General features: G+C 45.4%; 2 protein-coding genes across 2 annotated transcripts; both read right to left on the bottom strand.

The window, feature by feature from the left end:
- Nucleotides 1–8820: 8820 nt before the first annotated feature.
- On the bottom strand, nucleotides 8821–24554 carry GCSH (glycine cleavage system protein H). The gene is made up of 5 exons (XM_036275425.1): nucleotides 24407–24554; nucleotides 20761–20840; nucleotides 20203–20266; nucleotides 11376–11507; nucleotides 8821–9489 (listed from the first exon to the last, which is right to left on the bottom strand). Exons 1-5 carry the CDS (start codon nucleotides 24552–24554, stop codon nucleotides 9392–9394), a joined length of 522 nt encoding a protein of 173 aa, XP_036131318.1. The 3' UTR covers nucleotides 8821–9391.
- A 15406-nt stretch (nucleotides 24555–39960) lies between these two features.
- Nucleotides 39961–133946, bottom strand: PKD1L2 (polycystin 1 like 2). Its single transcript, XM_036276055.1, is given in 60 exon segments — nucleotides 39961–40218; nucleotides 42063–42176; nucleotides 42247–42251; nucleotides 42677–42791; nucleotides 44289–44499; nucleotides 48660–48820; nucleotides 51538–51665; nucleotides 54011–54144; nucleotides 55867–55954; nucleotides 55957–56193; nucleotides 57074–57248; nucleotides 58315–58322; nucleotides 58780–58917; nucleotides 61628–61724; nucleotides 64200–64315; nucleotides 64318–64355; nucleotides 64357–64401; nucleotides 66676–66904; nucleotides 71137–71210; nucleotides 71212–71319; nucleotides 71321–71346; nucleotides 72066–72137; nucleotides 72139–72284; nucleotides 72936–73124; nucleotides 75735–75784; nucleotides 75786–75818; nucleotides 75820–75873; nucleotides 78040–78097; nucleotides 78100–78217; nucleotides 88917–89110; nucleotides 89721–89940; nucleotides 92255–92303; nucleotides 93292–93417; nucleotides 94311–94416; nucleotides 94964–95137; nucleotides 96933–96971; nucleotides 96974–97120; nucleotides 98529–98580; nucleotides 98582–98646; nucleotides 99308–99364; nucleotides 99367–99418; nucleotides 100147–100156; nucleotides 101442–101618; nucleotides 101620–101647; nucleotides 104342–104459; nucleotides 106223–106272; nucleotides 108774–108851; nucleotides 111260–111658; nucleotides 112790–112795; nucleotides 113660–113889; nucleotides 123398–123545; nucleotides 126432–126474; nucleotides 126477–126529; nucleotides 127513–127716; nucleotides 129833–129872; nucleotides 129874–130010; nucleotides 132623–132718; nucleotides 132721–132838; nucleotides 132840–132915; nucleotides 133915–133946. Coding segments are annotated over 60 exon segments (6549 nt in total).
- Between the last annotated feature and the right edge of the window lie 10233 nt (nucleotides 133947–144179).

Raw genomic sequence — 144179 nt, 5'->3', positions numbered from 1 at the left:
TTTTAAAATTGATTTGAGAGTCAAAGGGAGGGAGGGAGGGAGAGAGAGAGATTTATTGTTCCAATTATTTATGCATGAATTGGTTGATTCTTGTATGTGCCCTGACCAAGAATGGAACCTGCAACCTTGGCGTATTGGGACAAAGCTCTAATCAACTGAGCTACCTGGCCAGGGCCTATATCTCAATCTTGAATGACAATGAGCTTAAGGTCAATTACAACTTCTACATTTTCCCACATGAATTGTTAATCCCTGTCTTCTTGACTCCATACCCATGCTGTTGATTTCCTTTTAAATGTTTTCTTTTTCTTCTTTCTAGCTAAATGTAAACAATCCAAATGTATCAGATTCTTCTAAAATTTCCCTTTCTTGGTTTTGGACTATCATCCCAGCCTGCTTAGATAATTATGAATCATTTCTTCCATTTCTACTTTAAGACTTCATTAATTCGTCCTGGCCGGTTTGACTCAGCAGTTAGAACATCGGCCTGTGGACGAAAGAGTCCTGCGTTCGATTTCAGCCAAGAGCATGTACCTCTGTCACGGTTGGTCCCTGGCCCAGGTTGGGGTCGTGCAGGAGGCAACCAATCGGTGTATTTCTCTCACATGGATGTCTCTCTCTCTCTCTCTCTCTCCCTCCCTCCCTCCCTCTCTCCCTCTCTGTCTGAAAATAAATGTAAAAAAATATATATATCCTCAGGTGACGATTAAAAAAAAAGACTTCATTAATTCAATGGACATACGTTCTATAACTTCATCCAAATCACTGATATAAATTTTGGTGAGGAGAGGATAAAGGACAATGTCCTATGGATATCCCTGGTACTTGAGCATTTACTAATTATCCAACTCCACCATACAATTATCTGGCTTACCTTTCTAAATTTCACCTATAGGATTCTGGATCCACCTATTTAGGTAATCCCACTGAAAACAAAAAGGAATCTTACCAAGAGGTAAGGAAATTTACCTTTACCGTGATGTCTATTAATTTTTTTACATTTATTAACTACATTAGGGATGAAGAATATGTTGGAAACTGTCTGTTCCAAACAAATAGTGGCTACCTAGGGTGTTGTGTTAGAAGGATCTTAAGACTTGGTCACTATAGGAAAGAGTTCTGTGATTGATTAGTGATGACTGTCAGAGAACAAATAAGGAAGCTGGTAGCACATTTGCCACATACTTGCTATTGCCTGTCTACATACTCATACTACAAATGTCCCATCCGAGATTCCTACACCTGGTTGACACGTTGCTAATCAATTAACAGTGGAGGTAATGTAGATGGGTAGGAAAGGTGAAAAGCCCATGGTGTTTAAGTCAAAACCAGGTTGTTTATGTCAAAAGTAGGCTGTAATCCCTCAAAACTCCTTGTCACTTGCCTGGCTCTACACCATGTCCCCACACCTACCACCATCTTCCTAGAAGTTTCGGGTTTAAAGGAATCTTGGTGTTATGTCAGAATTTTAGCCAGGAAAAGATGGGTTTCTAGCAGCCTCACTTGGAATTCTGAATGGATTCTCCTGTGGACCTTATCATATGTGTTGAAGAAATCAATGAATAGAAACAGCCATGGTGGAAGTTAAGTTTCATAATACAGAGCTAAGCTTCACGCATATGAACTGGTTAAATAGGTCTAGAAGATTGGCCTGGACATGCTGATCACTGGTAATATAGTTTCTAAAGGAAAATGTCATTGGGACTTAATCTAATTCACAGTTTTGAAACATAATTTGGCAAGGAGTTGAAACTTTGCCTCAAAGTTAAGCACATGCACTGCCCGATTTGAGCAAATTGTTCATTTTCAAGAGTACAAATCTTATCTCCTCATGTTACTTATCTGTGCTTTATGCTTATTATGTGCCCACAGAGCACCACAGCTTTGACTGTTCATAGAATTGTGGTTTCTACAAAGACCCCTCCTGGAATCATATCATTTGTATTCCAATCACAGTCTTCACCTCTTCTACTTTTTCCATCCACATTCATTCACTCACCCAGTGCCTATTATGCCTAGCACTGGGAATAGAATAGTAAAGCAACGCTCGTTTTCCCAGTTTACAATCTTCGTGAAAACAGAAATCACCAAACACACATAACCCAACCTGTCTGTCCTAAAGCCCCGGAACTTCATACCTGACTCTTCCCTTTCCTTTGATAGTTCCTCCCTTCCCTCGGGCTCCTCCCCTTCTTCCAAGAGCCTTCCTTCTTCGTCATCTACCTCCTCCCCTTCCTCCAGCAGTTCCTACCCAGCCACCAAAGATGCCTTCTCTTCTTTCAAGAGCTAACCCCTCCAGCAAAACATCCCCAACTTGCCTCTCCAAGCCCCACCCCTTCCTCCACTGGCTCCTCCCTCAAGGGTTCCGCCCTTTCGATGGCTCCTCCCACTGCTCCACCCACTCCGTGCCGCTTCTCCCCAGGCCCCGCCCTTAATCCAGGGCCGGTTCGCACTACCTCTCCGTCTTGCTTTCTCGCTTCAGAGGGCAGCGTCCTCTCGTACTGAGCAGGGCTGTGTTCTCTGCCGCCCGTGGAGTGGTGTGGGGCCTTGCTCCGGGGGCAGGGAAGCGGCCGCCGCCTCTCACACCCTCACCTGGGGCCCGCGGGGTGGAACGCCCACAGTAGTTTAGTCTTCGCGGGCGGCGGGATAGGGCTAGGGCGACAGTTGCCCTGAGTTACGACGCACTGGAGGCAAGGTGGTGGGCGGGCCTGTGTATGTCTACAGCGGAAGTGACGTAGGGCCCGCCGCGCGCAACAAAACTGAGCACGGGAGGCGACGCCGGCTGACCGCAGTGAGCGCGTGCTCCCAGCAGGCTCTGCGCGGCCGCACGCTTTCTGCCTCGAGCGAGGGTGTCCCGGCCGCCTGCGCGAGCCTGAGGCGGCCTTGCGAGGTCCCTGCAGCCCTAAGCGCCAGGCAGGGAAGTAACCGAGAGGGTGGACGCCCAGCGGACGCCGTGGTTAGAAAGCGAGGGCCCCTTGGACCGGCTTCCTCTCAGAGACCCAGGGCCGCTCGCCAGCCCCTGTTGCTCTGGAGCCGAATTTCCCGAGGTGGGGCCGGCGTGTCCAGTGCAGGAAGCTTAGCAGCATCCCTGGCTTCCGTCCCCGAGATACCAGTCAAAAATGCCCCGTTTGCCCGCTGACCACAGACCGTCCCTCCCTCATGAGAAAGACTGCTGGGGGGTGCAGGCCCGGCGCGTCCTGGTAGAATCCTCGGGTCTTGCCTTTCCGGCGCCAGACCGGGTGAAGGCGGCACCAGCCAGCACTTACTGAACTCGTGTAGCAGTGCTTCGCGGAGAAGTGGGCGTCGGCGGGGTTGGCTGGCTTTACAAAAATTAAGAGAAGTGGCCTCAGGTCCTCAAAGTAGCTGTGGACTCTGAAGACAGTGCAAGGCTATATCCCCCGTGTGCGCGGCCACCTTTTTGGTGCCGGTACTTTTGAGCGCGCAGAGGTGCAGCCAGGGGTGGGAACCTGTGCCCAGGCATTAGGTGGTACCGCCTCCACCCAGCTCGGCTCTGATTCCAAAGCCCGTCTGCTTTCTGGCTGTAGGCATGCGATTATTTCTGCTGTAGAAAAATGTTAGGATGGAAGTCCGTTATATCAACGATCGGAAGGCATTTGGAGCCCAGCGGCGTGGCCCAGCGGTTGAGCTTGGACCCATGCACCATGAGGTGTCCCGTTGGGTTCCCCCTGAGGGCGCGCGCCCAGGTTGTGGGCCCGATCCCCAGAGGGGGGCATGCAGGAGGCGGCCAGTATTCTCTCGTGGATGTTTCTCTCTCTCCCTTTCCCTTCCTCTCTCTCTAAATCAATAAAGAAAAAAAAAATAGATAGCTATTCCTGCTTTTTTACGGAACATAGTTAGCCTTTCAAGTCAGTGCAAAGACTATTTTATACAATGTATTAGAATATTACAGTATTCTAAGATGGTAGAACAAAGTACTTTTTAGAATAGGGTTGCTTGTTTAGGCATCATTTCTTTACCTAAAATATACATGTTTGGATCGCTGTCACAACCTGGAAGGAATGGTATGCCTAGATGCTTCTCAGAAGGACTGTACACAAAACTGCATACCCCGTTGCCTTTCTTTTTTTTTTTCCGATTAAAACATGAAATTTTAATCCTAAATTTAAATAGTAGCTAAGGATGTAAAACAGAGATTCATGAATGTTGGTATTTAAAAATATTCCAGCCCTGGCCGGTTTGGCTCAGCAGTTGGAGCACTGGCCTGCGGACCAGTGAGTCGCGGGTTCGATTCTGGACAAGGGCACATACCTCAGTTGCAGTTTGTCCCCAGCCCTGGTCTGGTCATGTGGGAGGCAACCAGTCCATGTGGCTCTATCACATCGATGTTTCTCTCTGTCTCTCTCTCTCCCTCCCTCCTACTCTAATGAAAAATAGAAAAGTATCCTTGGGTGAAGAATAAAAATGTTCCATTAGCCTTGGCCAGTTTGACTCAATGGTTAGAGGGTCCGCCTGGGGACCGAAGGGTCTCAGGTTTGATTCCAGTCAAGGGCAGTGCCTGGGTTGCAAGTTGATCCTGGTCGGGGTTGTGCTGCGGGAGGCAACCAACTGATGGTGTGTCTCTCTCTCCCTCTCTCCCTCCTTCCCTTCCACTTTCTCTAAAAACTCAATGGAAAAATATCCTCAGGAGAATTAACAACAAAAAGTTACATTACTTATTTTAAAAGACATGTATAAACTAAAAGATGGGAATTTTTCTTTTGCTTTTTCTCCTTAAATTCATAATTATATATTTATTCTGCTTCCCCCATAGAATTTTATTTTAGCATATTTATGGTCAGAGACTTTTATTAAGTACTCTATCATTTCTCGGTCCAAAAAAATATATATAACTTGAAAATGAAATCTTAAAAATTGTCTTAAAACTGTAAGGCTAAAATAGTTCAACTTCTTTCCAGATTGAGAATTCCCTTCATTTCTACTCAGTTGGGAAACAATAGGAATATGTTCCATCTATCTATGGGTAAATACTACTTATTATTATAATGAGACAGATTCAGCCCTAGTTTTATTCCAGTTCTTCCATAGATGTAAGCTGAGCTACCTGTTTCACATGAAGGTGCACATGAAAGGGGTTTTGTTATAGCAGTTTCTTAACTTTTTTAAAAACCCCTTTCCAGTCCAGAAATCATAGTGATCAACAACAAAATTAAAGATCAGCTGACAGGTCGTTTCCATCCTCCTTTAGTTCTGTTGAAAATAGAAAATTTGAAACCATCTAACTAGCAGGTTTTGTTATCCAGTCATTAAAGGTACTTTCTCAGTTTGAGAAGTATACCAATCTTAAATAAGGTTTACTAAATGACTGTTAATTAAACTTCTTAACTGAAAGTACCTTATCATAAGTACATGTGGAAGTTGGAAGATCTGGTAACTGATTACCTTCATATTAATTTCACCTGCATGTTTTTTGTTTTTTGTTTTGGTATGTGCCCCTAGCGGGAACCAAACCCGGGACTCTCTGGTCCACAGGCCAACGCTCCAACCGCTGAGCCAAATCAGCTAGGGCTCATCTTCATGTTTTAAATGTGCTAGTAATCACTAGTGAAGTCTAGCAGGTAAAAGCCCGATAGCATGATTGAGTAGAAACATTAAGGGACAAGTGTGTTTGATTAGTCATGTTTATAAAGGAGGGGAAAAGGACTGATGAGGGTAGGTGATCAGTAATCAAGCCATGTTGCAGGGAAAATATTTTAATCTTGATGTAAAGTGAGGGCCCTCCCCAAGGAAGGCAAATGGGTGATTAGGTCTGAAATAATAGATTGTAGAGCAGTAAGGAGGGCAGTTATAGTTAGCATGATTTTTTAAACTGAAGGTAGATGGTACATTTTAGCAGCCCCAGAAAAATTGGGGAAATTTAGAAAAATTCGAAAATTCTAATTTGCTGAGTTGATCCTAAATACCAGCCTCATTTTCACACTAGCATGCCTATGCAGAGCCCTCTAGTGGTTTTCATTTAAAATACTGTGAACTGTCAGCTACCTGGGAGATGATATAAAATTTTTTTGTGATATAAGAAATTCAATACTTCCAGAGTAACCTGGTCCATTTTTTGTTTTAATTATTAGAAAGCATTGTTCAAAACTTTTATTAAGCCACTGTATGAAGACCAAAACCATTCAAAAGGAATATGAGGTCTGAGAAATTGGATTGTTGATTTAGTGCCCATTCAATGCTTACTATTTTTGGCAGCACTATAACAGAAATGACAGTTGAATTGGTTATATATCCTACATAGTGAAAGAGCAGGTAGCTGTGTTTTTCTCTTTGAAAAAATTTGGAGTGGGTATAATAGACCAAGTGTGTCTGTGTCTTTGGGAAAGGATAGAATGAAAAACTGCCCATTTCTTTCAGACTACAATCACTGATGTACTTTCACTACTGAAAGGCAATTTCTGCTTCCCACCTTTAGAACATTCATCCTTTTCCCCCTCCAGTTCCCATTTAAGTATTTTTATAGTACTATTTCCTAAGAAACTAAAGAGGGGACCAGGAAATGTGAAGATCTTAACTATTACTGTCCAGATTTTTTTTTTATTCATTTTTTTTCCTTTATTGATTTTAGAGAGAGAGGAAGGGATAGGGAGAGATAGAAACATCGATGAGAACATCGATTGGCCACCTCCTGCATGCCCCCCACTGGGGACCGAGCCCACAACCTGGGCATGTGCCCTGACTGGGAATCAAACTGGCGACTTCTTGGTGCATGGGTCAACGCTCAACCACTGAGCCACACCAGCCGCTACTGTCCAGATTTTTAACAATCTCTTCTCCATCACCTTATCTGTGAAATGGTGGTCGCTAACTAGCTCTAGTTGTTGTTGTGAACAGTAAAGGTAATATGAGTAACTTCAAATAAAAAAAGTAAATAGCCCTGGCCGGTTAGGCTCAGTGGTTAGAGCGTCAGCCCATGGGTTCGATTCCAGTCAAGGGCACGGACCGCGGTTGCTGTTCATCTCCAGCCCTGTTTGGGGTCGTACAGAAGGCAGCCACTCAGTGTTTGTCTCTCTCTGTCTCTCTGTCTCTCTGTCCCCCTCCCTCCCTCCCTTCTCCCTTCCTCCCACTCTATCTGAACAAAAAATGGAAAAAAATGTCATCAGGTGAGGATAAAAAATAAATAAATATATGTAGTTATTACGCATCCCTTTTTATTTCCAAAGCAGATAGTCAAATTTGAATAATAATTACACAAACAGGGAGACAACCACCCAGGATATCTTGGATACCTTCTTGATAAGGTGCAAAGATACAGCTCAGCAGTGATATGGCCACTGGCAGTCTTGGAAGAATGGTTTCTTTCTGCTGAGCAGGAAAGATTTGCTATTTACCTACCTACTTCCTCTTGGTTCTCATATGTGCTGTTTATTCACCATCAGAAGATGGTAGTCTGAATACTTTCCTTTTCCTCTAGTAACAAGGAAAATGATGGAGGAATTTGTGTGCTCTTGCTGTCTGAGTACATATATTCATATTTAAATATGCATATATCTCCCCTCAAAATATTAGCATACCACATACAGTTGGCTGAATTAAAATACCATTGCCCTGGCCAGTTTGGCTCAGTGGTTGGAGCGTCGGCCTGTGGACCAGAGTCCCAGGTTCAGTTCCCGCTAGGGGCATGTATCAAAAAAAAAAAAATACCATTTGGCACTCTAAATATGCTTAAACTACAAAGCATATCGACTGTCTAAGTCAGTGTCCAAGCTCATCAAGTTTCACTTCTATTCCCATTAAGTGGAAATCTGAATGTGGTTGAACTTTCCTTTAAAAAAAAAATATTTTTTTTGTATTGATTTCAGAGAGGCAAGGAGAGGGAGAGATAGAAACATTTATGTAACAGTGAAACATATGATTGGCTGCCTCCTGCATGCCCCCCACTGGGGATCAAGCCCAAAACCTGGACATGTGCCCTGACCAAGAATCAAACCGGTGAGCTCTCAGTGCATGGGACAAGGCTCAACCAACTAAGCCACCCTGGCCAGGCTGGTTTAACTTTCTTAATGATGCCATACATGTGCTGTACTGATTAAACTTTCACCTTTCCTTGTTTTTCCTCTTCTCTTTTCTAACTGAGCAAGATAAAAAAAAAACGTCAGTGGTTTCTTTTTCTTTTCTTATCCTCACCAGAAGACATTTTTTCTGCTTTTGTTCAGAAAACATTCAGAAATGTTTTCCGCATTTGTTCCGCTTTTGGGAGGGAGGGAGGGAAACATTGACGTGAAAGGGACACATCGAGTGGCTGCCTCCTGCACAACCCCAACCAGGGCCAGGGATGAATCGCAACTGAGGTACGTGCCCTTGACCAGAATTGAACCACTGAGCAACCGGTCAGGGCTGTGGTTTCTTTTTCACAATATTAAAAATGACCAAAGTCCTGGCCGGTTTGGCTCAGCGGTTAGAGCATCAGCCTGTGAACCAAAGGGTCTCAGGTTCCTTTCCCCATCAAGGGCATGTACCTGGGTTACAGGTTCAATCCCTGGCCCCAGTCAGGGTCGTGCAGGAGGCAACCAATCAATGTTTCTCTCGTGGATGTTTCTTTCCCCCTCCTTCCCTCCCTCCCTTCCACTCTATCTAAAAATCAATGGAAAAATATATCCTCAGGGGAGGATTAACAAAAAACAAACAAAAAAAGATGACCAAAAAAGTACTTAATATTATTATCAAGCAATTAGACTTTTTGTTTAAGAAAAATCACATTTATGACTAAAAGGAAACATTTTCTTGGAACCTTTCATTGTATGGCTTCAACTTCCTTAAATAACCAAACAAACAAAAACTTTCCATAAGTTAAAATTAGCATCTTCACAAATAAGCAGGGTCACTAAATGAAATATTAACACCAAAAACAAAAACATGATTAATGAAGAAGTTGAATGTTTTATTATTAAACTTTCTTGTTTTCCTGCAAGGCTGCTGCTTCAGTGTATAAAAATAGCACCAGCAAACTCAGTATATTGCTCAATTAAGACAGTATTGTTCGTCATCTGACACCGTAACAACTAACAAAAACTTTTCTCTAATGCCCGTTATTTCCAATGGCAAGATCATTAAGTATTTTGACCCAAATCCAGAGACTGATGTAAGCAAGTTACAACATTATATAGGGCTTAAAATAATATTATCCTTGAAATACATAATTTTCTTAACTAGTTTCACCACAGATAATTTCAGGAATTCTGAATATTATAACTGTAGCCTAGCTTAAAAACATCATAGGGTGTTGTGAAAAAGACGCATATTGTGTTTATCTGCCATCATTAGAAAGTTAAGGGTTATTTTCATCCAATAGCATTGCTATCCACCACTAATTTAAGACAACTATGCTAGATTAAGTTGTTTCATACTACTTTATTTAGGGGGGCGGGTTCCAGTGTCACTCTTCAATAGATTTTATGTATCTCTCATATGCCTCTTCACTCATTAGTTCATCTAGTTCTGAAGGGTTACTCAATGTCATCTTGATCAGCCAACCTGCAACCAGAAAAAAGTATATTATATTCCAAATTACCTTTTGAAAGAGTAAAAGTAAAATTCATTCAAAATGTAAAATAAATACTTTTATTTTAAATGTTATTTTCAATTACAGTTTATATTCAATATTATTTTGTATGTTTCAGGTACACAGCATAATGGTTAGACAATCATATACTTTATACAGTGATTCCCTGATATTTCAAGTACCTACCTGACACCATACATTGTTATTACAATATTAATGATTATTGACTATATTCCCTATGTTGACTGTTTCGTTAACTACCAACAGTACTTATTCCCTTGACTTTCTCGCCCAGTCCCCCAAACCCTTCCCTTCTGACAACCATAAGTCTGTTCTCTGTATCTGTGAGTTGATTTGTTCTGTTTGTTCGTTTATTTTGTTTTTTAGATTCTACAAGTAAAATCATATGGTATTTGTCTTTTTTTTTTTTTTTTGATAGAGTGGGAGGGAGAGAGAGAGAGAAACATCGACGTGAAGGGACACATCGAGTGGCTGCCACCCGCACGACCAACCAGGGCCGGGGACAAACTGCAACCGAAGTACGTGCCCTTAGCGGGAACCAAACCCGGGTCTCTCCGGACCGCAGGCCGACGCTCTACCGCTGAGCCAAACTGGCCAGGGCATTGTCTTTCTCTGTCTCATTTATTTCACTTAATACATACCCTCTAGGTCTATCCATGCTGTCACAAACGATAAGATTTCATCATTCTTTTTTATGGCTGAGTAATATTCTATTGTATATGTGTACCACAGCTTTTTTTTATCCACTCAACTACTGATGGACACTTGGGTTGGAAGGGTTGCTTCCATATCTTAACTACTATAAATAATGCGAAATGAACACAGGGGTGTATATATTCTTTTGAATTAGTGTTTCGGGTTTTTTCAGATATAAACCCAGAATTGGAATTGCTGGGTCATAAGCAATTTTTTAATTTTTTGAGGCACCTCCATACTGGTTTCCATGATTGCTGCACCAATCTGCATTACCACAGTATACCAGGATTCCCTTTTCTCCACATCCTCACCAACACTTGTTCTAAAATAAATTCTTTAGTGCCTAAAAATTAGTATTCTTTACCTAAATGACTCATTATTTGTTCAAGGAGTTTTAAGTTTTAGCCTTAAGAATTACATTAATATCCTTGTATATCACAATCGAAAAGATTACAACTAGAATAGATTCCACAGTAATGGGGTAAGAACTCTTAGATTGTGATAAGCATCAACAAATGACAACGAAGACTACATAGGGATCCAAGTATACAAGAGACCAAGTATATCTTTCATTAACAAGAGGAACCCCAACACTGTTAACTACTGATATGAAGGACATTAGAAAGTAGAGAGTTAGAAGGGCTTGGTGGCAGGCAATAGAGAACTACAACCTAATCCTAATTTTGCCATTTACTCCATGTATATGTTTTCCATTGATTTTCAGAGAGTGGAAGGGAGAGGAAGAGAGAGACATCGATGTGAGGGGGTCACATCGATTGGCTGCCTCCAGCACACGCCCCAACCAGGGCTGGGGATCAAACCTGCAACCCAGGTAGTAACATGCCCTCGACCAGGAATTGAACCCACAATCCTCTGGTGTGTGGGCCAACGCCCTGACCACTGACGCACACCGGCCAGGACTAGATGCTTTATGTTTGAAGAGGTAAATACTTTGCAAGTGTTTGATACTAAGAACCCTGTAAAATAAGGCAATGCTTTTATCAACAAAGATCTTAAACATACCCTTAAATATTCAGCACCAAATGTGCAAAAAGATAAAGTGACAATCAGCTAAATCTTTAAACTCTAGATTAAATGTTACTTGCATGTATAATCCTTTAAAAATTTCTTAACAACTTACCATCTTCATAACAAGATTTGTTGACAAGTCCTGGATTTTCGGCAAGAGCTTCATTAATTTCAGTTACTTCTCCTGACAGAGGAGAATACAGTTCACTAGCAGCTTTCACACTTTCCAAAGCACCAAACTCATCTAAATTGAGAAAATAAAATGCAAAATATGGAAAAGTGGCCATCTCGAATACAATAATAATAAAATTCTAAACATCTTTAATTTAAAATAAAATCATAGGCTTTCTCATGCTTGTATCACCTATGAGAAGGGTACAAATACCCTCAATAAAGCAGACCTATCTATTCCAGACAGAGTAAACAAATGGTGATGTATCTGAACACCACATGTACTTGAGTTCAGTTGAAACTCAACCTTGTTTCAATTTACTGTGGCTCAAAAAAAATAAAAAATTTAGAAGATTCCAGTAACAGTAAAGTACCTCAGACCAGCCTTCCTACAGGTAACAATTATAACCCCCAAACAAAACACACACACACAAGCAATTATATGAAAGCTCTGTAGGATAACCAAAATGGGAGTTAATGATTGAAAAAAAGGAACCCAAACCAAACGAGATCTTCATTTATACAATGCATACCCTGATAACACCACCCAGTCCAAAGACCACAGTGTAAATAGAACACAAGTAGAAAATCAGTCTTATTTGTTTGAGGGGTCAGAGGATGGTGTATGGGGCTGCAAACATGGCTGGAAAATGAGGGTTAAAATCCTAGAAAGGAGCCATGGTGAAGAGAAAAAGTAGTCAACAGAAAGATCCCCAAATGACCCACAGATATACCTGATGGAATTACCAGAGAACCTTAAAGTAGCTATTGTAAATATATTGAAAGACCTTTTTAAAAAGATCATCATAGTAAGTGAACATATGGGAGAATACTTGCAGAGAAATAGAAATTTAAAAATGGATATCTTAGAACTGGAAAGTGAAATATCTAAAATAAAACATTTACTGAATAGCAGTAACAGCACACTGGATATAGAAGAAAGGGTCTGTGAATGTGAAGAAAGATCATCTGAAATTAACCAATCTAAAGAACAGAGTTTAAAAGAAAAAGGCTGAAAAAATTAACAGAGCCTTAGTCACCTGTAGGTCAATATCAAATGATCTGAAGTGAATGATAATGAGAATACAAAATACCAAAATATTTGGGATATAGCTAAAATAGTGCTTAGGAGATTAATATCTACCTTTTGTTTAAAAAGAACATCTTGCCCTGGCCAGTTTGGCTCAGCGGTTGAGCGTCAGTCTGCGGACCAGAGAGTCCCAGGTTCAGTTCCCACTAGGGGCACATACCACAAAAAAAAAGAACATCTTAAAATCAATGACCTGGGTCCCAAAGACACTAAAAAATGAACAAAACCGTTTATGGAGAGGAGGCAACACATGACAAAAGGAATGACAACACTACTGACTGTTTAAATGGCTTTTTGCCTGAGAAGAGGCACCAATCTCTGTTGTATGGGGCAGCCAAAATTCTGAAAGAAAATCTTCGTCTTGGTGGCTTAAAGGACCAGAAGCAAGAGTTTGGCCACTATAGCTACTTGAATGTGAAGCAGAAATCCCAACAAGGAGAGGGACTGAAAGGAAGAGCCCCAAGTTCTGTGTATAAATTCTGCCCAGGTCTCTGAATGATCCTTGAACCATGTGTGCACATGGCTGACTCCAAGTAAATGGATAAATTTAGATTTTAGATGCCACCCACCACAAGGGATCCAGTGTTTTACAGTATGAGTAAAAATGTCAAGTAAAAAAGTACTTATACCAACAAAACCTCAAGGGTCCACCTAAGATAGAGAAATAAGAGCAAATTAAACCTAAGTTAAATTGAAGAAGAAAATAAAGATATGAACAAAACTAATGAAATGGAAAACAGAAAATTAGCAGAGTAAAAATGTGGATGTTTCAAAAGATTAATGAAATCGATAAATAGCTAGCACATCTAAAAAAAAGAGAGAAAACACAAATTACCACAGATATGAAGGAATGAAAAAGGGATCCTCAGTACAAAGCCTACGGATATAAAAGGATAATAAAAATGAGGATCTTTATGCTGAATCTGACAACATGAAAAGGAAAAACTTACTCAAAAAGCAAAACTGTGCCCTGGCCAGTGTGGCTCAGTGACTGAGCATCAACCTATGCACCAAGAGGTCACTGGTATAATTCCCTGTCAGGGCACATGCCCAGGGGGGCGGTCTCGATCCCCAGGAGGGGGCATGCAGGAGGCAGCCAATTGATGTTTCTCTTTCTCTCATCAATGTTTCTCTCCCTCTCCCCCCTCTAAAAATTTCAATAAAATAAATGTACTTAAAAGAAAAGAAAAAAATTGCCCTGGCCAGTTGCTCAGTGGTTAGAGCATTGGCCCACAGACCAATGAGTCTCAGGTTCGATTCTGATCAAGGGCACATACCTCAGTTTTAGTTCATCTCCCGTCCTGGTCCGGGTCATGTGGGAGGCAACCAGTCAATGTGTCTCTCTCACATCTGTTTCTTCCTCCCTCCCTCTCCCTGGCCCACCCTCCCACTCTAGCTGAAGACAAACAGAAGAATATCCTCAGGTGAAGATTAAAAAAAACCAAAAAAACCCTTAACAAAACCAATGTAAGATAACATAGAAGATACGAATAGCCTTATCTCTATTAAAGAAATTAAATCTTTATCAAAAGTCTTCCCATAAGGAAATCTGGCTCAGCCGGTAGAGAGTTGGTCCACAGACCAGAGAGTTTCAGGTTCAATTCCAGTCAGGGGCACATGCCTCGGTTGCAGTTCCATCCCTGGGGTCCTGATTGGGGTCCTGCGGGAGGCAACCGATCGATGTGTCTCTCTCGCATCAATGTCTCTCTCTCCCCCCCCACCCTTCCCTCCCTCCCACTCTGTCTCAAAATCGATGGAAAATATCTTCGGGTGAGAATTAAAAAAGAAAAGTCTGGCTCAGATCTCACTGGTTAATTCTATCAAACACTTAATGAAGAAATAATATTAATTTTGCCATTCATTCAGAAAAAAAGAGGTAGAAACATTTCCAAATTTCTGAGGCCAACATAGCTCATTCCAAAATTCAACAAAGACATCATAAGGAAAGACCAGTATCTCTCGTGAACATAATGTGAAAATTAACTAGCAAATCAAATCCAGCAATATTTTTAAAAAGTTAATTTTTGCACCATGACTACCAGGAATGCAAAGTTGGTTAAACATTCAAAAACAAGTCAATCTTTTTCATCACATTAACAGAATAAAGAAGAAAACCCCTAAAATCATGTCAACAGATGGAGAAAATGAATGATCCTCATCTGATAATGGGTATCTGAAAAACCTCACAGCTACATATCATGCCTATGATGAATGTTATATGCTTTCTACTAAGATCAGGAACAAGGCAATGATGACTATTCTTAGCAGTTCTATTCAACATTATACTGAGGACTCTGGCCAGTGCAATAAGGCAAGGAAAAAAAATGAAATGTATGTGTAAGGTAGCCAGGCGCCGCCGGTGGGAGGTGGAAAGAAACCGAAGAGCCAAACAGCCAAATAAGCAGAAATCAGGCTTTATTGGGTACACTCCAGCCGGGTTCACAGACTCCGGGGGTCGAGTCCTAGAAGCCGCCCGGAGTGTACCCAATAAAGCCTGATTTCTGCTTATTTGGCTGTTTGGCTCTTCGGTTTCTTTCCACCTCCCACCGGCGGCGCCTGGCTACCTTACATTTGGTGCCGAAACCCGGGAGAGGGGTTTTGCGACCCGCCCTGTCCTTGCAGGCTGGGGCGAGAGTCCCCCCTCTCTCTCCCCCTGCCTCCTGCCACCCTCCACCACTTTGAATTCGGAGCTCCCTGAGGATAAGGCTTGCAACCGTAAGTAATTCGATCCCTTTCCCTTCCTGCCAGACCGTGTTCCCGCAGGGGTCTCTCATCCTGAGATGAGAGACCTCCCCTCACGACTCCTGGAGACTATATAGGGGGCCTGATTGAAAGGGACGCCTTTCACTCACCCCTCTATCACTGTCCGGAGACGGGTATCTGGAAGAAACGCCGCCCTCATACCCTTTTCTCCTCCAACATTTAGGGGTCCGGAAGGCTACTAAATTATGGGGAACTCCGAATCCAAAATAGACCCTAAAACTCCTTTGGGATGTCTTCTTATAAATTTCTCCAAATTGGGATACTCTCAGTCCCTCCACAGGAAAAAACTCATCTTCTTGTCCCAGGTCGCTTGGCTTCAATACACCCTGGACAACCGGTCTCACTGGTCGCCTACGGGTACTTTTGACTTCAACGTCCTCCAGGACCTGGACAATTTTTGCCGGCGGACCGGAAAGGACTCTGAGATCCCATACATTCAGGCTTTTTGGGACCTCCGCTCCCGCCCTGACCTTTGCTCACACTGCTCCACTCTCCAGATTCTCCTAGCCCAGACTTCCCCTCCTCCAAAGGCACCTCCTATAGACCCCCCTCCTTACTCTCCGCCCGATCTCGCACTCCCCAATCCCCGCCTCCTGTCCTGGCTACTTTACAGTATGAAAATTGAAAGGAAGAAATAAAACTCTTTATTTACAGATTGTATTATTGTTTACATATAGACAATCCAAAGGAATCTATAAAACTCTTATAATCAGTGATTTTAATAAAGCCTAAGCACAAAAGCTAAAACTATATGAAATTTCAAGAAAACAGAGAATCTCTTTACAAACTTGGTACGGGCCAGAGTTGCTCAAACTTTCTCAGTTCACAGTGCCCTTACTGTCTCAGTAACTTTATATGGTGACCCCTAGACCAAAACAAATACAAAATGCTCTATACATAAATAAAACATTAATAACTTGGACTTGTTAAAATTAAAAGCTTTTCATAAAAATAAAAATAAAAACAAAAACACTTAAGAAAATGAAAAGGCATAACCACGAGCTATGACAAAATATTTACAAAATATATATCTTATCTGGAATAGATAAAGAATGCCTAAAGGCCCTGGCCGGTTTGGCTCAGCGGTTAGAGCGTCGGCTTGCGGTACAGAGAGACCGGGGTTCGGTTCCCGCTAAGGGCATGTACCTCAGTTGCAGTTTGTCCCTGGCCCTGGTTGGTCATGCGGGTGGCAGCCACTTGATGTGTCCCTTCATATCGATGTTTCTCTCTCTCTCTCTCTTCCTCTCTCTCCCTCCTGCTCTATCTGAACAAAAAATGGAAAAATGTCCTCGGGTGAGGATAAAAAAAAAAAAGAATGCCTAAAGCCAATGGTAAAAAGACAACCCAAATAAAAAATTTGGTAAAAGGCTTGACTAGAGACTTCACAAAAACAGATATTAAATGAAAAGCACAAAAAAGGTGCTCAACAATAATGTCACTAGGGCCCTGGCCGGTTTGGCTCAGCGGTTAGAGTGTCCGCCTGCGGTCCGGAGAGACCCGGGTTCGATTCCCGCTAAGGGCATGTACCTCAGTTGCAGTATGTCCCCGGCCCTGGTTGGTCGTGCGGGTGGCAGCCACTCGATGTGTCCCTTTCACATCGATGTTTCCCTCTCTCTCTTCCTCTCTCTCCCTCCCACTCTGTCTGTACAAAAAATGGAAAAATGTCCTCAAATGAGGATAAAAAAAATAAAAAATAAAAAAATAATGTCACTAGGGAAATGCAAACTTAAACCACAGTGAGATCCACAGCATCTGGAACTCGCTCATACTATTGATGCAAATGGTAAATGGTAAATGTTACTCTTTGTTTTTGTGTTTTTAATTCCTCACCCGAGCATATTTTTCTATTTATCATCAGAGAGAGTGGGAGGAAGGGAGAGACAGAGAGAAACATCGATGTGATAGAGCCCATCAACTGGTTGCCTCCGTGTCACATGACCTAACCAGGGCCAGGGACAAACCACAACCAAGGTATGTTCCCTTGACCGGAAATGAACCCGCAACTCATTGGTCCGCGGGCCAGCCACTGAGCCAAACTGGCCAGGCTGTTAGTTGTTTTTTTTTTTAATTTTTTTTTTTAGAGAAATAGAAATATCAATGTAAGAGAGAAACACTAATCAGCTGCCTCCTGCACGCCCCCTACTGGGGATCAATCCCACAACCTGGGCATGTGCCCTGACCAGGAATTGAACCAGGACCTCTCAGTCCATGGGATGATGCTCAATCCACCAAACCACACCGGCTGGGCTTGGCAGATTCTTATTAAGTTAAACATATACCCACACTACTAACCAGAAATTCTATTCCTACATATACCTACCCAAGAGAAATGAAGACATACCTTCACAAAAAAACTTATACAAAAGAATTTATAGTTGCTTTATTCATAATAGCTCCAAACTACAAATAACACAAAAATCCATCAACAGGAGAAAGTATAAAAATGTGTATAGTCATACAGCAGGACACTATTCAGCAATTAAAATATGAACTACCAATCACTCAACATGAATCTCAAAATCATGACACTGGACAAAAGAAACCAGACATAATATACATTGTGTGATTCCTTTTAAATAAAGTTGAAGAATGGGCAAAACTAATCTATAGAAATCAGAAAAGGTTGTCTATTTAGAAGGGTTTTAGTTGGGAAGATTTACAGTTTGTCAAAACTCACTGGATTGTATACTTAAGACCTAGCATTTTCATTATATATATCAATTTAAAAACACGTTAAGCAGAAAGTTTTAAAAAGACATTTACCCAACATATTTAAATTAATAGAATTTTTTAAGCACAAAAAGGTTCATGCTGTACACTGTAAAGAGATGTTCAGAAACTTATGATCTGCTTGAGTAGCAGAGTGGCACACAGTAAATAAAAGAACATGAAAAAACAAGAGCTGTGCGTCCTGGCTGGTTTGGCTCAGCGGTTAGAGCGTCATCCTGCAGTCCAGAGACCGGGTTTGGTTCCCGCTAAGGGCATGTATCCCGGATGCAGTTTATCCCCGGCCATGGTTGGTCGTGTGGGTGGCAGCCACTCGATGTGTCCCTTTCACATCAATGTTTCTCTCTCTCTCTCCCTCCCACTCTATCTGAACAAAAAAAAAAAGGAAAAATGTCCTTGGGTGAGGATAAAAAACAAACAAACAAACAAGAACTGTGCTTTGATGTACAGAAAAAATTATGACATCATTATGATATAATAAAGATTATTATGACGTCAGAAATGGTTCATCAGAAGACCTTCAAAAAGAGGGACCAACCAGGTAATTGAGAGACAGGAAGCAGAAAAAGTTCAAACAAGATAAATGATAGGGAAAGTTTAAACAGAAAAAGACATGGCCAATACTGTCAAAGGTACTTGGAAAATAATTAAATTCTACACAGCTGTCTTCTATGTCAAGGAATCCATGAATAAATATATGTGGTACTATTGGCTAACATTTATCAAGCACTAATCTTATGCCAGACATTATGCTGAATTTCATTTAACCTTACAACTCTATGAAGTAGGTACTATTATTATTCTAACTTATAGATGAGTCCTAGATTAAGCATTTTCCCCCAAATCACACAGCTAATATGTTATGGGGCCAGGCTTGAAAACCAGGTTCTGACCCCTCTAAGCCCATATTCTTTTTTTTTTTTTTTTTTTTATCCTCACCCGAGGACATTTTTCCATTTTTTGTTCAGGTAGAGTGGGAGGGAGAGAGAGGAACAGAGAGAGAGAGAGAAACATCGATGTGAAAGGGACACATCGAGTGGCTGCCACCTGCACGACCCAACCAGGGCCGGGGACAAACTGCAACCGAGGTACGTGCCCTTAGCGGGAACCGAACCCGGGTCTCTCAGGACCGCAGGCCGACGCTCTAACCGCTGAGCCAAACCGGCCAGGGCTAAGCCCATATTCTTTACTGTCTCCAAAGAAAAGCAGATTTTACTTTTAAACGTAATAGATCTCAGCTATATTACACTGCATCAATATGAGAGTGGGGAGCAAAGGTGCTAAGAGCCATTTACCTCTACTTCTCCCTATCTTCCATTACAATGTTTAAAAATGCTCATTATTCTCTTCGCCATCCTCCCTTACAGCTAAGGGTGGCAAATATAACTCATATCTGGCTAATGAGATATAAGAGAACAAAAAAGAAAGCCTGTCCTTCTCATCCTGCTTTTGGACATTGTCATTTGAGAATGTGATGCTCTAAGATTTTGCTGCCATTTTGTGATTTGTGCCACACTGAGGCAGAAAAAGTACCCAAAGAGTCTTGTCCTTGATGACCTGCACTGAGCCACTCAGCCAATCCTCTATTCACCTACGTCCGGACTGTGTAAGATATAAATCCCTAGCCCTAGCTGGTGTGGCTCTGTTGGCTGAGCATCATCCAGTGCACCAAAGGGTCGCTAGTTTAATTCTAGTCAGGGCACATACCCAGGTTGTGGGCTCGATCCCCAACAGGGATGTGTGTGGGAGGCAACCAACTGATGTTTCTCTCCCTGTCTCCCTCTCCGTTTCTTGCTCTCTCTAAAAAAAAATCATAAAAACATATATTTTTTTAAAAGGGTGTAAATCCCTGTTGTGTAGTCTATTGTTAAGTTTTCTGTTACTTGAGTAAAAATCACTCTAATAGATCCTGGGTGCCCTTGCCAGTGTGGCTCAGTTGGTTGGAGCATTGTCCCATGCACTAAAGGGTCTCAAGTTCAATTCCTTGCCAGGGAAAATACCCAGGTTGTGGGTTCAATCCCATCAGGGTGTGTGTTTCTCTCTCTTCCCCCTCCCTTCCTCCCTCTTTGAAAGCAATGAACACATCCTCAGGTGAAGATTTTTTTAAAATGTATTCTTCAAGGTAAAAGTCAGGTAAAGAAAATTCATGGCATGAATGATGACATACCAAGATAAGAAAAATACGCACCTTGTTTGTTCAGTTTTGTCCCAATTTCAGGCAGACTACAGTAAACAACATCTCCCAAAGCTTCCTAAAAACAAAAACAAAAAATCCCTCTGAGAAATCAAATTAAACCTCCTAGTAAAAACGAAGCCAAACACTGAATCCCCTATATTTTCAAATAGCAATACTTATTTGATGGGCCATTTTTTGTTTTTTCTTCTTACAACTCTTTAAAACACAAAACTACTCTTGGCTCAGGACCTGAAAGAAAACAGGCCACTAGCTGGATTTCCCACAAGCAGTAGTGACCCATTACAAACCATATGCCCCCAAAAGATCACTATCTCCTCTGAGAACAAACACACTTTGTGCTTTTTCACCTCTGTAGTTTTGCTTAGGCCATTTCCCCATACTGCCCTAACCAGGTTATGTTTTTCACTTGTTTCACTGTGACTGATGTTTTTCTAAGGGCCTGTAAAGGGCCCAAAATACTAAGGGCAAAATAAACAAAATTTAAAAGGTAGAAACAGTCCAATTTAGGTGAGAGCACACTGTTTTAACTATTTCAAGACAATCCAATACCTGTGCAAAATTGCTGATTCCCACTGTTCCAATACCATTTTCTGTTGTTATCCATTCATGTTTTTCTGTGAATTTACGCACTAAAATAGAAGACCAATATTTCAGAAAAGCAGTAGCATCACTTCTTATAATGCACTTTTTATTATCAAGCTGTCAAAAGACAAAACTTTCCCAGTATTTGTGTTTGACTTACTGACGTTGCCTTTCAATAGTACACGCCCAGGAAAAAACAAATCATGTGAAAAGATGGCACAGCTTAACAATGGTATCTCTTAGACAAGGATGGCTTGATGTGAACACCATATGCATCTTTTGGAGATATGATTATCTGCTCTAACCTTACTTAGTCTAAATCACACACAAAAAGTTTTGGAGGACATTTTAAATGTATGCTTCTCTACCAACTGGTCTGTCTTACAGAAAAAGTCTGTCCCTCTGAAGACAGACTTGAAGTGATGAAGTTTGGGATGAGCACAGACTGTTCATAAATTATTTCACCTAAAAAATAATGTGCCTCACCCTAGCCAGTTTGGCTCAGCGGTTAGAGCGTTGGCCCGCGAACCAGAGTCCCTGGTTCGATTTCTGCTAAGGGCATGTACCTTGGTTTGCAGTTTGTCCCTGGCCCTGGTTAGGGTCTTGTGGGTGGCAACCACTCGATGTGTCTCTCTCACAATGATGTTTCTCTCTCTCTCTCCCTCCTGCTCTATCTGAAGATAAATGCAAAAATGTCCTTGGGTGAGGATAAAAAAATAAGTAATGTGCCTCTTTAGAGTTGCTTCACTGCAACTTGGAATCTTACAGGAATGAAAATGACCTGAAACAATTTAAAGAAGTTCTTAAAATTCCATTTTAATGGGATTCAGGCTACCATCATTTAAAGAAGCAAACTACAAGATCAGAACTCAACAGTCACCTCAGAGCTAAGCCATTCACTGGTGGAAAGTCAAGCTCTGCTGAACATTCATTGGACAGGTTAACCCTTGGCTTTATGAGCTTCTTCAAAGACATGGTCGAACTATTCAGGGATTCCTGGAAGAAAGACTGATCAAAGTTCAAGAGATGTGAAAATAATTATTTAGGATTTAATATTAATAGTACTTGCTTTATGGAATAAGTAATTTTTTAAAAAAAGCATATGCTGCCCAGCCAGTGTGGCTCAGTGGTTGAGCGTCGATCTATGCACCAAGAGGTTGCTGGTTCAATTTCCAGTCAAGGCACATGCCCAGGTTGTGGGCCTGATCCCCTGTAGGAGGCATGCAGGAGGCAACCAACTGATGTTTCTATCTCTCTCTCCCTCTCCCTTCCTCTCTCTCTAAAATCAGTAAAAAGAAAAAAAGAAAAGCATATCCTATCTTATATCTATTACTTTCCAAAGGGAAGTATTTTTCCAAAAATTATGCATCAGAAGTTAATTGGAAAATGGTTCATTAGCCCTGGCCGGCTTGGCTCAGTGGTTAGAGCCCACAGACCAAAGGGTCTCAGGTTCGATTCCCGATCAAGGGTATGTACCTGGGTTGGAGGTTCAATCCCCTGCCCCTATTGGGGTCATATGGGAGGCAACCAATCGATGTGGCTCTCTCACATCAATGTTTCTCTCTCTCTCCCTACCTCCCTCCTTTCACACTGTCTAAAAATCAATGGGAAAATATCCTCAGGTGAGGATTAACAAAAAAAAAGGAAAAGAAAATGGTTCATTAATTCCAATACTGTTTTATTTATTTTTTATCCTCACTCAAGGACTTTTTTGCATTTATCTTCAGATAGAGCAGGAAGGAGAGAGAGGGGGGAGAGAGAAACATCAATGTGAGAGACACACACTGAGTGGTTGCCACCCACACGACCCCAACTAGGGCCAGAGACAAACTGCAACCGAGGTACATGCCCTTAGCGGGAACTGAACCTGGGACTCTCCGGTCCACAGGCCGATGCTCTAACTGCTGAGCCAAACTGGCCAGGGCTCCAATACTATTTTAAAGTAAGCCTTGCTGGTTCACTCTTCCTCCTTACCCAAAGATAGTTGTACTTAAAACAGCATTCAACTGCTTTGATTACACAGCTCTGATTCACAACAGAATGTAAATAGACTATAGCTTATTACTTTCTTTTCCCCTTAGCATTAAAAAACTTTAATTTTATACTCTTCAGTGGAAGAAGCTGCAGAACCTGTCACAAAGAAATTTGCTTTATTTTGTTCCATTTCAAATAACACTTCAGATCAATCTGATCTTTTTTTCCTTGATTTTTTTTTTTTTTAGAGAGGAGGGGAGAGGGAGAGAAACATCAATGAGAGAGCACATCGAATAGCCGCCTCCTGCATGCCCCACACTGGGGATTTGGCCCACAACCTGGGCATGTGCCCTGACTGGGAACTGAACCGGTGACCTCTTGGTGACTAGGACAACGCTCAACCACTGAACAACACCGGCCGGGCTCAATCTGATCTTTCTACTAAAAAGTTTAAGGTTTGTACTTGGTGTTCTGAACTGCAACACTGTCCCGGCCTTTCGCCTTTTCTTGACTATTTCATAGTTCAATTTAGAAGCTCTTTCCTGCCAGAAGCCTTGTCTAGCCCTTCAAGACTGGGTTCCTAGGCCATCCAACATGCTCCCATTGCACTCAGCACCATTCTCCTTCCTCCCGGACCCCAAACACACTCAGAACTTAACGCGCTACAGGTACACCGGCCCATTTGCCAGTTTCCCCTAGGAAGCAGGCTGTAAGCACAAAGCAGGCAAGGACAGAGTTTATCTCACCCGTATTCCCAGTTCTAAGCGATGCACAGAGCTGGAGTGGAGTAACTTTTTAAAGTTGACAAGGGATTCTGAACAAAATATCTAGCATATAGTTATCTGGCTACCACCCTCAATTCTCCCTGTCGTTCTCTTACAACGCTAGGACTGGCCGTTTAGCTCTAATATGCCTCTTCGAGGGCTGGAGAGCTATACAGATGACTTCCCTAAGACCCTTGTCCTGACTCTGGCCTGGCCCTCCGACCTAACTGTGAAGATACCTGCGGAGTAAGGCTGCTCGCACACCCAATTTCACAGCGGAGTGGCCGAAAGTTCAGAGGAAGAGGCAGCTGCTGAGTGCTACTGAGCTAGACGCGCCAGGTCCGCCTGTCTCCAGGTCCGCCTGTCGTTTTCCTAGGCCACGCTCCTTGGGCTCCAGGCTTAGTAAACTCTTTAACCCTGGGCCCGACAGGAGAACAAGTGACAGAAGATCCTAGGCGCTTTGAGCCATTTCTGCAAGCTTGTCCCTTTCTTCTTCCAAAGACACTAGTCATAAGACACATGGAGATCGGTCCGTTTGTGCAGTTCGATGCTTACCGAGAAGCTTCGCGACACTCGCCCTCCCCGGGAGCGGGCGGCGGACGCCCCGGCCCGGACGCGGCCACCGCGCGTGCTCAGGCCTCCTCCCCCGGCTCCTAAGCCGCAGGACAAAGGCTGCGGGCGCCCACGCCACTTAGGGAGGGGGCAGGGCCCCACATCAGAGGTCCCGGCAATGAAAGAAGTGTGCACGGGGTCGCCGGGCGTGACCCCGGCGATCCGCAGCGGGGGCTTGAGATACGGATGAAGGCGAGGGGGGGCGTCCCAGCTCACCCCGCCCGGGGCAGCCCGGCGTGTGCCACGTGCCCACCCGCGCTTACCCGAGAGCAGACTGGAGCCGGTGCGCAGCGTCCGCACGGCGCCCGCCCTCAGGCCCCAGGGACGCGGCGAGCAGGGCGCGGGGGGCGCCGACGGGGCGCGCAGGCTGCAGGCCGCGGCCCGCACGCATCGCGCCGCTCGGAGCGCCATGTTCGCCGGAGGGGTCGCGGCACGACTCCAAGGCCACCCCGGCGGCTGAGGCGGGGCAGGGCGGCCCGGCCGGGAGCGAGCCCGAAAGCCGGGGCGGGGCCTTGTGGGAGGGGGCGGGGCTTGGATCGGGTACGCGTGGGAGGCGTGAACGTGCGGTAGGTCCTAAAGCCCGGAAGGGGCCGCAGAGGAGCGGCAAGGACTGGTGCCGCTGTCTGGGCTGCGCTGGGCTGCGCAGTGGAGGGACAGGAGGGAAGGGGAGGGACAAGAGGGGAGGGACAAGAGGGGAGGGACAGGAGGGGAGAGGCAGGAGGGGAGAGGCAGGAGGGGAGGGGCAGGAGGGGAGGGGAGGGAGGGACAGAAAGGGAGGGGAGGGAGGGAAGGGGCGGGCCTCTGAGCGGAGCTCCCAGCCCACTTGGAGTGCTGGCTCAGCGCACGTTTTGGAGTCAAATTTCTTCTCTCACCTTAACTTAGGCCCCCTTCGCCACCAACCCTCTTCCTTCCTGCTGTACCCACCGCACTGCGGTTCGTGCCCACGAGTTTCAGGTTTCTATCCCACATGTGCGTGTAATCATAGGGTTCTTAGCTTTTCTGACGACTTAATTCACTTAGCATAATGTTTTCAAGGTCCATCCAAGCTGTTGCAAATGGCACGATTTCATCTGTTCTAACGGCTGAGTAGTAGTCCATCTTGTGCATGTACCACATCTTTCTCCAGTCCTCTATCACAGGGCACTTGGGTGGTCTTCGTATGGCCACCATGCATGATGCTGCAGTGAACATGGGGGTACATGTATCTTTGGAAATACATGTATTTTAGTTTTGGGGGTATGTACCTAGGAAAGAGATTGCTGGGTAATAGGTAACTCTATTCTTTCTTTTCCTCCCGAAACTTTTGTTTTATTTTTTATTTTTTTAATCTTCACCCAAGGATATTTTTCCATGTATCTTCAGATAGAGTGGGAAGGGGGAAGAGAGAGAGGAACATCATCATGAGAGGAACACATCAATCGGTTGCCTTTTGCACAACCCCAACCAGGGCTGGGGACGAACTGCAAGTGAGGTATATGCCCTTGACCCGAATCGAACCCGCGACTCTGGTCTGCCGGCCTACGCACTAACCCCTGAGCAAAAGCAACTAGGGCTGTTTTATTTTTTATTATTATTTGATTCTGAGAATATGCTTTTCACTGATTCTGGAGAGAGAGGAAGGAGTAAGGAGGGAGAGAGAGAAATACCATCTGAGAGAGAAATATCTATTGGTTGCCTCCCATACGCTCCGTGACTGGGGGATCAAACCCACAACCTAAGTATGTACCTTTACCAGGAGTTGAACCTGACACCCTTCAGTGCACAGGACAACTCTCTAACCAACTGAACCACACTGGCCAGGGCTGGTAACGCTATTCTTAATTTCTTGAGGAATCGCCAGATTGTTTTCCACAGTGGCTGTACCAGTCTACATTCCCACCAGCAGTGAATGAGGTTTCCCTTTTCTCCACAACCTCTCCAACACTTATTACCTGTCTTGTCAATAACAGCCATTCTAACCAGTATGGGGTGGTATCTCATTGTAGTTTTTTTTGTTTGGTTTTGTTTTTTATTTTATTTTTGTTGTTTCTCCTTTTTAACCCCATTGACACACTCCTCCTCATCCCCCCCCCACCCCATCCCCGGCTTTGTTGTCCATGTCCATTGGTTATGCGTACATGCATATAAGTTCTGTGGTTTATCTCTTCCCTCCCCCCACCACCCCCTCTTCTGAGGGTTGTCAGTCTGTACCCTACTTCCACGACTCTGGGTCTACCCTATTCCTCAGAGAGTTATGTTCATTATATTCCACAAATAAGTGAGATCATGTGGTATTTGTCTTTTTCTGCTTGGCTTGTTTCACTCAGGATAATACTCTCCAGGTCCTTCCATGTCCTCTCAAAGGATAAGAGAGCTTTCTTTCTTACCGCTGCACAGTACTCCATTGTATATATGTACCACACATTTTTTATCTATTCATCTACTGATGGACATTTGGGCTATTTCCAGATCTTAGCTATTATAAATAGTGCTGCTATGAAGATAGGGGTACATATATTCTTTTTGATTGGTGTTTCAGGCTTCTTAGGGTATATTCCTAGAAGTGGGATCACTGGGTCAAATGACAATTCAATTTTTAATTTTTTGAGGTAACACCATAGTGTTTTCCATAGTGGCTGCACCAGTCTGCATTCCCACCAGCAGTGTACTAGAGTCCCCTTTTCTCCACACCCTCGCCAACACTTGTTGTTTGATGATTTGTTGATGGCAGCCATTCTGACAGGTGTGAGGTGATACCTCATTGTTGTTTTAATTTGCATCTCTCTGATGATTAGTGATGTTGAGCATTTCTTCATATATCTCTTGGCCATTTGTATGTCCTGTTTAGAGAGGTGTCTATTCAGCTCCTCTGCCCATTTTTTAATTGGGTTCTTTGTCTTCCTTTTGTTGGGTTGTATGTGTACTCTATATATTTTGGAAATTAGCCCCTTATCTGATGTATCATTGGTAATGATGCTCTCCCATACAGTGGGTTGCTTTCCATTTTGATGGTTGTTTCTTTTGCTGTGCAGAAGCTTTTAAGTTTGATGTAGTCCCATGTGTTCATTTTATCCTTTGTTTCTGTTGCCTTAGATGATGTATCAGTGAAAATTCTGCTGCATATAATGTCTGAATTTTGTTGCCTACATTTTCTTCTAGGATATTTATGGATTCACGGGTCACATTTAAGTCTTCTATTCATTTTGAGTTTATTTTTGTGTATGGTGTAAGTCGATGGTCTAGTTTCATTTTTTTGCATGTAGCTGTCCAATTTTCCCAACACCATTTATTAAAGAGGCTGTCTTTACTCCACTATATGCTCTTACCTCCTTTGTCAAATATTAATTGAGCATAATGTCTTGGGTCCATTTCTGGCTTCTCTGTTCTACTCCACTGGTCTACATGCCTGTTCTTGTGCCAGTACCAGGCTGCTTTGATTACTTTGTAATATAACCTGATATCTGGTATTGTGATCCCACCTACTTTGTCCTTCTTTTTCAAGATTTCAGGGTCTTTTTTGGTTCCATATGAACTTTTGAAGTATTTGTTCTAGTTTTGTGAAGTATGTCGTTGGTATTTTGATGGGGATTGCATTGAGTCTATAGATTGCTTTAGGTAATATGGACATTTTAATGATGTTAATTCTTCCAATCCATGAACAAGGTATGTGCTTCCACTTTTTTATATCTTCCTCTATTTCTTTTTTCAATGACCTGTAGTTTTCTGCAAATAGGTCCTTTACTTCTTTGGTTAAGTTTATTCCTAGGTATCTTAATTTTTTTCCCCACGATGGTAAATGGGATTGTTTTTTCAGTTTCTCTTTCTGTGAGTTCATCATTGGTGTATAAGAATGCCGTCGATTTCTTGATGTTAATTTTGTATCCTGCTACTTTGCCAAATTCATTTATTAAGTCTAGTAGGTTTTTGATGGAGTCTTTAGGGTTTTCTATGTATAATATCATGTCATCTGCAAATAATGACAGTTTCACTTCCTCCTTTCCAATTTGGATCCCTTTTATTTTTTCTTCATGTCTGATTGCTGTGGCTAAGACTTCCAGTACAATGTTTAAAAAGAGTGGCGAAAGTGGGCATCCCTGTCTTGTTCCTGTTTTTAAGGGAAATGCTTTTAGTTTCTGCCCATTGAGTATGATGTTGGCTGTAGGTCTTTCATATATGGCCTTTATTATGTCGAGATATGATCCCTCTATTCCCACATTGCTGAGTGTTTTTATCAGAAATGGACGCTGGATTTTGTGAAATGGTTTTTCAGCATCTATTGATATGATCATGTGGTTTTTATTCTTCATTTTATTTATGTGGTGTATCACATTTATTGATTTGCGAATATTGTATCAGCCTTGCATCCCTGGCATGAATCCCACTTGGTCATGGTGAATAATTTTTTTGATGTATTGCTGGATCTGATTTGCTAGTATTTTGTTCAGGATTTTGGCATCTATGTTCATCAGGGATATTGGCCTGTAGTTTTCTTTCTTTGTAGTGTCTTTTTCTGGTTTTGGAATTAGAATTATGCTGGCTTCATAGAACGAGTTTGGAAGTCTTCTTTCTTCTTGAATTTTTTAAAATAGTTTGAGGAGAATGGGTGTTAGTTCTTTTTTGAATGTTTGGTAAAACTCCCCCGTGAAGCCACCTGGGCCTGGGCTTTTGTTTGCCGGGAGAGTCTTGATTACCTCTTCAATGTCTTTAGTTGTTATTGGTCTGTTCAAGTTTTCTATCTCTTCCCGGTCCAGTTTTGGGAGACTATGTGTTTCTAGAAATTTGTCCATTTCGCTTAGATTGTCGATAAATTGTTCATAGCAGTTGTTAACAATCTTTTGTATTTCTGTGGTGTCGGTTGTTACTTCTCCTCTTTCATTTCTGATTTTGTGTATTTGGGTTCTCTCTCTCTGTTTCTTGGTGAGCCTATCTAAGGGTCCATAAATCTTGTTTATCTTTTCGAAAAACCAGCTCTTTGTTTCCTTGATCCTTTGAATTGTTTTTTTGGTCTCTATGTCATTTAGTTCTGCTCTGATCTTTACTATTTCCTTCCTTCTATTTCCCCTGGGGTTTTCTTTTTGTTTGCTTTCTAGTTCTTTAAGTTGTGAGGTTAGATAGTCTATTAGAAATTTTTCTTGTTTCTTGAGGTAGGCCTGTAGTGCTATGAGCTTCCCTCTCAGCATTGCTTTTGCTGCATCCCATAGATTTTGTGTTGTTGTGTGTTCATTTTCATTGGTTTCCAGGAAGTTTTTAATTTCTTCCTTGATCTCCTCAGTAACCCACTCATTGTTTAATAACATACTATTTAGCCTCCATGTATTCTAATGTCTTTGCATGTTCTTGTTGCACTTGATTTCTAGTTTCATGCCATTGTGATCTGAGAAGATGCTTGATATGATTTCAATCATCTTGAACTTGTAGAGACTTACTTTGTGCCCTGACATCTGATCTAACTTTGAGAATGTCCCATGTGCACTTGAGAAAATGTGAATTCTGTATTTTTGGGGTATAATTCTCTGTAGATATTTATTAACTCCATTTGGTCTAGTGCTTCATTTAGAGTCTCTGTTTCCTTGCTAATTTTTTGTCTAGAGGATCTATCCAGTGATGTCAGCAGAGTGTTGAAGTCCTGTGCTATGATTGTATTGTTGTCGATTTCTCCTTTGAAGTCTTTCAGAAGTTTTTAAAATATTTTGGTGCTCCTCTGTTGGGTGCATATATGTTTACCAAGGTTATATCTTCCTGTTGGATATATCCTTTCAATATTATGTAGTGGCCTTCTCTGTCTCTAGTTATGGCCTTCATTTTGAAATCTATTTGATCAGATATGAGTATTGCTACCCCAGCTTTTTTTTCCCTTTCCGTTTGCTTGGAAGGTTTTTTTTCATCCCTTCACTTTCAACCTATGTGAGTCTTTTGTTGTGAGGTGGATCTCTTGTAAACAACATATAGAGGAGTTATGCTTTTTTATCCAATCAGCTACTCTGTGTCTTTTTATTTGAGCATTCAATCCATTTACATTTAAGGTGATTATTGATAGTACTTATTTATTACCATTTTTGTTTAGTGTGGTTCTATTTTTCTTCCTATTTTTTCTACTAATTACAGCAGTCCTTTTAACATTTCTTGCAGTGCTGGTTTGGTGCTAATGTATTTCCTTAGCCTTTTTTTTGTGTCTGGAAAGTTCTTTATTTGACCTTCTATTTTGAATGATAGTCTTGCTGGGTAGAGTAGTCTTGGATTCAGATCCTTGTTTTTCATGACCTTGATTACCTCATGCCATTCCCTTCTGGCCTGTAGTGTTGCTGTTGAGAAGTCAGCTGATAGCCTTATGGGGGTTCCTTTGTAGGTAACCTGTTGCTTATCTCTTGCTGCTTTTAGGATTCTCTCTTTGTCTTTAATTTTTGGCATTTTAATTACTATGTGTCTTGGTGTGGGCCTGTTTGGCTTCTTCTTACTTGGGGCTCTCTGGGCTTCTTGAACTTGAATGCCTTCTTCCTTCACCAAATTAGGGATGTTTTCTGTCACTATTTCTTCAAATATTTTCTCTAACCCTTGCTCATTTTCTTCTTCGGGGACTCCTATGATGCCAATATTATTACATTTCCACAGTCCTCTTAAGCTGTCTTCCTATTTTTCAATTGTTTTTTCGTTTTGTTTTTCTGATTGGTTGATTTTTTCTACCCTATCTTCTAATTCACTGACCTGGTCCTCAGCTTCCTCTACTCTGCTCTTTAGACCTTCCAATGTGTTCTTTATTTCTGATATGTCATTCTTCATTTCTTCTTGGTGGTTTTTAATTTCCAATTGGTTGATTTTCATCATTTCTGTGTCTTTCCTCATGATGTTGATGTCCTTACTCATGCGGTTGAGCTTCCTAAAGATCATGGCTCTGAATTCTAGCTCTGTTAACTTGCTTAACTGCTCCTCATTTATCTCATCTTTAGTAGAGGTCTCTTGTTCTTTCATTTGGCATTTGTTTCTTTGTTTCACCATTTTGGCTATCACAGCGGGCTTTGGAGCCTGCCAAATTTGCCCTGTGGGTGTTGGTGTTCTGCTGTTTGTGCTCCCTCTCTTAGGTTTGGATGAGCGAGGGAGGACCCACGTTAAACACCACTGTCAAGTTTTACTTTCCTGGTTAGTTGCTAGCCCAGGAATGGTTCAGTTATCCTCTAGCTTTTTGCCTGGAGGCTATCAGTAGTGGTTACTTGAAGAGCCTTGGGTTGTCAGTTGAATGAAAAACTCCCTCAGGTGCTCAGTGTAAGGGGATTTCCCGAGGTTGGGGCAGATGTTGGTTGTTAAGGAGCCTCAATTTGCATTTTAGTGGCCCACTGGGTGGGGTTGAATCTCCAAGGGAGGGGCCACCGCCTCTCCCCAGGGCCGTGGGAAGGAGTGAGATGGCCACCATCCTGCGTGGCTTCAACTCAGCAAAAGCTCTGAGTGACTTTCAAATCCCGAGTGTCCCCACACAGTTCCAGTCCAGTCTGCCCTCACTCTGCTGGAGCCCAAGGTGAGTGGCTGTGGCTATTTTAGGATCTGTCTGGGCTCTGGGCTATGGAGCTGCTTGGGAGTTTAACCCTGAGGGCGCTGCTCACAGCTAAGGCCGCTGCCGAACATGGGCTCCCAGCCCCCTTCTCGTGCCTCTGCAATCCTACCAGGATTGAATCAGTGTCCCTGGTTATATGGTCCTCGCAAGCTGCTTTTCTGTTGCTTTTTCCTGACGATTTATCTTTATTTTAGTTGTAATTCCAGTTTGGTCCTGGGAGACGGTCTTTGTAGCTTCCATTCACTCATTGTAATTTTGATTTGTACTTCCCTAATTGCTAGTGAGTTGAACATCTTTTCATATATCTGTTGGCTGTTTATACATCTTCTTGGGAGAGGTGTCTGTTCAGGTCATCTGCCCATTTTTTAATTGTTTGGTATTGAGTTTTATGAGTTCTTTATAATTTGGATATTAAACCTGTGTCAGAGCTATTGTTTGCAAATATCACCTCCCAGTTGGCTGCCTCTTTGTTTTGTTGTTAGTTTCTTTTGCAGTGCAGAAGCTTTTTAGTTTTATATAGTCCCATTCATTTATTTTTGCCTTTACTTCCTTTGCCTTTGGGTTAAGTTCATAAAATGTTCTCTACAACCAAGGGCCATAAGTTTAGTACTATGTTTTCTTCTATGTGATTTATTGTTTCAAATCATATATTTAGGTCTTTGGTCCATTTTGAATTACTTTTTTTTACATAGGGACAAACTTTAATCTAGTTTCATTCTTTTGTATGTGACTTTCCAATTTTCCCAGCACCATTTATTGAAGAGGCTATCTTTTATCCACTGTATGTTTCTGGCTCCTATGTTGAAAATTATCTGTCCATATACATGTGGTTTTGTATCTGGGCTCTCAGTTCTGTTCAATTGATCTGGGCATCTGTTTTTCTGCCAATACCATGCTGTTTTGATTATTGTAGCTCTGTAGTATAATTTAAAGTCAGGTAGTATAGCCCTGACCAGTGTGGCTCGGCAGTTAGAGAGTTGGCCTCTGGACCAAAGAGTCGACGATTTGATTTAAAGGTTCGTAACTCGGTTGTGGGTTCAATCCCCGGCCCTGGTCAGAGTCATTCAGGAGGCAACCAATCGATGTGTCTCTCTCATCTATGTTCCTTTCTCTCTCTCTTCCCCTCCCTCCCACTCTATCTAGAAAAATTAATGAAAAAATATTCTTGAGTGAGGATTTTTAAAAATTTAAATTACAAATAAATAAATAAAGTCAGGTAGTGTGACTTTGTTCTTTTTCTCAGAATTGCTTTGGCTATTTGGGGTCTTTTGTGGTTCCATAAAAATCTGAAGATTTTTGCTCTATTTCCTTAAAAAAATGACATTGGGATTTTGATGAGGATTGTATTAAATCCATATATTGCTTTAGATAATATGACCATTTAAACTGTGTTGATTCTTCCAATTTATATACATGGAATCTTTTTCTATCTCTTTTAATAATGCTTTGTAGTTCTCAGTATTTAGGTCTTTCACATCCTTTGTTAAGTTTATTCTTAGGTATTTTATTCTTTTGGTTACAATTTCAAAAGCAGTTTTTTTTTCCTGAAGTTTCATTGTTAGTATACAGGAAGGCAGTGGATTTTTGTACATTGATTTTGTATCCTACAACTTTACTGTATTTGTTTATTGTTTCTAATAGTTTTTTGGTGTGGTCTTTACGGTTTCTATTACAGAATCATTTCTTCTGCAAAAAGTGACACTTTTACTTCTTCATTTCTGATTTGGATGCCTTTTATTTTTCTCTCTTGCCTTGTTGCTCTGTCTAAGACTTCCAGAACTATGCTGAATAAGAGTGATGACAGTGGGCATCCTCGTCTTGTTTCTGATTTTATTTTACTTTATTTTTTGTCCTCACCCAAGGTTGCTTTTTGTTTGTTTGTTTTTTGTTTTTTGCATTTATCTTCAGATAGAGCAGGAGGAAGAGAAGGAGGAAGGGAGAGAGAGAAATATCAACGTGAGAGAGAGACACATCAATTGGTTGCCACCCACACCCCCCCAATTGGGGCTTGGGATGAACTGCAACCGAGGTATGTGCCCTTAGTGGGAATCGAACCCAGGACTAACTGCTGAGCCAAGCTGGCCAGGGCTTGTTCCTGATTTTAGAGGAAAAGCTTTCAGTTTTTCACCATTGATTATAATATTGGCTGAGGGTTTGTCATATATGGCCTTTATTATGTTAAGGTACTTTCATTCTACTCCTATTTTGTTGAGTGTTTTAATCATAAATGGATATTGTATCTTATCAGATGCTTTTTCTGCATTGATTTTTATACTTTCTTTTGTTAATGTGGTGTATTCATTGATTGATTTGTGTATGTTGACCCATCCTTGTGCCCCTGGAATGAACCCCACTTGGTTGTAATATACATTACTTTTTTGTTGTATTGTTGTATTCAGTTTACTAGTATTTTGCTTAGGATTTTTGCATCTGTATTCAAAAGAGATATTGGTCTAGAGAGTTCTTTTTTTGTATTATCCTTGCCAGGTTTTGGTATCAGGGTTATGTTGACCTCATAAAATGTGTTAGGAATTTTTTGGAAGAGTTTGAAAAGGACAGGTTTTTAATTTTCTTTGAATGTTTGTAAGAATTCACTGATGAAACCATCTGGTCCTGCACTTTAAAAAAAAAATGTGTTTTTTTTTTTATTGATTTTTAGAGAGAGAGGAAGGGAGAGGGAGAGGGAGATAGATAGAAACATCAATGAAAGAGAACATCACTGATTGGCTGTCTCCTGCATGCCCCACACTGGGAACTGGGCCCACTACCTGGGCATGTGCCCTGACAGGGAACCAAACCAGTGACCTCTCGGTCCATCAACCACACTGGCTGGGCTGGTCCTGCACATTTTGGGGGGAGGTTTATTTTCCTTATTCTCCTTCTCTCTCTCCCTATCTCCATCTTTCTCTCCCTTTTTCCCTCTAACTTTGTCTTCCTTTCTCTTCCACTATCTCCCTCTCAATCTCCCTTTCCCTCTTCCTATCTCCCTGTCTCCTACTCCCCTAATTTCTCTCCCTCCCCGTCCCTCTCTCCTTCTCCCTCCTCCTCTTTTGACCCGTCCCGCAGGTCGAGCAAGGAGGACTCTAGAGGGGGAGTGAGGATGAGGAGGGACAAGAGACACGAGAAATGGAGACAAGACCGGGTTCTGATCAAGTCTCCTTTATTCAGGGGGAGTTCGCACAATATATAGGGTGAGAAAGACAGGAAATACCAAGAATTCCAATTAACAGGTTACTAGGCAACTAACCTGCAGTGAGAATTCCTCACTAGATAAGCAGTACCAGGGATTACCACAGAAGGAGCAAAGGTCAGCAAAGACTGGCTGGTTGAGTAAAATGATTGCTTAGAGAGGAGTACAGAGAAACGTATGCATAGATATCCTGCCTCGGGGCAGGAGACGGCAGAGCAGATTCTGATGAAATGGATGCCATGCAAAAAGTCTCCCACACTCCTTCCCTTTCTCAACATTTCTTTCCCTTTCTCTTTCTTCCTCTCTCTACTTGTCTTTTTCTCTTTCCCCTTCCATGTCCCTGGCTCTCTTTCTCTCCCTCTGCCCCCTCCCCTCTCTTCCTGTATCCCTCTGCCTTTCCCTGTCCCTCTCCATTGTTCTCCCTCTTTATCTCTACTAACTCTCATCATCTTTCTTCATCTTAAAAAAAAAAAAGTCACCCTGGCCCTGGTTGGTCGTGTGGGTGGCAGCCACTCGATGTGTCCCTTCACGTCGATGTTTCTCTCTCTCTCTCCCTCCCACTCTATCTGTACAAAAAATGGAAAAATATCCTCGGGTGAGGATAAAAAAAAAAAAAGAAAAAAAAAAAAAGTCAGACTTGAGCCCTAGCATTGTCTGTTTCTTGCTTAAGCAGCCAGCCCAGTAACCAAGGTCTTCCGAGAAAAGCAGAGGACATGTTCCCATCCAAGCAGACAGAAAATAATTAAGTTCTGGGAAAGACAGATTTTATGGAGTAAGCATGAATCAGCAAAGAAACACTAGGGTGAAAAATACTTAAAGAACCTTGAAGTGTATGTTTGGGAGGCCCATGTGTGGTTGCACTGAGCTTCTGCCTCTTTTATTAAACTGGGATTGTCCACACATCAATCTGTTCAGTGCCTTGCAAGGTCCGTCATGCTGCATTTTTTTTTTGGTACGTGCCCCTAGTGGGAACTGAACCCTGGACTCTCTGGTCCACAGGCCGACGCTCCAACTGCTGAGCCAAACTGGCCAGAGCGCATTTATTTTTTATTTTTTTTTCCCTTTATTGATTTTACAGAGAGAGGAAGTAAGAGGGATAGAGAGATAGAAACATCAGTGAGAGAGAACATCGATTGGCCACCTCCAGCCTGCCCCCCACCAGGGATCAGGCCCACAACCTGGGCATGTGTCCTGACCAAGAATTGAACTGGTGACCTCTTGGTGCATGGGTTGACGCTCAACCGCTGAGCCACACTGGCCAGACCATGCTGCATTTTCATCCGAGCAAATAATAGTCATTTTTTTGAGCTCTTGCTACGTGCCTGGGACTGTGCAAACATTATCTTTTTAATCCTCACCAGACCCCTTTTCTGGTAAGTATTAAATTCATTTCATAGATGAGGAGCTGGAAGCTCAGAAAGTTAACTAACTTGCCCAGGAGTGAAGTGAGGCATGGAAGGCGATAAAGCACAAGATAGAACAGAGCAGGGTATTGAGGTGTACTTGGACGTAACCTGCCCCAGATAGGGAGAAAGGCCATAAATGCTTGCCCAGGGCAGGGTGACAACCTGTTCCAGGAACCAGCAAGAGACTTGGGGCGTATGAGAGGGATGGCTCAGATAGTCTGTGAGGTTTAAGGGAAACAGTCTGGGTTGTGGCCCGGGATCTAGTTAGCTTCAGGTTGTCAGGGGTCACATCATGGAACAGTCTCTTCTCAACACATAATGTGATTGAAGGAGTTGCCAGTTTGATATTCACAGTCAATAGAGAAGTGGAGAGTAGATAAGAAAGATGAGAAAGAGAAATGAAGAATTTACAACTTCTCCAGATTTCTTTTTTTTTTTATCCTCACCTGAGGACATTTTTGCATTTTTTGTTCAGACAGAGCGGGAGGGAGAGAGAGGAAGAGAGAGAGAGAGAGAAACATCGATGTGAAGGGACACATCGAGTGGCTGCCACCCGCACAACCAACCAGGGCCGGGGACAAACCGCAACCGAGGTACGTGCCCTTAGCGGGAACAGAACCCGGGTCTCTCTGTACCGCAGGCCGACGCTCTAACCGCTGAGCCAAACCGGCCAGGGCCAGATTTCTTATTTAAAACAGACTGGCCCAGCCAGTGGCTCATGGACTGAGAGGTGCCGCCCGGTTGAATTCCCATGCCTGGGCACATGCCCGGGTTGCAGGCTCAATCCCCAGTAGGGGGCATGCAGGAGGCAGCTGATCGGTGTTTCTCTCCCTTCCTCTCTGTCTGAAAAATCAATAAAAACATATTTAAAACAAATAAAAATAAAACAAGACTGTTTTGTATGTATCTGGGAGGTTTCTGTACATTTATAAGGAAGTATGTGTATACCTTGTTATGGGTTATTTGATGAGCATCTCTGCATATATAGCTCATGTCTGTACCTGACACAATAGAGAATGGTTTTGGGCTTTGGGGTGGATAGAAGATACTGAAATCTCCAAGGTTTTACATATATTGCATGTTATGTGGCTCTCTGTTTATAAAGGATCCTGGGTTTTGATTGTCAGGGTAGCAGGATAGGATACTGACTCAGCCATCATAAAGACATTTTGTTCTCATCCAGATGAAAGTCTGGCAGTAGTTCAGCTCCAGCCTTGATTATGTCAGCTGTTTAAAGACCTCATCATGCATGCATGTTTCTCTCATCTTTCTGCTCTGTGGTCTTCAGATTGTTCCCCATGGTCTCAAGGTAGCTGCCAAAGTTTCAGGAGTCTTACTCGGACCAGACGATGACCAGCAGCATAAGAGCCCCTCTCTATGTGTCACTTTTATTAGCAAGCCGACCTTTCCTGTAAGCGTCATAGAGACCTGTCATTTTGCACTGGCCAGACTGGCCATGTGCACATTAAACCTCTCACTGTCAAGAGAAATGACCTACCATTACTGGCACAAGTAAGATTTGACCTTGAGGTGGTTACAGGGTCACCTTCCCAGGAGTCATGTGGGGGAAAGGTAGATGGCTACCTGAACAGAGTCAGGATTCTGATAGCAAGGGGGAGAGCATAACATGGATTAGGGACAGGTAATCTAGAGTATCTGCTACAATGGGTGTGTGAGGAGGGACAAGACAGGGTGAACTAGAGAGGGTGGGTGAGGGGCTTCCCCTGCATGGGGGAGGGGAAATGTGCACTTCTCCACACAGACATCTGGAAGCCTTTTATTATCTAGATCTGTGGTTCTCACAATTAGGTTCATGGTTATCAAGTCTGACTGCAAACAGGAATCACCTGGGCGGCTTAAAAAACTATTGACACCTAGGTCCCCACCAGAGCTTCTGATATATTGGGATGAAGTCTAGGTCTTCTAGTATGCAGCCAAGGTTGAGAACCAGTGGTTTAGATCAACAGTTCCCAAAGTATCATTGAAGGAAGGTGAACAAAAATGGGCCACATGTTAACCTGACAAGCTCAGGGAAGGCCTGTGTGGCAGCCTTGCACACTCAAAGACCTAACGTAACCACAAAGGATGGTCTGAAATGAAAACTTTTAAACTGAAAGCAGTTTATGGAAGGTAGTCATGTCCTAGGCTGGTATGTTCCCTGACAAAGGTCAACTTTCACCTTTAGTCTATTGTCTTTTTACATCCATAGTAACACACCTTTGGAATGTCAGGGTAAGGGCCTTTTTTCCAGACCCCTCAGGGCACAACCAATGCACCAGAGCAGAGAACACCAATCCCCTCATTGTTATTATCATGTTGATTGTTGACTGTTAACTATCCTGAAAGAAGCATGCGTCTACCCTTTTACTTTTTATACAATCTCAGAAGTTTTCCTGTTTTGCTTTCTCCTGCCTCCCTAATCTATCACCAGTGGATTTCATGTAACCCACTTATGTCTTTTCTTTTGATTGTAATGTATAAAATAAGATGCCAAATGGCCATTCTTTGGAGCATTTATCTCAATCCGTTGAGGTTTTGTTTCCAGGAAATTGTCGACAGTTTTGGCTCAAGTAAACTCACAAACCTTCCTAGGTTTTGAATGTTTCTGTGTTGACAGGAACACGAGCTCTGACTGAGGTGCTATTGTACTGGATGCCTTGGTCACAGAGGTTTGGGAATCATTACAGACTGTGTTGCTCATGCTCATCTCATCCCAAGACTCACAGTGCACATTTAACATATTAAAACTCTGACAAGTCCCATGCTAAAGAACTGGTGTAGCCTTTCAGTGTTTCCCACATTTATCTGATCCAGAAACATGTGGGGGGCCATGACACCTGTTATGGGTTTAATTGTGTCCCCTAAAAATAAACATTGAAGTCCTAATCCCCACTACCTCAGAATGTGACCAAATTTGGAAATTGGAATTGTTGCAGATGTCATTAAGACAAAGTCATAATGGAGTAGGGGGAGCTCTTACTCCAATATGACTATTGTCCTTATAAGAAGAGGAAAAGAGACACAGAGAAAGACATGCAGGGAAGAGGCCATGTGACGGCAGAGGCAGAGATTAGAGTGGTCCATCTACAAACCTAGGACGGCCAAGGATTGCTGGCAAACACCAGAAGCCAGAAGAGAACATTCCCCTGTAGAGCCTTCCGAGGGAGCGTGATCCTGTTGACCCCTTGATTTTGAGCTTCTATCCTCCAGAGACAATAAAGTTCTGTTTTTTTAGGCTACCTAGTTTGTGGTACTTTGTTCCAGCTAACCTAGCAAACTAACATGACATCCGTTAGCATCTCTCAGACACAGTTTGAGAAACCCTGACCTAGAATCATTCAAAGGCAACCCCTGACCAAGAACAAGAAATAATTAGTCCGTAGAAGAGGTCCACACTATTTGTTTTATTTCTAGAAGGAAATAACATTTGAACAGTCTATCACGGTAGTGGCAGTTGTGTGTGTATGTAGATACATATTTTTATTAGTTTTTTAAAAATGTTTTTATTGATTTTTTTAGAGAGAAATAGAAACATCAGTGTGAGAGAGAAACATCAATCGGCTACCTCCTGCACGCCCCCTTCTGGGGATCGAGCCTGCAACTGGCATGACGCTCAGTCCACTGAGCCACACAGGACGGATGAGCCTTATTAGTTTCTTTTACTTACCACGCTCGGTAATTTATCTATAGACACAGAAGTCATTGATTTGGAGGGATTATAGAATCAATGGTAAGTATAAATCTGAGGCTCTGGCCTTCTGGCAACTCTACAGATGATTGTATGTAGATGAACAGTTTAAACCTGGGGCACAGCTGGTGCAGGTTGAGGGGCTTGGCCTCTGATAGCAACTCAGGCTGCTCACTGTAGCTTCCAGGCTCCTGTCTTCTACATTTAATGCCCAGGAAACTGAGTATTTTCATCAGCAGCAAATTGACAATCTCTTTTTCCTCCAACAGCTGCAGAGGGAGAACAAATCATGCAATATATGTAGAAACATCTACTGTGGGGGCTTTTCTTTTCTTTATTTATTTTTAAATATTTTTTTTTACTGACTTTTTTTTTTTTTTTTAGAGAGGGATGGAGGGAGAGGGAGAGATAGAAACATGGATAAGAGAGAACATCGATTAGCTGCCTCCTGCATGCCCCCTACTGGGGATTTGGCCCACAACCTGGGCATGTGCCCTGACAGGAATCGAACCAATGACCTCTTGGTACATAGGTTGATGCTCAACCAGGGAGCCACACCAGCCAGGGAGGGGGCTTTTTTTTTTAAGGGGAAACCATGGTTATATTGTGTAACTTGGTCCCTGCCAAAGTCACTTGCTTTTGTGTTGGGAGTCACCTCCTTCCGGGAAGCCCACGAGTGTGGACCAGAAATGCAGTACATGCAGTCAGCCAATCCTCAAACACCAACCCAACTCTGGGCTCTATCTTTTTCCTTATTTCTCTCTCTCTCTTTTTTTTATTCCTCACCTGAGGACATTTTTCCATTTTTTGCTCAGATAGAGTGGGAGGGAGAGAGAGAGCGCGAAACATCGACGTGAAAGGTACACATCGAGTGGCTGCCACCCGCAAGACCCAACCAGGGCCAGGGACAAACTGCAACCGAGGTACGTGCCCTTAGCGGGAACCGAACCCGGGTCTCTCTGAACCGCAGGCCAACGCTCTAACCGCTGAGCAAAACTGGCCAGGGCTCCTTATTTCTTTTTCCTTCTTACCCTAAACAAGCCAATCCATTATTTTCTATTTTTCTCTTCCTTGTTTTTTTTTTTTTTTTTTTTTTTTTTATCCTCACCCGAGGACATTTTTCCACTTTTTGTTCAGATAGAGTGGGAGGGAGAAAGAGGAAGAGAGAGAGAGAGAGAAACATCGACATGAAGGGACACATCAAGTGGCTGCCACCCGCATGACCAACCAGGGCTGGGGACAAACTGCAACCGAGGTACGTGCCCTTAGCGGGAACCGAACCCGGGTCTCTCTGTACTGCAGGCCGACGCTCCAACCGCTGAGCCAAACCGGCCAGGTCTCTTCCTTGTTTTTTTGTTCTTTTTTTTTAAATCCTCACCAGAGGACATTTTTGCATTTATCCGCAGAGTGAGAAGGAGAGTGGGAGGAAGAGAGAGAGAGAGAAACATTGAGTGGCTGCCACCCACAAGACTCCAACCAGGGCCGGGGACAAACCACAACGGAGGTACGTGCCCTTAGTGGACACCGAACCCGGGACTCTTGGGTCCACCGGCCGATGCTCTAACTGCTGAGCCAAACGGGCCAGGGCTGTTTTTATTCTTTATCCTGTAAAGGCTTCCTACCTTCCACCCCATCTTGCAGTTCTCTGACTGGAGACTGATCACTTCCTGAAGTATTCAACTTTGTATCACCTAAGTTGTCTTTTTTGATTATTTTTAATGGGTTCTCAACCTTGGCTGCATATTAGAATCACACAGGGGGATTTCAGAAATACCCATGCTTGCATAATTCACCCAGGCTTCTGTTTTTATTGGTCTCAGGGGCAACAGTAGTAGTTTCAAAAAGCCCCCAGGTGATTCCAATGTACAATCAGAGCTGAGACTCACTGGTGTCACCAACAGAGTCCCACACTAGGACTCAGGAGACCCAATTCTAGTGTGCTCTTCATTTGCTTGTGATCTTGGTGAAGTAATTTTCTTCTTCTGGCCCTCAGTTTCCCCTCCTGTGAAATGAAGGCTTTAAAGCTACCTCTCAAGTTCCCCTAATGTCTAATGCTGCTCAGCCAACCTTTTCCTGTTTCAGGGTCGTTGACTATTGAAGAAGAGGGGTTCACCTAACAGTATCTTTGCTCTTCATTGAAGGCAACCAGGATGACGGAGATAAATAGATTCAGCAAAACAAATGTCAAGAAAACAATGCAGGAGCCAATTAAGGAAGGAGCCGAGACCTGTTAGGAAGAAATCCAGAGTCATCCCTGGGGGGCATGTGTCCTATTGGCACACCCTCAGAAGGAAAACTGGCCCTCAGAGTTAGGCAGAGCCTGGGCCAGAAGGGTCCTTTTCTGCCTGGGGGCTGACAGTATGGGCAGTGCTTTCAAGAGCTGCCAGGAGAGGGAGACTCCTTGCTGCTGCCGTTTCCAAACATGGGCACCATTTCTGGCTCGGATCAGGAGCATTCCCTTCTGGGGACCCCCTAGCACAGCCCTCTCCCTGAGTAGCCAACACCTGATGTTCTGTACGCGGAGGTCCTCAGGGTGAGCGGTGGGCCCTAGTGAGGGGCTATCTGCCTAGGGGAGAGGGACCCTTTTTATTTGTCCATAGTTACCCTGCACTTGCCAGGCCATGGACATGGGGTGATAGCCTCTGGGGAGGCATCGGAGGGGAATGTTTTATTCTAATTTTTATAAAGGCTTGGTTGGTGTAGGTGGCAGTGCCCATGTCCCCTTACCCTACCCCATTACCTCCTTGTAGTTGAAGATTCCTAGCTAAAGGGTGATCATTGTTTCTGCTGCATCAAAGAGGGTTTTATATGAACGGAGTTTCCAACCAAACATTAAGTTTGACTGTTATAGAACAGAGAAAGAAAACATGCAATCGCTTAAAGCCTGTTGTTTTGACAGTAGAGTCAGTGGTCTGGATCAGCCACATCCTTGGCCTGGCCTGGCCAAGCTATTGGTACCTACAGAGGCAAGTTAGTGCGAGTACATACCCAGTTTGGTGCGAGTACATACCCAGTTTTGTATGGGATGCACGTACACATCCCGGGCTTACGCACCACCCACTAGGCTCCGACTGCAATCACTCAGACGGCTGCTCGAAGAGTCAGTAATGCAACCAGGCTCTCTGAGGGCCCATTCTTTTTGCTGGGGGAGCTGGGTTGGATGGGCAACATAGGCTGCTTCTGCCTGAACAGGACCATCCCCCCACTGTGTTTTTCCCCTCACTACCGTATTCCCCACCCTAAAGATCTTCACACGGCTTCCTGTCAGAGGGAAGCCCATACTCCATTGGCTTGAGCCACTGACTTCTAGTCCGAGAGGACGCTGCAGTGTCCCTGCAGCCCATGCATTGCACACAGAGGTCTGAGTAAATAAATCCACAGGAACTATGGGGTTGGATGGGATACTTTTGATAAAAGTAAACTCCAGCTTTTCAGCATATACCCTCCATCACTCCATCAATGCACCTCACCCTACTGACGGCGAGAGAGGAAGAGGGAGAGCAGTCGGGGATGGAGTGGAGGGGTCAGAGTTGAGGTGACAGGGAAAGGATCAGGAATGCGGAGAGAGGTAGAGATGAGTGGGGATAGACTATTGGATGGTATGGAGATCGGGGGGCGATGGAAAGTGAGAGACTGAGTGTGGCCAGAGTGAGAATTCTGAAAGGGGTTGCGGTGAGGAGTGGGTCAAGATTGGGGAAGGGTGTCAGAAGAGTGGGAGCCAGGGTTATGATGAGAATCATGGGTTTGGAGAGGATGGGGGCATATTTAGATGGAGATCAGGGTGTGTCAGAGGGTCTTTGTTTTTCACATTACTTGATATTTAAAAAGTTGATCCTTTTTTTTCAGTCATAAAGGAAATGTGATTTCTTAAATGCTCTCAGTGTTAAGGGGCTGAATGAAATGGTGTAGGGCATCAAGCATTGGCATGGCCTGCAGATATGCCCATCCTTACTTCTCCGTCTCTGCCCCAGCTCAAGGACAGGGACTGCCCAGTTCATCTCTGCATGTCTGAGCAGAGCTCTGTGCATGTCTGAGCAGTTGGGAATGTCAGGAGAACTGCATATCCAGGCAGGGTCTAGATACAGAAAGGAATCCTTCGCTGGAAATAGTTGGTCCTTTCGGTCTTCAGACTATACCTCCTCACTCTTACCCAACAGAGGACTCCATTTGCAGTGATCAGTTCATGAGCTCCCAGCTTAAAAGGTCCTGGACTCAGAAGATCCATCATCTCCCTCAGGTTTCCAGGGTTTTTCTCATCCTAATCCCCAATCCCCCCACACTGAGAAACCTTTGCTTCCAAGGAAACCATCCCTGAGGTTTTCCCAATGGAGCCACTCACGGCAATGGAGTAAACCAGGAGCATAATAAGGATGATGATGTCAAAGCTCGAAATGTCCCTCCAGGCACAGCACAGGGCTGATGTGATCATGTTCATTTTGGGGTTCAGCCTGAGCAGATGCCAAAGCTTCACCGTAGACAGCAGTACCAGGAAAGCAATGATGTAGCCAAGGACAGCGTCAGCTGCTGCTGTCTCACTGAAACTGATCCCCCTTTGGGACCAAGAGGGGAGACTGGGTCTCAGAGACTGTCTTGAACTCAGCTCAGCCAGAGTTCATGTGGACTCAGTTCAGCCCAGAATGCAGGATTATATTTATTATCTCAGAGGCCATAACATCCTGCAACGTGTCTGGGAAGCAGAGCTGTCCAAATCCCCATAGGTGATGATGAGATGGTGATGATGATGATGATGATGATGATGATGATGATGATGGAGATGATAGTGTTGATGATGATGGTGGTGATGGTGATAGGATGATGGTAGTGGTGATGATGATGAAGATGATGGAGATGATAGTGTTGATGATGATGGTGGTGATGGTTATGGTGAGAATGATGGTTATGATAGGGCTGATGATGGTGACAGTGGTCATAGGGCTTCAGCAGTTAGTTCATGGGGCCATCACTAGCAGTCTTGGTTAATGGCTGCCAAGCTACTGGCAGAATGACAAAGGAGGACTTCTCCCAAGGTCAAGAGGACAAAGGTGAGGGAGTTCTATGAGCCTGCTCTTCTGGTTTGGGGTCACTAGATGTACTTCCTCCTGTCCGAGGGAATGTCCCTAATGCCCTTACATTTGAAGGAAGGATGGAAGTACCATCCAGTTGCTGTGCTGAGAGCCTAATAATTGCATTGTGTCATTTGACTGAAAACCACTGGAGGAGGAAATATGCTATCTCCATTTTACAGACAAGGACAGAGAGCTGCACAAGGTCACACAGCTAGTGACATAGTGGCTTAAATGGTGGTGGAAGAATGACAGTTGGAATCATTCAAATCCAGGTTCTTCCCCATCCCACCCGGCCCTTCATTCCCCTTTCCCGCCTTTGCATTTTAAATTCAGTCTTTTTTTTTTTTTTTAATCCTCACCTGAGGACATTTTTTCATTTTTTGTTCAGATAGAGTAGGAGGGAGAGATTGAAAGAGAGAGAGAGAGAAACATCGATATGAAAGGGACACATCGAGTGGCTGCCACTCGCACGACCCAACCAGGGCCAGGGACAAATTGCAACTGAGATATGTGCCCTTAGCGGGAACCGAACCCGGGTCTCTCTGGACCTCAGGCCGATGCTCTAACCGCTGAGCCAAACCGGCCAGGGCTAAATTCAGTCTTAAGGCCCAGCCATTGTGGCTCAGTGGTTGAGTGTCAACCCATGCACCAAGAGGTCGCTGGTTCAATTCCTGGTCAGGGCACATGCCGATGTTGTGGGCCTGATCCCCAGTGGGAGGCATGCAGGAGGCAGCCAGTCGATGTTCTCTCTCATCGATGTTTCTATCTCTCTCTCCCTCTCCCTTCCTCTCTCTCTAAAATCAATAAAGAAAAAAATTTTTTTAATAAATAAATAAATTCAGTCTTAATGTTGGTGTGTCATTAAGAATGGCATAGATCTATATCTAATGACATAAATGAGAACAAGTTATAGAACAAAATTATATGATCTCAAGTTTGTAAAAGCATTTCTTGTTTTTTGTTTTCTTATTATTGATTTTAGAAAGAGAGGAAGGGAAAAGGAGAGAGAGAGAGACAAACATCGATGAGATAGAACATCAGTTGGCCGCCTCCTATATGCCCCCCACTGGGGATTGGGCCCACAACCTGGGCATGTGCCCTGACTGGGAATCCAACTGGCGACCTCTTGGTGCATGGGTTGACACTCAACCACTGAGCTACACTGGCCAGGTTGTTAAAGCATTTCATATACATACATAATGTCCTAATGAAAGCCATCCTTCTACCTAATCTCCTGCCTTCTAGAATCTTCCTCCCTTTTTTGAACAGACTAGACTGCAGGTATAGATAGTTACTTCCTCCTTCAGCTCCTGCAGTACCTTTTCCCCACCTCTTTTTAATACCCAGCCTTCTCTCATGTCATTTAATTGTTCATATACATGGAAATAATAACCATGGAAGTCCTCCTTTATGATGGCAATTAGCTCTAACGAAACCACAGTGCTCAACCTCATCTACATTTTAGAATAAACAGAGAGACATTTAAAACATTGGGGCTAGGGCTCTGTCCCCAGACATCCTGATTTAGTAGGCCTAGACATCAGGGCTTAATCTTCCCCGAGTGATTCTGCTGAGGAGCCAAGGCTGAGAACCACTGGGCTAAAGGCAGACTATGAAGCACATCATTTGGTCTTAAAAAACACTTTTAAAATTCAGGATCTAACTATAAAATGGTTTATCTATTCCAGCCAGAAAACAAAATTTACAAGTTTCTGAAGCAGACATGGACTTTGGTTATTTGATAAATCAAATTCAACTGAGGGTTTCCTGTAACACCAAACTTCACTATACTCAGGTTCCTATCAAAAGTGGCAGATTTCTTTTGTTTTCTGACACTCAATGTTAAAAGTGTACTCTCGCTGTAAAATTGTTTTATAATTCATCCAAGCAAGAAACCTGTCAGTGTGAATGTAAAAAATAAAACATGTTTAGATCCTTGTAAGGAATCATAACGCATGGCTGGTGTGGGGACAGTGACGGTTCAATAATCACACTGGCTGTCAATGATCTCAGTCATGCATGACCTAAAACAAGCACCCCATTGTTCCTTCCTAGAGCTCTGGCTTTGTTTTCTAAGCACGAGTAGACAGAGTTTTTCTGTAAAGGGCCAGATGGCACATATTTGAGGCTCTGTGGGCCAGTTTCTGTCCCAATGACCCCACCCAGTTTTAGCAGGAAAGCAGCCATAGATAATACATAAAGGGATGAGTGAGTGTTCCAATAAAACTTTTTTGCAAAAACAGGCGATGGGCTGCATTTGGCTCCCATGTCATCCTTTGCAGACCCCTTCAAGAGCTAAATCATTGTTGTTGTTTTTTTATCCTCACCCGAGGATATTTTTCTATTTTTTGTACAGATAGAGTGGGAGGGAGAGAGAGAAAGGGAGAGAGAGAGAGAAACATTGACGTGAAGAGACACATCGAGTGGCTGCCACCCGCACGACCAACTAGGGCCGGGGACAAACTTGCAACCGAAGTACGCGCCCTTAGTGGGAACCGAACCCGGGTCTCTCCGGACCGCAGGCTGACGCTCTAACCGCTGAGCCAAACTGGCCAAGGCCTAAATCATTTTTTTAAAGAGCTAAACCATTTTTAAGTTTTGTTTTTTTTTTTTTTTCATTTTTAAGTTTTTAAAAACAGCTGTTCTGCATAAGGTTTACAATCAACTTGAAAAAAAAAGTACTTCTGATAATTTTTTTAGCTCAAAGAACTCAATTGATACTGAGACATTTTTATGGACGGGGTCTTTAGAGAGGGTGGAGTTTTTGTCATATTTGGAGTGGCAACATGGGTGTGGCACAAAGTAGAACTCAGTTAGGGTTTGTTGAATGAGTGAGACAATCTAGAATGGAGGTTAGGAGTGCAGAGTTCAAATTCTAGGCCCTGCATGTCCTTGCTGTGTGACTTTGCACAGGCAACTTAACCTCTCTGCACCTCAATGTTCTTGTCTTTAAAAAAAGGATGATGATGATGATATCTCAGAAGTTTCAGGAAAGTTAAAGCAGATGAGATAATGCTTTTAAAGTGATGCCTTTATGACTGTGTGCAGCACCCAACAATAACTCAGTACATGTTAGCTATATCTATAAAGTCAGTGAGTCAAGAAACACAATAGTTCAATGTAAAATCTGGGATCCTGGAGACACACAAGCTAGGTTAAAATTATTTCTCTGCCACTTTTTACTGTGTGGCCTTGGGGAAGTCACATTCCCTCTCTGAGCCTCAAGTTCTTTATTTGTAAAATGGAGTAATGATACTCTATACCTCCATCAGTTTTCATGAGGATCTGATTGGTCAGGGCATGCTGCCTAGCACAGAGTGGACACTGGTAGATGGTAACAGACGCAGGTTGATGACACTAATACTTGCAAAAACCCTGCTCAAAAGGCTGGGAAGGACCTTAACAGAGTGCCATTTGGTCCCATGTTTTGGTAAGATTTGCAAAGTATACTGTTTTATTTTGTCTTAGAGTCCCCTCCAATTGCCTATACTTCAGACCACAAACCTGAAGTGATAGCTGTAGTTTTCAGAGTTGGGCCTCAGAGGGTCAACACGATCTTAAAGGCCTCCTTTCACCCCTGAGCCCCACGGGGCTGGAGGAAGCAGGGCCGATGATGGGACTTGGGGCTGAGGCAGAGCCATTACTCCTCCCCGTGTTTCCGGTATTGACAGATGTCTCGCTCTGCTAGGATGACCCTCTTCACAAACACCGCCAGGGCACTCCCGCTGGCCAGGGTGGTGGCCAGCACCAGAAGGTTCCACTTGCTGTGGAAATAGCACCACTTTTGTGTCCTCATAAGCCTGCCCTGGGAAAGGAGCCAGAGGTTCTATCAAAGGCTGTGGCCAGAGCTATGCCTTTCCCCCCCTTCACCCTCAAGGTGGCTCCCTGCACCACCCACAAGGAGCCTCTGGGAGGCAGTGACTGGATCCTTGGAGGTTTCTCAAAGCCCTGGTCCCACATGCAGAGTGCTGGGGGCCTCACCTCAACTTCATGCACAGCCCCTACCTGCTCCTGCCATTCATCTGAGCTGCAGGATTTGGAGGTATGTAAGAGTAAATACAGTATCAAATAAACAAACATTGAATGCTCTGATGCAAGGAAAAGAGGGGAGAGAGGAAAAGCATGCCTCACTATAGAACAGTCACTAAAAAAAAAACTTGTAGTTGTGAATTCTGTCCCTGCCCCTCTGAGATAGAGGCAAATCTTTTTCAAAGCCAAACAAGCCCTTTCGTCAGTTTTACTACTCAGGAGTGTTTTTCTCAAGGGTCTGGAAGGCATCTCTTTGAAGTGTAATCAAGGAAGACAGCACCTCTGACTCCCGGTTTCCTTGAGAGGGTAGGAGTCTAACGGGCAGACACCTGCCTCCACGTTGCAAAACTGCCTCCTGTTGTAAACATAGGTGATGTTTATTTTTCCTTTTCATAAAACGAGTTAGCACACTCAGGTGGCCACCCTAATGACCAGGCGAATTTATGATGGACTAGTGGAATGGATGGTGATATAAGTTCTCTTAAGGATTAATTACTCTTCATTTTAAGAATGTATATGTATGTAATGGATTATATCTGCTTGGTGATATCCAAGGGTGAGGTTTCTTTCGGTCTCTTTAGCAGATTGCCTGGGCTGCATATCACAGTCTGGTTTAATGCTTTTTCTTCTTCTTTTTAAAAACTTTTTTTTCTTTATTGATTTTTAGAGAGAGAGGAAGGGAGAGGGAGCGAGAAATAGAAACATCAATGAGAGAGAACATCGATTGGCCAGCCGCCTTCTGCATGCCCCCCACAGGGGATTTGGCCCACAACCTGGGCATGTGCCCTGACCAGGAATCGAACCGGTGACCTCTTGGTGCATGGGTCGATGCTCAACCACTGAGCCACACCGGTTGGGCTAATGCTTTTTCAATATAAAAGTTGTTTTCCTAAGGGAAGGTGGGAGTTACTGTTGAATGGGTATAGTTTCAGTCTACCTGTGGATTGATTTCTAATGTTATTTCCCCAACAGGTACCACAGGTCAAAAAGAATAATTCTGTGTATATTCTCAGCTTCCCTCACCATTCATTCCTTCTCTTCCCGTCTACTCAAGAGGATGTTCTGTTGTCTGTTTTATTCTCCTCCCCTCTTACAGAAGAAGGACTGATGTTTGGCCGGTAAGAGGCTAAATCTGCCTCCACTCTAAAGGGATGGAACGAAGAGGAAATTTTAAAAACTGCTCAAACAGCATTTTCAGAAATATTTAAGGGCTTTGGAGAGAGGCTTTCTGAAATAGCCGCAGGCAGAGTGTGAGGGCCATAGAACACTGAAGCTCAGGGGCGGAGGATGGGCCTCCTTTGATGTCCTTAGAGAAAGGCTAGGATGTAAGTTGCTATTTGATAACTGTTGGTTGTTGGGCTTGATCTGGATGCTCAGAGACCATGTGGGTTGCCAGGTTATGAGGCTGCTGGTGTGGTATAGGGGTTGAGTGTTAAGATCTGGGGTCAGACTCTGAGGATTTTATTCTGAACTTGGATAAATTACTTCACATCTCTGGACTTCAGCTTCCTACTCTAAATTGGATCCAGTAGGACCTTTCTCCTGGTGCTGTTGAAGGAGAAAATCCACATAAGGCTCTTAGCACAATGTCTGTCTCATAGTAAGCACTCAAAGTATACAGTCGTCCCTCGTTGTTTGCGGTTAATCCGTCCCAGACTCTAGCGGTTGCACCTGGCGTTGAAGGACCCCTGGGGTGCTCGGATACATAGGCCTACAGTCCATACGTACAGTCATTTTAATTTTAATTGTAATACCGGGGTGTATAATTGACTCAGACAACTGAGCGCACGCTGTATCATTTTCACTGTCTCGATCAACTTTTTAATGAATATATTTGGGAAAAAACGCAATAAAGTGAAGCTGCGAAAGTTGAAGCCCAGAGTGGCGAGGGGCGCCTGTATTTCTTACTTTAAAATGGCTGCTGTGGTTTTGGGGCAAGGGATTGGGAGTCGGGGCTAAGATGCCCCTGTTAGGCATCTGGTTTTTATTTTTGGAAAGGAACCTCTAATATGCTTCGGGTGTGTTTTCAGCATCCTCAAACCATCATCATTATAACATCTGCACCTTTGTTGTGCAACTTGGTGGTTAAGGTAGCAAGGGGGGTGTTTCTTAATCCTCCGGGACCACAGTGAGAACAAAAGTGCTGAGAACCCCCATGATCTTAGTTCAGAGAAGCCTCATCTATGGAGAATCTCCACCTCCAGCATTTTTGGAAAATTCTAAGTTCAGCAGAAATAGGAGCCTTGCTCCTCTCCCCACCCCCACCCCCCAGGGAAGACTACCCTCAGAGTTCTTTGTTGTTCTGAGGTGCCAGAGTTGGGTCCCTGAACTAGGCCAGCAGAAGGGCCCCCCAAGGTTGCCGTGACAAACAGGTAAGCAGAACTTTTCCTCCCCCTCCTTCAGATACCACCCTGGGGGAGGGTGGGGACAGGAGAGGGATGCCCACACTGCCATCCCCACGTTTGCCCATGGAGCTACAAGTCCACCCCTCACCTGCACAGTCATGTCGTTGAAGAGGAACAGGAGGTAGATGACTTCTGCCACCACCACAAAGGGGTGCCAGCCATCGGTGAAGGGATACAGGCGCAGGCTCTGCAGGTCTGTGTGTGCAAAGAAGGTTCCTGGGAAGCAGAGTGCATTTCTTTCACCACCACCCCCAGTCCCCCCATTGCCCACCTTCCCCTCCCAATCAGAGCCAGCACCTCTAAGCAGAAGTCATCAGTGGGATGACTTACGCGTAAGCCCTTCTGGAGGCTATCAGGGCAAAAGAGAAGATAAAGGTCCTTCAGAAGCACAGACCCAAGAGACTGAATGGGGACAATTAATGATGTCAAAGATAATGGATAAATCAGAAGGGACCAAGGTTGCTGCAAAGGAAGACCTGCCCCCTACCAGCCAAAGCACACCCACCCACTTGACATCAGTTTACTTCATCCTGGCTCGTTTAATGCCGCAGGTTCATCTAGAGACAGTTCACCGAGGATCCCTTTATCTATTGACCAGTATTGTGCCTACACTTCCTTTAAACCATCTTTCATCTATTTGTGTGTTTTTTTTTCTTTTTCTTTGTATTGAAATTATTTTTTTTATTCATGATTTTTAAAAAAACCAACTTGACTAGGAAGGCTACTGCCTACAAAAACCAAGCCAACCCTAAGAATGGCAGATGGATGCCCTGGCTGGTTCAGCTCAGCAGTTAGAGCGTCAGCCCACAGACCAAAGAGTTGCGGGTTCAATTCCAATCAAGGGCACATACCTCGGTTGCAGTTCGGTCCCCAGCCCTGGTCGGGATCATGCAGGAGGCAACCAATCGATGTGTGTGTGTGTGTGTGATTCTCTTGCTCTCTCGCTGTCTCTCTCTCTCTCTCTCTCTCTCTCTCTCTCTCTCTCTCTCTCTCTCTCTCTCTGTCTCCCTTACTCTCTATCAGATAGAGTCTATCGGAAGGTAAATGAAAAAATATCCTCAGGTGAGGATCTAAAAAAAAAAGAATGGCAGATGAAGGGATGCAAACAGCCTGAGTCCTTACTGACATCAGTGGCCCACTACATCAATCAGACCTGGAAACTATCCCACATTTTATATTTGTAGAAATACATCATTGAATCAGCTGTGGTTGGGGACAAGTTGTTCAAGAGGTCCTTAAAAAGCCAAAGAGAGCCCTGGCTGGTATGGCTCAGTTGGTTGAGCATAGTCCCCTGCACTGAGAAAGGCTGCTAGTTCGATTCCCATCGGGACACATGCCCAGGTTATAGGTTCAGGTCCCAGTTGGGATGGGTGTGGTCAGGGTGCATGTGGGAGGCACCCAATTGATGTTTCTCTCTCACATCAATGTCTCTTTCTCTCCCTTCCTCTCTCTCTAAAAAAAGAAAAAAAATCAATAGAAAGCCAAAAGGATGACAAAAAGAAATAGGAAAGCAAAAGAGATAGAAATAGCTCCCAAAAAGGATTTGAAAAAAAATTTTTACAGTGGAGAATGATCATGGAAACTGATATAATGATAGTGGAAGGCTTTTTCAAAGTTCTGAAAATGTTTAATATCTACAAACATTGCAATCTTTATAAAGGTAATACATATTTTTTTAATGTTTCATTTTCAAAGGAGACGTACTTGAGTTTTAGGCAAATTGATTATTAGCTGAAGAGTCCTTGGGTCAGTGTTTCAATAAATTGTGATAGCATTATAAACAGGTGAAAAGTGGGGGGGTGGGGAGAAAGAACTAGAATAGAACGCAAAATATCAGTGTGTCACGTAGTTAAGGGACATATTTTTGTTATTTATTTTTATTTATTTTATCCTCACCCGAGGACATTTTTCGATATTTTGTTCAGATAGAGTGGGAGGGGGAGAGAGAGAGAGAAACATCGATATGAAAGGGACACATCGAGTGGTTGCCACCCGCACGACCAACCAGGGCCGGGGACAAACCGCAACAGAGGTACATGCCCTTAGCAGGAACCGAACCCGGGCCTCTTCGGACCGCAGGCTGATGCTCCAACCGCTGAGCCAAACCAGCCAGGGCAAGGGACATATTTTTGAAGCTTCTGTGTCAATTGTGTACATTTGTGTGTCAGATTATGATGTAAAATGTACTTCGCACTGTAGATTGAGGTACGAGTAAAATAGTGTTTTAGGTGGAGGTACCTGTTACCAGATCACCCCCCTCACCCCTTACTGCCAGCCCCACCACGAGGAGAGGGGAAGCTCAGGGCTTGAGCTGCTTCCAGACCCCCGTTGGGTTCTTTTAGGATAATGTGGGGGACAAGGCCAAGGAGAGGGTGGGAGAATAAGGCTGGAGCAACCCTGTTGCCTTGCCTTTGGGGCCCAGGGAGAACTGAGACCCACCCCTAAATTTCCCAAACTACCATTTGCCCGGAGCTCCGGCACTGGGGCAGCTGGGCCCCGAGGGACGGGCGGGGGGTTTGTCTTCTGGAACACTGCAGATGGGTTCACAGGCAAGTGCCCACCCAGGGCGCTCGTCTCCAGGGTCAGCGTGATGATGCAGGGCAGGTTGACGTTGGCGTTGTAGACAGCGAACTCCACAAACACGGCTCTGGCCACGCTGTCCAGCCAGGTGTTGTCAGAGAGATACTGGAGAATCCTGTGGGAAGAAGGGCATTCAGGAGTATTTCTGTCCTAAGCGGCTCTTTGCCCCTCCACCCTGGGGAGGTGGCCAGTTTGTTCTGCTCCCTGGGCCACAGGGCCTTGAGGCTGCTCCTGGGAGTGGTCAGTTTCCTCTATCATGGTGTAATGTGTTGGCACCAATGGTCTCCTGGCTGTTGGAGCAGAGGTTCTCGAAGTGGGGTCCCCAGACTGGCAGCATTGGCATAATTTGGAACCTTGTTAGAAATGCAGAGTCTCAGCCCCCGCACTGACCTTCGGAATCAGAAATGATAGGGATACGTCTTGAGGATCTGTGTTTTGATGAGCCCTTTAGGGGATTACGATGCTTTTGAAAGTTTGAGGACCATGGTGTTAGAGCAGCCACATAACACCTCAGGGGCTCAGGCAGGCAGCAGCTGCAGCTGCCAATGTCCCTCTTGGGCTGGCAAGTCACATGAGATCAGTTCCTAGAGATCTATCTGCTGGTGTGCTAGAAATAGCATGTGCTGGAGAGACCTGGGTTCAAATCCTAACTGCCTCGTGAGCAAGCTAATAACTTTTCCTCATCTACTCAATAACTTTTCCTCGGTTTCCTCATCTACTGTACAGTGGTGTTAACGCCAATGCCAGGATCATTGTGAAGAGAAAATGGAGTGAATGTGTGTGTGTGTGTGTGTGGTAATGATAGCTTTTATTATTTAGAGCAATAAGGATGGTACTGTTTTAAAATGTGCCATGCTCCTGTGGGTCTGCATCTTGCTTGGTACATTGGAGCAGGGAGAGAATATCAGTTATTCCAAGTGGCAGGCCTTCCTTACTCCCAGAGGACCCCTGCCAGTATTGTCTTAGGGGTTTGTTACCTGTGTTGTAGGCAGGATGGGAGCCCTGCCATCATAAACAACCCCAGTGTTGTAATAATACAACGGCAGGGACTGAGGCCACACAGCTAATGGGAGCAGTGCCAGGGTTCCAGACCTAGGGCTCTCTGACTCGAGAGTCCACCAGGAAGAGGCAGTCTGCACGGGCCCTGAGCATCCCGGTGCTGGGTGTACCAGAGACTCCACGCCCTGGCTGGGCTTCACCCAGGCCATTTCTCAGGTCTGTGTTTGCAGTAGACAACCCTGAGGGATGAGGTAGCATCTTTCTTTGGACAGACAGCAGGCTTCTGCCATTGTAAAAGCTGTGAACACTTCCAAGCTCATTGTTCCCTCTTGATCCCGCAACTCACTGCATATGCAAGCATCTATCATGGCCCTTGGCGGGGAACTGACTCAAACCACCATGAAGCTCTCTGCTGCTGCATTTACTGTAATGAAGTCCTTGGTCTCTAACCCAGGAGTCTCATGTCTTCTGCCAACATCCATGGAACAGTGACAGGCTAGTTCTTTAGCATAACCAGTAGGGTAAAGCCACAGACCCTGCATGATTCTTTGTAAAATTAAGCCTTAACCACCTCTCACTTGCCTGGGGGGCAGCTCTGTGTGAGTGAGAGCTCCCCGTCTCTGCACTGTCTCTAGCAGAGGCCGCCCCACTGAGATCACCAGGCTAAGATGGCTGAAGGGGCACTTCCCTTCCAACTTTGAGACTGAATCATTCTGAATCCCCCACGATGACATGAATGAGTTTGGCTTAGTCCTGTTTTGAAGCCTGCACAAGCCAACCAGATCTGGACTCCAGCAAATGACTTTCCTCAGCTGTACATGAATCAAGTCAGCCTTACCTTGCTGTGCTTTGGCGATCGGTCCCCAGGGGGACCACGTAACCTCCTCCCTGGTACACAGTGAGTTTGACCCAGATGGGATAACCTCGCGCTGGCTCTGGCTCTGGTACTGCCAAGCCTGGGAAAAGCCATTGCTACTATTGAGATTGGAGGCATTCCAGCCTTCCCCATCGTCTGACAGGTCTTCAACATCCAGGGTATATGGTGCATGGCACCCATCCAGAGAAGTCTGCAACCATGGCGCAAGAGGGCAGGAGTTTTCCCTGACTCTCCCTTGGCGAATCTGAGCACTGCCAACCAATTTCGAGTTCCCATCAGTGATGAAACCTGAGGATCAAAAATAGGCAGATAAATCAAGCAAGCAAAATCATCTTAACACTTTCCAAGCTCCCTGGCCTGGATGCTAACATAAATCTCAGTGTTCCCATTGTAAAGACAGCCAAGAGAAGTTCATGGCCAACCACGGGCTACATTCATCACCGTCTCATCAACCTGGAGACCATCTGTACTTTTTCCCCTCAATGCCCTCATCTGAACGGTCAACAAGGCCATCAGTTCTATCTCTTCATTGCTGTGTGCATCCATTCCTGTCTCTCCATCTCTCATGCCCCTCATCCCTGCATCAGGCCCCATTATTTCTCCCCAGCATACTAACTTACCCACCCTCTACTCCATCTTCCACATTTCCAGAATGATCCTTTAGAAGTTTGATTATACCACAAGTTTGATTATATTAGTCCTTCATATAGAAACCATCAATGGCTCCTCATTTCCTTGAGCATAAGATATGGACGTTGAGACCTTTCATGATCTGGCCCCTGTTTCTCTCTTCTGTTTTGCTTCACAGGTACTCAACTCCTACCCCACACTGTAGCCACACTCAACACATGGTAGTTCCAAGAACACGCCATGGTGTTTCAGGCTTGTCTTTTCTCACGTTGTTCTTTCTGCCTGGTACACTGCTGCCGCCTAGCCAATTCATGCCAGTTACTTCTCATTTAGGAAGTTCCCCACTCTGCATCAGTTAGGGGAGAGTTAGGGCACCTCTCTGTGTACACACAGTCTTCTGAGTATTTCTCCTTTAAAGCATATGGTTCTATGGTTATTGGTTCCGTATAAGGCCGATGTCAACAGAGACCCACACCTGTTTCTAGAAAGAAGGGTGCACCAGGTGTCTGGCACATGTCCTGGGGCAAGGGGACAGTACCTGGGTGATGACTGTATAGGTTTCTCACAAGGGTGGTGTTGGCCCATGTGAAGACCTCCTGGAAGCCCAGGATAGCTGAGAAGCCTTGGGTGAAGCTGTGCTTGAGGTGTCTGTTGAAATGGTAGGCACTGGGGTCTCTCTGCCCATAGGCCGCCAGCAACAGCCACAGGAAGCCCTGGTCCCCAACTCCTACCAAGCCCAGGGCAGGAAATAGAATGGTGCATGGGATCAGAACAATTGAGGTTTTGTAGACCAATTACTCAGCCCTCTGGTGACAGTGGAACTGATTTTTATAGAGACAGCAGAAAGAAATAGAGTTCACAGATTATGAACCTCCTGCCTACGTTCAAATCGTGGTTTCGTCACTTCCTATCTATATGCCCTTCCCAAGCGATTTAACCTCTCTGTGTGTCACTCTCCTCATCTGTGAAATGGGGATAATAGCAGGGTTGTGATGAGGGAGTCGAGAAATTAATATTTACAAAACACTTAAAACAATGCCTGCATCAGTTCAAGTTATATGTGTTTCTTTTGGTGCACAGGACAATGCTCTAACCAACTGAGCCACCCAGCCAGGCTATATGTGTTTCTTAAATAGAATTTTTTTAAAATGAGGCATCTGCCATATTGTAATGCTGAAGATAGAGTAATGAAGATGACAGATGTGTTCCCTGACATCTTGGAGCTCACCTGTCTTAAAGGAGACTGGTGAGCGGATGTAAGAGCCCAAAAAGGTACCAAGATTTAGTTTAGGAGGTCGGACATCAGACTCATGTGGGCAGTGAGGAACCTTAGTGAATCAGAATCTCTGGGCCCAAAGCCTGGGGATCTGCATTTTGGAAACCCCTCCCCGGGATGGCTCTCAGGGCTTTTGCCCACATCCCTTGGAACTCTCCATTCTGCACAGGCTCCTGCTCCTGCACAAGCCCCCGTGCTCTCTGCTTTGGCCGGGGTCGTGCTCAGCCGGTGGGAAGGCAGGCTAGGACTGCTGCAAGATCAGTGCTCCTCAGGAGCAGCCTTCACCAGTGACCTTGGGGGTGACAACTTAGAGGTGTACATTCTCCGGCAGAGGTCCCCAGCAGGACCGAGCCCTAGTTGTCCACAAGGAACTCACTCATCACCCCGCTTTCTATTGGCTTTCTTCTCTCCCCCTGTGTTTCCCCCTTTCCCTACCAATACTTCCCAGGATCACCTCCCAAACCAACCATATGTACCCAAATCTGCTTGTGGGGAACCCAGACTAAGAACACTGAGGCTTGAAATCTCTTGGCCAGAGAGCCAGGGGAAACCTATCTGAAGACATAGGCTTTGAGCTGGGAATGAATGAATAAGAGGACTTAGCCAGAAGAAGAGCTGGGGAAGAGGAGCACGCACATTCCAGCAGGCTAGATGGAACAGCCTGGGCAAAGGCCTGGGGTCAGGAGTGGGCACGATGTCCTAGGAGCTGTAGAATCTTGAATCACTGGAGTTCAGGACACAAGGGGTGGAGAAAGGAGCCACATTAGGGAGTTTGGACTGGATCCGAAGGGCCATGAAGGGCCATTGAAGGATTTTAAGTGTAAGGGGGAAGCTAAAGTGAGTTGATATCTAGGAAAAATGTCCAGGAAGCTGAGTGGGGCTTGTCAATGGTTGCACAGTGTCTTTTCAAGTCTGTGTTGAGAACCAGCAAGTGGAAAGATTGCTTGTGGGTAATCTTGGCTGCCTACACAAGATTTCTCTGATTAGGGCAAATGCTTTCTGTTCCTTGAGGTGGGTGGTGTTCATCTTCTCAGTGTAGGCAGCCAGAGGAGGCTGGTAGACATCCTTTCTGCTGTTTCTTCGTACTCAGAACAAGGCAGAGGGGTCTGTGAAAGCAAGGACACAAGGATAGTTCCCCCATGAGCAGTGGAACCAGGCTCTACACTCACAACCAGGAACAACCAGGATTCAGTTCCTCCTGCGGGAGCCATTTCGCAGTGCTGCCCTCATGCTCTGCCCATGCTCTCTCGGTGCCCAGAATTCCATCCCTCCTCCTTCATATGGAGAATTCTCCTTGCACTGAGAACAAATGCCTTCCCCTCCCTGGACAGTTACTGACTCCTGGATGTGGTCTTCCTTGTGGCCCTGGATCCCAGCACTTCCAAAACTTTGAAGGATGAAAGAATGAGAGTAACTACTATTTCAAAGTCCTGTCATGCCTAATTCCACCATCTTCTCTTTCAGACCACATTATTGAGTTGTAATTTTCATAAATTCATCCATTGGAAATCTATAACTCAATGATTTTAGTAAGTTTAAAACAACCCAATTTTAGAACATTTTCATCACCCCAAACACTTCCCTCATGTCCACTGAAGTCAGTCCCCACTTTCTCTCTTTCCCACCCTTAGCCCCATTAATTTGCTTTCTCCCTCTATAGTTTTCCCTTTTCTGGATAGTTCATATAAATGGAATCATATGTGCGAAGTTTCTTGTATGTGGCATCTTTCAATGAGCATGTTTTGGAGTTCATTCGTGTTGTTGTATATATTAGTAGTCAGTTTCTTTCTATTGTGGAGTAGTATTCCATTGTTTTTCCATTGATCTATTGATGGATATTTAGATTGTTTCTAGTTTTGACTAATATAAATAATGCTGTTATGAACATTCAAGTACAGGTGTTTGTGTGGATATATATTTTCATTTCTCTTGAGTAGATTCTTAGGAGTGGCTAAATGTCTTTTGGCTATTTCAAATGAAGTTGCTACGAACATTTGGGTACAAGTTCCTAGGTGAAAATAAATCTTCATTTCTCTGGGATAAATGCCCAAGAGTGCAGTTGCTGGGGCATATGGTAAGTCTGTTTTTAGATTTGAAAGGAACTGCTGAACTGTTTTCCAGAGTGGCTGTACCATTTTACATTACCACAAGCAATGTATGAATGTTCCAGCTTATCCGCATCCTTGTCAGCATTTGGTGTTATCACTTTTTTTCACATTAGCCATTCTGGTGGGAGTGTATTATCACAACTGTCTTTTGGATCCATTCCCTTCTGCTCACCCCCACTGCCAGCACAAGTCATCTCTTGTCTGGACCATTGTGATAGTCTTCCTACTGGCCTCCCCTCTTCCCCTTTGACCTAAAACCTCTGATATCCAAGAGCAGCCACAGTAGTCTTTCTAAAATCACTAACAGACCAGCTGCTGTCCTATTTAAAACACTTTGAAACCCTAGCATTGACCCAGATCCTACAAGATCCTTGCATGACCTATTCCCCACTCACCTCTGCCCTCACCTTGAGCCATTTCCCCCCAGCCACACTGTCAATACTTGTTATAAAATGACAAGCTATATTCCACCTCAGGGCCTTTGCACATTCCCAGTGTGCAGTCCCTCCCTGCCCCCATCCTTCAGGAGCCAGCTTAGGTACCATCTCAGTTCTCATCACAATTCACACTTATATGTCTACTTGTGCACTTAATTATTTAATTTGTCTCCCTACCTGGGCTGTTCACTTCAAGGGCAGCAACCTGCTCCATTCGGTCAGTGGTGTGTTGCCTGGGGCTCGGGTGGGAGCAGGGATTGACTTCAAATGGGCAAGAGGGAACTGTCTGAGGTGATGAAGCTTTTCCAAGTCTTAATTGTGGTGATGGTTGCACAACTCTATACATTACTAACATCAATGAATTATGCATTATGAGTAGACTTCATGTAAATTATGTCCCCAGGCCATCGCACTGCCTGGCACACAGCAAGTGCTCCCTGAATAATTGCCAAAGAATGACTTAATGAATATTTAATTAGTCCGGAGGCTGGCCTCTCCTTGGAGAAAAATTACTCTTGTCTTGGGAAGAAGATTTTAATGGACCTTTGGATGTGCAAAGTCAAAACCCTAACTTAGAGTGGAAGAAAACAGGCCCATGTGTGGGTAATAACTACACTGCATGATGATGTAGATACATGGACTTTTGTTAGTTCCTGTTTTATTTTCCCTGAGGCTCAAGATCTCTGTACAGACTATGAGAGTGTTGATTCTGATCCATTTGCTTGTTTGCTTCTGTAATTCTCTTATTGTTAGCACCCTCAGGAGAAATCAGGTTGGGGAAAGGGGTCTGGCCCAGGGGCTCCTCCAACAGGGCTCATCTTGACTATGTTCTAGTAAAACTACAAAAATAGGGTGTGGGCTAGATTTGGTCCCCGGCAATAGTTCGCAGACCCTTGTCCTAGAACTCTAACTCACAGTGACTTTGCAGCCCACCTACAAGCTTGTTCTTTTATTGGTTTTCATTCTAAAAACCAGGGACCTGAGCCTTGGAGAAGAAAGCTACTTGACTGCAATTACAGAGAATGATAGCCAACACCAGGCATGGCCCCCAAGGTACCTTTTATGGCCAAGGAGTCATGCTTAGGTGTCAGAGACAAAGGCCCAGGTACAGAAGGAATAAGATTGCTCAAGATTCAGTTAAGGAGACTCTTGTCTCTGTATGGCAGGGGTGAGGGGCTGATGGGGAGCAAAGGTCTGAGGCAAGAGCCACCCACCCCAGTGGCTGGGCTCTGAAGGGCTTTCTCAGATTCCAGGTTCCTGTGCGCCATTACCTGGGTTGGACAGATGTCCTTGGAGAGAGGCCATAGGCTTCTCTTCATCATCCATGTGCTTTAAGACCAGTGCAAAGAAGGCAGCAAACCCCAGCACCTGGAAAATACCCACTGTGAACTCCAAGCCCAAGTTGGAAACTCTCTATCAACCCCTGGTCTGGGAGGGGGCGGGATTGGGGCCACATTTGTGTACTTGGCGCAGGAGCCACACTCTGGGGAAGTCAGGTGGGAACCAGCCCATCCTCTGCAGAGAGGGGACATGTTTATGAAGGGGGAGGCCCAGAGCTGTGTGCACCTGGCTTATACCTCCAGTGTGATGAGTTACTCTTCCCTTCTCCCTCCTTTTCTTCCTATATTACGGGATTGGTGAAAGGGTTAATAATGTTTTAAAGGGTAAAGGCAAAAGCTTGCAAAAGGTGGAAACTGTGAAAAATGCGTTGCTTGCGTGACCTTTGCTCAGCCTTCTGTTGAGTACGGATTATACGGATTATCTGCAAGGCCAGGAACCACCCAGCAGATGCAGGATGAGATACCAGAGCAGTCCAACTGCAGATGGACAAGGGCCATGCAGAGTATGTCAGCAGGAACTGCCGGAAGCTAGAAGCATGGGATATAACCTACATTCCAACTGTTATTCGGGGCTGACTCCCTTTTCAGACTCAGCCCACCTGCACCCAGGTGTTTGCAATAAAGCTACTCCTCTACAACGGCCTTGTATTGTAGATGTGATCTCCGCCAATCAGAACTTTTAATTGGCTCCCTTATATTATCTCTGCTGTAAGGGTTCAGAACAGGCCTCTCCAATAAGTTCTCTTTGGCACGTGAATTATTTGGGGCTGAAGGAATCAAGACCCTGCAAGCTCATGAGAAATTTTTACCTCCCTCTTAAATAATTTATATTAGAGGCCTTGCCCATAGAAGGAGTTATTACGAAAATAACTTTTTATGACCTATTTGTAGGGCAGGGTAAACTTCTAATTGCTGAACTCCTGCTCTTGTCGGTCTGCAATGACCTTCCTCTTCTCTGAAGCCCCAAGGTGATCCTTGGCTCAGAATGTCACACATACTTCATCTTCCCTTTCTGTCTTTGCACCTCATGTATGTGCGTTCTCTGACTCCTTCATGTATATCGGGTTCCCATGCATATGTATGTATTGAATTTGGTTATTTTCTCTTAATCTGTGTCAAGTAGATTTAACTACTAGACCAGCGGAAAGAACCCACCGGGTAGAGGAAAGTTTTTTTCTGCCCCACAATACCTACAGTACCTAAGCATCATAGGGTTCTTTGGTTTGGTTGGAAACAGAATGGCCTAGGGCTCTGTTCTTAAAAATTCTCAGACTGCGTTGGGGGAGGTGTCAGGAATTGTTGGAGTCTTCTGATAAAGGCTGTTCAGCCCTGGCTGGTTTGGCTCAGCGGTTAGAGCGTCGGCCTGCGGTCTGGAGAGACCCGGGTTCGGTTCCCACTAAGGGCGTGTACCTCGGTTGCAGTTTGTCCCCGACCCTGGTTGGGGTTGTGCGGGTGGCAGCCACTCGATGTGTTCCTTTCACATCGATGTTTCTCTCTCTCTCTCTCTCTTCCTCTCTCTCCCTCCCACTCTACCTGAACAAAAAATGGAAAAATGTCCTCGGGTGAGGATAAAAAAAAAAAAAAAGGCTGTTCAGGATGGACCAAAGGGTAGAATGCAGTCAGAGGATTTGTTGAGTCTCACAGGTGTAAAGATTCGCTGAAATGTCCTCTCCCTTCTGCAACTTCCCCCAACCCACACACACAGTGTTCCTATCATCTGAATTTTTTTCTAGGGGAAACTGTGACCCCGAACTCCAGGCCAGGACTCAGTATTCTTCCACTCTGACAGTAACTTCACATTTCAGAAAATAGGAGTATATCTTCCAATTGTTGTACACATTTAATGACTTGGGGTTTTTATCTGAAGGTCAAGTTCCTGTAAATTGCTGGCCTGTCTTACAATTAAAAACATCTTAGAGCCCTGGCCGGTTTTCTCAGTGGTTAGAGCATTGGCCTGCAGTCTGGAGAGACCTGGGTTTGTTTCTCGCTAAAGGCATGTACCTCGGTTGCAGTTTGTCCCCGGCCCTGGTTGAGTCGTGTGGGTGGTGACTACTCGATGTGTCCCTTTCACGTCGATGTTTCTCTTTCTCTCTCTCCCTCCCACTTTATCTGAACAAAATATCGAAAAATGTCCTTGGATAAAAAAAAAAAATCTTAGAATTGAGGAAATTTGGTATTATCTCTATTTACATATGTAGTTTAGGGCCAGATGTTCATGACCTTAACTTCTTAACTTCAGGTTTTCTCATCTATAAAATTGGAGGCAAGGTCCTTCCCGAGGGTGATCATGATAATGAAATGCCAGCATCTCAGAAAACCACTAAGCCTGGTCCAGAGGAAGTGTCCAGGGGCTTGTGTCATCATGGTGATTATCTGCATTATTGTTCCTGTCCCGAGACCTGCACAGAGGTGGTGCTCCGTGTAGGTTCGCTGAATGAATAGATGAAGGAACAGCTGACGAAGGACAAGGCAGCTGGTAGGAGAGAAAGTAAGGGGTCCTGACCTTCCGAGGCTGGGTGACAAGCACACTCTCCACAAAGGAGACAGCCATGGAGATGAGCCACTTGAGGGAGCTGTTCCGCCCCTAGTGCAGGCCATATAGCGTGGTGAAGAAGGCGCCACACCGCTGGTGGCTGCCACCAGGAGCCAGCCCCCCAGGACACCACCAGGGCAGGCATCGAGGCAGCTTGCTTGTTCTCAGGGAGCTATACTGGAAAGTGGATATAGTCAGAGTGACACCACCCACCCCATCAGCTGAGTGACCTTGGCCAAGCTTGTTGACATTGGCCAAGCTCCTTGACCTCTCGGACTCTCAATTTTCTCCTCTGTATCTTGTACCCACTTCAAAGGGCCATTCCATGTTCTATCCAATATACATATTGTAAAAATAATATACATGGAGCCACTTCAAGATTGAGTCAGAGTTGCCATCCCAGAGGAACTGCCTGGCAGTTCCTACTCCTCAACTCGTTGGAATGTTAAAAACAGCAAAATAACCTTTGGACTGGGCCTAAAGCAAACTGCATTGCAAACAAGTGTTTGCAAAGCCAATAGGAAAGCAGGCATTATGACTATTGGCATGAAAGACGTTCTTTAGAATTGTCATCACTATATTAGCTTATCTGTATAGAAATGCCTTTCTTAGCTTATTAACATCCATAGAAATCCCTTCTATTCATGTAATTATTCCCCTTCCCTTTCTTACAAATTGCCCTCGCCTTCACCTCCTAATCGGAACGCCACGCCGTTTGGGTTTCTGCTTGAGTCTGTGCTTCCTGAGTAGCTATTTTGGATCTCAAATAAAGGCTTAGTACCTCTCACTTTGGCCTTTTATTTTTAGGTTAACACTATACATATTCCACTGGAGTCACATTTATTCAGTGCTTACTAGGAGCCAGTCCTCGTGTAACGTGCTTTACACAGATTTGCTCCGTTATTCCTCATGGCAAGCCTAGAAGGCTGGTACTATATAATTTTTTAGAAGTTTTTATTATGAAAATTCCTCCATACAAAAAATCAGCTAGTATAAGGAATCTCCATCAACTAGTTTTAGCAACCATCACCAGCTTGTCATACTTATTTCATCTTTACCCACTTTGGGGGGGGGGGGGACACTAGGCTATTTAAAAATAAACTCCAGACATAATATAAAACCATTCCTCATTACTTCAGAATATTTCTCAAAAAAGTGGTCATTTTTGCCCTGGCCGGTTTGGCTCACAGTTAGAGTGAGCTGGAGAGTCCCAGGTTCGGTTCCCGCTAAGGGCATGTACCTCCGTTGCAGTTTGTCCCCGGTCCCTGTTGGGGTCCTGTGGGTGGCAACCAGTCGATGTGTCTCTCTCTCTTCCTCCCTCTCTCCTTCCCGCTCTATCTGAAGATAAATGCAAAAATGTCCTCAGGTGAAAATTTAAAAAAAAAAAAAAAAAAGGTCATTTTCTTACTGAATTGCAGTGCTGTTGTCACACCTACTAAAATTAATAATTCCTTAATGTCATCAAATAACCCGTCTGTATTCAAATGAAGGGCAACAGAAGCAAAAATATGCTTCTTTGGGGATATTGATTATTTTAGCGTGGTTATTTTTAAGAAAGAGCAGATGAGTGAGAAGCTCTGAAAATCAAGTCGTGGGTGGTGCGCAGGGGTGGAGGTGGATCAGGATGTAGGAGGGATGAATGTTGATGGAAAATAAATGAATACATTTCTGTAACAGCAACAACAAAAAGAAAGAAAATCAAGTAGAAGTTACCCTTTGTAAAAGAACGTTTATGTTTGTAAGGAAAATCTCCATTTGTGCAGTGTTTTTCTCACTGTCCCAGAAAGGGGAAGATATCTAAATCTCTAGACTTATCGGTGGAGAAGGCAGGACTTAAATCTGCATAACAGTATTACTCTTGTTTACTATGCTTTTCCTGCTAACCTCCTATAGCTGACTCCCCATCCCCAACATCATCTTTTGTCTTAAGCTTCTGCCATTTTGGTGAGTTACTCAGTTTTGCTGGGTTTCTCCCAGGTATACAGGAGATATACATGCTATTAAACCTTAATTTGTTTCCCCCTGCTAATCTGTCTCATGTCAATTTGATTATTAGAGCAGCCAGAAGAACCTTGAAGAATAGAGTAAAATTTTTTCTTACCAACACGTTTCACTGGTTATCTTAAAAAATGTATGTTAAGTTCAAATCACGAGATAGGCACTACCATTCCCATTTTACATATGAGGAAACTGTGGCTCAGAGATGTTGAAGGACTTGTCCAAGGACTCACAGCCAGGAAACATCTCACTTAAAAATGGTCATGAACTGCAGAATGCTGTACAAAGAGCTATAAATGTCTTCTTGTTCAAAAACCCCATCCCGGAATCATTTCTGCCTGGGGAGATCTGGGTGAGCATCCTTCCAGGGTTACTTGGGGATGCCCTCTCCCCCCGGGCTCCAAGCTGGGGGTCAGGTGCCCACTCAACACCGAGGGGAGTGGATTACCTGGTGTGTGCTGGAGGCAGAGTGCCCAGCCGTCCCCTGAGGCAGCCCTTTAGGGTCTGCAGCTGCCTGAGGGCCCGGGCATGGCTCTGGCACTGGGGGAAGCCTCGGGGCCCCACCAGCCGCAGCTCTTGTTCCACATGCTCCAGCTGAAGGTAGAGACGCTGCCCATACGCCCCGTTCTTCCAAAGGGCACTTGGGCCCACCTCACGGGCCAGGCCTTGCACTTTTTCTGGAAGACAAGGGACAGAAAGTGCATCTCCTGGTGTTGAGTGACAGCCGACTGCGTGCAATAAAAACAATAGTGTTAGTAACAGCTCTTTTGCATTGGGCACTTACTGGGTGCCAAGCCACAAGAAATCTGAGGTCCAGAAAGATGGGGTAACAACCTACCAGACTCACTCGGCCAGTTAGGATTTGAATGTTCCCCTTGCAGCGTTTTATCAAGGGCACTTTCAAAATTTCCTTACGCATAGACAGAAGTGAAGAAAATAATATAACTATCACCCTGCCATAGCACTTACGACATTTTGCCCATCTTGTTTCACTTGGCCCCCAACTTTTTCTTTCTCTGGGGTACCTTAAAGAAAACCCCGGGCACGGTGTTATCTCTAACTGCAAATGCTTTCACGCGCACAGGATTTGAATTTGAACCCAGGTTCCCCTGTTGCCAAAGATGGTCAGTCTTAATCTTTGGCTTTTCACTTTTTTCAATTATGAAAATTTTTAAACTTACAAAAGTAGAGAGAAGGATGAGACGAACTGTGTATACCCACCAGGCAAAGTGATCAACTCCTGGCCACTCCTGTTTCACCGTTCTTCAACCACTCTCCACGTGGATCATTTACAGGCAAATCCCAGGCCTCGTGTCACATCACTAACTATTGTGATATGCTTCTATGGAAGACACAGTCTCCTTTTTATTCTTTTTTTATATATATATATATATATATATATATATATATATATATATTTAATTAATTTATTTTTGTTATAGATGTTTCTCCTTTTTTGCCCATTGACGCCCTCCTCCTGATACCCCCCTCCCCTAGCATTGCTGTCTGTGTCCAGTTGGTTACGCATACATGTACATAAGTTCTTTGGTTTATCTCTAAACCCCCAACCCTGCTCCCTCTTCTGAGGTTTGTCAGTCTGTACCCCTACTACTATGTCTCTGGTCTCTCTCCTTTTTTTTTTTCTTTATTGATTTTAGAGAGAGAGGAAGGGAGAGGGAGACAGAGATAGAAACATCAACTGGCCGCCCCCTTGCATGACCCCCACTGGGGATTTGGCCCACAACTTGGGCATGTGCCCTGTCTGGGAATTGAAACAGCGACTTCTTGGTGCATGGGTCGATACTCAACCGTGGCCACACCAGCTGGGCTCTGGGCTCTTTTTAAACACCAAGCCAGGATGTCATGATCAGTCTTTAGAATGATTAATAATGATTCCTTAATAATATTGTTACCAGAGGGAAGAAGGGGCCTGATGCCTCTAACATTTGTGGACAGGAGGTTCTTGGGACATCTTTAGAAAATGAATTTTCAAAGACTTGCACGGGAGAATGTGTGGTTTTTATTGGCGTGGAGTTACACTTTGGGGGTTGTAAGGTCCCGTGTCCTTCATCCAGCCCCAGAAGAGGGGCAGTTGCGAATTCAGCAAGGCCAGAAATAAAGCCAAAGTCCAGAGTGTCCGTGCCAAGATGCAGCTGGGTTCAGATCAGGATCAGGCTAGATTCAGTGCGTCAGTCCATTGTATGGGATGCAGGGCATGAGAGCCTCGCAGACTGGGAGTCTAGCTTGAGTGGCAAGAGAGAGAGAAGCAAGAGGGCAACCTTCCCTTTGTCTAGGTCTCCTTTCATGGGCTTGCAGTGGCCACGCCTCTTCTGGCCAATGACTCAATCCCAGGTGTGATGGACAGGTAGGCTCCTCCCAAGATAGGTAGGCACCTCCCACATCACTCAGACTTCACTGGGTGTGTATCTAGACTCCCGTTGTTCAGGTCTTTTCCCCCACCAATCAGTTAATACTTGGAGTATTAACTCACCTAATCTTCCCTTTGCTCCTTTCCTATTAAATAATAACCAAGTTATTGCAACAACATCAGTATGAAATATCTAGTCAGTGGTCAAGTTTCCCCTGATTATCTTGTGAATGTTTTCCTACAATTGGTTTGTTCAAATTTCAGCTTCCTAAAAAAGTGTTTTACCATTTTTTTTTTGCTTTAAAGAGGTAATACACATTTATTGTAAGAAAAAAACAAATTTGCCCTGGCCGGTTTGACTCAGCAGTAGAGCATTGGTCCGCGGACCAATGAGTCACGGGTTTGATTCCAGCCAAGGGCACCTACCTCACTTGTGGTTTGTCCTGGCCTTGGTCAGGCAACCAGTCTATGTTTATCTCTCTCCCTTTCTCTCCCTCTCTCTCCCTCCCACTCTATCTGAAGATAAATAGGAAAGTATCCTCGGGTAAGGATTAAAAAAAGTAAGGACTGCCCTGGCCGGTTTGGCTCAGCGGTTAGAGCATCAGCCTGTGGTCCAGAGAGACCCGGGTTTGGTTCTGCTAAGGGCACGTACCTCGGTTGCAGTTTTTCCCCGGCCCTGGTTGGGTCGCGTGGGTGGCAGCCACTCGATGTGTCCTTTTCACATCGATGTTTCACTCTCTCTCTCCCTCCCACTCTGTCTGAACAGAAAATGGAAAAATGTCCTTGGGTGAGGATAAAAAGGAAAAAAACAATTTTGAACATTTCCACTATTTCCTGTGCATTCTAAGGGAAACTCTATCTCACTAGGCAGAACCAGGCCCAGGTCCCCAAACCTTGAGCTGGGAGGCTAGCACCCAGGGACACTCTCTGGTGGCAATACAAGCTCTGACGCAGCCCTGTCCTGTGATCCTTATCCAGTCGCCAGTGAGAAGTGAGTGTGGAGAAGGCTATGCCTGGCTCAGACTCAGTGCTGGTGAAGGCCTAGGGCGACATCGGCTCCTCCTCCCCCGACTCAAGCCTCCTCCCAACCCCTCCTGACCTGGGACTCCCTCACTGAAGCTTCAGCTAAGGTTCCAGCATCAACAGCCTTCCTGTTGCAAGCGTTCTGGTGATGTTTTTGAAAGATGCCGTCACTCCCAATCGTAACACCCATTACTGAATACCTGCTTTGTGTCAGGCTGCAGTCTGAGTGTGCACGTGTCTTATGATCTAATTCAGTCCTTGCAACAAGCCAAGGAGCTAGGTGGATACTTCTATTATTTTAATTAAGTTTAATTTAAACAGCCGCATGTGGTGAGTGGCTGTCATATTGGACAGCGCAGATAGACACCTTTGGAAAGTTCAATTGGACAGCCTTGTCTAAACACTGGCAGCGTGGGTCTGGGTGGAAGATGGACAGGAAAGGGGCAGGAAAGGAGTCAGACTAATTCAAACCAGAATAATGTGCCATACATAGAACTTAATAAAGATGAAACCATGTTACCCAATTCCAGCTCTGAGTTCGAGGCCTGCTATCTCTCTGCCAAACAGAGATTAGCAAGTGTTAAAGACGGTGGTACCAAACTAAGACCTTTTCCTTGACTTAATTAGAAGGATTAGGAGAGAATGGAGAAAGAATAACTTTTCTCACTCTGCAGTTCAATGTTCTTTAATGATTTTACTGCCTTATCTGTCATCTTGTGTCCTGCCCCACACATTCCGAAATGGATCTGGTTTGACTGTGCGTCCCCCAGCTACTTACAGAAAAGGAAACTGAGGCACAGAGAATCGAAGGTTACCCTACTTGGTATGACTTGCAGGATATGTGGAGGCTTGTCAGCTCTCTGTTTACACAGCCAAGGTTACATAGCCCATTAATGGCAGAGCCAGTACCCAGACATGGTTCTTCTGAGCGACCCAAGTATCAGGCCGGCCAGTGCTCTTCTTGACTAAACACAGAAGAACATGACTTTTTGCTTTGTGCATTCCATAATGACCTCCCATGCTGAAGTCATCGTGTGCATGTTTGTTACGTGCTTTCTCTGTGCTGCACGGGGCCAGGGACCGGGGAATCAGTAGACACAAGATAGTCAGATGGCTCCCACCTCACAGAGTTCATGTTCCAGGAAGATGGTGCAGACTTTAAACAGCTCTTCAGGGCTAAAGAGCACATGGTTGGAGACCCTGTTGTGGGCTGGGGACTTGGGTTGCTTCCCTGAGGAAGGGGTGCTGAACCCAGACTATGGGCTTAGTGGGAGTTAGCCAAGTGAGGAGAGGAGAAAGAACATTCTAGATTAAAGGACCAGCCTGTGTGAAGGCTGTTAGTGGGAAGGCGCCTATGGTACTGAGAGGGAGGTGGTGACAAGTGGTTGGCATGAAGGCTGGTGAGGGAGAGACTCTGGTAGAACTTCTTGACCCTTTAGTGATATAGACACGGCCCTCAGTCCTGTCTCCACCTGGCTCCAACATGCCCCTAGTCAGCACAGAAACGTCAGGACTTACCTTTCACGTGTACTGACCCAAGAGTGAATGTTAATGGGTCCGCTCTCTGTTTGGCTTCTTCCCAGAACACCTGCCACGTTCTGCAGACAGATGATGTCTTCCAGCAAGGCCAGCGGTTGGTTGATGTCCGTTAAGTTTGCCAAGTCCCAGCGCAAGGCAGGGGATGGCACCTTCAGAGCTTGACAGGGAGCTGACAAGTCTCCACATGTCCTGCAAATCATACCAGGTAGGGTAAGGGGATGTAAACTACAGGTAAGGGGGGTAGCAAAGTGGTCAAAGCATTTGCTCTGGATCTGGACAATCTGGGTTTGAATCCCAGCTCTGCCCACTGAGACATGATGTTGGACCAGCCTGAGCTGCCATTTGTCACCTATAAAATTCCTCTTCTAGGATTTGAACTGGTACATTCCAGGTGTATTCCTCAAAGTGTAGCACATCGTAGGTGCTCAATAAATGCTTACTTACTGAGTGCATGAGTACAGAGGGTGTCCCTTCTGTGGGCTTCCAATCTGTGATGTGTAATATTTTGTACATAATACGTACCACCAAAATGTGTGTATGCATGTGAGTGTATATGTCAGTGTTTGTCTGTATATATATGTGTGTGTATGTGTGTAAACAGTTATAAATTTGTGTGTGCATACATGTGGATATGTGTGAATGTGTGTATATGTATGTGTGTATCTGTATGCATGTACATGTTTGTAGGTATGTGTGTTTCTGAGTATGGTGTGCTTGTATGTGTATACACATACATGTGTAGGTGCACATGTGTATATGCACGTGTGTGTGTGTGTGTGTGTACTTGATGAATCTTGATGACTGTTGCTGTCAGACAACATGGGGTTGTCAAGCCCCAAGCCTTAGTCCCCGCCCCCACTTCTGCCCAGGCTGGAGTACCTCCCATACCACCAAGGTTGAGAACAAACCTTGGTCACCACTTCAGGTGTCAGAAGGCCATCCTCCATGGGCTGTGGTGAGGGGGCTGGACTGGGAGACCCCCCTCTCTCCTTTCCCAGTGTTCTGCTCCTTAGTGACCCAAGGACGGGTATTTCGAAAGATCTGAACAATCAGGAGGTTGACGGGGAACATGAGGACAGAGCTCTCCAGCCCAATCATCACTTCTTGCCAAGTGAATTCAATTTTACCTGGGGCAGAGAGTCTCCCGCACCCATTCCAGGAGGCGACCGTGCAGGAAGGATTAACCTTGCCCGAGGAGAGGTTGGCCCTTGAGTTGCTCCTGGGAGGTGACCTCTAAGCCCTTGGGATGTCCTGCCTTGTAGGTATGCCTTTGTTTACCAGGGGTCTTGGGCCCCACTGTATAGTCTGTGCCAATAGTGTGATTTATAGTGGGGACCTTGGCCACATGGTCTGGAGGGGCTGGAGGCTAAGGTCAGCTATGCAAGGGATCAGCCACATCTATGTGAACAAGCCCCAATAAAAACTCCGGACACCACGGCTTGGGTGAGCATCCTGGTTGGCAATACTCTGTGTATTGTCACACGTCATAGGGAGGAGCGAGCACAGTCCTTGACTCCGCTGGGAGGAGACAACTGGAAGCTCCATGGTTGGTCTCTCCTGGACCCTGCCCCATGTGTCCCTTCCCTCCCCTGGCTTTAATCTGTATTTTTTTCTCTGTAATAAGTGTGCGTATGATGGTGCTTCTGACTTCTGTGAGTCCTAGTGAAGTACTGAAGCTGAAATGGTCTTGGGAGATTTGGAATTGCGTGGCATTTCTGGGTCACTGACAGTTCATGTCCACCAGCCATCACCCTCACTGTCATGACAGTAGGAACTACCCAAGTCCATTTTTCGCTCAGCTGGGTCCTTGGGGACACCGCAGAACATGATGCTGGTCAGCATGGTGCAAAGGAGCAGGGAGAAGCAGCAGGACACCCTCTGGACACAGGTGAAGTTGCTCCAAGCTGAGGAATACCAAATGTGTCCATCCTGGAAGCCCATGGAGGTCTTCATGAAAAACAGGTAGCCGTGGACAGGGGACACGCAGTTAAGGAGCTAGGAATGGGAGAAGATTGGTCTCTGGAACCAATGGGATGAGAGGGTGGGATTTGTTTCTAAGAATGATCATCTATTTTTCTATTATAAAAGAAATACAGCATCATAGCAGCATCCCTTAGAGTTAATGGGGACTCCAGACAGAGTGGGTTGCAATCCTAGACTGCCCTCTTACTAGCTGTGTGACCTCAGGCAAGTCACTTTACCCTTTGCACCTCAGTTCACTCATCTGTAAAATGGGGGTAATAATGGAATCTGCCTCACCAGATCATTGGAAGAATCAAAAGTGATCATTTTTGTAAAGCATTTGGCAAAGTAGCTGGCATATAGGTGAGTGTTCATCAGTGTTAAAAATGATTATTTTTGTTATAATTTTACTGTAATAATATAGCTATCATATTATTGGATTTGTTGTAATTAGAGCATTAAAAGATAGTGGTTAAGAATTCCAGGCTCTGGGTTCAGACTCAGTTTGGGAGAATAAAAAGTGGCAGAAAAGGTCTCTGAAAATGGTACCACATTCTCCTTAATCTGTATTATTTCTCTATGAATACAATGTAGTTGAACCACAGGAGCTCTTCAAGGGCCCAGATTCTTCCGAGAGTGTGCAGAGCTGATATTCCCAGCTGGCTCTATTCTTAGTGGTCAATGCCAGCACCCTTAAGGGTTGTACAATACTTGGACTGTCACTCTGGGGTGTGCAGGTGGCTTGGACTCAGAGTAAAGATGCATAAAGAGAGAGGTCGGGTCCAGCCAGTGTGGCTCAGTGGTTGAGTGTCGATCCATGCACCAAGAGGTTGCCGGTTTGATTCCCGCTGGGGACACATGCCCAGGTTGTGGGCTGATCCCCAGTGAGGGGCATGCAGGAGGCGGCTAATCGATGTTTCATTGATGTTTCTATCTCTCTCTCCCTCTCCTTTCCTCGCTCTCTAAAGTCAATAAAGAAAGAAAGAAAAAAGAGAGAGGTCATTTGCCAACAACAGTGATTTTCCACATGATTATTCTATTCATTCAACAAATATTTTGTGATCCTAGTGCTGTGTGCCAGGTGCTCTGCTGGGCACCAGGGATTCATGGAGGAATGACAGTGTCCTGCCTGTAGAGGGCTCCTTATGTAGTTTTTAGGCGTCACACATATTGATATAATTGGAGGATAGTCTCTCCTCCTGACACTTACTCTGAGCCACTCACCGTGCTAAGCATGTTACTGACATCGTTTCATGGGACCTGCACAAGTCCCTTTTGGGGTAGGCACATTGAACAACTCATTTTTCAGGTGTGGAAGCTGAGACCTGGAGAGATGAGGGACTTATCCATGGTCACGCAGCAAGTCAATAGCAGGCAAGAGGGACTTTGTGGTCTATCTCATGTCTTTATTATACCTCTCTTGGGGTCCAAGTCTCTTTGTGGTCCATCTCATGTCTTTATTATACCTCTCTTGGGGTCCAAATCTCTCTGATTCAAACTTTTTCCCCCTTGGAGGCTGAGCTGCTGCTCACAGTGGGAGCTGGGAGGAAAAGTCACATTTTAGTAAATGCACTGGAAACAGACTGTTTTTTAAAAAAGACTAACTCAAGTACTATTTAAAGTAGAGGTCATAAACTCAGATGCTTAAAGGTGCCCAGGTGGATGTAAATAAGTCAAGTAAATGAGTGAAGTGGGTTGGAAGCAATGTAATAGGGAGTGGTGAGGACTGCGGTAAACTGGAGAGCACACGGTCCTTGTAAGAGGAAGGCTGGTACTCAGCTCCAGCCTATTGGTGTCATGCAGGAATGCTGGCTCGCATTTCCATACTTGCCATTTTTTGGTGATGTCTCTTGATTTTTAAATATTGGAAACAGACTTAATATCCACTGATAAGAGAATGATTGAATAAGTTGTGGGACATTCATTCAATGGAATATTATGCAGCCAATAGGAAAGTTTGACGTAAATATACGCTCCTAGAAGGATGTTTATGTTATGTCATTAAAGAAAAAAAGCAACATATTTTGAGTGACATAATTTTCTTTTCCTTTTTCTTTTTGATACATGCCCCTAGCGGGAACCGAACCCAGGACTCTCTGGTCCACAGGCCGATGCTCCAACTGCTGAGCCAAACCGGCCAGGGCTTGAGTGACATCATTTTAAAAGACAAATTAACAACAATCTATGGTGTTATATGTGTGTGTACATTTGTATCTGCTTGTTTGTGTTTGGAGACAGATGTGGAAGATCCATCTAGTGTAAAATAACATGAAGAAATAGCCTAAAATGACCAGACATTGAATTACCATTCAAATCAGTCTGTTCACTCATATAAAAATATTATCCTGTGACATTCATAAGGGAGTATGCGTAACTGTTTCAACCATTTTCATCACCTTGCAGATAATTCTATCTTGAAGGGTCCATGTCCCCCCAGAGCCTGTCAATCCCAACAAGAGAAAGTGATCAATCATTTGTCACACGCAAAGCTGCCCAGTCCTGATAGCTTGAAATGTGCTTTTATTTGGCTGTGACTGGACTGTGAAGCAACTTTCCTAGAAAGGAAAGAACAAAATAAAGAGTATTTGCTTAAAAAGAAAAAAAAAAAAAGTACCTGAATTGTTTCCTGTCCAGCTCTGAGGCCACTGGAAATACTTTGTCAAGGACAGTCTCCGACATTGATGGACAGCCACGAGCTAGAGGAAGTACCACTTCCAGTCCATCGCCAGGTCATGCACCAGCACCTGGCCATACCTGGAGAAAGGACCCACGCTTTTGAGGACAAGGTCAGGGGACAAGACTTATTTGTTTTTTGTAAATCCTCACCCAAGGATATTTTTCCACTTATCTTCAGAAAGAGTGGGGGACAGGGAGAGAGACATCGATGTGAGAAAGACACACACCGATTGGTTGCTTCCTGCTCGACCCTGACCAGGGCCGGGAACCAAACTGTAACCAAGGCACGTGCCCTTGACTGGAATAAAATCTGTGACTCTTTGGTCCACGGGCTGATGCTCTAACCACTGAACCAAACTGGCCAGGGCGACAAGACTTCTTTGGACACCCCAAAGGTAAAACCTTTGCAAACCTTAGCCCAAGAACAAGAGCTCCTGTAAAGGGAGACTTTATTTTTTTCTTCACTGTGCTTGATGCCTTGATCAAAACCCCCCGATCAGTGGGTAAATTTGGCCTCATGTGAGGAGCTCAGCTAGGGTAGAGAGCCAGCTATTGAAGGCTGCCATGTTCTCACAGATATGCTACAAGGGGGTGCATTCTGAAACCATTCACCCAACAAAGGGCAGCAAGCCCAGGGCCAGCATCCAGATACAAGTGAGGAAAGCCAAATTGTCTAAATGTGTGTGTTCAAGGAGGTACAAACTTAAATACACAAAATGTGATCCTCGCGGACTTCCTTCCACCCAGGTAATGAGTCTAGCATCTGTCTGGGACTCAGGACTTTGTGAGTATCATCTAACCTGAGTTAGGTCTTTTAATCTCAGGGAAGAAGCAAAATCATCCCACTTCTGTTGGAATGTCAGATCCAGCAGCAGCCAATTTCCCTATTGTCTTACAGCCAAGAAGACTAGTGATGATATCAGTAGCCATTCCTTTTTTTTTTTTATCCTCACCCGAGGACATTTTTGCATTTATCTTCAGATAGAGCAGGAGGGAGAGAGGGAGGAAGAGAGAGAGAAACATTGATGTGAGAGAGACATATCAACTGGTTGCCACCCACACGACCTCAACCGGGCCCAGGGACAAACTGCAACCGAGGTACGTGTCCTTAGCGGGAACCGAACCCAGGTATCTCTGGTCTGCGGGCCGACGCTCTAACTGCTGAGCCAAACCGGCCAGGACAGTAGCCACTCTTTATTGAGCATTTACTGCATAATGAGAACTATACTAAGAATCACTTAACATGCATTTTCTCACTTCTGGGAGGACAGCCCAGTCAGGCATACCGGGGCTACGTCTGTCGAGGTCACACAGCCTCCTGGGGAGGCTGACATCCAGTGACTGATGGGTGCCTGGGCATGGTCAAGACCTGGGCATCTCAACCCAACTCGGGATAGCTCCAGAGCTCCCTGGGGGGGCCAACCAGGCTGTTATTGGGCTGCACTAAAACTCCTCCCTCTGCTCACCCTGCTTCCTTCCCTCCCTTCTCAGACTGACCCCACGTACTCCTTGATAAACACCCTGCATGCCCAACTCCATCTGAGTCTGCTTCACGGGGACCAACTACCGCTGAGGCACTTAAAGTATCAATGTTTAATTTCTTAGGTAAATCAAAGACGGCAATATAAATGCTGTGTTTTCTAAAGCTGCCAGCTGCTGATATGTAGTCAGGCTGGAACCCACTCATCTGGATCACTAGCTTTGACCTCAGACAATGGGGAGGAGTCTTGACTCTGAACTTGCCAGCTGTGTGACTTTGGGCAAGACACTTATCTTCCCCGGGCTTAGCTATTCCACCTGTAAAACGAGGATAATAACAGTACTTGTCCTTGAGGGTCACTGTGAAGATGGCCCTCGCTTAGTGCTCAGCAGCAGCAGCTTCTCTAACTAGAGAATCAGCTCAGTGTCTCAGGTAGCCTCCTCTTATTGGGCAGGGTTTGTCTTCAATGTTTACAGATGGGGAAACAGGAGCTAAATGTAGGTCAATGTTGCAGAAGTGCCAACGGTGGGGCTAGCACTGGACCCCACGGCTGCAACTTCTAGTTTCTCTCCTAGGTACTGATTCAGTCTGTGTGGCCCTGGACTGGTGCCCTTTCTGACCCTCAGTTGTCTTATCCGTAAAAAGGGGATTCATTCTATGTGTCTTGCAGAGGCTTGTAAGGAATAACAAGGCAGCAAATGCACAGTGCCCAGCCCTGGCCTAAGGCTTAGTAGGTTCTCGTGGATTGATCACCCCCGACTCACCAAGATGGCCGGTCCCCTGAGCTGTCATGCCACAGCCGCAGGCCCCTCAGTTCCCCCAGGGAAACAGGGTGGAGAGTAAGAAGACATTCACTCCTCCTCGTTCAAAAACTGGGATGTTGGGGTCTGACAGGTGGTGGGGCTCCCTCTCTCCATCCACGCTATATAGGGTGATAGTCCCCTGAAATCGAGAGACTACGAGTGGCTAATTCCACATAGTAACCGAAGCCTACTGGCCGTATTTCATTAGAAGTGTCAAGAAAAGAAGAAAAACCAACAAAGCATGGCCCTTTAACCTTCTCCTCCCCTCCCATCTTGGACCTGCCTGGTTATTTTTCAGCTGTATGAAGATCTGGGGTGACACTATCTGCATTCATGTCTTCAAGATGAGTTTTACTCACAAAATGCTTCCTGGTGGCTTTTTCACTTTCCATACATTTATTTGTGGGGGCTGCAGAGCAGGAACTTGTTTCTCCCCTAACAATTATATTCCCGGTGTCTCTCAGAGAGCCTGGCACTGAGACATGAATGAATGAGTGCCCATTCTGTTGAAAATACATATCCCCGGGCCTTGCTCCACACCTACCAAGTAGGAATATTGCGGACGGGGCCCAGGAATCGGTGTTTTTCGAAAGCTGTCCAGGTGATGCTGATGAGCATGCCTGATTTTCTGAGCTGAAAACAGCTGCAGTAGATGCCACCTGTGCTCGGCTGACATCCCTTAGCCTTGCCACTGCAGCAGTCCCTGCACTCGCATCCACTGCCAGCAGCTGCGTCTCTTTCCCCAGTCATTTCTCTGGCTGTTAGAGTAGCAGGCCAGAAAGTGCCAGAGAATGGATGGTCCCTGCAAGTCATCCTCCATCAAATGACTGATGGGATTGGTCTATAAATACCTCAGCTCCCTACCATCCTCAGCCTTCTGCTGGGAGGATGTTGAAGCCCACATTTCTTACTATTTTGGAAAGTCCCCAAGTGGGATTAGGCTCCAGTTTCCCATAAGGGTAACAGCTTAACAATGCATTTTTTTTTTTATCCTCACCCGAGGATATTTTTCCATTTTTTGTACAGATAGAGTGGGAGGGAGAGAGATGAAGGGAGAGAGAGAGAAACATCGACGTGAAAGGGACACATCGAGTGGCTGCCACCCGCACGACCAACCAGGGCCGGGGACAAACTGCAACCGAAGTACGTGCCCTTAGCGGGAACCGAACCCGGGTCTCTCCGGACCGCAGGCCGACGCTCTAACCGCTGAGCCAAACTGGCCAGGGCACCAATGCATCCTTTATTGGTTCCTTCCCTTCCCTGTCTGCTTACCATTTCCCTACTGCAGCATCTTAAGTTTTGCTCTCAATTTCTCTGATTGGCTTATTTTGCTTAGCATAATACTCTCCAGGCTCCTCCATGTCGGCTCAAAGGATAAGAGATCTTTTTTTCTGACAGCTGCATAGTGTTCCATTGAATGCATGTACCACTTGGGCTGTTTCCAGATCTTAGCAATTGTAAATAGTGCTGCTATGAACATAGGGGTACATATATTCTTTCTGATTGATGTTTCTGGCTTCTTAGGGTATATTCCTAGAAGTGGGATCACTGAATCAAATGACAGTTCAATTTTTAATTTTTTGAGGAAATACCATATTGTTTTCCATAGTGGCTGCACCAGTCTGCATTCCCACCAGCAGTGTACTAGAGTCCCCTTTTCTCCACACCCTCGCCAGCACTTGTTGTTTGATGATTTGTTGATGGTGAACATTCTGACAGGTGTGAGGTGATACCTCATTATTGCTTTAATTTGGATCTCTCTGATGATTAGTGAACATTTTTTCATATGTCTTTTGGCCATTTGTATGTCCTTTTTGGAGAGGTGTCTATTTAGGTCCTTTACCCATTTTTTAATTGGGTTCTTTGTCTTCCTTTTGTTGATTTGTATGAGTACTCTATATATTTTGGAAATTAACCCCATATCTGATATATTGCTGGCAATTATGCTTTCCCATATAGTGGGTTTCCTTTCCATTTTGATGGTTGTCTCTTTTGCTGTGAAAAAGCTTTTTAGTTTGATGTAGTCCCATGTATTGATTTTTTTCTTTGTTTCTCTTGCCTTAGACATTGTGTCAATGAAAATTCTGCTGTGTGATGTCTGACATTTTGTTGCCTACATTTTCTTCAGGGATTGTTATGGATTCATGAGTCACATTTAAGTCTTTTATCCATTTTGAGTTTATCCTTGTATATGGTGTAAGTTGGTGGTCTAGTTTTATTTTTTTGCACGTAGCTGTCCAGTGTTCCCAACACCATTTATTAAAGAGGCTGTCTTTACTCCATTGTATGCTCTTGCCACCTTTGTCAAATATTAATTGAGAATAATGTCTTCAGTCAATTTCTGGGTTCTCTGTTCTGTTTCATTGATCTGTATGCCAGTTTTTGTGCCAGTACCAGGCTGTTTTGATTACTATGGCTTTGTAGGATAACCTGATATCTGGTACTGTGATCCCTCTTTGTCCTTCTTTTTCAAGATTGCTGTGGCTATTTCTGGTCTTTTTTGGTTTCATATAAACTTTTGAAGTATTTGTTCTGTTCTGTGAAATATGTCATTGGTATTTTAATGGGGATTGCATTGAATCTATAGATTGCTTTGGGTAGTATAGACATTTTAATGATGTTAATTCTTCCAATCCATGAGCAAGGTATATGTTTCCACTTTTTTATATCTTCCTCTATTTCTTTTTTCAATGTCCTGTAGTTTTCTGCAAATAGGTCCTTTACTTCTTTGGTTAAGTTTATTCTTAGGGTTTTGTTTTTTTTTGCTGCAATTGTAAATGGGATTTTTTTTTTAGTTTTTCTTTCTGTGATTTCATTATTGGTGTATAAGAATGCCATCAATTTCTTGATATTAGTTTTGTGTCCTATTACTTTGTCAAATTCATTTATTACCTCTAGTAGGTTTTTTATGGAGTCTTTGGAGTTTTCTATGTACAATATCATGTCATCTGCAAATAATGACAGTTTCACTTCCTCCTTTCCAATTTGGATTCCTTTTATTTTTTCTTCATGACTAATTGCTGGTGGTTTAGACTTCCAGTAGTATGTTAAAAAAGAGTGGCAAGAGTGGGCATCCCTGTCTTGTTCTTATTCTTAAGGGAAATGCTTTTAGTCTTTGCCTATTGAGTATGATGTTGGCTGTAGGTTTTTCATATATGGCCTTTATTATGTCAAGATATAATCACTCCATTCCCACATTGCTGAGTGTTTTTATCAGAAATGGGTGCTGGATTTTGCCTAATGCTTTTTCAGCATCTATTGATATGATCTTTTGGGTTTTATCTTTCATTTTGTTTATGTGGTATATTACATTTATTGATTTGTGAATATTGTGGCTTGCATCCTTGGGATGAATCCCACATGGTCATGGTGAATAATATTTTAAATGTATTGCTGGATCCGATTTGCTAATATTTTCTTAAGAATTTTGGCATCTATGTTCATCAGGGATATTGGCTTGTAGTTTTCTTTCTTTGTAGTATCTTTTTCTGGTTTTGGAATTAGAATTATGCTGGCCTCATAATTTGAAAGTCTTCCTTCTTCCTGAATTTTTTGGAATAGCTTGAGGAGAATGGGTGTTAGTTCTTTGAATGTTCAGTAAACCTCCCCTGTAAAGCCATCCGGGTCCAGACTTTTGTTTGCTGGGAGTCTTGACTACATCTTCAATTTCCTTAGTTGTTATTGGTCTGTTCAAGTTTTCTATCTCTTCCCGGTTCAGTTTAGGGAGGCTATGTGTTTCTAGAAATTTGTCCATTTTGCCTAGATTGTCCAATTTGTTGGGTATAATTGTTCATAGTATTTATTAATAATCCTTTGTATTTCTGTGGTGTCAGTTGTTAATTCTTTCTTTTGTTTCTGATTTTGTTTATTTGGGTGCTCTCTCTTTGTTTCTTTGTGAGTCTAGGTATGGGTCCATCAATCTTGTTTATCTTTTTAAAGAACCAGCTCCTTGTTTCATTGATCTTTTGGATTGTTTTTTTAAGTCTCTATATCATTTATTTCTGCTCTCATCGTTACTACTTCTTTTCTTCTACTTGTTCTGTGGTTTTCTTTTTGTTTGCTTTCTAGTTCTGTAGGTTGTGAGGTTAGATAGTCAATTAGAAATTATTCTTGTTTCTTGAGGTAGGCCTGTAGTGCTATGAACTTTCCTTTCAAGACTGCTTTCACTGTGTTCCATAGATTTTGTGTTGTTATGTGTTCATGTTCATTGGTTTCCAGGACATTTTTAATCTCTTCCTTGATCTCCTTGTTAACCCATTCATTGTTTAATAACATGCTATTTAGCCTCCATGTGTTTGAATGTTTTTGTTGTCATTGATTTTTAGTTTCATGCCACTGTGATCTGAGAAGATGCTTGATATGATTTAAATCTTCTTGAATTTGTAGAAACTTAGTTTGTGTCCTAACATGTGGTCTATCTTTGAGAATGTTTCATGTGCATTTAAGAAGAATGTGAATTCTGTAGTTTTTGGGTATAATTCTCTGTAGATATCTATTAAATCCATTTGATTTAGTACATCATTTAGAGTCTCTGTTTCCTTGCTCATTTTTTGTCTAGAGAATCTATCCAGTGATGTCAGCAGGGTGTTGAAGTCCCGTGCTATGATTGTATTGCTGTTGATTTTTCCTTTGAAGTTCTCCAGAAGTTTTTAAAATATTTTGGTGCTCCTATGTTGGGTGCATATATGTTTACCAATGTTATGTCTTTCTATTGGTTAGATCCTTTCAATATTATGTAGTGGCCTCTTTGTCTCTAGTTATGGCCTTCATTTTGAAATCTATTTTATTGAATATGAGTATTGCTACCCCAGCTCTTTTTTCCTTTCCATTTGCTTGGAATATTTTTTTTTATCCCTTCACTTTCAACCTATGAATCTTTTGTTGTGAGGTGGGTCTCTCGTAAACAACATATATATGAGTCATGCTTTCTTATCCAAATAACTACTCTGTGTCTTTTGATTGGAGTGTTCAATCCATTTACATTTAAGATTATTATTGATATGTACTTATTTATTGCCATTTTTGTTTAGTGTGGTTATATTTTTTCTCCTATTTCTTCTACTAATTACAGCAGTCCTTTTAACATTTCTTGCAGTACTTGTTTGGTGCTAATGTATTCCCGTAGCCTGTTTGTTTGTTTGTTTGTTTGTGAAGCTCTTTATTTGACCTTCTATTTTGAATGATAGTCTTGCTGGGTAGAGTAGTCTTGGATTCAGATCCTTGTTTTTCATGACCTTAATTACTTCATGCCATTCCCTTCTGGCCTGTAGTGTTTTTGTTGAGAAGTCAGCTGATAGCCTTATGGGGGTTCCCTTGTAGGTAACCTGTTGCTTATCTCTTGTTGCCTTTAGGATTATCACTTTGTCTTTAGTTTTTCTCTATGTGTCTTGGTGTGGGCCTATTTGGGTTCTTCTTACTTGGGGCTCTCTGTGTTTCTTGAACTTGTATGCCTTTTTCTTTTACCAAGTTAGGGAAGTTTTCTGTCACTATTTCTTCATATATATTCTCTAACCCTTGCTCATTTTCTTCTTTTTCTGGAACTCCTATGATGCAAATGTTGTTACATTTCCTGTTGTCCCACAGTTCTCTTAGGCTGTCTTCCTGTTTTTTAAATTGGTTATTGTTTTTGATTCTCTGATTGGGTGATTTTTTCTACCCTGTCTTCTAATTTACTAATCTGATCCTTGGCTTCCTTTACTGTGCTGGTTATTCCTTCCAATGTGTTATTTATTTCTGCTATATAATTCTTCATTTCTGTTTGGTGGTTTTTCATTTCCAATTAGTTAATTTTCAATGTTTCTATATCTTTACTCATGCTATTGAGCTTCCTCATTTTCACTCTGAACTCTACCTCTGATAATGCTTAACTGCATTTCATTTATCTCTTCTTTGGTAGAGTTCTCTTGTTCTTTCATTTGGGATTTGTTTCTTTGTTTCACCATTTTGGCTATTTCCAAATGTGGGTTTTGGAGCCTGCCAAATTTTCCCTGTTGGTGTTGGTGTTCTGCTCATTTTGGCTACCTTTATTGGCTTTGGATGAGTGTGGGAGGACCCATGTTAAACACTACTGTCAAATCTTACTTTCCTGGGTAGATTCGCAAGCCCAGGAAAGGTTCAGTCATCCTCTAGCTTTTTGTCTGGAAACTATTAGTCTCAGTTACTTGGTGAGCCTGGATTTGTAGCTGCCAGCTGAATGAAAAATCTCTCAGGTGTAAGAGGATGTCCAGTGGGTGGGGCACTTGCTTGCTATCAGACTCAATGTTAATGAGCCTCGATTTGCATTTCTCTGACCCAGCCAGGTGGTGTTAAAACCTGAAGGAGGGGCTGTTGCTTCTCCCTGGTGCTCTTGGAAGGGGCTCTTTGAGTAATATGGGTACTGTCCTGTGAGGGAGTGATTCAGCACAAAACTCTCTGTGTCCTCTCAGCTCTCCAAGCTCCCAAGTCTCTCCACACAGTTCCAGTCCAGTCTTCCCTCCCTCTCAGAGACCAAGGTGAGTGGCTGTAACTAATTTAGTGCTCTGTCCCAGCCCTCTGCACTATGGAGCTGGTGTGGGATTTTTAACCCTGAGGGAGCTGCTCACAGCTAAAACAGCTGCTGTCCGTGGGCTCTCAGTCTGCCTTCTTGCATCTCCACAGTTCCTACGAGACTTGATTTAGTGTCCTCTTTCTGTCCCTGGTTATATAGGTCCTCTCCAGCTGCTTTTCTATTAGTTGTTCCCAACAATTTGTCTTTATTTTAGTTGTAATTCCAGTTTAGTCCTGGGAGATGATCTGTGTAGCTTCCATTCACTCCACCACCATTTTGGAATCTCAGGAGAATGTTATCTTTAACAAACATCTTTGCACCCATCATTCTCAATGGACAACTGTCTATCCTGTCATTCTGCTTTACCTTTTTAGATAAGTATTACAAGTAAAGGCAAAGTCCCCTCTATCCTCCACCCTCTACAACCAACCATTATCACACTTTGGTGAGCATCATTCCAGTCCAGTCTCCCACCTGAGGCTCATTCATTGTACAGCTATTTGTTGAATATTATTTCTAGGCTAGGCAATGGGCTAGATGCTGAGAGGACATCCTCGGTGACCAATTCTTCTGTTTGCCAGGGACTTTTCTGCTTTTGAAACTGGAAGTCTTAAGTTGGTCAACTTACACTAAGGAGCAAAGGAAGACCTAGACTGGGGGAACCATGTGAAGAAAAGGGAAGGACAAATATTTCACTCTAAACTGGTGTTTCAGCACCAGGAAAGTATTTCGTAATGTGACTCCCTCTTAGATCTAGGCACCTGGAGCCCTTTTTCTGGGCTTATCTGTGGAACGGTCCCATGCTAGCTATCCTCGGGCTGTGACCCTCTACACAAGAGGAGGATGTGGGCTGGAGGAGTTACTCCCACCACAGCATATACCACCCAGCCAGGACTGGGCAAGGCTTTGGGTGACCCTGAGAGTTAGCTCCTTTCTAAATTTTGCATTCCAGAGGCCTCACTTTCTTTACCCCACCCTTCCACTTCTAAACTGTGGTTTGGGGACCCAGAACCCAGAATTCCCTGCTTCCAGGACCTGCATAGACCTATTTCTCAGATCATCAGTCCATATGGACTGGCCATTGGTGTGCCCACCCCCATGAGAGCAGCCAGATGTGGCTCTGAAGGGTAGGGCATGTGGATAGAGCTGGGGCATGCTGTCCCATGTGTTATGGGACAATGAGTTTGGGGACAGAGAGACAGGAATGTGCAAGAGCAGGGACCCCAGCTACACTCTTTAATTTATACCTTGTGCTTAGGGGCAGGCCTTCCCTAAAGCCCTCAGCCAGCTTGAAATCTCCCCCCAGGGCCATTTGGTAGGTAAAGAAGATGTGATTCAACCCCACAACTCAGCATCACCTTTTCATTCCAGGGTCCACCACAAGGTGGTAAGGTGGGAGGGAGCAGAAAACACTGGCATGTAGAAAGTTCTGTGCTCAACCCCTGGTAAGAAAGAACCTGCTATATCCCAAACATGCCCCCTTTCCCTTAAATGAGCCACCTAGCAAGGGCTGACCCTTCCAAATGGGCACAGCACCAACTGTTTATTGATGGATTCCACGTGGGTCTTAGTCCTGTGTTTGCACTGTGATTTTCCTTACTGGTTCCCAATCCTGCCCAGAGCATTTGGCATGCAGTTGTGGGGCTTACAGGAACACTTGGCACACCCGGAAGGTGTGGGGCTAGTTTCAGAGAAGAGACTGAAGCAGGTGCCATTAACAAGACAATCTCAGTTCTGGGAGCCCTGGGACCAGGTTTGCTTTATGTCTAAATCTTTGTCCTCCTGGGTTTTCACAAAGGCCTGGGGAAGCAGCAGCTTTCTCAACCCTTTTCAGCATGAGGCCCTTCTTGATTATCTGAAATTAATCTGTGTACCCCCTTGCCACCGTAGTTATACCTTTAGTATCCTTTGAGATAAGACATAAGTGAGAATATGGTTCTCAGACCCCTTGCAATAATTCTGCCTTTACCCTGTGACAAGGTCTGTAGTCCACAGATTTATAACCTTTCTTTAGCTATTTAGAGAAGTCAATGTTGGTTTTCCATGCAAACTTGATGATCCCATTTACTTATTTATGGTCCTCAGTAATCTCTATATACCTACATCAGTATCTATATATATCTATAATGAGCATCAAGTACACAATATTGGATATTAATATAACTTTTGGTCTATGACACACTTCTACATATGAGCTTCGTACATCCCACATCCATGTATGTATATATTAGTAAGTGCATATTTTTAATAACATAAAAAGCACCTGAGAACCTATGACTACTCGAAAGCTAGAACTTTCCAATAACTTACATTTAGCAAAGTGGTCCTTCCCCAACTTGTTCCCATGCCTCCCCCACCCAACCACCATGCTGAATCTCATGTTCATTGTTTCCTTGATTTCAATTTTACGTACAGTTTTGTCTTCTCTTTGCTCTGATGGGCTAACACAGCAATCACTTTCATCTATGGAGTGCTCACTGTGTGTCTGACACCACACTAAGTACTTCATATCCTTAATCTCATCTAGGTCCCACCCCAACTGCAAGTACCCTTTATGCTCATTTTCAGATGGGAAAGCTCAGAGAGGTGGGGTGACTCATCCTAGGTCACCTTGCTGGAGCTGATAAAATGGGATTGCACCCAAGTCTATCTAATGGCAGAGCCCTTGCTGCCAGCCCCTACACCTTCCCACTTTCTGAGCCTCGGGCATCTGAGGGCAGCCTGTAGTGGGCACTCTGTGCCAGCAACATGGGGGTCAGACAGCTTCTGGAGCAAGAACTCTAGGAGGTCACAACACACCCAGGGTCTTATTCACAAGGAACAAAGGCCTGTGCTGCAAGTGGGGGGAGTCTGCTGTGCCTTGGACATCTCAGTGCACCCTCATCTCTTTCCAGTGCTTTGGGGAACTCGCCATGTGTGGCCGCTGGAAGCCAGGGCAGGAGTTGACATGGAAAATGAAGCTACAGTGGAAACGAACCTGGAAGGAGCTCGGCTCTGGTCCCCTTCTGTGACTGTTGCAACTTGGCTTCTTACACTATGTCATCTGACATGTGTGTGCCACTTGCTTCTTGTCTGTGTCCTCTACTGGACTGAAAGCTCACTGGTTTTTCTCACAATTACATCCCCACCAGTTGGCCAGGCACATGGCAACTGTTTGTAGAATAAATGAAAGAAGGTATTTATGGTCTGGTAGGTGGAGGCAGATGTGTGATCAGTTTCAGCTGGGTAGGGAGGTGGCTGTTGTTGGAGAGGGTCTGAAGTGCTGTGGATATCCAGCAGAGGGAGACTCCAGACATCAGAGAAGCTCCCTGAGAGAGATGGCATTGGAATGGGAGATTGGAGGGTAACTAGGAGTTTTCCAGGTGTTGTAGGTAAGAAGGGCATTCCAGGCAGAGAACAGCATATACGATGGCACAGAATGGGGAAGGGGGACACAGACCACAGAGGTGGCTTCTGATGGCCTCAAAGCCAATGTCTGCTACCAGAACACTGTCATGGGCCTTGCCTCCTCAGGGGCAGAGCTGAGCTGACCTGAGACAGGGATTTGATTGCAATTAATAGAGCCACGTGCCATCCAGGGGCTCCGGAGAAACAGCTCCTCATATCTCTAAGGCTTATTCTCTGGAGACAGACAGGCCTGAGTTGGAATCCCAGCTCTTCCACCTACTAGGTAAGGGATTTGGGCCAAGTTAGTTGAGTTTCCTGAGCCTTTGTTTTACCACCGGTAAAACGTGAATACCAACTACCTTATAGGGTTATTGTGAAGATTTGATGAACTAACACAAGGAAGCATGGAACACAGCACCTGGCGTGGAAGGAAGGACTCAGTGATGAGTTCATTTCCTTGGAAATGCCACTCTGTCCTCTCTCAGCAACCCGGAGTCCACAGGGCTTCCCAGTCATTTGTCCACTCATGCAGTGGTCATTTGTTCCTAACAGTGAGCAAAGTACATTGTTTCCATCTCATGTGACTCCCAGTGCATGGAGGGAATAGGCATTTTTCAATGATCTCACAAGTGGTTGTAGAACTCCCACTCTGCTCAGTCTGTGGAGGAGGCGGGCCTACGTGCTCTGAGGGTTCAATCTGACCTAACCAGGGTGTTGAGAAGTTTCTGGAGGAAGTGATACTTCGGGTGGGATCTGAAGGAGGAGTTAACTTCCCTGGGTAGGGGAAGGGGAGCATTCCAAGCACACATGCAAAGGCCCTGTGGTAGTACTGAAGATGGTGCACTGGAGGCACTAAAACAGTACCCCTAAGGGAGCAGGACACCCCAACCAAGCTACTCTGTCTTCTTCACTTTCCTCTCCTTACCTGGCACCCAGAGTTGTCCCAATTCCCCTGGACCTCATCCCAGAACACACAATGGGAAAGGAAAGTGGCGATGCCGATGGTGAGGTCTCTGCCAGGGGTTGGCTCCAGGTCAGAATTGGGGATCACAGTCAGTTAGTAGACACCTTCTCCAAAATGTAGGTCTTCTGGGCTCAGGATCCATGTGGACAGCCCATCTGCAGGAAAGGAGGCTCAGGGTCAGCCTGAAGCCTTGGGGAGACTGGGCTAACATCATGGAAGAGGAGGACTGGGGTGACTTGGCAGCGAAACTGACCCTGATGGTCCCCCCAGTGTCTCAGGAGTACCCTGTCCTCCTAAGACCAGGAACATAGAAGAGGCATTTCCGGGTCAGTGTGCAGAGCATGACTGCCAAGTCCGACACACGAGGGCTCCAATTCTGACTCTGTCCCTTCTTGGATGTGTGGACCAGTTACTTAACCTCTCTCTTCTTACCTGGAAAGTGATTTCAATAGTCCCCATCTCTGAGGGTCGTGGTGAGGACTGCAATGAAGTTAGTTCTATAAGTGCTTGTCAGCTTCTTCAGGGCTTATAGTAAGTGCTCACTTAATATTGCCAAATATTAATAATACCAACAACAAAAATAAGCACTTAATGTAGCAAGTGTTTCTTTCTTTCTTTCTTTCTTTCTTTCTTTCTTTCTTTCTTTCTTTCTTTCTTTCTTTCTTTCTTTCTTTCTTTTTTTCCCTATGGCTTCTGATTCTCAAGTTTTGAGCTGGTCACCCACCCAGGAAGCAGCTTGAGAAACCAGCCTGATGATGCAACTACCTGGAGCAGCCGTTGGTGGAAGGTGAGCTTTGGCATCGTAGCTGGTCTTGTCGGGGTGGCAGCCATAGCCCAGGCTGAGTGTGGGTGGGATGTTGGGTCTCCAGTGCAACTGGATCCCCACAGCTGCCCCTGCTGAAGTCAGGTTCACCCACAGAGCTTCCGGTCTGGTCAGATTCAACACAGTTGGCTCGCCGTGTTCTGAAAGCCGAGGCAGCAGGATCTGTCATCAGAACAACCACATCAAGGGTGTGCCAGGATGGGAAGCCAGTGAACGTCAGGGCTGCTGGCAGACTGGGCAGCGTGAGGACCTGGGGAACTGAAATCTGCTCTGTGCTTTGCTCCTTCTGCTAGTTTCCTGGAGCTGCTATAACAAATGACCACAAACTTGGTGGTTTAAAACAACACACATTTCCAAGTGCCCATCAGTAGAGGAGTGGATAAAAAAGCTGTGGTACATTTACACAATGGAGTACTATGTAGCTGTAAGGAAGAGAGATCTCTCCCCTTTGAGATGACATGGAGGGACCTGCAGAGTATTATGCTAAGTGAAATAAGCCAGTCAGAGAAAGACAAGTTCCACATGATGTCACTTATTTGTGGAATATAATGAACAAAATAAGCTGATGAACAAAATAGATCCAGAGACATGGAAGTAGGGAACAGACTGATAAACCTCAGAGGGAAGGGTGTGGGGTGGGGGTTGGGAAGAGATAAACCAAAGAACTTAATGCATATATGCACAACCAGTGGACACAGACAACACTGTGGGGAAGGAGGGAAGGGGTTGGGAGCATGGATGAGGTTGTCCATGGGGGGAAAAGGAGGGAATCTGTAATTGAAAAGTTAATTGATTTTTTTGCCCTGTCTGGTTTGGCTCAGCGGTTAAAGCGTCGGCCTGCGGTCCTGAGAGACCCGGGTTCGGTTCCCACTAAGGGTGTGTACCTCGGTTGCAGTTTGTCCCCGGCACTGGTCAGTCGTGCGGGTGGAAGCCACTCGATGTGTTCCTTTCACATCGATGTTTCTCTCTCTCTCTGTTCCTCTCTCTCCCTCCCACTCTACCTGAACAAAAAATGGAAAAATGTCCTCGGGTGAGGATTAAAAAAAAAAAGTTAATTGATTTTTAAAAAACCCAAACAACAAGAAAACCCACATAAAGCTGTTATCTTCAGAAGTCCAAAGTCAGTTTCACGGCGAAAGCCGGCAGGGCTGGTTCCTTCTGGAGGGTTCCAGGGGAACCCACTTCTCTGCCTTTCCCACGTCTGGAGGCCGCCCCATCCCTGGATCACAGCTCTTCCTCCATCACCCCGCCCTCTTGCTTCTGTAATCAAAGTGGCTTTCCCTCTTCTGGAGTCAACTCCCCCTCTGCCTCCCTCTTGTAACAACCTTGTGATGACACTGGGCCCACCCAGATAATCCAGGATCATCTCTACATCTCTAGAGCCTCGATTTAAGTCACATCCGCAAAAGCCCTTTCGCTCTGTTAGGTGACACATCCACAGGCTCAGGGATGAGAACATGAACCTCTTGGGGGTCTTCATTCAACTTACCATGGTCAAGCTGTGCACCTCAGCTCAGGGCTATGTTGGCACAGAAAGAGCCGGGATTTTTTTCTAATCGGCACAAAGGCGCCCTGTGAACCAGTGGCGGTATCGATGAACGTGTTGATCGAGTGTGTGTAAGGAGGAGCACAGGCTACAGAGGCAGAGAGATCTGTCCTATATGAACTCTGGAACCTCCAGCCAACCAGCAAACCGCTCTGAGCCTGTTTCTTGTCATCAATAGGATACATAGACTCTAGACGCATTGAGAGTATTAAAAAGGATACTGCATACAAAAGGTTTAGCCAAGTATCAGATACAGAATGATACTCAATGATTAGCTGCTGCTATTACTCTCACATTAGAAGTTCTTATAACCACTCTCCATTGAATCAGCTCTGCAGATTAACTGATACTCTCCGTTCCTTTTTCAAACAGACCGATTCATGCCCCAGGTGCACTGTCCATTTACTCCTGGTGGTTCTCTTTAGCAGGTGCAGGAATGTACCACCCAGCTTCCCCTTCCAGGAAGACCTTCTGCCCAGTCCCAGGGAGTGTGGTCAGTAGACAGGCTCCAGCTCCTAGCTCCTTCAGGGTCTGTCGTGGCTGCAGACACTCCCCCCACCTGAGGACCTCCCCTCCTGGGGCCATCTGCATTCAGTAACTGAGCAAGAAGCGGAGTATAACGTCCAGACATACTGGCCTGATGCAGGACACACTTGTCTCATTTGTTCTCATGGGATTTTTAATATATGGAGGTGCCTGAGTGATGATATGGAGAAGCCAGTGCCCTTTAGAGAATGTAGTGCTTACATTTCCCGAGAGGAGGAGAACCATGCTACGCAGGACCACGGGGGAAGCACCAGGTCAGGAGGCAGAAGCAGGCGTGGAGGTGGGAGACCCAGGCCCTAGGATAGGCAGGGCAGAGCAAGCAGCTTAGGTTGCCCAGTTTGAATCATTCTGGCAGGCTCGGGCTATAGGGTGTTCTCTAATTGCCTGGTCCCCGGCCCTGGGTTGATTTCGGTCAGGGTTGAATACTGACTTGCTGTGTGAGCATCAGATAAAGGGGATAGCTGGGGCATACACTCAGGATCCGTTGGTTTGCACATAAAAGGCATGCCATGGCAGAAACCTTTGCTATTTCTAAGAACTGGCTGGCCCTGGGAGGGACAGTCTCTCCCCGCCAGCAAGATTTTTAAGGTATCAAAACACCATAGAGATATAGAAAGTAACAAGCACAGTGAATACAACCCTGATGGCTAATGCTGGGCTGACGGAGGCCATGTGAGGTCTGGAGTGCAGCCTGACTTCTGCCCAGTCCTGTTTTCTTTCTTTACTGGTCGAAAGTATTGATCTCTAACAAACATCTAGCACTGCAGATTCATTCTCAACCCCAGCACCTAGAGAACCCACCCTACGACATCTGTCCAGTAACCCCAGCAGCCCTCTCTGCCAGTCGAGTCGTATGCTAAGCAATGAGCAGTGTGTCTGGCCTGCTAATGCCCAGACCTGCTTATGCCCATTATACTTGTGATACTATTGTAATCAGCTAGTTATTAATCATAGGAAAGGAGCAAAGGAAAGGCCAGACACTATAAGTCTGAGCCTCTCCTCTGGCAAAGCTAACAAGTCTAAGAGAAAGAAGTTTGTTTGCTTTTACTGGGGCTCAAGGAGCGAAAAGTCAGAAATGCACTCATTTGGGAATGGAAAGAGCCCAGGGTTTGTCATTTCCTAGTTATGGAATGAAGTCGGAAGAGCTTCATTTCCAATGACTAGTTGAACCAGGGTTGCTGGAGAAATTCCAGAACACAGTGGAAAGACGCTGGACTGGGGAGTCCGACGGCCCGGATCTGAATTCCCAGCTCCCCCACTTTGCTTATGGCCTTGAGCAAGTCATTGAACTTCCTCTGTAAAATGGGCATCATACATTGTAATCGGCAGGGCTGCAATCAATCAATGTGACTGAGCAAATATTGTACAAGTGTTTTGCAAACTGTAGAAGGCTGTTCCCGAGCAGGTTACGATGTTGTTACCTTATGTCCCCAGGTTCCTGACTGTCCTCCATGCAGCCGAGGGAGGAGGCAGCAGGCAGGGTAAAGGTTGCAGCGTTGGCAGCAGCAGTGTGCACAGAGGGGCCTTGTCAACTCCGGGGCTGAATTCTGGCCACAGGGTGAGAACAGGGGAGAAAGTCTGTGTCAGAGGAAGACCTGTAGTCTCTTGCACTAGGGGGGCAGGGGGGGGGGGGCTGCATTACCGTCAGAATAGGCTGCTTTGTGTTACTCCCCTTATGTGGTTCCACATGTTAGTGTCAGTGGCCACAGCATACCCTTACACTGGGATACCAGGCAGCTGATGCCCTTACACTGGCTTGGAGTCTCCATGAGGACGGGTCTTTAGCCAGCTTTGTTTACTGCTACACCCCAGTGCCTAGGACAGTGTCTGGAATGTGCTGGCGGTCAGTACATTTTTTTTATCCTCACTAGAGGACATTTTTCCATTTTTTGTTCAGATAGAGCAGGAGAGAGAGAGAGAGAAACATCGACGTGAAAGGGACACATTGAGTGGCTGCCGCCCACACAACCCAACCAGGGCCGGGGACAAACTGCAACCGAGGTACATGCCCTTAGCAGGAACCGAACCCGGGTCTCTCTGGACCGCAGGCCGACGCTCTAACCGCTGAGCCAAATTGGCCAGGGCATCAATACATATTTTGTTGAATAAATAAATGAACTATAATGGGGACATTTCTCTAGGCTTATTTTCCCTATCTACTTGACTTCTGATGTCATGGGCTCCCATCCCTGTCTTTACGGCCTATGACCGTGTGTGGTCTGGATGCTGCTACGGGAAACTGCCTCTGGGATCTAGGAGGGCAACCCACACAGGGACCGCCTCTCGGTGAGAAGCCCTTCCCACTGCTCAGTCCCGTCTCTTCTCCCACCTCCGAGGCTGTCGCCTGGGCTCTGCCTGTCTCAGGGTCTTGGGGTGTGGGTGTGGAACAAGCCAGGTCAGGGGACGGGCTTTCTTGGGGACTCGCGGTGCAGCTGGTTACCTGTTTGTGTACACGGTGATGGAGGAGGTAGCCAGAGAGGCTGCAAGGCCCTTGGGCAGTCTTCCCAGCAGGAGCGCAGCCTGTACATGCTCCACAGCTTGAGCAGCTGGGACACTGTGGCACCGGGAAAAGAAAGCGGGAGTGTGTAGAAAGGAGAGAGGAGAGGGAAGAGAGAGGGAGGACAGAGAACAGAGAGAAGACAGAGGCGAGAGAAAGGAGAGTGACTTGTCTCCGTGTACAACCTCTGCTTACTGTCACCAGGCTCGTGTGGGACCTTCAGCAGGAAGAGGGCAAAGGAGTGAGGCAAGACCATGACGGGACACCGTTAATTAAGGGAGGGAAGAGTGGGCACTTACAAAGCTTCTAACACCTGACTTATGTGAACCTTTCCATCCTCAACTGACATGCACTTACAGGAGGGAAGTGCATGTACATGTCAGAGGCAGGACTTGAACTCAGCCCGCCTCCTTCCAGAGCCTGCCCTCGGCCTGCTGCACCACACTGCTCCCAGGAGCTGTGGTCTCTGGAACCTTTCTTTCAGCTCCTAGAAGGGACTTTAATCTCTGTGCCTCTGTTTCCTCATCCACAAGATGTGGTGAAGGATCCACCGAGGAGTGTAGGTGTGAAGTCTGCATCTGGGCTGGGACGCCTACCTGGCTGCCACTGGCCTCCGAAGACTCTTCTAGTCTGCCCCTCAGGCAAGCTCACAGCCTGAAACAGGTCCCTGGTGGCTGCCTGCCGCCTCTGGTCCTCAGGATGGGCCTTGGCACTCACCGCCAACAGGGCCTCGCTGGCATACTGCAGGGTCCAGCTGGCCTCCCGCTGGGCTCACCCAGAGAAGAAGGAAAAACAGCATGAGCCCCTGCCTGGGGTAGACCGTCTCCCACACCATTCAGGGGATGAGGGCTAGAATGGAGGGGAGCAAGGTGAGGACACAAACTAGGGAAAGTCTGGACCAGGCCCATCGCGCCAGCTACCTACATCGCCAACTTGAGGCCAGGTATTCCCTCCTTACAAGGTGCGAAGTTCCTTTAGTAGAGTAGCCTAGTCCATCTCGGAACCCTTCCCAGAGTGCCTTGCACAATGCCCAGAACATAGTTGGCATTCAGTAAACATTCACTGGCTGGACAGATGAACGGATGGTTGGATGGATGCATGGATGGATGGATGGATGGATGGATGGATGGATGGATGGATGGATGGTGGATGGATGGTTGGATGGATGGATGGATGGATGGATGGATGGATGGATGGATGGGTGTTATCCACCAAGAGAGGGGGGGAGCTGGGGTATCTGTACCCCAGAGGATTCATCATTAACCGCTGCACCAATCCCCTGACATATCCAAGCCTCCATGGGGGCAGGCAGAGTAGGCGGGGTACGAGTGGGGGTGGGTATCAGAAAAGAAAGAAAGGCTGGAGCTGGAGCTGGAGCTGGCGTCAGGCAGGTGTGCGCTAACGTGGGAGACATGGGTGGTCAGCATCTGGACACATACTTCACTACCCAATAATTAGTTAACTCATTTTTATCTGGGCATACTTCCCTGCCCCCTTGCTCACCGGTGTGAGGCAGCGGGAGGTACTACAGAGGAATAACCAGTCAGAATGGCAACAGCTAGCCTGGCCTCTCCATCTAGGGGGGCACAGGTTAGGAATCAAATCTATTTCCTTCCTTGAATTGTTTTCCTCCAGGCTGAGACCCAGTCACAACCCTCTCCACGGCCCTGCATTCCACATCTATTTGATGGGACACCCATGAAAACCACACTCACTTGGGTCTCAATAGCTTTCCCTAGCCAGGGCATTCAACCTATATTCATAGTGTTCAGTGCTGAATATTGGAGAGTTCCCCAGCAACACTCCCAGTGCCGAGGTTCGGAGGAAAGTGTCGATCTAACTAGAACATTTCCAGAGCTCATATGAGGGTTACAAAATGCCAAAACCCATTGGGAAGAGACAAGGATGCAGGTGAGCCCTCCAAGGATCAACCATCCCCCAAACTGGGAGAGCAGGCGCAGTGTAGGCTGCTCACCCCGTCTCTCCTACTGATGTCTTCCTGCTGTCCCAGGGTGGGCTGTGGTGACAGGACACTGTGCAGGGTATTGTGCAGTGGGGATGGCGTCTGCATGCTTCACCCCCTGTAAGCCTTTGCAAAATGCTTCCTTTCAGTTCAGTGTGATCTGTGACATTGCCCATTCCCTGCTGTGGGTCAATAAAATCGACGATTCTGTGAACCAGGCCCATCTCTGTCCTGAATAGCCCCAGACTTCCGAGGGGTTATGGCTACTCTGAGTGATGGGGGGCGGGGTGGAGTCCTAGTAGTGGCCCCACATTGTCTTGCTTCTGTGTATACTCATCCATTGAACTTTCTCCACATCCCTCCTGCCAGGACAGAGGTCATTTTGGTCTCCATTGTTATGGGGGAGATACTGATGGGACCTGCTCTCCTCTGTCTGGGGTGTGTGGCTGGGTCAGTGTGCTGGGGGGTGAGGGGTTAAGATTTAGGGGAGTCTTCATCTTGCAAACCTCTCTGACACATGAAACATGTTCTTTGCAGCTTGCAGAGGAAGACAGGCTCTGTTCTGGGAAAGGAGGCGCTCAGAAGCTGAGGGGAGACCTAGCCTTGGTCAGGACCTGATTCCAGACAGAAGCAGTATTCAGGGGGCCCAGAGCGGCGGAGGCATGGCAGAAGCTGGCGAAGCTGGTGAGAACAGTGCCCTCCTCCGGGGCAGTGGTGCAGGTGGGCACCTCAGGAGGAGGCAGAGAGCTGATAGCATAGGTGTCCTCCCCACAGGCAAGCCTGGTCATTGCTGGGGAGTGAAGACAGAGGGTGCTTAGGGGATGTGTGTGCCATACAAACTCCATTATGCTTCAGGGTCACCCGGGGAACTTAAACATGTAGATTCCCAGGCCCCTCTCTGGACCCTGAGCCTCAGACCTCTCTGGAGGTTCTAGAGTGGGCCCAGAAGTCTGCAAATCTAACAACTACCCTGATGCAGGGAACCCCAGGATTTCACTTTGAGAAACTGGGCAAGATAGAGGAATAGATTCAGACAAGCCTGAGCTTGAACCCCAGTTCTTCCCCTTACTAGCCATGACCTTGGGCTTAAGCTTTTTGAGAGTGAGCTCCTCACCTGTAAAATGGGGCTGGTAAGAATAGCTCCCTCGCAGAGCTTTGGTGAGGAGGGAGTACACCGGGAACAATGACTTGCTCAATCTCACTGAGCTCGGTAGGACCACAGCCAGGATCTGGAGACGGGCTGCTCCCATCTGAAGCCGTGCTCTTCCCAGACGCCCACAGCACGGAGAGTAGTCCCCTCAGCTGACCTGCACTGATATCCCACATCACCTGGTATAATCACCTGGTTTTTCAAAAAGAGTATGTGCCTGGAAGAGTTGGGCATAAAGAGAATCTTAATCAATTAAAACCATTCCTTGGGCCCTGGCTGGTTTGGCTCAGCGGTTAGGGCATCAGCCTGCAGACCAGGGAGTTCTGGGTTCGATTCTGGCCAAGGGCATGTACCTCGGTTGCCGTTCATCTCCGGCCCTGGTTAGAGTCATGCAGGTGGCAACCAATCGATGTGTCTCTCTCACATCGATGTTTCTCTCTCTCTCTCTCTCCCACTCTGTCTGAAAATAAATGTACAAATATCCTCCAGTGAGGATTAAAAACAAACAAACAAACAAACAAACAAACAAAATCCATTTCTTGGCCTAGACATAAGTCAGAAGGTTTGGGGCAAACCCAGGAGTGTGCATTTTAAATTGGTAGCCCAGTCTATCCCAGTGTGGGTGGACTACGGGCCACTTTGAGAAATATTGAGTCAAAGGAATCAGTCCAGAAAGAATTCTCACCCTCATTATTTATCTCCCCGTCATTCAGTTTACATTTCCCGAGCTCTGGGCTTGTTTTCAGTAGAAAGCGCCGAGTCATCCAGGCAGGGCACTCAGGCTGCACGACCCCAGAGTGGGCTACTTATACCACTGGTGTCGTCTCATCCACCCTGCATAATACAATTGGAGGCAGGTGTTTTAGTATGCCCATGGAAATTGAGGCACAGAGAGGTTAAATCCTTTGCTTCAAGTCTCCTAGCTAGAAAATGGTGGTGGTGGTGGTGGTGGTGGGATTCACACCAGAGTCTGTGTATGGCCCCCACCCGATGCGGATGTCCCATACTTCAGGGCTTTGGGGTTTGTTTGGCTCATTTTTGGCTTGGCCTCAGGTCTGCAGTAGGGAGCTGTTCGGCAGCAGTGTGTGGGGGGAGGAAACTCTGGGGGAGGATTAAAGAATTTGGCCAAAATCCCCGGAGTCTACAGGCTGCCAGGAGGGGCTCAGAGCCCCTGAGGCTACAGTCAGGCTGCTGGACCTCAGCAGGGCACTGGTTTCTGACCCTGGGAGGCCTTTCAGATTTGTCTCTGATGGATGAGTGGCAGGGACTGCTTGCTTCCCTGAGGTCAGCCCAGATATCAATCTCCAGCCGGGTTAGGAGATTGTCCTAAGTCAGGTTCCCTAGAAGCAGAACCTGGTGAAGGTTTGTGGGCAGCTCATCTGTTGAGGGCGGGCTCTAAGGGGAAGCCAGTAGGGGAGGGAGGGAGGCAGACTAGGGTGGGGAATGACGCCAAGCAAAGAAATGGCCTCAGGGGGCGTCCAGCCTCAGCCTGATCCCACAGGAAGCTCTGGAGCACACAAGCTGCACCACAGAAGACATCTCACTCGGAGGCCGAGGGGCTGGGCTGTTAGACTTCGTAGTTATTGGCCATCAGCCATTCCGCCGTGGACTGGGCTAGGGCACCAGCGGCATCTGCTGTTGTGTTTCCCGCTGTCTTTGCTCCCAGTTGTCCATTCTTTCTCTGAGCCATGCCCAGGTTTTCCGCTGGGGAACGTGCCCTACCCCCGGACTCCCTGAGCGGGGTCAGCCCACCCCCAGCTCAGTCCTGGGCATGTGAGCAGTCACAGTAGGGAGACTTTTCTGTCTGAGTGGTTTCCAGTGTCCTCACCTTCTCCAGTGGGGTGTCGTCTAAATACCAGCTGAACATGGCTGCTGGGGAGTCGTCCCCATGGTGACCCCGAGCATAACGACCTCGCTGGCATTCACTGGTCCGCAGTTCTCCCAGCTGAAAGGCAGGCAGAGAACAGAGCGAGGAGGCCCGCTCGGGCTCGTGGCCACCTGCCTGCCGGGCCTTCTGTCCAGTTCTTCTCAAGTCCTTCGAGAAGCTGAGAAAGGGCCTTTCTTTTCAAGTGAAAGGAGGAATAAAAGCAACCCCCACCCCAACCAGAACTGGGAAGCAGCGTTGGCCCTGAAGATGGTGATACGGGCCTGAGTGAATTCCCATTTCATGCACACGGTAATGATATGGAAAATGCACACGGCTGAGACAGGACGCTGAGCTCAGATTCTGTCCCTGCCACTTTCGAATGGTCACCTTGCATGAGTCACTTAAACTCTCTGAGCCTTGGTTTCTCTGTGAAGGTATTAGAGCAGGCGATTTCTATGCTTCTTCCTACTTCTAATACTACTAAATGAATGCTGTGATTTTATAGCATGCATGCCATAGTTTGTACATGACTTCCATTGTTACTAGCTCATCCAATGTGTACGACAACCCTATGAGTGACATATTAGAATCCCCATGTCACAGACTGGCAAACCAGGCTCAGGGAGCTTATATGATTTCTTTCAGTGACGCTGTCCTAAGTAGGGGGGTGGATCGTGAACCAACATGTCTCGATCTGAATCCTGGGCCTTCTCTATAATACCCCACCCTTGAGTCCATGGGAGATCACTTTGGCCCTTGCTGTGTGTTCGACCCATTCCCAGCCCCTTTCAATTGTAACTTGATAACAGCTCTTGAATCTCCCCACTCCTGTCTTCACGTCTATCCTGCGGCAAGTGTGCCAGACATTCTCCATTTACCCTGCAGCTCACTCTCCATCAACTCTGTGGCTCTGTGCTCTAGAGACTGATACCTATAGATGCATCACCCAATCCCCTGTACCCTCTGGCTTCTGGTTGTTCTAGCCAATGGAAAGCACTGGCTGGGGTTTGGGGGTGAGAGGAGAGAGGTGGAGGTATTTGTTTACAACTTCCTCGACTCCTTAACTGATGGGATGCAGTTGGCAGAGGCTGTGTTCCTCCAACCAAGAGCACGGGTCCTGCTGGGGAGCACCTTCCCAAGCTACAGACCCTTGAGGTTTCTAGTAACACTCTCCCCCACCCCCTTACCTCTGCATCCCTAGGAGGGATAATGGCTTTCCTTGGTTGTCGTTCTGCATTGTCATCCCTGGGTGGTTCCCTCTTCTCTGCCCACATCTGCAAATAGGCCCTTTATTCAACTCTCATCAGTTCCTAGTCTGAGTGAGCCATTTACCTCCTGCGGGGATCTGACTGATGAACCTAACTCTTCATTCCCCCAGGAGCGTATGCAAGTCCCCTCTTGCAACAACTCCACCCTGCTACCAGGGCATTTTGAAGCAAAACGTGACCGTGTCCCCAGCCTGCTTAAACCTCTTGGATGGCTTTCCTGAATGTCGCCCACTCTTCCGTTTCTTCTTGTCTCTCTCGTCTCCTCCATGCTCCAGCCACACCAGCCTCTTTCACTTCCTGGTTCTCCCTCCTCGGCCACTCTGTTCCCTTTCCAGTCCCTTTTCCCCTGGCCAACTTACTTCCTCTTCATACTTCACAGCTCTGCTGAGGCAAGCCTGGCATCATTGCCTACCACCAGGTGGTAACCCTGTAAGAACTGAGACCAGCCCTGGCCGGTTTGGCTCAGGGAGTAGAGCGTCGGCCTGTGGTCCAGAGAGACCCGGGTTCGGTTCCTGCTAAGGGCGCGTACCTCGGTTGCAGTTTGTCCCCGGCCCTGGTTGGGTTATGTGGGTGGCAGCCACTCGATGTGTCCCTTTCACGTCGATATTTCTCTCTCTCTCCCCCTCCTACTCTATCTGAACAAAATATGGAAAAATGTCCTTGGGTAAGGATTAAAAAAAAAAAGAAGAACTAAGACCAGGTCTGGTTTTGGCCAGCTCTGTAAGCCCTGCTCTAAGTCCACGCCAGACAGGGTTGGTTCTCAGTAAATGCTGCCCGAGTTACGGATACCTGGCAACACTGCCGGAGTTTGTTGTCTCAGCCTCACCTGACTCGAGGCCTGAGTTCCAGGGTGGCGGACACACAGATGCACTGCGCCTCCTGCCTCTCCAGCTCCTGGCCTCTCCAGATGGCCAGGCGCAGCGTGACTGCAGAATCGGGTGGCGGCAGGCAGGGCGGCGGAACCACCAGCTCCCTCCGGTCTGTGCAGAGCAGCCGCCTCTCAACAGTCACTCCACTGAGTCCAGCAACGGCCTGAGACAGAGATCGGCACACACTATCCATCCAGGGAACTTGACACACTGGCTACCTTCTGGTTTGGGGCTTTTAGAAGAAAAGGGTCAGAGATAAGAAAATTGACTTCAAATAGAGATTTTGATAAAAAAAATTTTTTTTTAATTTCACTTGCAGGTGCAGGAATGGTACTGATGAAAGACACTCCTGGGAAAATGGCCCACGCTTCACCCAGACTCTGAGCAAACCAGGATCTGTCTGTCGCTTGTCCTGCACCAGTGACTTGCACTAGTGAGCAGGCCGCCAGAGAACAGGAGAGGAGTCCTGCCTGGGAGAGTGTCCAGGGCAGCTTCTTGTCACTGGTGTAATTCTCACTCCACGTGGAAATGATTGTCCACAGCTGCATGTGCCTGTGGAGCACACTGGGGACCCGGACAGCTGTCCCTCCGTCTGGGAGGTGCAGTGTCATCTCCTGCTTTATAAAACCAGCTCAGTAAGTCTCTGTATCCTTTGCCCTTCACTTCTGTTGATTGATGTTTATCCACTGCCCCCAGCATGAGAGTCATTCCCAGGACACGACCAGGGGTCAGGTCATCAGCTCAGTCACCTAAACTCTGTTGGTATCCTTGATTAATTCAGATAACAAGAACCAATATTCAGAAGGACATTCCGACCACTTAGCAATGATATTAAAAGGCTTCACATTTTATATGACTTTGATGCAATTATTCCATTTCTACAGATGTCTTTATGAAGATTGAACTATAAAGATGTTATTACAGTGTTTATAAATCATTTGAAAATGATCCAAATGTCCCAAAAGAGGGCGATGGTAAATGAGTGATCAAGCATCAACTTGACAGTCTATTATGTAGTTATTATAAATATCAAGATAGAACCCTGGCCGGTTTGATTCAGTGGTTAGAGTGTCGGCCGGTGGACCAGAGAGAGTCGGGTTCGGTTCCTGCTAAGGGCACGTACCTCGGTTGCAGTTTGTTCCTAGCCCTGGTTGGGTCGTGTGGGTGGCAGCCACTCAATGTGTCCCTTTCATGTCGATGTTTCTCTCTCTCCCTCTCTGCCTCCCACTCTATCTGAACAAAAAATGGAAAAATGCCCTGGCCGGTTTGGCTCAGCGGTTGGAGCATCGGCCTGCGGTACAGAGAGACCCGGGTTCGGTTCCTGCTAAGGGCATGTACCTCGGTTGCAGTTTGTCCCCGGCCCTGGTTGGTCGTACGGGTGGCAGCCACTCGATGTGTCCCTTCACGTCGATGTTTCTCTCTCTCTCTCTCTCTCTCCCTCCCGCTCTATCTGAACAAAAAAAAAAAAAGGAAAAATGTCCTCGGGTGAGGATTAAATAAATAAATATCAAGATAGAGACATTAAAATATGCAGGTAGCCCTGGCTGGTTTGGCTCAGAGGTTGAAGTGTGGGCCTGCAGACCAGAGAGTCTCGGGTTCAATTCCAGTCAAGGGCATGTACCTCAGTTGGGGTTCAGTCCCCAGCCCTGGTCGGGGTCGTGCGGGAAGCAACCAAATTGATGTCTCTCTCTCACATCGGTGTTTCTCTCTCTCTCTCTTTCTCTCTCTCTCTACCCCTCCCTCCCACTCTATCTGAAAATAAATGGAAAAATATCCTTGGGTGAAGATTTAAAAAAAAAAAAAGCAGGATATATTATTCAATGAAAAAAAAAGGTAGCGAAAGCAGCATGTACAGTATGAATGACATTCATTTCTTTCTAAAAGAATGTGTATCTAGCTAGAACATATTATGAAAAGGAGAACAACCATTTTTTTCTTTTTTTCTTGCTAACATTTAAAAATTTTTATTTATTTTTTGGGGGGGGGGCAGGAGAGAGAAACACTGATCTGTCGTTCCACTTATTTATGCATTCATTGGTTGATTTTTGTATGTGCCCTGACCAAGATCGAACATGCAACCTTTGGGAATCTGGATGGTGCTTTAACCGTTGGAGCTACCCAGCCAGGGCCAGGACAACCATTTCTTAAAAATAAGCACTGATGCTACAATTTTGGTTGGTCAGAAAATGCCTCATCACTCTCTCCCTCTAGGCTCTTTCCGGTGGCATAACAAGGGTGTGGAGGTGAAAGGGAGGATCCACCTAAGAGGGGAGGAGTATTTTTATCACTGACGTTGTTTGTAGTGAGAATACAAAAGCAGACTGACTTTCAGGGTTGTTATAGTTTTCTTTTTTTTTTTTTTTATCCTCACCCGAGGACACTTTTCCATTTTTTGTACAGATAGAGTGGGAGGGAGAGAGAGGAAGGGAGAGAGAGAGAGAAACATTGACGTGAAGGGACACATCGAGTGGCTGCCACCCGCATGACCAACCAGGGCCGGGGACAAACTGCAACCGAAGTACGTGCCCTTAGCGGGAACCGAACCCGGGTCTCTCCGGACCGCAGGCCGACGCTCTAACCGCTGAGCAAAACCGGCCAGGGCAAGGGTTGTTATAGTTTTCAAATTCTCTACAGATGATGCATTTCCTTGTTGCTGCCTTCAGGGGCACCCCCACCTTGGTTTGCCCCGTTACCTCCCATTTCCATTGGAACTTGTAATCTCTGGCATGTACAAGGTACACAAAATGTCAGGCATGAGTACACTGGTGCGAACGTTAAGAAAAAGAACAGCAAAGCTAACTGCCATCCATCACTTTGGGGCGAGACAGGACAGCTCCAGAGCTCAAAGGCCACCTACCACATGACCACTGGAAGCGGAAGTCCTTGTCCCTATCCGGCCAGCCCAGAGTCACTGTCATGAAAGGATCCACGTACTGACCAGGTTCCACGTGTCTCTCCGCATCACCTTTATCTCTCTGCAGAAAAAGCAGCTAGTTCGTAAGACACCTCTCTGCAGCTGGCACCCCACTCTCCACCTCAGAGTAATCTGTGCCAAGGTGTGGACTGCAGACTGACCCTTCTGATTTGCCTGGCTCCCCTCGGGATGGATCCGTGGGTAAGTAACTTTAGTTGGAATGTAGACTCAATGCTAAGTGTCCACCATGTGTTAAGTGCATTATCAGAGCCTGCGCTTGATGCCTAGACAAACAAGAATATAGATCTGGCCTCTTCCCTTCCATTTAGTAGGGAAGACAGATGAAGAAATCAACGATTAAAACACAGAGTGCTAACTGCTACAGGAGAGGGGGCTCAGGAGATGGTGAGAATGTAGGAGAAGGGGGCAGTAGGTTAAGAATGTAGGCCTTGGGGCCAACCCGATCTCAGACTGGATCATTGGCCCTGGGACCTCTGGCCAGTATCTAAGCCTCTCAGAGTTTCCGTTCCTCCAAGGGCTTGATAGCATCTGACTCCTGGGATTGCTGGGGATCAAATTCAAGAAGCTAGTGAGGTGCATCCTCTTGTGTCTGGTGAGAGGAGGGCGCCGAGCTGTTACCTCCACAGAGCAGACAGCTGGGATTCAAGGCAAACTCCCCAGAGGACTGGACCCCAGAGCTATTGTGAAGGAGGAGTGAAGGCGAGCTGGGCAACAAGGGAGAGCGTGTAGACTCTAGGAAGAGGAATCAGCCCGCATACGGTGTGTTCCTGGAGTCAGTTCTGGTAGGACCTGTTAGACAGCTCGTGTCCAGAGGGCTTGGCCTGGAATAACCTGAGGCTACAGCAGAATTCAACCCCCAGTGGTCTCCCATGGCCTGATCATAAACCCAAACCCTCTTCCCCTGGCACCTTAGACCCCATGTAAACTGACCTCTGTCCATCTCTCTGTTACCTCCTACATCCTCCCCCTTCTCCACACAGGCCTCAGAGCCTTCTAATCCGTGCACCCAGAAAGCTCTTGTTCTGCTTTCCAGCATGGCTGACTGTCTTATCTTCAGGTCCCCCCTTAAATGTCACCTCTTAAGGGTCCTTGTTTGATCACAATTGCTAGGTCATCCTATTAGTTGCTGTCATTGTACCTTATTGGTTCTAGTTAGACACATCAGAATTTCTAATTATATGCTAACATGTTTGTTAATTTCACTTATTAATGAAGTGAATTAATGGACCGTGAAGACAGGGACCATGTCTTTTTATTCACCATTGTATCCCCAGCACCTAATACCAAGCCTTTAACATTGTAGATGCACAATAAGTTTTTGTTATTGAATAGATTCATGCATGAGTAATGTCAACAGCAAGGAGTCGAAGATGGAGTCTTGCTATAAAAACTAACAAACCTGGGCCTGTTTTCTAATATAAGAATTAGAAGAAATAAACTTCCCTCTGAGCACTGCCTTGGCTGCATCCCACAAATTTGGATAAGTTTTATTGTCATTATCACTTAGAAATATTTTTAAATTTCCCTTGTAATTTTTTCCTTTTACTCGTTGATGTTTTTTAGGCGTGTGCTGTTTAATTTCCAAGATGGCTAAAACATATGTACATATTCTAGATATCTTACTATGGATTCATAACATGAATAGAGAACACGATTTGTTTCATTTCAATCCTTCTGGATCTCTCTTCAAGCAGAAGAAATGTTGGTGGTTCCTAGTGCACTGAAAAACCAAAATCAAAAAACAAAACAGAATGCTTGGGCTCTTTTTCTCGTGCTGTTAAGTGGTTTGTTTGTTTTAAATACTCACACTCTTTTCCTCAATGTTCCAGACGGTTCTTGGAGACTGGAAGGAGCTGTGAACACAGGGGAATGAATGTCAAGTTTTGGTGGTGTTTGTCAAGCTGCCAAAGGACAGAGTCGGAAGGTATGCTGACGAGCCCCAGGGAGCCTGCCTATCTTCGGAGATGATTTAGGGGAACATAGCAATCCTTCAGGTCATAGGGAAATGGTCAAAAGCAAACCATGATGTTCTTGCTGGGCTAAAGACACCTCTTTGGCAGCAAAGGAGGAGGCATGCAGCTGCCAATGCAGAGAAAACACAAGATTTAGAGCCCAACAGGCAGCTGTATGCTGTTCATGTTTAGCCACCAGTTGAGAAAGTTGGAGTGGGAGCCCTAATTTGGAGCACTTGCTCATTTCCATGGTGTACGGGGGTGGGCAAAAGTAGGTTTACAGTTGTGAGTATGTGAAACATATTCAATAAAGCTCTTGTAAAAATCATAGCAATCATAACCTGCATGTCTTTTTCCATACAAAAAAAACGGTAAATCTACTTTTGCCCACATCTGGATGCCTACAAAAGCTACCAAGCTGACCTCGCTGAATGTGGAGCGAGAAGAGATGGGTGTAACCAGCTCTGGCAAGCTGGTAGGAGTCAGCCTCAGCACCTCGTGGTGTGTTTCCAGGTTCTTTTATTGGCCTCTTACTGGTTGGGTGAACCTGGGAAGGTTAATTATTCTTTCTGAGTCTTAGCTTCCTCATCTATTAAAAAGGCTGAAAGCAATTCCTATTTCTCAAGACTCCAGAAGGACTGAAGGCTGTGCTATATATACATTGCTTTGTAATCTATGTATCTGCAAACAATGTTAGTGTGTTAAGTTTAAAAAATGGAAAAGGTACACTCAATTGATATGCTCTGAAGATACTGAAATGTGAATATGATTAAAGTCTAATTAAAGTGCAGCCATTAAAATAGGAACTTGGGGTCATTCCATGAGATTCGCTAGGCTCCAGTGACTTGGATATTTTAAGATCTGGGTACTACTGATCTTTGGAAAATTCTTTCCCAATGAAATCTCTTTCATACAACTATAGCTTCAAAGGTCTGTAAAATTATACAAAGCAAATTAAGATGCCAGGCACTGAAGACTTTGTTAACCTGAGCTGGGAAGATGGTCCAATAACACTGAATGAAGAAATAAAAAACGGTTGCTACCTCTGATCTTGCCATGAATCAACTTTTGCAAAGTCAGTTAACCTCTCGGGGACTCAAGTTCCATATGTGAAAAAGGAGGGTTGTGGACAATAGAATGGATAGCTGATGGCTTTCCCCCTGTCCAGGCATCCATACCCCCTTTGTAATAGCATCTACGGGTGATATTTTCTCTGGAGAACTATCTCTCCCCTGCTCTCCTTGGTATGGCTGAAGCCAGCCTTACATCATGTCCCAGACTGGACATGTGATCCTTGTCTGCCCAAACGGAGTACAACTTCCTCCTGATCTCATCAGCGGGTCCACAAGGGAACCTGCATCGAGTTTGGACTAGTGAGAGGCAGCCTCGGGACTTCTGTTGGAAATATCAGCCAAGAGGCGCTCTTTCTCCTCTGGGGCTAAGGGCTGAAGCCTGGGGCCATTTGCTACTTCTTGGGAAGAGGGAACCAGAACAAAGTGACATAGAACCAAGAGATGGAGGCAGATTTCTGGAGACAGTGAGTGGCTGGATCCAACTGCACCCAAACCCTGGACTTCTCACTTTCTGAGTTGATAGAAATTTCCTTTTGACTTGAGCTAATTAGAACTGCTTTTCTGTCCCTTGCTACTCAAAGAGTCCTGGCAAACACATTCAAGGTGATCTTTAATCTCTATGACAGCTACTGTTGGCTGCCTACCCCACAGACATTACCCATCCCTGCCTCTTGGCCGCCGGACTCCACCTTCTCCCACAGAGCTGAAAATGCTAAATACCCACTTCCCAGCATTCCCTACAGCTGGGGCACATGACCCCACCCTGGCCAATGGTATCTAAGGAGAAGGTTGCCGGGGACTAGCGGGAAAGATTTTTTCGCTAATAAAAAGTAGTGCACAGGAGGAAATGGGCTTCTGTTGCTGGACAATGCTGGGTTGACATGTGATGTCTGGAACTGTAGCAGCCATCATGGTTGCATGAGAAGCAAACCTAAGGATGAAGCAACATCTCTGAGGATGGCAGAGCAGAGCAGTCAACTGATCCTGGGTCCTTGTTGCTGACACTGAGCCATTGAATCAACCCTGCAATTACTTGTCTCCTAACTTTTTAGTATGTGAGATAAGAACTGAAGCCACATAGGTTGGGTTTTCTGCTACTTGCAGCCTAAAGCATCAGAACTAATACAAACTCAGATGGTTTAGAATTCTGTATTGATGGTTAATGTTTTACTGCATGCATCGTTGCCTCTTTAGATAACCAGAGAATTCTCAGTGTCTGTAGAGCAAGATAAGTACTGAGGGTCCTGCTTTGCAGAATTCTTCACTGGATGCCAAGCAAGTACAATACCCTAGACTCCTGGTCACAAGTTCTATACGGAAAGCTCTTGCCTACAACAGTGATGCTTCCGATTTCCAAACTCAAGTTTGAGAAGGTGTCCCTCACCAGCACGGTGACCAGGAAGGTGCCTGAAATGCAAAAGGTGAAAAGTGATGAGTGTTGTAATAAAGTGATGAACTCACGCTGAGACAACTCTCCCAGCTTGTGCTTCTCCAGTCCCCCGACGGTAGCACCTGGACCTTCCATCCTCTGAGCATTCAGTGAAGCCCAGGGTGTGTCAGGCAAGGTGCAAAGGCTCTGAGGACACAGAAATGAACGAAACATGGTTCCTGCCTCAGGGCCTGTGGTTTAAAAGACAAGCAGGAGAGTGCCAAACCACGGTAGGAACCGGCTTGGGGGCATTGTGGGCACGGGGTGGGTGATCACTTTAACCTCAGGGGGTAAAATGGTTTATGGGATAAGGTGATTGCTAGAGCAATAGTTCAAAGGAGGAATAGTGCTTATTAGTTAGAGAGTCCGGCCGGTGTGGCTCAGTGGTTGAGCATCGATTCATGCACGAAGAGGTCACCCGTTCGATTCCTGGTCAGGGCACATGCCCAGGTTGTGGGCCAGGTCCCCAGTGGGGGGCGTGCAGGAGGCAGCCAATAGATGTTCTCTCTCATTGACGTTTCTATCTCCCTCTTCCTTCCTCTCTCTCCCAAATCAATAAAGGAAAACAAACATTTTTTTAAATTAGTTAGATCAGAGAGGAGATTCCAGCAGAGGGAAAGACATGACAGGATTTTAGAAGGAGTGGAGAGGGAGAGAAGGATTTTAAAGATTTACTTGGAGAGAGCACTAATACATGTATATCCTACCCCTCCGCCCTCATGGGGAAGGGTGGTAGGTGCTACCCTCTTCTCTTCTCAGGCCCAGAGAGAAGGTTATTGGAGGGGACCCTTGGGAAGCTGAGTATGTTCTTTGAGGTCGGGAGCCCCCGTGGACAAGTTCCTTACTCATGCCCTTGCAGGGGTTGTCTATAATGCAGGGGTGGAGCAAGAGGGAGAGAGGGAGGGAGTTAAGAACTGCATTTCTGCATTTGGGGAGCAACACAGTCTGCTGGTAGCAGGCCAAGGAATAGGTAAGAATTTTCTATGGGCCAAATGTTTCCCTTGGGGAGAGAGGGTGCTGAAGAGGGTAGTGAGAAGAAGGAGAACAGAGAGAACATGACCCTGTCCGTAGTCCAGAAGAAGCGCTGGGAGGATGTGGCCAGCTGAAGGAGAGTCATCATCCCAGCCCTGGAGCAGAGGGACCCAGGCTGGGGGCTTGAGAGCCTAGAGAAGCTCCTGCAGAGGCGATGGCAAATATGTGCTGGGCCCTGAGCACAAGGCCAGCCAGGCCTGGGCCAGCCCCAGCAAGTGAGAGCCTTCCTGTCCCACCTGGGTCCCTGGCCGTCCTCCTCATCCCCTTCATCACTGGAGTCCTCCAAATCTGTTTTTCTTGTGGGGAGAAGACTACTTACCACCTAAGAGTAAGCCATAAAGTCACGGGGCATGCTGAAATTGTTAGCAATTAGCCCCTACTGAGTAACTTTTATAGGAGATGACAATTAATTTGCATTTGAATTACAGCCTATATATTATGTATAATTCCCATCGTCATTTCATTCCATTCTGACTTCTTCCTGTTCCAAACCAGACTTTTGGTTTCTGGCAAAGTTCCAGTGTTTTTCTTCTTGAATCTATTGTCCTCTCAGCCATCTCTTTTGCCAAATCCCTTGCGCACGGCATGCCAGCCTTATGCCTGCATAGTGGTACTCTCTTTTTTGCACACCTCTGAGACGCAGGGCAGGGAATACTGTGGGCAGGGGCCTGGATGAGCTGGAGACTCTGGACCTGGTGACTTCACCACGCGGCCCTCAAGGACTCTGTTCTTTTTATATTAAATGCAAATGGATGTTGTGGTCTCGTCCCCTGGCTGGTGCCAGCCAGTCTGTCCTCCAGCCAGTTGCCCTATCTCTATTCCAGCCAGAATCATGACACTTCCTCTCTCGTCCCTCCCCTCTTCCCACTCTTCAGTTTTTACCTCTCTCCCCCAGGGGCATGGACTGCAGTTTCCCAAACACACTCTTCTCTAGAAATAATGGAAGAAATTGGAATACTCCTGCTGTCCTCCACTGGTTCTCAATGAGGGTGATTTTTGTTTCCCAGGAGACAGTTGGCATTGTCTGGAGACATTTTTGGTTGCGAAGAGCTAGGAGGCTGTTGCTACTGATATCTAAAGGATAGAAGCCAGAGATACTGCTAAACATCCTATAATGCACAGGACAGCCCCCACAACAAAGGATGGTCCAGTCCCAAATGTCAGAAGTACCAAATGACAGTAAGCTCCGTGAGGGCAGATAGTATCTGTCTCAGCCTTATTTTGTGACTCAGGTTGGATGCTCTTAACCATGTTTGTGTCGAGGATGCACTGGAAACTGGCTGGCAGGACCCGGGACTCTAAGTTAGGAAGGGAGAGGAGGGGAGTTTGGAAGGGAGCCACCAACCCCAAGTACCTTCAAGAGGAACTGCTACATGGTAAATCTCAGATGGTTGCCCAACGCTCTCTTTTTCATGGGAGAAGGATGCAATGAGTCCTGCTACCTCAAAGGTCAGCTCTCCTGGGATGTCATGAGCCACTGAGACATTGACCAGTAGGTCCTGTCCAAGCTCCAAGTGGTCAGAAGCCCAGGAGGCCTGCAGCCCTGATAGAGACTCCATGAAGTGGACTGTGATGTTTGTGGAGGGTGCAGAGGTGGTGGTGTTGCTGGTGGCTGGAATCTCCAGGTGGTGCATCCCTGGGCCCATCCATTGCTGGGCTGCTCTGTCCAGGGTCAGACTCTAGGGGGGCAGGCCCTGCTGTGTGCTGGACTCAGCCAGGGCTGTGTTCTCTGACAGCACAGTGTAAGTCACCCCTGTTTTGAGGTGGGGTAAGAAACATTTAAGAATCTTGGTAACAACCATGTAGTTGATGAGATAATGCAGACTCAAGCTCTGTGAAAACAGACATGGCTATAACTAGAAGTGAGAATATACCCTGCCCCTGAATATTAACAGTGATTATTTCTGAGTATTGGGTTTGTAATAACAATATTAGAACGTTTTGTTGACAGATATTTTTGTGGGGAGGAGGGCTATAAAGGAAACATGCCTTAAAGCCATGACTGATGTTTATGCTCGAGAATTAGCCTCCAGTTTTGTTTCGAGCAGGAGCAGGTGAAGCCATTTCCTTCTTCTCCCCCAGCTGACTGCCTGAAGCCCCGCCCAGCAGAACTCAGCCTGTTGACACCCCGACGGTGCTCCCTTCCAGGTGGGGGCTGGCTGTCCTAACTGAATGCTAAATATTGTGGTTGACTCTTGTTTTATCTCATATTTTTTATTATCTTTATTGTTGAGAGTATTACAGATGTACCCCCTTTCTCCCCCATTGTTCCCCTAGTTCCCCAAAGAACTTATATGCCTATATGCATAGCCCATGAGTACAGACAATAGTACAGTAAAGGCCTGGGGTGGGGGGAGCCAGGTAGAGGGGGCAAAGGGGGGGAAATGAGGGACATCTGTAATAGTCTCAACAATAAAAATAAATTAAAAAAATAAAATATGATATAAACCAACAGATTAGGATTCTTCCCAGTAGATATTAAACCAGTGTGTTTCTGGTTTGGTGGTGATGATGACAAAGAAGACGATGATGAAGTGGATAATGTAAGTCCCCGAGAGCAGGAATCCTGACTTTCAGGTTTACTGCTGCCTTTCCCGCACCTGGCAAAGAGTATACTCTCAATTACGTTTGCAAAATGAATAAACGCATGAAGGATTATTGTAAGCTTCTCCAGGTCCACACAGCCACCATCTTCAGCCAACAAGCATACCGGACAGAAAGGAGCCCCAACTACTGCGTTCAAAGCCCAGTTAGAGCTCCTATAAGTTTCTGCTCTCAACGAGGCTTCAGGTGGTGTGAGGTTATGTGAGGTTATGCCCTCAGCTCTGCGGCTCTGAGCTGCACCGTTTACATAACAAGCCTCTATCTAGATCTCAAACTGGACCTGTGCCTTAAGGAAAGATGCTGCCTTGGGAGAGTCTCTACTGAGAGAAGGGGTGGTATTCAAAATATTTAACAACTGAAGCTGCATGGGTACAAACCAGTTAGGATGGATGTTCTGATAAATCAGAATGGCTACTGTGACCAATCAGAATGGCTACTGTGACCAATCAGAATAGATTAGATGCTGCTGTCAATCAGAATGGACACTGTAACCAATCAGAATGGACATTGTGACCAATGAGAAATGTTGCTATGACCAATCAGAATGGACACTTTGACTAATCAAAATGGACATGATTAGAATGGCGTCTGTGACCAATCAGAAAAGAAACTGTGACCAGTGAGAATGGACACCAGCCATGGCTGCTGCTATGGCTGTAGCAGTGGGTGCGGCTGAATATCAGCCCTGACTTGGGGCAACACAACTGTACCAATTTGGTCAAGGCTGACTGCGTTGAGATGGGCAGTCCCAGCCGTAGCACTCCCAGTCCTGTTCGAATACCCACCATAAGGAGTGTCTTAACGTTTAATCCTTGAGATGGGGCTATGTGCATGCAAAGAAGGGCCTTTAGAAAGCTGGGCGTTCTCACTAGCTTAATAGCCTGTAACTTTGAACCCTTGCCTCTGAACATTTCCTCCATTTTTCCATCTGTAGAATGGAGATAATAATAGTTAGTACACACTGGGTGGGCTAGTCTATGTGTAGCACTTAGAGCAATTCCTGGCACACTTGAGGTGCTAAACAAATGAATAACTAAAAAACTAACCTGACAAGTGATTGCTCTTAGTATTTATTAAAGCCTAGGAGTTGGATGGATAAATTTAGGGGAGATCAAGGTTGCCTTGACCTTGACCATTTCTGAAAACTCACCTCCATAGAGCTCCACCTAGATCTACATAGGGCCCCCAAAGATAGCCCGGCAGAGAAGGCGGACTCCTGACTTGGACAGGCCAGAGCACCCAGTAACACTGAGTCTCTCCATCTTGTCTTGAATTGTCACTTGCTTAGGAGCCGTCACATGCCACTCACTGGTTGTGCACTCAGCAAACATGGTGCATTCCCCAGGGGTTGTGAATTGGTGGATCACGTTGCTGGACAAACTGAAATAGAACGTTACCAGCATTGGGAACATGCAAACATGTGCATTCACACATGCATGCAACAAGTGCAGTCACCCACCTCACACCCTCTCTGCTCTGCAAAGATAAACAGATGAAGGAAAAGATGCTACACAACCAAGCTCTCGGTGTTTGCAAAGATGACAGTGAGAACCCTGGAGCAAGTGAGAGTGGAAGAAATAGCACTGACCAACCGTGGAGGTGAATATTTGGCTCTGAGTCCATCTTGTTCCATTTATTCCCTCTGTGACTCACACAAATACCCTCTCTGAGTCTTCTTGTTTCATCTGTAAAATACTATGCCCCAGCCTACTTTTCTGAGCTTTATTTTCCTCATCTGTGAAATGGGTCAGATTCCAAACATGTCAAAATTATGGGTTTGTTTTGCCTCATTTTCCCAAGGGGACTAATTAAAAATCTCTGAGATCATCTGCAAAGGTGCACGTGACCTCCCCTCCGACCTCCTCCCCATCTCCTGCCATACCTCTCTAACTGTATGTACACTGAGACCTCTTTTTCAGTTCTCAGAACATGCCACCTCTTGCTCACCTTAAGGCCTGTAAGTGCACTAATCTTTGCTCATGCTCATGCTCTTCCTTTGGTTCTCAGCTTAAACATCACTTCCTCAGGGAAGCCTTCCTTAGGTTTCCTTTACTGCCATAGCTTTGCTGCTTCTCCTGGGTGACAGCCACGCCTGTGTGCTTGTTTATTCACTGTCACTCTTCTCTGCTAAGCTGTATCTGTTACATACCCGGCACCTAGCATAGAGCCTGTGACATAGCTAGTGTTCGAGAAATAGTTGACAAATGAACATATTTGTGAAAAGGCTTAGATAACAGTAACCTGATTCTTGGTGCCAGCCAAATGGAATAAGCCTACCATAGCTTATTTCTTCCATTGATCACAATGAAATACCTGGACAGAAATCAGGAAAAAAAAAACTACCTGAAGACTCAAAAGTAATAAGTAAACAAACAAAAAATAGGCAGATTGGGAAGGAAAGTCAAACTTTAAGATTCACTCATGAAGATGGGAGTTTTCCTTTTCTGTGTCTTTTTGAAAAAATCTCCTTTATCTCTTGGCTTTATTCTAAGAGTAGCCCGAGTCATGAAACTGCACAGTAAGTAAATAAAATGAAAACCCCAAGAGAAATCCCCTCTGTTTAGCCAGAGAACCAGGAAAAGGGATCCAGTCAGTGAGCCTGAGCGTACAGAAGGAATACCTGTTTTTGTTTTGTGCTATTTCTCTCTTTTTTCCCCCCTCCTGGCCCTGTGCCAGGCTCTCCTCTCTCGAAGCTACACTGACCTTGTGGGGTGATGCAGACGTCCAAATCCCCACTAAAAGAAATTCATCTTTCTATCCAGAGGAACCATGAAAAGGGACCTGTGGGAGCTGGTGACATTGAGGAAAGTCCTGAAAAGGAGATGTCTAGAGATGAGGATGCCCTGATTCAGTGCATGACCCAGCATAAATCATGAGCTCGTCCACAAACTATACACGTGTAGAAAAGACCCAAAGAAATATAGGAAAGGCTTGCAAACTAAATTAGAACGTAAACCACCACCCCAAGAAGTACATGAATGGGACAGATCCAAGGAGCTTTGAAAACTGAACTGACATGGGAACCACCACTCATAGAAGGCAAGTCAGAATCCAACTGGGTTTGTTGCCTACCAAAACAACAAAACAGAAAAGTTAACATTTTTCCAGAGGATTTTAACAGGACCCAAAGTCTCAGAACCTACTATTCAACATGTCTAGAATGTAATCCAAAAGTACTTGATATACAAAGAATCAGAAAATGAGATCAGATTTCATGGGAAAACATAATCAATAGATGTCAGTCCTGAGATGACTCAGATGTAGGAATTATCAGACAAAGACTTATAATCAGCTATTGTAACCATGCTCTATGAGGTAAATGTAAATGCTGTTTAAATGAATGAAAGACATTCTCAGCAAAAATATGGAAACTATAAAAAAGAGCCAAACAGGAACTTCAGAAGTGAAAAACACAATATCTGAAATTTAAAAATTCACTGGAGAGTATAATAGCAGACGACTAGAGACAGCAGAGGAAAAGACCCATGAACTTGAAGATAGAGCAAGAGAAGTTATCCAATCTGAAGGACAGAGAGAAAAAAAATATTACATTTTTAAAAATGAGCACAGCATCAGGAATCTGTGTAATAATATTAAAATGGAAACCATTTGTGTTATTAGAGCACCAGTGAGAAGAGATTGGTGTAGAAAAATGTATTTGAAAAAATAATAACTGGCCCTGGCCGGTTTTGCCCAGTGGTTAGAGCGTTGGCCTGTGGTCCTGAGAGACCCAGGTTCGGTTCCCGCTAAGGGCACGTACCTCGGCTGCAGTTTGTCCCCGGCCCTGGTTGGGTCGTGTGGGTGGCAACCACTCGACGTGCCCTTTCATGTCGATGTTTCTCTCTCTCTCTCTCCCTCCCACTCTATCTGAACAAAAAATGGAAAAAATGTCCTTGGGTGAGGATAAAAAATAAAAATAATAATAAATAAATAAATAAATAAATAAATAAATAAATAATAACCGAAAACTTCCCAAGTTTGGCAAAACACATAAAGATTCAAGAAGCTCTGTAAAGCCCAAAAAGGAAAAAAAAAAAGACCTTTGAAACCATACCCACATAATCACCAAACTGCTTAAAAACATCTTGAAATCAGCCTGAAATAAATGACACATTACATATAGAGAAAATGGTGATTTGAATGACTACAGATTTCTCCTCAGAAACCATGGAGGTCAGAAGAGAGTGAACAACATCTTTAAAGAGTTGAAAGAAAAGAATTGTCAACACATAATTCTATATCCAGCAACAATATCTTCTAGGAATTAAAGCAAAATAATGACATTCTCAGGAATAAAGAAATTCTCTAAGAGAATTTTGCCAGAAAATTAAATTAAAAAAAAATATTGGTGAAGGAAGTTTTTCCAGTTGAAGGGAAGTGATACCGGGGAAACTCAGGACTTCAGGAATGAAGGGAGAGCACAAGGAATGGTAAATATCTTGGTAACTGTATAGACTGGTTTTCCTCTTAAGTTCTTTAAAATATGTATGATTGTTGAAAGGGGTTTCCATGTATGTAGATGTCCTACACATGACAATTACAACATAAAGATAGACAGACAAAGGGACCTATATGTTTGTAAGGCTTCAACATTTTACTTGAAGTAGTATAATAATAACTCTAACTAGACTGTGAAAGGCATATAGAAATCCCCAAAGCAATTACTAAAAAAAGTAATACAAAGAGATATAACAACAACAACAACAACAACAACAACAAAAAGCCAGTAGTTAAGTTAAAATGGAATACTAAAAATATCCAGTAATCAAAAAGAAGCCAAGAAAGGAGAGGAACCAGGGGTGGGAGATAGAGGGGCCAAACAGAAAACAATTACCAAAATAATATATCTAAATCCAGCAATAGCAATAATTACATTAATTGTAAATGCTCTAAGCACACCAATTCTTGTGCCAAAAGGGATATTAGAAAACTAAGACTCAACCATATACTGTCTACAAAAAACCCACTTTAAATATGATGAGATAGATAGGTTAAAAGTAAAAGGGTCGAAGAAAGATCTGCCAGCATTCAGAAGAATGTCGGAGTGGTCACTGTTAATATCAGATCATGTAAACTTTAGAAGAAGAAAATGCTAACTCTTTATGGATATGTGAAGGATGGTTTTGAATAGCAAAATCCAGCCAGTGTTTCAGGGATCTAGCTGGAAAAGGCATTTTGCTATGTTTAAACTCTGGTGCCAACAGAAATTGTCTAAAAGGCAGAGAAATGGATTTTTTTTTTATTTCTCTCCCATTGATCTCACCCGAAGAGAAGACTTTTGCAAAGTGGTTTTAGAAACTGCTGCCAGCAAAGGGAAGACATGCTCGAAGTACAAAGAGAGGTAGACAAGTTTAACTGTTGTGCTATGATCCTGTGGATTTGCTGTAATTCCACTCCTCGCTATAAACCCAGCAGAAATGTGTACATATATGCACCAAAAGACACACACTACAATGTTCATGGCTGCACAACTTATAATGTCCCAAATGGGGAACGACTCAAAATGCCTATCATTGCTAGAATGGATAGGTAAATTGATATATATTCACACAATGAGATGTTACACAGCGATTTGAAAAAAAGAAACCCCAATTATGCAAAACAGTAGTTCAGTTCACAACTATTGAACTGAAGCTGGACACAAAAGAGGATATATTTTATAAGATTCTATTTATATAAGTTTCAAATATAGGTCACGCTCTTCGATGATGTTAGAATCCTTGGAGGGCACAGGGGGATTTCTGGGAGACTGGCCATGTTTTGTTTTTTGATCTGGGTGCTCGTTACATGGGTGTGTTCATTGTGTAAAAACGACTTGATCTGTATCTTTTTAGCACTTCCCTGTACGTATATTATGCTTCAATAAAAACTTTAAAAATTGGTTCAAGACTCTGTCACTCACTGATTTGTATACACTGCATTGATGTTTGACATTAATGGGATGCAACTTAAAAAGAAAGTGGAGAAGAAAGCTCACATTTTTGGTTTTCATTTATAATGTCCAATTGTTAAGAACACCATAGTCTGTGTCATTCTGCTTATGTCGCTCACAGATCACCAGCCAGCCTGGTGGGCGAAGCCATCTGACCAAAACGGGCAGTGTGCCGGAATGGAAAGGGTTACCTGCACAACCTAATGACTCAGTTAACCTCTCTGCGCCTCAGTGCCCCTGTCCATAAAGTGAGGCGAGAGCTATTCCTGGCTGGGTTGTAAGGTTTAAGTGATACCATGACTGAGTGGGTATCTGGCATGTAAGAGACTAAAATAGTGTAGCTTTTTGTATAATAGGACGCCATTTATGCACTTAGCCCATTAAATAAAAGTAGTATATGCTTTTATGTAATATTGATATAATAGCAACAATTACCCATTTTTTAGAATCAACTCTATACCAGTTACTCATTGTAGTTCCATTTACTCCTTTAATTACCCAGTGAGTATTAGTTAAACCAGCAGTACTAATAACCACAGATCATATAGATCATATAACTCCGTGATCTAAAGATTCTTGTATATCCTTTGTAGTGGATGTGGTGGCATGTCACCCAGATTCCACCCATCAAGACCGAGGCCTGCTCCCCCAACCTCATCCCTACCCCCAGCATCTTGGCATGATAGAGACTGTGGGCTCACAGCTGAACCATCTCTAGGAATTCTTTTTTTTTTTTTTATCCTCACCTGAGGACTTTTGTTGTTGTTGTTGTTCAGATAGAGTGGGAGGGAGAGTGAGGAAGAGAGAGAGAGAGGGAAACTTTGACATGAAAGGGACACATCGAGTGGTTGCCACCCGCATGACCCAACCAGGGCCGGGGACAAACTGCAACTGAGGTACATGCCCTTAGTGGGAACCGAACCCGGGTCTCTCTGGACCGCAGCCCGACTCTCTAACCGCTGAGCCAAACTGGCCAGGGCTCTAGGAATTCTTAATCAAAGGGAATCACCTCTCCCAAGGTGACATCCCCTCCCCAGGGACATCTGCATCAGTAGCTGCTCAGTGTCAGTGGGGCCTGTGCTGCTACTACATCTCAGGCCAACTTCTCCACCTGCCCTGTCGTAGTACCCCCAGGAAACCTCCTGCACCCCAAGTCAGAGCCTGTTTCCTGGTGCCTAATCTGTACACTCTCCTAAAAACAATCTCTTAACTGGCAAGTATCAAGCCATCAAGACTCTTCATCACCACACCCCTTTTGAGTTTTCCAGCTTTCGTTTTCCACACATACCCTTGAGCTCCCGGTGTAGTGCAGTGCTCACAGTTCCCCACATCCATGACTTCCCTTCCTCTGCATTCTCTGTTCCTGCCTATTTCTGGTCCCCCACGAAGGACTTCGGCTCTACACTCCTTTCTGACCGTCATCCTCCACAGGGTTCTCTCTCTTCTGTGCCTCCCAACAGCCTGTTTACATCTAAGTCACCCTACGGCTTATGTTGGCTTGTGCACTCGGTTCCCAGGGAAGTCCCGCTCCAGACTTGGCCGCGCGTCGGTGACTCTGAACAGACGGAAGAAGAATGGCAGTCCCCGGAGGCGCTGAGTTCACTAACCCTGGACTTGGACAGATTTCACTTTACGCAAATTGTTCCGTAAGGTACATAATTTCAGAAATGTAGATGGTTTTCCGAGACAGAGAAACAAAACAGCCTGCCATGCGAATGTACACGAGACGGGGCAGTGCGAGGCGAGAAGAGGCTTGTAAGGAGCAAGCGTTTGACTTGTATTAAAGATGTTTCTGTTGGAGGTTGGATTCTCCCCATCAGGCAGCTCCTGTTGTTTATCTACAATGGAGAGAGAGTGTCTGATTTAGGTCTTAGCCTAACAAGGAGCTAAGCAGAAGTAGGAGTCTGTACAAACACATACAAGAAAAGCACAGTGACGTCCACACGGAGTATGTGACTTCTGTATACTTAAAACTCATGCCATTTTGCATTGTAAATGGAGTGCTGAGGCTGCTAATACTGATTAGAAAGCATCAGAAATATATTTCCCAGTGTTAATAAAAATGATAGAAGAAGGTGGGTGGGTAGTTTCAAGGTCTAATAAATCTTTTTTTTTAATCCTCACCCGAGGACATTTTTCCTTTTTTTTTTTTTTTTTTCTTTGTTCAGATAGAGTGGGAAGAAGAGGGAGAGAGAAACATTAACATGAAAGGGACACATTGAGTGGCTGCCTCCCGCACGACCCAACCAGGGCCGGGGACAAACTGCAACTGAGGTACGTGCCCTTAGCGGGAACCAAACCTGGGTCTCTCTGGACCACAGGCCAACGCTCCAACCCCTGAGCCAAACTGGCCAGGGCCTAATAAGTCTTTAAAGGAGAGGAAATCTGATTATGCAGGTGGGGTGATGGCAGAGGGTATCACCATCTATTTCTTCTGAAAGAGAAAAAAAGAATGCCAGTCACTTTCACTTAGAGCTCATGCCAAGAGGGATTGCAAATGTAAAGCATTGCTTATTGTTATTTGTCTTAGATTATAAAAAATTTAATCACACAGAGAATTCAGAAAGTAATATGACAAACGCACTTGGACTCACCATCCTGAGTGGACAGATATTTGGATTTTGTTCCATTGGCTCCAGTTTGTAACTACTGTTAATTACTATAATGTCCTGGTGCAACTGAAAGTCTTAGCAGGGCTACAGACAGTGAATTTTGATTTAAGCCAAATTCAAGTTCTATACAAGTTGGGGGTTAAGGATTGTGAAACAGCATTTATTGATTTATTGATGAAATGGTCGCAAGTAGAAAGAAACCTAAAGAACAATGCCATCCATATTGTATTACTCAAACATCTTCACATGTAATTTCTCATTTTACTCCAGTCAAGGCAGCCCTCAATATAAATGTGACAGGGCAGAACTGGAGATATGTGGGGGTTAGAAGAAAGGCTCATACCTCCATATTTCATGGAGATCCATGTTGAACTGGGGGTCCCTGTAAGGAGCCCCAGAATCCAAAGAAGAAACAGGATTTTCTGAAACAGTCTGGGGCACCCCTCCTGCTGGGCAGAATGGAGCTCACCCAGGCCCAGGTAGGACTTTAAAATGTTGTGAATTGGGTTTAGCTATTGTCAGGTTGGGGAGGTAACCGTTTCCTGGAGGATGTGGCGGGGGGGTCGTGCCCTCAGGCTTCAGTGCTGTGGGCCGTGTTAGCCACCAGGGGCCTCAGAGCCTGAGCTCTGTTCAAGGCCAGACGGTCCTGCTTACGTCACAGGCCTGCCCCGCACTAGCCACGTGGCTTGGGCAACACCGTTGACTTTTGTAAAAACAAGATAATAATTGCCCTGGCTGGTTTGGCTCAGCGGTTAGAACATCAGCCCTCAGCCCAAAGGGTTGTGGGTTCGCTTCCTAGTCAAGGGCACATACCTTGACTAGGAGGCGAACTGGGTTGCAGGTTCAATCCCCAGCCCTGATCAGGGTCGTGCGGGAAGCAACCAAACGAGGTTTCTCTCTCTCACCCTCCCTTCGTTCCTCCCTCCCACTCTATCTAAAAATCAATGGGAAAAGATCCTCTGGGGATCTTTGTTATTATTAACAAAAATAAATTGATTAATTAAAAAAAAACAAAAAACACAAGATAATAATTATCTAGCTCAGCACCATCCAATGCAAACAGTCTGAGCCACATGTGTAATTTTAAATTTTCTAATAGCCACATTGAAAAAAGTAAGAAACAGGTGAAATTAGTTTCAATAATTTATTTTCTTTACCTCGATATATCCAATGTACTATCATTTCCATGTATAATCAATGTAAATATTATTCGTGAGATATTTTACATTATTTTGGGGGGAGATTTTCAGTCTTGAAAATCTCATGTGTGGCCCTGGCCGGTTTGGCTCAGCGGTTAGAGCATTGGCCTGCGGTCCGGAGAGACCCGGGTTCGGTTCCCGCTAAGGGCACGTACTTCGGTTGCAGTTTGGCCCCGGCCCTGGTTGGTCGTGCGGGTGGCAGCCACTCGATGTGTCCCTTTCACGTCGATGTTTCTCTCTCTCTCTCTTTCCCTCTCTCTCCCTCCCACTCCATCTGTACAAAAGTTGGAAAAATGTCCTCGGGTGAGGATAAAAAAAGAAAAAGAAAATCTCATGTGTGGTTTACATTTACAGCCTACCTAATGGAGAACAGCCACTTTTCAAGTGCTCGGTAGCTCATATAGTGAGTGGCTCTGACATCAGAGAGCACAGTTCTAGTGAGATTATTGTGAAAACTGCTTGGCTGGACCATTTATATCGCTACGATTATTTTTATCATCCTTACCAATAAAAAACATTCCCATACCTAGGTAAGCCCCTTCTTTACCCCACTACCAAACCCCTCGGACAATGACCCAGGAGGGATTCTACACAGCACCCAGCCAAAAGGACCCAGCTCTCCACGACTGTTCACGTGGCTCCACCATGAGAAACCGGTGAGCATCAGTTTCTCCCATTGCCCTATGTATGCCCCTTCATTCTGCGGCTCTGCCATTTCTTCCATCAACATGTGTATAGACTGTTTCTCCACCTGCTGAATCTGGGCTTGGCCATGAAACTTGCTTTGGCCAATGGGTCATTAAAAATGTGACACAAGTAGATGTGAAAGGTGCTTGCCCGTTGGGCTTTGCTCTCACTCGCTGCCAGAAACTCTTCCGCCACCACTCAAGTGAGCCTAGGCTAGCCTGTTGGGTGGTGAAACACATGCCCCTTGCTGACATGCAGCTGACCACTGGACATGTGAGTGAGGCCTTTCTAGGCCACACAGCCCCAGCTGAGCCAGTTCAGACAAGAAAATCTACCTCGCTGATTTAAAGAACCATGCCAAATAATATATAATACAAATAATATATAGTATTGTAAGTTTGGGGATGTTTTGTTATACAGCAAAAACTGACTGATACATCCTGACTAAAAGCTCTTACCTGGGTAGGTAGTAGGGATCAAAAGTGTGGCCATCCCCCATACTAATTACACAGGACAGGTTTCCAATGTAGGGAGAGAGGAGCCACGTCAGAGAGATGGTGACGTTGTCGAAGATGAAACTCGCATTGGACACCGCCAGCTGCAGGCCTGCAGATGAAAACACAGAAGACCATGAGCCACTGCAGAGCAAAACTGCATGTTTAAAACCCACTCTCTTCTATCAACCTGTCCTGCATCTTTAGGTGGGGCTTTTAAAGTTTTTTAAATTTTAGTTTTACTTTTGAAAGGTCTTCTGAGTGTTATTTTTTGTTCATTGGTAATACATGACCAAGATACAGAATTTGAAATGTATACCCCCCCCCACACACACACACACACACAGCCCTATCTCAAGCCCCTCCGTTCTGCTCTCCAGAGGCAACCACTGTTACCAGTCTCCCAGGTTACCTTCCAGAGATATATCTACACATTCACAAGCACGTATGTACTTTTCTATTTATACAAAAGGTGCATACTATATTCATTATCTGACACCTTCCATTTCTTTTACCTAATGTATCTTAGAGATTGTTCTATATAAATTCAGTTAGAGCTGCCCTGTTCTTTTTAATAGCTGCACAATGTACCATAATTTACTTACCAGGATTCTATTGGTTGTCCAAGTGTATTTTACAATGTTTGCAAAGACAAAAAGGCAAAGCACCTTTAAGAAAATCTACTTGGCTAAGGTGGCTGATGATTCATTGCAAGGCATTTAAGTGCACATTAAATTTTACAAAACCTTGAGCTTCAAAAGTTGGCACGGAGGATGGGGTGAAAGGTAGAATTTGCTGGGTCTTCACACAGCCCTGGGCTAGTTTGTACAGCGTAATCCTTCATTTCGGAGCACAAATGGGAAGGGAGAAGAAGCTGAATGCAAATAAAAAAGACTTTCATCCAGGTCCTGATTCACAACTACTGAGGACAGTCACGATGCAACTAGGCCCTTCTGGGCATAGTCGGGGGTGGGGACTTCAGATAAAGTCCCTTCCTTCACACATTAGAACCTGATTGTGATCAGAGCACACTGATTCACAAGGAAACAGGATATCTGAAACAAAGTTGGAGCAGAAAATCTGAACCGTGTGGTTGCCAGACCCCACTCAACCCCTGCCCAATGACAGCAACATCAGGACTGGCAGAGCACCCAAGGGCACTCTTTGTCAGTTAGCAAAACCACCGAATGGAAAGTGCCGCCAAGACACGTGGCCTCCTCTTCCCAGAAAATAGACGTTAGAAGTAAGACACCTTGCTCACTGTTATTCCACCCAAGCATGTCCAGCAAACTCATGTCCCTGGGAAAACGTGACTCCCACCCCACCCTCCCATTCCTGTACCTGCTCCTGTACCTGCTCCCCTGCATGGTCCCTGGGGACCTCAACATTCCCTGACTCATCTTTTCCCTTCAGAGCTCCTTGCATCATTGCACATGCCCTCAATGGAAGGTGCTGTTCTGACCGATTAATGTGTTGGAAAAGGGCGTAATGTGGTTTCACAGCCACAGGGGAAACCGGCCCCTCCTACACTGTTAGCGGCAATATAAATCAATACAGCGATTTTGGAGGGTAACTGATCAATATCTATTAACGTTTAAAATGCACATACCCTGTGACTCAGCCTTTCCACTGCTAGGGATCTCTCCTCTAAAAACAGTCCCAGGCACATGCCAAGATACATGCACAAGAATGTATAAGAGGGCGCTGCAGAGTGATACGTAACAACAAAATATCGGAAGCAACCTAAATGTTTATCAGTAGGGGAACTGGTTAAATAGATTTTGACATAATCTTATGATGGGATACTACGCAGTCGTTAAAAGAATAGGCTAGTGACGTGAAGAGATGTCCAGGATGTGTGTGTGTGTGTGTGTGTGTGTGTGTGTGTGTGTGTATAAAATTAAGTGAAACAAATGAGTTATAGACTAATATATTTTACATGATTATATTTTTGTAAAAATATACACATATAAATTCATGCACAGCCGTGTCTATGAAAACATTTTTTAAAACATATTTTTATTGAATTGTTAGAGAGAGAGGAAGGGAAAGATAGAAATATCTATGTGAGAAACATTGATTGCCTGCCTCCTGCACACCCCCTACTGGGGATCGAGCCCGAAACCCAGGCATGTGCCCTGACCAGGAGTCCAACGGGACCTCTCAGTCCATGGGACCACGCCCAATCCACTGAGCCACACAAGCCAAGCTATGAAAACATTTTTAAAAGCGGGAAAGAATTTATTCTAAACAGTTAATGGTGCTTTGGTTACGGGGAATAAGATTGTAGAACTAAAGAGAGGGATTCTTCCTCCTTGATTTATAAAACTTTTGTAAATTGTGGTAATGTGGGCTATTTTTATAGCTTTCAAGATTTGTACTCCAAAGGCAGCCTAAAGGAAGAGCGGTGGTTGAATGGGTGTGGCGTGGGGGAGAGATCTTTTGACTCCTTTCAATCAAGTAACCTTGGATTTGTCTTATATTTATTGGGTCAACCCATGAAATTTATTTAAAAATTTTATTTTCTTTATTGATTTTAAAGAGAGAGGAAGGGCAAAAGAGAGAGAGATGGAAACATCAATGAGAGAGAACATCAATTGGCCGCCTCCTGCATGCCCCCCTCTGGGGATTTGACCCACAACCTGGGCATGTGCCCTGACCGGGAATCAAACCGGTGACCTCTTGGTGCATGGGTCCATGCTCAACCACTGAGCCACACGGGCCAGGCAACCTATGAAATTTAAATTGAAGGGTCCTGGGGCTAAACAGTATATATGTCATTTAAACTTCTGGCTTGACAGCTTGTTTCTGCCACAGGACCTTCAAATACTTTATCCCCAGTCTAAACCAGGCCCATGACAGCAGTGTTGGCTTAGGGAGTCCCTTAGCACACAGTAGAGAGCCCCCATGGGTGGCTGCTCCCTCTGCTTCAAGGGGGGCTGGACCTAGCATGGAAACAAGAAGGGAATTCCCATGGCCCGGCAAGCTGGAGACTCACCTTCCCAACGCTGGTACTGCACCCACAGGTAGCTGCCCCTGGTGAGGCGCAGGTCCCGTTTGCTGCCACCTGGCATGCCTGCAGCCCCTGGCACTGTCCTGGGAAACACCCACATCCCAGCAGAAGCAGGAACAGTGTGAGGGACATAAAGGGATAGGTTCAGACAGAGACGAATGACCTCGCGTTCATTCATTCACTCACCATCTGCCCAACAAGTACCAGTTGGTGTCTACGGAAGACCACGCACTGTGCTAGATACTGGGGGAGAAAGAAGTAGGATCCCTATCCTCAAGCAGTTCAGGGTCCATCCCAGTGGTTCTCAAACTTTAGATTGCACCAGCACTCCCTGGAGGGTTTGTGAGTCAGTAGATGTGGAAGGCAGCTTGAGAATCTGCTTTTCTAGCAAGCTTCCACGTGATGTTACACTGTTGGCCCAGGGACTCCTCTTTGAGAACTACTGGTCCCGTGGCATCTAGTCAAGTGGCCTAACGTTGAAATCTAGACCCTGAGAACTGGCAAAGACAGGACAAGATTAGGAAATCTGTGGTTACCAGGGCACCCGGTGCCCGCAGGAGGGAGGGGAGTGGAGAGCCCAGGCCAGAACCTCAGGGTCTTGCTGATACAGACACCCCTCTCTCCTGCCTATGCAGATGAATGCAATAAGTGCAGAGAAGCCTGAGAGAAGGGCCCTGAGTTCCTCCCTGGCTTACACAGACCACCTGCTTTCACAGGACCCTGCATGCAGCAGTCACTGCAGCAGCGAGCAGAGGGCTCCCCTGTGTCCCGGACGACAGAGGTTTCTGGGGCCTTTGCACCCCTCAGGAGGTGCAGAGAGCCCCCATATTCCCTGAAAGTAAATAATCGCCATGGGGCAAATGCAGCTCAGAGGCAGATATAATCTGATTTAGAAAAACAGGTCCTAGGGAAAGTCTCCCAAGTGAACAAGAGACACTACATGATTCACAGTAGCAAGGACTAAGACTCAACCCACACAGCTCTCGACAGAGGAAGAGACAGACTGTGGCACAGTCATACCATAGATGAAACAAACTAGCTCCATATGCATCAAGATGGATAGTACCTTGAGGAAAAAATAAGATAAAGAGGGAAAAAAGCACATTGACCCAGCTGCATTCCTCCTCCAGGTCCAAGGGGCGCTCGGAGTCCTGGGTGCAATAATGGGGAGTCTGGCACCCACAGAAGGCATCCTGGATCTGGACGACCTCCCCCGAGCCACAGTGCATGTTGGCATTGAAGCCCTCACAGGCCAGACTCTGGTCGACACCTGTACGAAGATAAGGAGACACTTAGGAGGCCTATGGTCATGGATGGGCAAGTGCCTGGTTGATGGGAAGTGGAAGAGTCTCAGCGGTCAGACTGTGAGATGCGAGGACACAGCAGAAGCTGACTCAGCAGGGGTGAGAGTATTCCTTAGAGATAGACTGCCCAGGGCAGACCCAGCCCAACCATCTAGTGGCTGTGTGACCCTCTGCAAATTACTTAGCTTCTCTGTGCCTCCTTTGTGTAAGGGGGAGTCTATACCATCCTCCATAAGGTCATTAAGAGGATTAAGTGAGTTTGTGCATTCTGAGTATGGGCTAGTCAAGTGGCAACTATTATTCTATCTACTTCAAGTACCTTTGCTGAGCCTTATTTGAAAACAATGCCTGGTACATGATAGAATAGATGCCAAACAAGCATTTGTTGAATGAATGAGTGATTTCAGTGAGTCTTTAATCAATCCTATGAGCTGAGCTATTATTCCTCCCATTAGGGACATGGGGCTCAGGGGGGTCACGGTGCCAAAAACCCCACATCAGCCCTGCTCCTGGCGCCTGGTCCATGCTCATAAGAATTTGTTGGAAAAGAATGACCTGGCTCAGTTGTACACAGCCAGGAAGGGGGAAATGCTGAATTCAGACTCAGGCCTGTCTGCCTGGTGGGAATGCCACAGAACAGGGGTTGAAACCAAATCTGTGTTCATTTTCTATGGTTGTTGTAACAAATTGCCACAAACTTAGTGGCTGAAAACAGCACAAATTTATCATATTATAATTATGAAGGTCAGAAGTCCACCAATGGGCTAAAATCAAGGTGTGGGCAGGACTGGTTCCTTCTGAAGGCTCCAGGGGAGAATCTGTTTCCTGCCTCATCCAACTTCTAGAGGCCACCTGCATCCCTTGGACCGCGGCCCCTTCCTCCATCTTCAAAGCCAGCATTGTGGCATTTTCCAGGTTCTCTCTCTGACCATCGGCAAGGTTCAGGTCGCATCTCGGTCACTTCCCAGCTGCGTGGCCTTGGACAAGGGACTTACCCTTTCTGAGCCCCACTTTCCTTAGCTTTACAATAGGCCTACAATAGAACGGTGGAGGGACTTCTGTTACGGTGAATAAATGTACATGGCGCGCCCGGCTCAGCACGGGAACTTCTGCTTGATGCTCATTAGTTCTTCATAGTGTGACCTCACGCCAGGGCTCCAAAACCCTGACAGTCTGAGACACAGGCTCGATGTTGGGGTGGCGATGTTGGGGGTGGCGGAGGGAGCAGGGACTTAAGGGGCTGTGATAAAAAGAAGGAAGCTGTGTAATGCACAGACCAGGGAGGGATTCACGGGCGCGTCCAGATTTCTTGGCGCGGTCAGGCGGGGGGAGGCAAGCCGGTGTGCCCACTTAAAGCTGGGGCGGGGAGGACCAGAGCAGGGCCTCCTGTAGGTGTCCAAACCCAGGACGGCCTGGGAGCCAGGAGCGTAGAGCCAGGGAGGGGCCGGACCCAGGAAGCCCAGAAGCTTCTATCAAGACTGGCTGTGGGTCAGGGGACCAGGAGGAGGCCCAGCTCCAAGACCAGGCCCCAGGGCCAGTCTCCACCTAGTGGGCAGGACCTGGTGTGCAGCCACGCCCACTCGTGCAGGGGCTCTTGTCCCCAGGGCCTGCACTGGGAGTCAGATATGGGCAGCAGTTAGAAGGGGCACAGAGAAGAGCACTTGGGAGTTGGTGGGATGTGGGCATGGGGGGGATCAAATGCAGGCTGGCCAGGGAGCAGGAGTCAAGGGTGAGTGAGCATTTCCCCCTGGATTCAGGAATAGGAGGAAGAAAGACAGAGAGAGACAAGGAAGACGAATAGGCAGGTAAGTGGACAGGAAGAGTGGGGATATGAGCTACGGAGACGGAGTGAGACACAGAGAGACTGAGCACCACATAGAGACAGGCAGGCATTTAGAGACACACAGAGAGAAACAGGGAGACAGAGATGGAAGCAGAGAGACAGAGGCTAAATGATACCAACACATAGGGATAGACAGCAGAGATAGAGACAGAGAGACAGAGGTAGGGACAGAGACACGGACAGAGAGACAGAAAGAGACAGGCGGAAGGAAGTAGACCCCACCACAGAGGTCAGCTCACCAAACTCGCAGATGCAGGCTAACGACTGCGTGCAGGCAGCTGTCTGAGGCACCCCACCTGGAAGAGGGGTCTCTCCCGATGTAGCCACAGGTGTCGGGAGCAGCAGAGGCCTGTCCTCTGTGCCAGTTACTGTAGTTCACATTTGAGGGGTCCAGCCAGATCCCCAGCCCTGGGACAGGACAAGACCACCAGGATTTGGAAATGTTCTTCTGATCCTTTTTATGTACAAGACTTGCCCCAGCTCAGCTCCTTGTGTACAGTAGGTGCTCACAGTCTGAAGGGCTCTCTTTCCCTTGCCAGCAAAGGGGCATTTCCTAGCCGTTGTCGTCCAACACCCAAACATAAGAACTGGACCTAAACACGGGGATCCCACGTTGGAGAGCCTGTACAAGGCGGTCTAAGTAAATGATGCTTTCAGCTCCATCTAACCATAACCTCAGGAAGAGCACAGAAGTGTGCCCTGGGGTGTTAAAAGGCATTTCACACAGAAAAGGGGCCCTTGTCAAAGACATCTGGGCACTGCTGAGCTACAGTGTAAGTAGTTGTCCTTACTTCAGGACTCTTCAGAGCCTTGAACCCAATGATGCTACTCGAAGAAATCGTGTGTGTGTGTGTGTGTGTGTGTGTGTGTGTGTGTGTGTACAGAGGCATTCAAGGACATTAGACATCTAGCCCTGGGCAGCACTGCTAAGTGGTTAGAGCATCAGCCCACGCACCAGAGGGTTGCAGGTTTCATCCTGGCCCCTGTGGGGGGGCATGTGGGTGGCAATGTGTCTCTCTCACATCAATGTCTCTCTGTCTCTCCCCCTACCCCTTCCTTTCCACTATCTCCAAAAATCAATGGGAAAAAATATCCTCCAGTGAGGATTAACAACAACAAAAAAGGACATTAGAGATCTAGAAAACACAAGCTATAAAATATTTACTGTGAAGACTCAAAAACGTATTTATTAATTTTTAAAAGAAGTCCATACAAGTGCTTAAAAATATGTAGAGTCATGCAGGAGGCAACCCATCGATGTGTCTCTCTCACAGTGATGTCTCCACCCCCCCATCTGAACATAAATAGAAAAATATCCTTGGGTGAGGATTAAAAATATATATACATATATATATTTAAAGAGTAAAAAGGGTATAAAATAAAAGCATCTTTCCTTTCCCAACCTCTGGACCACTCCCATTATTGTTATGTATCTTGCGAGTTGTTCCAGGCTGAGTTTTATCCATGTATCAGCACCCATACGTGTCTGAAATCTATACACTCCAATGGCATCATATGGCACACAGCACCCTGTCTCTTGCTTCTTAAATAACATTACATTATATATTGAAAGTTGTTACCTATCAGCCTACTCAGATCTACTTCATTTTCTGTAAAGCTATGCAGTATCCCCTGAAGATTTTAAATAGACCCGACTCCTTTAAGTGCATATGCATGGACATCAAATATACAGGAACCCACAAATGGCTGCATCTGCAAAGTAAAAAACCATTCGAGAGATAGTACCTGAAGACACACTGCAGAATTTGCATCTGTTTGTGAGCCTCCCAAATGAGCTTCCTGTCTGCCCCTCTATTAAAGCCTTTCCATTCACTCTGGTATATTTCTCTGGGCACTGATCCCAGAGAAAGTTTTTCTTTTCTCAACTTATTTTTTTTCTTTATTCATTTTAGAGAGAGAGGAAGTGAGAGGGAGAGAGAGATAGAAACATCAATGAGAGAGAACATTGATTGGCCGCCTCCTGCATGCCCCCCACTGGGGATTTGGCCCACAACCTGGGCATGTGCCCTGACTGGGAATCCAACCGGTGACCTCTTGGTGCATGGGTCGACGCTCAACCACTGAGCCACACTAGCGGGGCAAAGTTTTTCTTTTCTAAAACCCAATAGCTTCCACAGAGCAGTTTGAGGCGGCAGGCACTGGCTCGGGACCTCACTGCCCGTCCCTAGAGGTGTCACCTTGGGCAAGGCAGCTCCTCTCTCTGGACTTATTTCCTCACCCATAAAATAAGAGTAGCAATGCCTAACTCATGGGGCAGGTGTCCAAGTTAAATATGAACGTTTGTTTGTCTATTCTTTGATATGTACATGCACTAGTGGGGAAATTGACCAGAATGTGGCTCCTCCCCTTGAAGAGCTTATTGTCTGTGGAGAAGACACCTAAAGAACTAAAATCATGCCAAAAGGGTCCTACAGGTGCATAGGACTCTCCTGGCTGTGCTGGGGTTGAGGGTAGGAGCCCTCCCAGAGTAAATGGTAAGAGAGAGTTCCCAGGAGAACCATTAAAGTGAGACTGTCCAATGTGAATTGAGCCATGCTAAGCACTTGACCTGCTTCAGTCTCATAGCAAAGGGGTGGGGGTGGGGGGTAAAAGACATGTGGAGGTGCTTTGAAAATAGCTTACTAATTATTTCCTAAGACTCAGTTTTCTCACCTGTAAAGTAGAGAAAACAACAATAATATATTATCAGTTATCATGAGGATTCAGCGTAATAATGGCCATGAAGCACTCAGGATAGTGCTGGACTCATAGATATCAAAGAATTCATAGATGATATTATTATTAAGCAGGTGCCAAGCAGTGCAAGTTTCTAGAATGTCAACCATGTGCCAGATTCTGTGCATGGATTATTTTATTCGATCCACAAAACAACCAGAGGAGGGTTTCCTTACCATGAGCATGGGACATATCAATTTGTTTTATGGAACTCTGGGTAGAGAGCAAGGCTGAGAATTGCAGCCACAAGCTCCCGTATAACAGTTGTCTCAGCACATACCTCCTGCAGCACCTACCATTCTGAGCCGAATTCCCTGTGGGTCCAACCCACCATTCCCTGTCCTGAGAGAGGTGCTTCTGTAGAAACCGCTGGGTGCCTTCATCCTGACAAAGACCAAATGGCCTCCTTGCCCCTCACACCAGTTCTGGGCACCACAATAAGAGCGGCCAAAAGGCACAAATTCATAGCAAGGGTCTCTGAAAGCCACTTGGCTCTTAGAGCAAAAGCTGTCCCCCCTCGGGCTCAGCAGTAGTGGCCATGAAGCTCAGCGCGAGCCCCAGGAGGACCCTGCCTGCTGCACTGGTCCTGAACCCCCACTGGGGTGTCTGGATGGAGCCGGCTCTCAGTCCTTCCTATGCTGTTGCCTTTATAACCATCTGCCATCCCTCTTCCATCTGTCTTTGCATCCAACAATATGACTACCGCTTGTATAAGAAGCCATGGCTCGGGACAAATGTGGCTGCTGTTTCCCCCCAGCTCTTTGTTCAATGCCAGTTCCAAACACAATTAGTTTGCGAAATGGTCTTCTAGAGAAAGAGAAAGCTGCTGCCCACCGGTCTTCTTGTCCTTCGGTCTACTGTTAGCTTCCGATAAACATTCCCGGCTATTGGTTTTATGTCGTCACTCTTGAAGGCCAAATGATTCATTAGAAGCCGTCAGCATGTGGGAAGTACATGATAAAAGGAAAATGGCAGGAAATTTAGAGTTGTGGGATTGTAAAAAAAAAAAAAGAAGAAGAAGAAGAAAAGCCGGTTGCACTCATATCTAATCTTATTGTCTAGAATAGCCGCTGTGCCTAAATGATAATCACGTTCTCTCCAGCGTGGCTTAGATCCTAACAGAGGTTCCCACCCCGCCTCTGATTCATCAGATTACCACTCATGTCTGTTAGAGAATAAAAATATCCTAGATATTTTTAATGTTTATGTTACATTATTTATGTTACATAACATTATTTAATGTTAGGAAAATAAGGTTTAAAAACTTCAAAGCTGGTAATCCTCATCCTGTGTCTAAACCCTCCATTGGGTGCCCATGGTCTACGGGTCAAGTTCAGACTTCTTGGCTTAGTACACAAGGCTCTGTATGAACTGGTCCCTGACGATATTTCCAAACACATCCCCAGAAATGTGGGGAACCAGTCTCTCTTACCCTATGCTAAAGGGAGAATAAATGGGTACAACCTCTACTGTGGGCCATGGGACAATATCTATCACAATTTAAGTCCCTGTCCCCATTTGCTAGTAATGAGCTGGGTTCTTCCTAAGAAGCGAAGGCCGTGCTGGGGCAAGGTCCTTACGTCACCCGGCAACCAGCACCGTGCCTGCCCACACCATGACCCCGGTCTCAGATCTCACCTACATCTATCAGACCACTTCCCGCACAACAGTGAGGATGGTCACGGTGCCCTCACTAAAGCAGCTGGTGTAAATAAACGTGAACCTTTCTGTCTCAGCGAGTTTTCAAAGGCTCTGGCCAGTGTCAACATCGGGAGCCTCATCTGGAACGTGGAGGCTGGCAGACCTGCCCCAGCAGCGGGCGCCGCCCCAGCCGATGGTCCTGCCCTCCACCACAGCTGCCCCGGCTGAGCAGAAGAAAGTGGAGGCAAAGAAAGAAGGATCTGAGGAGTCTGGTGATGATACGGGCTTTGGTCTTTTTGACTAAACCTGAACTCTGGAAAAAAATTTAAAAGCACAAGCTCTGCCCCAGCTGGTGTGGCTCAGTGGTTGGAGCGTCGACCTGCGGACCAAAGAATCTCAGGTTCGATTCTGGTCAAGGGCACAGACCTGGGTTGCGGTTCGGTCCCTGGCCCTGGTCGAGGTCATGTGGGAGGCAGCCAATTGATGTGTCTCTCTCACATCGATGTTTCTCTCTCTCTCTCTCCCCCCACCTCCCTCTCTATCTGAAGATAAGTGGAAAAATATCCTTGGGTGAGGATTAAAAATAATAATAATAATAAATAAAAAGCACTAGCTCTGTAATGTAGCAATTCCACTTCTAGGAATCTCACCTACAGTTAAATTCATACGTATGTGAAGTGGCATATGTATAAGGTTATTTATTGAAGAATTTTTTTTTTTTTTTTATCCTCACCTGAGGACATTTTTTCCATTTTTTGTACAGATAGAGTGGGAGGGAGAGAGAGAGAGAGAAACATCGACGTGAAAGGGACACATCGAGTGGCTGCCACCCGCACGACCAACCAGGGCTGGGGACAAACTGCAACCAAAGTACGTGCCCTTAGCGGGAACCGAACCCGGGTCTCTCCGTACCGCAGGCCGACGCTCTAACCGCTGAGCCAAACCGGCCAGGGCTTATTGAAGAATTTTTTAAGAAGGAAAAATTGGAAACAACTTAAATGTCCATTGATAGGAAATTGGTTTAAAAAAAATGTGGTACATCCTACATACCCACTAGAAAAAAAAAAAATGAACAAATTCTTTGTATACAAATTTGGAAGGATCTCTAAGAGTTTTGCTAACATTAAACGCAAAGTACGAGACATTGTTGATGGTCTAATGCCATTTACATAAAAACAGATGAATATTTATCTGTGTGTATAACATCTCACAAAAGACATAGAGACTGGTAACAGTGCCTGGGGAGGGGGACTAGGTGGGTGCGAGATAGAGAAGGGAACAAACCTGTGTTTCATTAGCCACCTTTTAAAAATGTTTCTATTTTGTGTCGTGTGAATGTATTACCTGTTCAAAATAATAAATTATTTCCCAGCTGGTGTGTCTCAGTGGATTGAGCAGCATCCCTTGGACTGAGAGGTCCCAGTTTGATTCCTGCTCAAGGCATATGCCTGGGTTTCAGGCTCCATCCCCAGTGGGGGGCATGCAGGAGGCACCTGATCGATGTATCTCTCTCACATCGATGTTTTTCTCTCTCCCTTCTTCTCTCTCTCAAAAAAATCAGTAAGAACTTATTTTAAATAATAATAATAATAAATTATTTTTTATAAAATCTCATGGGCCCATCATCCCTACTCCCCTCCACAAGCTCAAAGTCATGGCTCTTCCTAACTATCTTAGTCAGTTGCTGGTGACCTTTCCTCAACCTCTGTGTGCGCCAGTGTTGTCCCCTAGTCCAGGAACCTCGTCCCTCTAGTCCCTCCCTGATCACCTTCAAGATTCAGCTCGAATCTCTTCCTTCATGAACTCGGTAGAACTTGCCTCATACAATAAGCTTCTCTCCTCTGAATTTTGTTTTTCTTTTCTTTTTTTTAAAATCAAAGCTTTACTGAAATATAATTCACATGCCAAACAATTCACCCACTTAAAGTATGCAACTCAATGTTCTTCAGCACATTCACGAGGTTGTACGACCCTCACGACAGATCCATTTTAGAACATTTTCATCACACCAAAAGGAAATCCATTAGCCTTCACACCCATTTCCTCCGCCTCCCAGCACCTGACAGCCATTAATCTACTTTCTGTTTTTGCGGATTTGTCTATTCTGGACATTGCATGTAAATGACATCCTACACTATGAGGATGACTTTTTTGTGACTGGCTCCTTTCACTTCAAATTTCACCCGTCTTGTAGCATGATTCATTCCTTTGTGTTTATTTTGGGAGGACACTCAATAAAAGTTTATAGAGGAATAACTGAATGAAGGGTTTTCCAGAACGAATACCTTCCAACCTTTGTTTTCCTTCCTGAGTGATGTTTGCTGTTCTTGGTAACTTCCCAAGTTAATTCAAGTTGCCAGAATTACTGTTACTTTAGTGGTGAGAAACATTGTTTTAACTACTAGTCCCAGAGTTCTTCTGGATACTTTTTTTTTTAGGAAAATACCTACATAAGCCATTTGAGTTGGGATAGGGGAGACACCAAGGTCATACTTTATAAAAAACAACAACACCGCCCTGGCCGGTTTGGCTCAGCAGTTAGACATCGGCCTGCGGTCCAGAGAGACCCGGGTTCAGTTCCCGCTAAGGGCATATACCTTGGTTGCAATTTGTCCCCGGCCCTGATTGGGTTGTGCGGGTGGCAGCCACTCGATGTGTCCCTTTCACGTCGATGTTTCTCTCTCTCTCTCTCCCCCTCCCACTCTATCTGAACAAAATATGGAAAAAATGTCCTCAGGTGAGGATAAAAAATAAATAAATAATAAAAATAAAAAACCACAACACTGGATGAGAGATCTACATAAGAAGCTAATGATTCGAGGCTGGAGAAGGGAGCTGTATGACGTGCTGGGACCCGGGAACCTTCAGCAAAGAGTGTCAGGTAAACAGTTTCTCATGGCAGAGTTTCCAGAACACAGAGTTTAGAGAATATTTGATTTTAAGTGATTACCTTGCTCTGCTATCAGTCATTTTTGTTGTTGGGTTTTTGTTGTTCTTCCTGCCTACCCCCTCTTCTCCCCTCAGACCCTGGAGATCACTATTCTCTACCTCTATGGATTTACTTATTCTGGACATTTCACATAGATGGAATCATGCAGTATGTGACCTTTGTGTCTATTTCCTTGACTCAGCATAATGTTTTCAAGGTTCGCATGTATTGGAGCACCTATCAGCACTTCACTCCTTTTTATGGCCAGATTCTATCCATGGTGTGAATAAACCACATTCTGTTCATCCATTCGTCCACCGATGGACATTTGAGTTGTCTTATCTGTGAGATTTTTGAGGGGAAGAAATAATGTCTGCTAAACGCTCTAGCCCATGGCTGGCACATAGTAGGACGCAATGAACATTGCCAGCCTGCCCCGGCGTCCAGGTCCCTGGGGCTGACTCTTGCCCCCTCTTCGCCTGTAAGACAGAGCCCAGGGCAGGATTCCATGTCAGTGCTGACTCACAGGCTGGGCAGAGCTGGTTTCTTATCTGTGGGAGCCAATGACTTCTATCAGAAAACTATTATCACACAGAGATAAGATATCTTCTGGGTAAAGGCTTAGTTTATGTCACTGATGGGGCATGCTTGGAGACATTTGATAAAGGAACTTGCAAATCTGCAGGCTAAATTCCATTTTACATTCTGACAAAATGCAGACTCCTGGGCACGGAATCCTTCTTGATGATGTCAACTCCCACAGTGCCTGAACCTCTGTATATGTGCAGAAAGGAAGCAGGACATGGCTGGACGTGGGTGAGCATGTTTCCAATGATCTGATACAGCTGTCTGAGCCTCCAAATCCCGATTTTCAGGATCAGCAAATGAAAACAGAGAAGGAATTTGGTTTAAGTAGAACCATGAAAAGAACCGTAAGGATGTTCACGCCCTGTGGCCCAGACACCCCAGTCCTGTGAATAGGCCCCTTTAGGTTGGGTTCCCTCCAAAGCTAATGAGACAAGAATTCAAGCACCAACAGTTTATTTGGGAGCAGTTGCAGGAAATGGCAGCAGGGGAGGGGGGGGGGATGGGAGGATCACATCGCTCTATGTGAACTGGTGTTTTTAATTAGTCACAGTAAATCTTTGCTCTCCATTCGACTAAAATGACAACATAGCAGAAGAATTCTCATGACGCTGTGACCTTAATGCATTTCCATTTCTTTGTGGTTCCTTAGAATGCTTCTTGCCTTGAAGACAGGTGATTACCTGGGCATAACCTTAGTGTACGTATAATTAGTTTGTATTGCATCCTGCATTTCCCGCTTAGCATTCGACGGTAAGCTTTTCTGCATTGTTCAAGGGCTTTGACATTGGCATGGTGTGGTAGCTCTATCTCCTTTCTCTAAATGGACGTTACTAAACCATCCCCCTGTGGCTAGATATTTTGTGTGTGCTTTATTTATTTACTTATTTATTACTTTTTTATCCTCACTTGAGGACATTTTTGCACTTATCTTCAGATAAAGCAGGAAAGGAAGAGGAAGGAAGAGAGAGAGAAACATCGATGTGAGAGAGACACATCAACTGGCTGCCACCCACACAACCCCAACAGGGCCGGGGACAAACTGCAACCGAGGTACATGCCTTTAGCGGGAGCCGAACACGGGACTCTGGTCCGCGGGCCGACACTCTAACTACTGAGCCAAACCGGCCAGGCCTATTTTGTGTGTATTTTTGTCATTTGTTTGTCACGTGTGGTTTTGCTATTCTAGTCAACACGGAACATCTTCTTGCACTTACCCGTTAGCCTGGGGTGAGTTACCTCCTGAGGGGTGTCACAATGTCCCACCTTACCCGGCACATTTACCAGGTAAGGCTTCTAAATGCGAGCACCTGGCTGCTCTTTGCCTCCCTCTGCACACCAGGGGCAGGATGTAAGTGCCTGGAAGTTAACGCCTGTCAGGAGAACCTCTCACCCTTGGAACAGAGTTGGTGGACCGATCCCCCAACCCCCTTATAGTAACTCTGCAACCCGTTCACATCCGTTCACGTCGCCTCCAGGGTCCCCCAGCCGGACAGCTTTGGTTGCCCGTGATGGTAGGGGCCTTGCCAATGTACCCAATGTCTTCCCTCCCTGGTTTCCTTCCCACTCTGCTGCTGGTCTTTCCTGGGTTCACCTCCCGAATAAACCGCTTGCATCTGAATCCTTGTCTTGGGGTCTGGTTCTGGGGAGCCCAGCCTTAGACAGGTCCGTTCCCACTGAGTTTGTGGTCCTTTGCAATGGCAGCCCCAGGAAACTCATAACAACGTGATGTAGCGCGGTGAGCCCATGTGCCAGGCACTGTGCTAAGCTCTGAATTTTACCTTTTTAAAAATTAATTAATTTTTGTTACAGATGTTTCTTCTTTTTCCTCCCAGACACCCCCTCTCGATCCCCCACCCCCACCCCCAAGCATTGTTGTCTATGTCTATTGGTTACGCATACACGCATATAAGTTCTTTGGTTTATCTCATCCCTCCCCCTGCCCCCTCCTCTGAGGATTGTCAGTCTGAACCGTACATCTTTCTATGTCTCTGGGTCTATTTCATTCATCAGCCCTCCTTGTGCATTATATTCCACAAATAAGTGAGATCATGTGGTATTTGTCTTTCTCTGATTGGCTTATTTCGCTTAGCATAATACTCTCCAGGTCCCTCCATGTCGCCTCAAAGGATAAGAGATCTTTCTTTCTTTCTTTCTTTCTTTCTTTCTTTCTTTCTTTCTTTTTTATCCTCACCCGAGGACATTTTCCCATTTTTTGTTCAGATAGAGTAGGAAGGAGAGAGAGAGAGAGAAACATCGATGTGAAAGGGACACATCGATTGGTTGCCACCTGCAGGATCCAACAAGGGCCGGGGACAAACTGCAACTGAGGTATGTGCCCCTAGCGGGAACCAAACCTGGGTCTCTCTAGACCACAGGCCAATGCTCCAACCATTGAGCCAAACTGACCAGGGCAAGAGATCTTTCTTTCTTACAGCTGCATAGTATTCCATTGTATATATGTACCACAGCTTTTTTATCCACTCATGTATTGATAGACACTTGGACTGTTTCCGGATCTTATAAACTCTGAATTTTAAACAGGAGAGTGACATGATCAGGGTTGAATTTCAGCCAGGTCACCTAGTGGCAGCAGGGAAGGTAGATTGGAGGGGTTAGAACTGAAGATAGGGAGACCCACGAGGAGGCTGCTCCCAAGAGGCAAACAATAGTGAGGACGGTGGCTGGGGAGCTGGAGGAGAGAGGAACAATCCGAAAGATTATTTAGGCAGTAGAAATGTCAGGACTACAGTCCAGGCTATAACCTAGTAGTGATTATTTAAATTGAATTTTTTGTCCAGCCCGATTGGGCACTGAATTCATGGTGGGAAATTGAAGTCTTCCAGTTTATTCATTAGAAGGCACTTCCTCTTCTAACAGTATTTCAGTCTTACTATTTCTACCTCCCAAGAGTAGCTTATTGTTATTATCATTATTATTATTACTACTATTACTATTATTATTTTCATTCCTTTCTCGCTTGTTAGTCTCTGAGCTCATTGAGATCAGGAGCTATGATTTCCCATTTTTTTAATCTCTCATACCCCATATGACACGGTCTCACTGTCCAGCAGGACTTGGTGGAATTAATGAACGCTCTTACATGTGAATTGCCCAACGTGTGGTCCTTTCTTCAGCGGTGCAGTGTCCCCTCCAGGAGTCCTGGGGCAGCTCTGCCCCCACTCCCTGCCGCCTGCTCCCCAGCAGGCCTTGGAGGGTGGGCTTCTTTCTGGAGCTCGCCCCGGTGCTGCTCCCGCAGTGAGGCAGCCGCCGCCACCTTTGCTGGGACTTTGACTGTCACTTTGAACCTTGCTATCCAAGATTTCCACGTTATCAACTCAACGTATCACCCTGGCTAATTAAAGGTACAATTCAGAAGCTAACTTAATTAGAAAACTGCAAAGGAATTTAGATATGATGACTTTTATCTCCGATAGGGAAATATTAACTCATTTTAGGCAATAACTTTGTAATAGGAGCTACAGGATTGTCAGATAAGGCTGTTGTTGTTTTTTATAGCACAAACATGTTTCTTTTTTAATTCAGCTCTTACTGCTTCACCTCCTGGCTGTGTTATGGGCGCCACACATAGTAGAATAAGTGGCCTCAGGGAAGGGTAGCCTCCTCTTCCCCAATCCTTCCCCCAAGTTATGAAGTAAGAGGATCCCACAGTTCAAATCTTCCACCCCTGCCACATGTTGTGTGATCTCTGGCCCAGGGGCACAACCTCATCAAACTCCAGTTGCTTCCTCAATAAAAAAAAAGGGGGGGGGGGGCGGTAATAACAGTGCTTGCCAGGTCCGTGCCAGGATCAGCAGATACGGAGTGTGCAAATCCCGAGCTGGGGACACCCACCTGTGAATGCCCGTCCCTCCCCCTTCTGAAAGCGGGAGACAAAGCCTTCCAGCTCACCCGGAGCATCCCGGCCCTCTTGGAAGGCCTGCTGAACCCCGTATAAGACGAGTTAGTTCCCTTCACGTCCCCATTGCTCTGTTCTCTTACGCACTGGCCAGTTTCCATCCCGCTTTAGGGCAGTGAATACCTTACAGAAATCGTCTGTGAAACACCCACTTTTGTTCTCACATCTACTCAACCAGCAACTTCAGAAAGGTGGAGGCATTACTGTGCAGTGGGGAAGACGACGCACTGACTAGCTGTTGACCTTGATCAAGTTCCTTCACATCTCTCAGTCTGAAAGATAAGATTGCTGCCCTGGCCAGTTTTGCTCAGTGGTTAGAGCATCGGCCTGCAGACCAGAGTCCCGGGTTCAGTTCCCGCTAAGGGCATGTACCTCGGTTGCGGTTCATCCCTGGTCCCGGTTGGGGTTGTGTGGGTGGCAGCCAGTCGGTGTGTCTCTCTCACATCAATGTTTCTCTCTCCCCACCCCCTCCTGCTCTATCTGAAGATAAATGCAAAAATGTCCTCTGGTGAGGATAAAAAAATAAGATTGCTAATGATTCCCTTGCAGTGGTCTACAGGGATTAAATAAAAGACTTCTAATAAGACACTTAGCATGGTCCTTGGCACATGTCAAGTGTCCAGTGAATGGCATTTATCAGAAGCTGGAGGATGGGCCAGGAGACTGCTCCTGCTGGTGACAAGTCCCTCGTCCCATGCTTCCCATGCTAGTAAAGACCTAAAGACAGTGTCAGGCGTCCGCAGACTCGGAGCAATGCCAGAGCTTCTGGGGCAAGAGCAGCTGCCGCTTGTTATCTCTGTTTACAAAGAGGAAGAATGGAGGCCGTCCCCTAAGCCCTCTGGGACATCATGTCCTTTGGGATATGCAGACTCAGCCCCCAAACAAAAAGAACACAACAGGAGCCCAGGAAGGCAGAGACTGAGTCTCATTAATCACCTCTGCATCCCTGGACCTTGGCATGTGGTCGGTGTGAATTCCAAGGAGGCACAGAAGTATGGTTTTGTTCACGGCTGCATCTCCAGCATGCAGTAGATGCTCAGTAAATACATGTGGAATGAAGGAATGAACGTAAGAATGCATGGTGCTGTACTGCCTGCAGGGTGCCGAGCCCAAGCCACCCCCTCCTCTTTTCTTGGTAATGGAATCCTGATATGATTCAGGTGACCATGTGCTGCCCCGGAAGAGACCCACGATTCAAGGAATCAGGGCACTCCTGTTCCTCCTTGCCGGGAATTGGTCTGGGGTGGTCATGTGACACAGTTCAGCCAATGAGACTAGAAAATTAAGGGATTCTGGGAAGGATTTTCCTCCAGCTTAAAAGGAGAGAGATGTGAAAAGAAAATGCCTCCTTTGTCCCACCTAGGTCCCTGCTTTTGCATGTTACTATGTCAGGAGGATTCCTGGAGTGAAGGGGGCCATTCATAAGCAAAACGGAACAAGCCCAAGGATGAAAAGCCAACCTTCTCAGATGGCAATGTGGTAGATGGAATGGAACCTGGCAAGACGACTCAGGTGAGCTTCGGACTGCCCAGGACCCCAGATGACTCGATGTCTGAGGTGAATGCATACGGTCAGGGTTTCTGCAGATACCCTGTTACTTTCGGCCAAACTATCTTCCATTACCTTGTTGAGCCTTCATGATATTGTTATGGGCTGAACTGTGTCCCCACAAGATTCATATGTTAAAGCCCTAAGCCCTAGTACCTCAGAATGTGACTGATAGCACTTTTCTTTTATTGATTGATTTTTTTATTTTAGAGAGAGAAAGAGCGCATTCAGTTGATTGTTGTATGTGCCCTGACTCTGGATTGAACCTGCAACCTTGGTGTATCGGGATGATGCTCTAACCAACTGAGCTACCCGGCCAGGGCCGATAGCACTTTTTTTTTTTTTTTTTTTTTTTATCCTCACCCGAGGATATTTTTCCATTTTTTGTACAGATAGAGTGGGAGGGAGAGAGAGGAAGGAGAGAGAGAGAGAAACATCGACGTGAAGGGACACATCGAGTGGCTGCCACCCGCACGACCAACCAGGGCCAGGGACAAACTGCAACCGAAGTACGTGCCCTTAGCGGGAACCGAACCTGGGTCTCTCCGGACCGCAGGCCGACGCTCTAACCGCTGAGCAAACTGGCCAGGGCCCGATAGCACTTTTAAAAGGGTGATTAAGTGAACAAAATAAGGAGATGAACAAAATAGACCCAAAAACATAGAAGTAGAGTTCAGACTGACAAACTTCAGGGGACAGGAGCCAGGGGGAGGGAAGAGATAAACCAAAGAACTCATGCATATAAACATAACCAATGGACACCGACAATGCTGGGGGAGGGGGGAGGTGCGGGAACATGAGGAACGTGTCAATGGAGGAAACAGGAGAAACATCTGTAACATGAATAAATTAATTAAATTAAAAAATAAAAGGGTGATTAAGTTCAAATGAGTTCATCAGGGTGGGCCCTAATCAAATCCGACTGGTGTCCTTATAAGAAGAGGAAATTTGGACACACAAAGATACACCAGGGAGAGGACCATGTGAGGACACGGTGAGGAGACGGCTATCTGCCTGCCAAGGAGAAAGGCCTCCGACTAAACCAGCCCTGCCAACACCTTGATCTTGGACTTCCCAGCCCCTAGAAAAGTGAGTAAATACATTTTTTGCTTAAGCCACTCAGTTGTGGTACTTTGCTGTGGTCGCCTTACAAAATTAAGATATCTATCATTATGATCAATATGTTATCACCAGTATAAACAAAAGTCCTTATCTCACTATATACTTG

The sequence above is a fragment of the Molossus molossus genome, unplaced genomic scaffold (genome assembly GCF_014108415.1).
Source record: "Molossus molossus isolate mMolMol1 unplaced genomic scaffold, mMolMol1.p scaffold_m16_p_21, whole genome shotgun sequence".
NCBI classification, from domain to species: Eukaryota; Metazoa; Chordata; class Mammalia; order Chiroptera; family Molossidae; genus Molossus; species Molossus molossus.
This window is presented reverse-complemented; position numbering and strand designations above follow the sequence as displayed.

Excerpts from the sequence above, each read along its gene's own strand:
- GCSH (XM_036275425.1), bottom strand. The coding sequence starts at position 24,554 with ATGGCGCTCCGAGCGGCGCGATGCGTGCGGGCCGCGGCCTGCAGCCTG. Across the intron at positions 11,508-20,202 it reads GACAAAACTGAACAAACAAG|ATGAGTTTGGTGCTTTGGAA; the intron begins GTGCGTATTTTT and ends TTCTCAATTTAG. Across the intron at positions 9,490-11,375 it reads CAAATCTTGTTATGAAGATG|GTTGGCTGATCAAGATGACA; the intron begins GTAAGTTGTTAA and ends TTCTGGTTGCAG.